The following is a 144,179-nucleotide window of genomic DNA, read 5'->3' as shown; positions in this document are numbered from 1 at the left end:
TCAGTATTGCCTCACGTGTTCCAATATTTCTACGGAATCCAAACTGATCTTCCCAAAGGTGGGCTTCTACCAGTTTTTTCCATTCGTCTATAAAGAATTAGTGTTAGTATTTTACAGCTGTGACTTATTAAACTGATAGTTCGGTAATTTTCACATCTGTCAACACCTGCTTTCTTTGGGATTGGACTTATTATATTCTTCTTGAAGTCTGAGGGTATTTCGCCTGTCTCATACATCTTCTTCACCAGATGGTAGAGTTTTGTCAGGACTGGCTCTCCCAAGTGTGTCAGTAGTTCTAATGGAATGTTGTCTACTCCCGGGGCCTTCTTTCCACTCAGGTCTTTCAGTGCTCTGTCAAACTCTTCAAGCAGTATCGTATCTCCCATTTCATCTTCATCTTCATACTCTTCAATTTCCATAATATTGTCCTTAAGTACATCGCCCTTGTATAGACCCTCTATATACTCCTTCCAAAGTGCTACACATACCTAATACTGTGCAGCACCCCGTGATCACGCTGAAGTACCGCAGTACGAAGTGCCATGGACTCGTCTAATGTCTGAATTGTTGCTGGAGGGAATTGATACCATGAATCCTCCAGGGCTGTTCGTAAATCCGTAAGAGTACGACGTGGAGGAGGTCTCTTTTGAACACCACGTTGTAAGGCATACCAGATATGCTCAATAACGTTCATGTCTGGGGGAGGGGGTAGCCAATGGAAGTATTTAAAGTCAGAACAGTGTTCCTGGAGACATTCTGTAGCAGTTCTGGACATGTGTGGTGTCGCATTGTCCTACTGGAATTACCGTAGTCTGTCTCAATGCACAGTGGATGTGAATGGATGCAGGTGATCTGATAGGATGCTTATGTACATGTCACCTGGCAGAGTCGTATCTAGACGTATCAGGGATCCGATATCACGCCGCCAGCTTGAGCAGCCCCCTGCTGACATGCAGGATCCATGGATTCATAGGGTTTTCTCCATACCCGTACACGTCGATCTGCTCGATACAATTTGAAACGAGTCTCCTCCGACCACGCAACATGTTTCCAGTCATCAATAGTCCAGTGTCGGTGTTGACGGGGCAAGGCAAGGTGTAAAGCTTCGTGTCGTGCAGTCATCAAGAGTACACGAGTGGGGCTTCGGCTCCGAAAGCTCATATCGATGATGGTTCGGTGAATGGTTCGCACGCTGACACCTGTTGATGGCCCAGCGTTTAAATCTGCAGCAATTTGTGGTAAGGCTGCACTGCTGTCACGTTGAACGAACCTCTTCTGTCGTCGTTGGTCCCGTTCTTGCAGAATCTTTTTCCGGCCTCACCGATAGCGGAGATTTGATTTTTTGCCGCATTCCTGATATTCACTGTATACTCGTGAAAGGGTCTTACGGGAATATCCCAACTTCATCGCTACCTCGGAGATGCTGTGACCCATCGTTCTTGCGCCGACTATAACATCACATTCAAACTCACATCTTGTTAATCTGCCATTGTAGCAGCAGTAAACGACGTAATAATTGCGCCAGGCGTTGCCGACCGCAGCACCGTACTCTGCCTCTTTACATATCTCTGTATATGAATACGCATACCTATACCAGTTCCTTTGGCGCTTCAGTGTATATAATTCTGTTGGTACGTTCAGCGGAATAGTTGGATCCATTCTCCAAAATGTGCTGCGTATACATTTATTAGCAAAGAAGTAATGAATTTAAACGCCAAGCATAATGCAACAGTTTTTCATACATCTCACTCTTTATGACGTCATATCTCGTGATCTTTGTGTGGTAGCGTAATTTTGTAGGTGCATTTAGCCTGTGGTACATAGTGCATAGTGTCTGCGAAATTTATTCCGAATATTGTTAGCAGCACAGAAGAAATACATTTAAACATTATGCATGATGCGGCGGTTTTCACACATCTCATTGTTTATGACATCATATCCCCTGAACCATGATATTTAAATGGTTCTTACCGCCACCGCTATTCTTGCCCGACTGTAAGGGATGTGTGCACAAAGTTTGGCAGAAAACGATCTGTTGGTTTAGGAGGAGATGTGGGACACATATATGTACATACATGCAAATAGACATACATTCATTTTTATCGTATGTATGGATATGGATTCTGAAGAAATGCTATGTTGATTCATGTCAGTGGAAATATCTAAACAATTAGTACCGTTTCCCCACTGCTGCTCGTCTGTAAAAGTAACAATATTATTTATTTTACTAAAGACATTTGCAAATTCGTCATCTGCTTATTGTGAGTACAGAATAAGACGAGAAAGTCATCAACATAATGTTTGTAGCACACTATACATGAATCAATTTCAGGGCGACCTTTGAAGTTTTTATTTTCCATATTGTTCACGAAAATATCTGCCAGTGTACCTGCTATTGGAATCGCGTAGCTAATCCATCAGTTTAAAGGTAGATCTGGATCTGAAAAGAAATATACTTGTGCCTTAGTACAGTTTCCATCAACTCTCAATATCATTCATTGGTCCAATTGGAAGTGTCTTTTTTTTTAAAATTACTGCTAAGTTACGTACATAGGAATCTTGATACACGTGTTTGGCATGTCAAGCAAGGAGAACGTCGCATTAGCCCGGGTTCATGTATGACTAATCGCTTCCGCGAGTTTATAAGTGTTTTTTAGAGAGTAATTGTTTCGAAAGGTATGGCAACCTCTTATAAGGAACCAATCGAGTGGGAGGCCGCAAGTTAAGTGTTTAGGAAAGTTCATTCGAAACTGTTGTGTTACTAATTACGAGAGAAAAGTATTAGCTACTAATGACTCACCAAGTGCATGAGATGGGCGTTAGACAATGAGTGTCTGGGAGGTGCAGAGATCAACCTGACAAAATAGACATCGTCGACATTCAACAAATATTCGAAACAAACTATTAACTTGCACCGTAAACACCAAATGAAAAATGGCGCTTCACAGTGATCACAAAGGTTCGCACCATCAACGTCTGACGTGAACTCCTTGGCAGTTAGAAACCGTGCAGGACGATCAGCTGGGTATCCACTCCTAAGGACTGCATGCAGAATCACATTGGTGTAATGGGGTGATGAGAAAAATGATGGAATGTGATGGCATGCAACTAAATGCGAAACAGAGTTTCGTCGAGTTTTTCGTGAAACTATGCTTTAAGGCGTAACTGCAGACAGTGTAATAATGATTTATAGGCAGGGAAAAAAACAAACATCCAGAGGCTGAATTTTCCCAGTGGTTCTAGGTGGTATGAACAGTAATGTCGCACACTTTTTTGGGAGGGATCGCTTTCTCGAAAGCAGTATGATTTTTATACGCAAACCAGTAATCAAGCAAGTTATTTTGACCAGGTATTGGCCAAAAGCAGTGCTCATACCATAACTATAGTTCTCTTACGCCCATTTTCCCACTCTTGCGTGCTGCGACGTAAATACTCCCTACTGCCCTACTGCAAGATCACGCACACGAGAAGCTCCGTAAGTCTCCTCCAACGTCTCGCAGCACAGGAAATAACTTCCCAGCCAATGTACCATGCAGGTAAACAGTCGACATAACTGTGTACGAATGCGTTAGAGCATTGATATTGACACACCTCTTTGTGGTAACTCTAATTTCCAGGGCTCCTTTGATATGCATTTTCTCTTGAAACCCGCTTGGTTGGAGTTAAAAAGAAAGTCCTTACTTGGTTCAAATGGCTCTGAGCACTATGGGACTTAACGTCTGAGGTCATCGGTCCCCTAGAACTTAGAACTACTTAAACCTAACTAACCTAAGGACATCACACACATCCTTGCCCGAGGCAGGATTCGAACCTGCGACCGTAGCGGTCTCGCGGATCCAGACTGTAGCGCCTAGAACCGCACGGGCACTCCGGCCGGCAAAGTCCTCACTGAACGAGGGCATAAGTTCGTTTAACTGATCTACAAATTTTGGGGCAGATTCCGTAGACTGCTGTGCATCGTCAAGCTGACGCTTCGTTTGAAATTTCATTATCTTACGTCTTCCTACTCTGTAGCAGTGTTTGAAGGTATGCAACCATCTACTGCTTCCCTTGAAATCACTGTAATCTATCCAGCGATCAATTTGATGTGCATGACGTAATAGGTCACTATCGCGCACTTCCTGTGAATTGTATTGCGCATTCTTGAAACGCGCAGATACCAGTATTTTTGTAACAAGTGGGTCCTGTCCTCCATTGAACATTGAATATCAGTAGTTTCCCTTACGCATACACGATGATACTGCTGCGGACTCATTCAGAATCTGGTCAATGTTGCTTTATCTTTCCATGCTGCGGATGGTCTTCCATTTAGGTAATTGTATTTAGTAGTCGCTGCTTTCGGAAACTGCAAGTCTTGTCCTGTGGATGGTCTTCCATTTAGGTGATTGTGTTTAGTAGTCACTGCTTTCGGAAACTGTTCGTCTTGTCCGGTGTTCGAGAAGTGGTATGGTGAATGTCTTCAACAAGTGACGAAATCACGTCCAGACGTCGTGGGGTTGGCAGCCACCCCTCATTACACACGTCGGACGCAGTAGGCTGGGCGGACTGGTAAAACAGGACAGGCGGCAAACTGTGGCGGAACTGACATTAGACTTTAATGCCGGGCAGAGTACCAGCGTGTTTGGACACACAGTGCACCGAACACTCCTAACGATGGGCCTCGATAGCCGACGATCCATTCATCCGCCAATGTTAACGGGACGACGTCGGTAACTACGACTGAAATGGGCACGTGACCATCGGAACTGGACGTTGGCGCCGTGGTCTGATGAATCCCGATATCTTCTTCATCATTCAGATGGGAGGGCAAGAATCTGTCGTCTTCCAGGGGAACATATCCTTGACACCTGTACTGAAATGAAATGATCGTACGGCACTGTTGGCCGGGAGACCCCATGCGGGGTGTTCGGCCGCCGAAATTGCGAGTCCTTTTTAGCTGACGCCACTTCGGCGACTTGCGAGTCAACGATGATGAAATGATGATGAAAGACACACAACACCCAGTTATCTCGAGGCAGAGAAAATCCTTGACCCGCCGGGAATCGAACCCGGGACCCCGTGCGAGGGAAGCGGGACAGAGACAAACTAGTGGCGGCTCCATGATGCCCTGCGGAGCATTCACGTGGGTATCCATGGGTCCAGTGGAGCTCGTGCAAGGAACCATGACGGCTAAGAAGTATCGTACACAGGCTGCAGACCGCGTACACCCATTCATGACGATTATGTGTCACGATGGCAATGTCATTTTCCAACAAGATAGTGCGGCATTTCAAAAGGTGAAAAGTGTCATGGAGAAGTTCGGGAAACACAGTGGCTAGTTTCAACTGAGGTGCTGGTTCCCCCAGCTCGCCAGATCTGAACCCGATCGAACACGTGTAGGATGCGACTGAACGTGACGTCAGAGCTTGTCGTCCCCTCCCCGGTATTTACGAAAATTTGGTGATCTGTGTGTCTAGATGTGGTGCCAATTCCCTCCAGCGACCTACCTGCTATCCGCGCCAAAGGTGGACGTACCAGTTGTTAGGTAGGTCATCATAATGTTCTGGCTGACCAGTGTATGCTTCTGTTATTCATATACAGATTTCCCCGCTTGTCAATAATAAAAGGAAACTCTTGCCTTGACCGTGATGAAGAACGTTTTATTGATAGAAAATAACAATAATTATATAGATTTTTTATGTTTGTGGGTATACTGTACTTGCACGAAAAGTTATTACTTTGGTTACGTAAAAGCGCAAAGGTTTCGCTATTAACTAATTTATATTACTTACTAGTGAAGCAGGCAATGCTTCGCAATTGCTAAACATGTATGGGAATTGGGTATACGTCCTAGTATTCTTCTCTATCCTCTATCCCTCTGATCTTCCCCCCTTCCTTTGTCACTCTTCTCCTCCTCCCGCCCCCCCCCCCCCCCCCCCCAGCTCTGTTTCACCTTCCCCCACTCCCTGTACTTCTCTTATCCCACACTCTCTCTAATGCATCTCCTCATCCCTCATCTCTCCTTCCCATTCTTTATAACCCTTTCCTTCCCCCTTCTCTATACATTTCGTCCTCCCATTGTCTCTGACCTTATTCACTGTTACTGCAAGAGGAACACTGATTAGGAATAAAAGTCGAAATGTGTGGATAAATCGATTGAAATCGTTAGTACAGGGGTTAGTACATTGCTAGCTGCTGGGTCAGTGACGGTAGTTGCTTTAATGACAGTTTTTCGCGTTGTTTTAACCTACGAAGTCGTAGGATCATAAATTTAGCGATAAACATTTTCCTGTTTTCTGACAAAAATGTCTACTCTCTCCAAATCTACATGGCAGGATGAAATGAGAAAAATCACAAACACACGGGGTTTTGAGGAAGAAGAGAGAAAAACTAACCGACACACATGGTCTACGCAACGAAAGCTAGCCCATTCGTTGCTTATGAAGGAATACAGGGCGAAAAGGAAGGCCAACAAATGCTGATTACGCGTGGTCCTAAGTGATCCATCCGCGAAGAAGAAGAAGAAGAAGAAGAAGACAAAAGACTGCGAAAAGGAACACAAAACTACGCATTTCACACAACACACCTTGACGTGTTCTTTCTTGCAGCCGTTTAACGGTATGTATTTAGTATGATATGACATCATTGTCTACATCTACAGCGGCTGACGACAGTCATCCAAAGAAATAAACCACGAACTGAAATTAATTGAATGCTTGCAACATCACATTACCACGAACCGACGTAAGCCCAATCCCTGCAACAAGATATCACGCCGATAGTGCACTAAAATATCGCTTTCAATCGTATTTTTGTCGCAAAATATCAATATTCAATGCGTAATTTGTTGTTGTTATGAAAACACGTGACAGCAGAACTGTCAGACAGTCACAGTTATTTCTTTGAGATTTTCATATAAAAATACCATCCAAATTTCCGACTTTGTAGGTGGATCTTGGAAAAAATTTTCTTTCGTATAAACCTTATCATAGCAATTATAACACAACATACATAACAAAATCAACGAAATCGGTCGAGCCGTTCTGAAGTGATGATCTTTCCTACGTGCGGAAGTTGATTTTTATTTATGTAAATGAAATGCAATTTATATTTTGTAAGGATACGAAATACACAATTGTTATTTGCAAAACAAACAAACAACAAAACAAGCAAAGAAAAGTCGCTGGCGCCCAGTTTCTCCCTCACACATTCATTTTTTTTCTTCCCCCGCCAATATTACCGGTAATCGTACTGTTAACTACCTCATTTATGTACTGTACCAAAACTACCGAAAAGTACAGCGCAACTCTATACATGCGTATTACACAAATGGCTCGATTATTTCTTAGAAATTGATAGAGATTTCATGACCGCCATCGAATAGGGCAAGGGAACAGTTTCTGTGCATTCTTAACCCTTACCTACTCTAGAGAAATGTTCATACGCTAATACCCTGGTGGGGTCTCGGACTACCCCAATAACTGTAATTTAAAGAAATTTTATTTTCAATTGCACTTTTATCACTGAATATTATAAATATTTTTACGCATTTGAGATATGATTACAAACAATCTGCGGTCGGGACAAACATGTTTTGAGCGTTTTTCACACACAATTTTGGTTTTCTTGTCTGCATTTCTTGCACACAAGTAGCATTTTGCTTTCCTCTGGCTCTGAAGATGTTGAGGCAAGAGGAGTACCACCAAGTTTAACAACGTCTCTCAGTTCACAAAAAAAGGGGTAGGACACCTCGACGTTGTATATGGGGTTTTACTAAATCCATTCCAAGCCTCTGTAGCTGCACTGAAGTAAAACAGCAGCATTGACTCCTAGTATGTTTAAAATGGCATAAAATACAGATATTAGCCATCTGCGTGTTCACCGTGGTACCGAATAGTTGGTGCGTATTTGGTCCAGTTCGCCCACTCTTGCTTTTGTGGCATTCTATTCAATGATCGCTTCAGGCTTTCTCTTTCGAGTACTGATTTTCTGATCGTCGTGCGTAGATGAAAGCAACACAACAGATCGACCTTTCCAAGGAACATAAGAACAAATTCTTTCCTTCGCGGTTCTAGGCGCTACAGTCTGGAACCGCTCGCCGCTACGGTCGCAGGTTCGAATCCTGCCTCGGGCATGGATGTGTGTGATGTCCTTTGGTTGGTTAGGTTTTTGTAGTTCTAAGTTCTAGGGGGACAGATGATCTCAGAAGTAAAGTCCCATAGTGCTCAGAGCCATATAAACCATTTATTTCTTTCGTTACGCCCAAATAATCTAGATTCTACTGGGCGCTTTCTGTTTGGTTTGAATTCTTCTGGGATCTGCGTTTTATTTAGCTTTGGTGTGCCTAAGATAGTGAACTTCTTGTCTTCCAGTTGATCACAGAGTTCAGGTGACATGAACCAATTGTCAACTGTCACATTTCTGTTGCTTGCTTCAATTGGTGTTATTAATTTCAAAACATCCTGTGTTGGAATTGATAATATACTTTTGTCCCTTTGCCTGTGTAGACAAATGCATTGCTTAAATAGAACGTTCGTGAATCAGAAAGGCACGTAACTTTGAGGCCGTATTTGGCTGGCTTCTTAGGCGTATACATGCGAAGTTTGCACCTGACACGAAAGGTTACTAACATTTCATCGGGTGTCACTTTCGCTCCTGGAGTATAATACTTTTGACATTTGTCTATAGAGACATCCCAGAGATTTCTAATAGCTGCAAGTCTGTCATCAGCCTTCCTAGCATCTCTTGTAGTAGCACAATCCAAACGCAAACAAGACAAAATGAAAGAAAAACCTATGAACGTTCAAAATGACACACGTCAAGACCCGTTCCACCATTAGCAAAAAGTCCAACAACATTTTCGTGATTAGATTTCATTACTCCAGATAAATAAAGCAGACCTAGAAATGCTCTCAGTTCTATTATAGCTAGCGGCTTTATGAATACTGGTTGAGGATCTCTGTATTTGTTTGACATGTCATGTATCTTGACATTTGTATTGAAGAGTATTAGTTGTAATAAATCTTCATTAATGAACAATTCTCAAGCAGATAATATGTCAGACGAATCAAGCGTTTTTTCTCATGTCTAGCGCCTGGAAGGCGACTAACTATATAGCGAACACGGGTACGAGAGGTAGGAGGTGGTTCTTTTGACGACTTATAGCACTGCTTTTTTCCAAAAATATATTTGTCAGCGGAGGGATTAATACACGCTTCTTCATCTGATTCTTCACAACTACTTTCTGATGTAACTTCAGAAGTGGAATCATGATCACTTAGTATAAATTCATCCTCATCTGCTGTGCTCTCCTCATCAGATTGAAAAAAACGCAGGGTCATTCACTATTATTTCCAACTGTTAATTACTTCACTGATGTCATTCTGAAAAATAATGCATACATACTCACATAACCTTAAAAATTGACGTTATCATTGAAATTTTGCTCTTTTCGATGTACTGTGAGACTTCAGTCGCGTAAAACACTAATTGAGATAATGAGCAACAACTTACGTTAATACTCTGGTGGGATATTCTGAGACGTATTACTCTTTATCTCACAAAATATTACCGTAAACACGGTATACAACACTCCGCGTTAAACGGCATATCTTCACTGAGGACTAGACTTGGCCACTGTTTCTATGTTTCGATACAGTGTATCGATACGTGGAACTGTTTCAGTGTTTCAGAACGGCTGTGGTTCACTGTTTCGAAACAGTGGTGTTTCATTCCGCCCCTGTCTCGGATATCCGGACCAGATTCGATCTCGAGACAGACACAGAAACTGTATCGTTGTTTCAAAATAAGGCTGTTTCAGTCCACCTGTGCTTGGAACAGACTGATTGTATCGAAACAGTGATGTTTCATTCCGCTCTGTGTCGGACGAGATTCGGGCTCGGCACAGGTACTGAAACACAACATACCACTTCGTGAAACACTTTCAAGAGTGTCGAAATCGTTTTGACAAGCAATAGCATGAAGCTTAAGATATCCGAAAATAAAGCTTCGTTTCTGGATGACTGTCCTATTCCGAAATGGCGTAACATTTGCTTTATAAACATTAACCAAACAATAAAACAACGCATACTATTCACATTCAAAATAATAAATATGTGAAAATCATTCAGTTAAATTACACTTTTTTTATAACATACGTCTCTCTGTTCAAGTACAGTAATCATATTAAGAAACGCAAATAAGCCTAGAATATTTTGAATAAAAAAAAGGCGTAGAGTGACAGTTATTATACATATACATGAATTTAATGTAGGTATAATTGCAAGCAATCTGTTTGACATATCACTGATAGTGTAATAGTGAACGGGAAGGGCTGGGAACCATGGTGAATTTATAGTAACGGTACGAAACACCTTGAAAGACAAAATTTTTCCTGTTATTTATTCGAATTATTTGCCATTATTTGTGAGTCTATAGTCACAGTGCCTATTATCCACAATGATTCCCTTTGTGTGCATGGGAATTAGCAGGATGGGTATATTCCCATACTAGCGGAATGTGGGAATCCCAGTACCATATCCGTTGTTTCTGCAGTTCGCTCCCAGCTCCAGTTCCGTTCGTGGTGGTTCTTCTGTCTTCAGCTATGACTGTCCTCAGCCAATTGAAAAGTATGAAAGTCACACGACACGAAAGCAGCGCATTTGCTGCATGAAATACGAAACTGCCAAGACGCCAAGTGATAGTTTCATACTTTCTGCGATATGATTAGCGCTCTCGCACCTCATTTGTGTTTATATGGACATACCTATACCGTAGACATTCAAGATGATAAAATGTCTAGGTTTATTAGATTACAAAACACAAACTGTTTCACTGCTTCGAAACAGCGTATCGAAACATTACATTGTACTGTTTCATTTGTTTCGAAACAGTTACGTGTTTTTGAGTTTGCCCATCTCTACTGAGGACTATCAAGAACACTGGTGCCATCTGTTGTTCCGTTCACACACTATGTATTGTGTACATATCGCCTGGGGTTCTCTATGTCCACACTAGAGCAGTTAAGGGTTAGTACGTTCGGCTATCGCCGATAGGAGCTGTCAGGCAGGCAGCTACGCGCGCGAAAGCAGGCCGTGTCTCCGTCTGCGCGGGAAACTTGTCAGACGAGTTTGTCGAGTCTGCCGCGTCCGTGCGTTCCAAACCACTTTCAAGTGAATCGCAGAGGGTACTTCGCACTGTACCACGTATTTACCTCCTGCTCTTGCGTACGGAGCGCAAAAAGAATGACAACTGTCATCTGCTTTCGGTGTAGTCAGTCGGAAACTTGCCTTCGCAGTCCGTGAAGGAAGGATTTGTTTGAGTTTGTATTACACTGTTACGGGCTTCTGGGCACTTAGTATTCGTTCTTGCAACATTGTAAGTATGCTTCCGCGGTATAGTTCGTCTCTATCTTCTAGATCTCTAAGCATCATCGTGACTCTTCCCCACGGGTCAAAAAACGTGCGACCATTCGTGCTGCGTCTGTATCAATGTTCTCTTATAAGCCGTGTTTGATATTGGTTCCAAACACGCGAGACTTTGTTGGCGGACACCATCTTCCCGATATCCAGGTTACGAAGCAATGTCTGCCACACGCTTTACCTACCACGGAGCCCGTGTCATCGTTCCATTTCTTATTTCTACAAAGCTGTTACGCCCAGGTATTTGTGTGAATTGATTGATTCAGATTGTGTCTCTTTGACATAGCAGTCACAGGATACCACGTTTTTTCCTTTTGTGAAGTACACAATTCTAAATCTGATCCTTTTAAAGAAAACTGCCAATCTTTGTACCACTTTGAAATTTTGTCTCGTAGGTTGGGTACATTCCTGTTCCTTACATACGTAAAGGACCATCGTCTGAACATGCAACAAGAAGAAATGGAACTTTTTGCTTATGATACTAGTGTTATAACAAATCCCATTAGAGAGAAAGCATTAGAAGAGATCCTAAATGATGTTTTCCAGGGAATTATTAAGTGTTTCTCAGGAAATGGACTGTCCCTTAATCTTGTAAAAAGTTCCTATATTCAGTTCTCTACAACAAAGAGACTCATAGCAACAACTGATACACCACATGACCAGGAGTCCGTGAACAGCTCAGAATACTCCAAATTTTCGAGTGTACGTATTGATGAGATCTTGAACTGCAAGAAGCGTAATACCGAGCTTCTCATACACGTAAGTTTAACTACATTTCCACATAATTTCTGGTCTTGAAAACGAAAACTTGAATCTCCTGACAAATTTTACATATTTCCACTCTTATGGAATAATGTTCTGGAGTAAATGACCACATAGGAAGAAAGCATTGATTGCACAAAAGCGAGCAGTAAGAATGATACGTGGTGTTCACCCATGGTCGTCATGTAGGTAACTCTTCTAAAGATTGGGCGTTGCAACTGTACCGTCACAACATATATCTTCGCTAATGAAATTCGTCATAAATCATCCATCAGGATGTCCGTACAAACAACACTGGAGAAAGAAATGACCCTTATTACCCATTTTTAAAGCTGTCAGTGACTTAGAAACGACTTCAGTATGCAACTACAAAAATTTTTGGTCATTTGTCCGATAACCTAACACGTCTGACAGGTGGCAAAGCAAGCTATAAATATAATCTAAAATCATTTATCCTGGACAATTCCTTCTATTCCATGGACGAATCTCTACATGAAAACTGGTAGACGATAAAAAAATATTTTTGCAGTCCTATCTTCCTCAGTTACGTGTAATATAACGATATACTGATAACTTTTTGTTTATGGACCGTCTGACTACAACTGAATGAAACACAGATACGTGGATGACTTTATTTGTCTGGTGGATGAGCCAAATGAAAAAAAAAAATAGATGAACTCCACTCGGAAATCAACAAAGCACATCAGAACATAAAATTCACTCTTGAAAAAGAAAAAGAAAATCAAATAAATTTTCTTGACATAAGAATAAAACTGGCAAACCTACATTTAACATCTTTAGAAAACCAACAGCCACAGACGCAATAAACATTCAACATCTAATCACTCTCACAACGAGAGGCTTGCGGCACTACGACATATTTTACATACATGAAACAAGATCCCACTCAACAAGAGAAACTGTGAAAAAGAAATGAGTAGATTCATAGAAATAGGTACAAACAGTGGGTAGGAGACACAGGTAGTACACGGACTCAATCAGGAAATAAAAACACAGATACAAAACAAACACAACACTTCCAGAACACAAGATAACTCACAAGCTGAAAACTTACAAACACACTCAACAAACACACACAATGAAAACATCACACAGAAAAGAACCACATCGTACACTACGACTTACACACATAAATTAACACACAGAGTTGCAGACATACCAAAGAGACAGGGCTTCCAAATAGCATATAAGGCTAGACCAACACTCCAATCACACCTAAGCCAACCAGCTACCAAGAGGGAGAAATTAAAGCGATCAGAAATTTATAAACTTGAATGTCAAAGTTGTGGTGCAGTATACATAGGCAAGGTATGCAGGAATTTTAAAACACAGTACAAAGAACATATCAGGTGTTGAAACTACGAAACAAAGTATTCCACATTTGTAGAACATTTAAAACACAGTAAACAGCATCTGGAACTAGAAAAGAAAATAATGAGAATAAACTATCATCACAAATACCTTACACAAATGTAAGAAAACTTCCACATTTAGAAAGCGATCACTGAAAACAAACATGTGATAAATGGGCAAACACAGCAGCACAGGCTCCCTACTATACTTCATAAAAGAAATGCAGATAGAAATCTCCCCTCTCTCACATGCAGCCAAAAGAAAAACACACACACACACATACATACATGCATAAGCCGGCCGTTGTGGCCGAACGGTTCTAGGCGCTTCAGTCCGGAAACGCGCTGCTGCTACGGTCGCAGGTTCGAATCCTGCCTCGGGCATGGATGTGTGTGATGTCCTTGGTTTAGTTAAGTTTACGTAGTTATAAGTCTAGGGGACTGATAACCTCAGATTTTAAGTCCCATAGTACTCAGAGCCACTTGAATCATTTGAACACATGCATACACAGACAGATCACAGATACTTCAAAAATTACACTCTAAAGTTGGCAATAATATTCGATCTTTGGCAATAACATCCGACAGTCGGCAACACGAAATTAAACATTTCATCAAAACGAGTGTTCAGTTCCTAGTGCTGTGAAATGTGGAAAACAAACCGAAGTGCCAATTATAAAAAGAGGAACGGCACCAAAGATGGAACAGAAACATAATATGTACAAAATTGTCCACGAAGTCTGTAAGTAGAATTTAAAATATTACTACATCGTAGCAAAAACCAACTACCATAACTGTTTATAACCTATAGGTACATTGCCCCAAAATGTAATTTAAATAGAAAAATATGTACATATTACAGGCCACTGAAGATACCTTGCAGAGAATAAAAATTGTTTCATTCAGTTGTAGTCAGACGGTCCAAAAAGTAAAAATTATCAATATACTGTAATAAAAGACAGAAAAATTGTTTTCAAGTACAGTTGCATAGCTAGGACTAAAAAAATAATCAGTTCATTAATGTTAACACTGATTGGCTCTGAGCTCTATGGGACTTAACATCTGAGGTTATCAGTCCACCAGAACTTTTTTTTTTAAATCTTTATTCTTCAATATATATGATACATAACAACCCACCACCTTAAGCAATTAGTGGGTCCTAATTGATACAATTCAAGTGTTAATACTGCATCTTACTCTATGTTAGTTATTTTGCTCTCACTATGGGCACTACTGTTATGTCTTGATTATGTTGGTCTACTTCTACCTATGCTAATCTACTTCTACCTGCAGCGTTACAGATGTGCCAGCGTTGTATAAACCTACGATGTTGGCCCTGTTCGCCGAGCTAATCCCGGTGAACGCGCCCCTGGCACCGGGCTGGCCAGAGATGTTGATGGCTGCAGTACTATGCTAGTGTTGCTATCCTAGCTTGTTCTACATCTAACCTAACTTAACCTAATGTCAAAATCGGTGAGTGTCTAGATCGGTAATAGGGCGCACCCTCCCCCTAATCCCAGACGTGGCGGATTCCAGCCGTGAGGCGGCTGGCCGAGTCCACGCCTCGGTGGAACGGGACAAGTGCACGGAGTCAGATCGGTTGCAATGAAGCCTTAATCGTCGTTCCTAAAAAATTCCTTTATGACTTTAAGTGAGATCTCGTTTGCTAGTTTGTTCAGGATTGAAAAGTGGTCCTCATGCCTGAGCAGGTGGTACTTGTCGTGGTTGGGTAACCGGTGGCGTAGTTGCACCGCTACGTCGTCGAAGAGATGGCACTTATACACCACGTGTTCTGAGGTGCCTGGTGTGGACCCACAGTCACACGCTGGTGTAGCCCGTTTCCCGAATCGGCATAGGTATGCCGAGTAGGGCCCATGACCTGTGAGAAAGTGCAGCAGTCCTCGTGAATGTGTGAAGTATTTTAGTTGCACTCTCCCCCTCATATTGGGCAGTAATTCGTATGTTCTGCGACCAGTTTCTTCATTGTCCCACTGTTCTTGCCAAAGTTCATCCCCCCTGCGTTTGATTTCCATTTTGGTTCCCACTTGAATGCCCATTAGATCAGTTATCTTATCCCTGTTTCCCTTCTTGACCCAGTACCACGTCGCTTGCTCTCTGATCTTTATGTCGAGCGGACAGAGCCCCATTAGTACTGTTGTGTCTAGACAAGACAGTCTAGACACAGGGCGAGGAAGCCGAAAGGGCACACGCGCTTAATTCACGCAGGCTTGCTTAAGTCTGAAACAGGATACGTAATGAATGCTATAAAGAAAAGTACGTAGCTGCTGGAATACTTAACTTTAATCCATCATTTTTATACAGCATTCTTGATGATACAAGTGAGACTCTCTCTAGAAATGGTTAATGGCGCCTTGCTAGGTCGTAGCCATGGACTTAGCTGAAGGCTATTCTAACTATCTCTCGGCAAATGAGAGAAAGGCTTCGTCAGTGTAGTCGCTAGCAAAGTCGTCGTACAACTGGGGCCGAGTGCTAGTACGTCTCTCTCTAGACCTGCCGTGTGGTGGCGCTCGGACTGCAATTACTGACAGTGGCGACACGCGGGTCCGACATGTACTAATGGACCGCGGCCGATTTAAAGCTACCACCTAGCAAGTGTGGTGTCTGGCGGTGACACCATAAGTACTGTTAGCGCTCTCCCTGGGATTGTTCTTGTGGTGTCACCGCCAGACACCACACTTGCTAGGTGGTAGCTTTAAATCGGCCGCGGTCCATTAGTACATGTCGGACCCGCGTGTCGCCACTGTCAGTACTTGCAGACCTAGCGCCACCACATGGCAGGTCTAGAAAGACGGACTAGCACTCGCCCCAAATGTACGACGACTTTGCTAGCGACTACACTGACGAAGCCTTTCTCTCATTTGCCGAGAGACAGTTAGAATAGCCTTCAGCTCAGTCCATGATTACGACCTAGCAAGGCGCCATTAACCATATCTGGAGAGAGTCTCACTTGTATCGTCAATAGGGATGTACCACAAGGATGAATAAAAGTTAAGTAAACAGACGATACATTCTTTTCTTTATAGCATTAATAACGTATCCTGTTTCAGAATTCATGCCAGTCGGCGTGTGTGTACGCGTGCTTTCGGTTACCCGTCACTGTGGACTGGCTGTCTTGCCAGCCCACTACAGTTCTATATGCCCATACTGATCTGAGAAGCATGTTTCGCTGCACTCTTTTCACAGCAATGGCAGGCATGACCCTCGTGAGTCTGTGGGCCCAGACTCGTGACCCATATCCTACGACTGTCAGAATGCTGTTATGATATAGTCTGATTAGTTCTGGTGGCAGGTGGAATCGTTTATGTCCAATCGCTATTAGATTGTTGAGTGTTTCTAATGATCTCTGCGTAACAGTGTCAATGTGTGATGTATAAGTCCACCTCTCATCGACGACTACTCCCAGGTATCGCGCCTCATGGCGTCGAAGAACTGGTGACCCATCTATTCTTACGGTCGGATTCCTAATTGTCCTTTTAGGAGTAAGTACGTAGACTTGGTTGGTGAGATATTCATTTTGGCCGTGTGGCACCATGTACTCAGGATTGATATGGCCCTCTCAATTTTTGGCTCTAAGTCTTCGCGGCTACGGCCGCCAACCAGCAGGAGCAGGTCCTCTGCGTAGGCTATGCCCTCCAGCACATCATCGCTGTTTTGTAGGTTGTCCAAGAGGGGTTCCATGTTAATATCCCAGAAGAGTGGCCCTTGGTGATCTTTTTACTTATTCTCCCGCTAGGGGACGGTAGCCAAACCTACCTATTCTCGCAATAGCTCCTGAGACAGCCATATAGCGACCCTGGGAACCTCTCTCGCAAGCGGGAGAAGAGCGAGGGCCACCACAGGTTGTCAAAGGCGCCACTGATATCCACCATGATGCCGACCACGTATTTGTGCGGGGTTGAGGCACACACCTCCGCAGCCAGGACGATGGCGTCAGACGCCGATCTCCCGGACCTGAAGCTGAACTGTGTGTCGCTCGTCCCGCACAATACTCGGTGTGCTGCCAGTCTGTCTGCCAGCAACCTCTCAAAAAGTTTCCCCAATGTGGTCAGTAAACAGATGGGCCTGTAAGACTTGGCCTCTTGGGGGTCTTTGTCTGAGCCCTTCTTAATTATTACTACTGTGGCCTTTTTCCATATTTGGGGGAATTTCCCGAGCCGTAAGCACTCGTTATATAGCTTTGTGAGAGGTGCTACCAGCTGGGTGTGGGGGTGGGGGCAGGAATTGCACCACCACTGCAGTGATGCCGTCTGGACCAAGAGCCTTGCCTCTTTTAAGGGCATTTATCTGAGCGGCTACTTCTCCTTCGGAGAAGGGATATACCATGTTGTTGTTCCGGTATTCCTCTTGATCTTGTCTTCGGATTTGTTGCTGTGCCTCAGAGTCGTCATTTTCGCTATCGACAGGCAGCAGGACACGGAGGAGGACCTCAGCAGTTTCCTGCCAGGTTTCCGTCATCCCGTTCTGATCCCTGTCGGTAGACAGCACCATGGGTGACCTGATATTTTCCCGTACTAACTTGTACGGTAAGCCCCATGGGTCCGTAGCAAGTTGTGTTTGCACATACTTCTCCCAGCTCTGTAGCCCTACTGCCTTAAGCTCCTGTTGGAAGTGCTCCTTCGCCTCTCTGTATCTTTGCAACCAGCGTTGCTTTTCCTCCCAGACGACACTCCGCTGGTAGTACCTCCTCGCCCTCCTTACAGACTGGCGCATCTGTCCTAGACCCCCAGAACTTAGAAGTAACCTAAGGACATCACACACATCCATGACCGAGGCAGGATTCGAACCTGCGACCGTAGCGGTAGCGCGGTTCCGGACTGAAGCGCCTACAACCGCTCGGCCACACCGGCCGGCTTAACGCTAATTATGGTTCAAATGGTTCAAACGGCTCTGAGCACTATGGGACTTAACATCATAGGTCATCAGTCCCCTAGAACTTAGAACTACTTAAAACTAACTAACCTGACATCCCACACATCCATGCCCGAGGCAGGATTCAAACATGCGACCGTAGCGGTCGTGCGGTTCCAGACTGAAGTACCTATAACCGCTCAGCCATACCGGCCGGCTTAACACTAATTATGTATACATATCCTGTAAACTGACTTCCTCAGTTTTCATTCTAATATTCATCGAGTTACTGCTATCCCTCTTGCACCAGATGCGGTAGAAACTGAACTGGTCACACTTGAGAATATTGCTATAAATAATGGCTATAGGCCTCAGTTGGTAAGACAGATGTATAACAAGAAAATAAATAAAAATAACATTACGTCTTCCATCCTAGGGGATGTGATAGATGACAAACAGGTGGCAACGATATCTATCCCTTACATAGGCAATATAAGTTACAAATTGGGGCGTTTACTCAGAGCCCATAATTTCAGAGTCGCTTATTCTACTAATAATAGTTTGAAACGCCCCCTTAGAAAAATTATACATGACTGTGCTTAAACTGACACACAATATTTTGTAGCGCAACGCAATCTGACTTTCAAAACTCCCTACAAAAGAATGGCCCTGACTAACATTAACCTATACGTTTCACAAATCACTTACCTCACAAAAATCTTGGTTACTCGAACTACTGCAATACAGCGTGCGCCACTACTGCCAGCTAAATAAAAGATTCAAACTACGGAAGGCACTAACTACTGATAGGCATAGTTAGCAAATGAAAGATTTTGATAGAGGACAAACAATGTATTTACCTTAATAGTCATCAAAAGTCATAATATATATAGCAGTTTATGACATCCAGTCTTACAAATTTCAAAATTCCGCCATTTCTCTCCCCTCCAACTGGGCAACGCTACGCGCTGTTAACAGCCAACTGCCCAACACTACAATGGCAGACAACAATGCAAACTAGCCACAGACTGCACACAGCACAGCCAGTGATTTTCATACAGAGTGCTACGTAACGTTGCCAATAAGAAAACATAAACAGCCGACTTACAAGTTTACATAGGAATTTAATTCATTCCTTGCAGAGTAAGAGCGATAAACTTTCCCAACCAGGAGTATATAAAATTACATGAGGGGATTGTCCAAAATTTTACATTGGGCAAACGGGGCGAGCTCTGGGTCTCAGGTATAAAGAGCATATTCCTACTAGAAGCGGTGACGGTACTAAGGGCTCTACTTATGCGGAACACCTTGTGCAAACGGCTCATGCGCCGAGACCTCCAGTTAATATCGAGTTACTTCATGCCGAGGTTAAGGGCTTAAAACTGGATGTTTTGGAAGAAATGCAGATCTTTAAGTATCTGCAACATGTTAAAGACAATATCCTCAATGACCAACTCCTACTAAGAAATAGAAATTTTTTGAAGGTTTCGCGCCTTTACTTTGTTCTTCATACTCGTAAATCTGATGATCTGGGGATTATCACCTGCGCACGCTGATTGGCGAGCGCGGTTGGTCAACCTGCTCATCTTCTTTCTTTTTATCCTCATTTTCCTTTTACGATGAAGGTGATTTTAGCCCGTTGAACACCTCACGTTTTATCCCTATATCTTTATTACCACGACGTCTTTAGATTACGTCCCCTCAGCCCCCCCCCCCCCCCCCCAGACTAACAACTGGCTTTAGGTATAGATTTTAAGACTTCCTCCTGTTGTCATAGGTAGCTTCATATATAAGTTTCTTTAGTAGTATAAGCAACCGTGTGCGGTTTTAGGTTTCATCTCCTATTTAACTCGTCTCTTGTTCTATGCATTTCATTTTTTTATATTTGTTGATCTACGGTTGGGAATGTATGGGCTATTTAGCCCCGACCCATGGATAAACTTTCTCGTTGTCGTATGCGCATGCGCATTCAGGTAAGTTCCCTCATCTTGCGCACGTGCATAGATAGCGGGTCAGGCTTGTAAGTGAGCGACCGTTTGTAGCTGTAGTTTACGGCTGGTCATGGCCCATCGAACATAGGCCGGTGTGAGGTGGAGCGTACACCATTAAGTTAAGTAGTGGTTTCGACTTTGTACACATGTACTGTTTGTGTTTTCCTTTTCTTTTTCGTTTATAAATGTATAGCTATGGTGTCCTTTTAATCATTGACAAAGGTCTTCTTAGGCACTTGTGGGTTTTATTGTTGTTCTGAAGAAGGTGTAGTTATCTACGCCGAAACCTGGATTAACACTTAACATTAGGTGGTTTTTTCGCAATCAGGGCGGGTTTTTAGCTTTTTAATATATTAACCAACGATTGCTGACGCGCTGCGATATTGAAGGTTCTTAACATATAACATGAAGAGAAATGGTCCCGATATATGCAACCAAGGCAATATTCTGCAGCCTACGTACGTAGAAATTCCCAGTGCTATCATTATCGTCGATTCGTAGGTACCCAATATGGGAATACTTTTGTTCAAAAAATGATTCAAATGGCTCTGAGCACTATGGGACTTAACTGCTGTGCTCATCAGTCCCCTAGAACTTACAACTACTTAAACCTAACTAACCTAAGGACATCACACACACCCATGCCCAAGGCTGGATTCGAACCTGCGACCGTAGCGGTTGCGCGGTTCCAGACTGTAGCGCCTAGAACCGCTCGGCCACTCCGGCCGGCCAATACTTTTATAAACAACAGCTGGCGTAGTAGTAAGTTAAGGCCTGCCTGAGGATATCACGTAGGAAAAGCGCGACCGAATTTTTTCGAATCCACGCTATTTGCAGTGGAGTTTATCACTCTTTTTGAGATATCGGTTTATATGTTAGCTAAAATTCTATAATAGACTTGTTCCATTGATAGTAGACGATATTTTTGCGAACGTGCTAAACGTGACGGTTTCCGTCTTGTTAATGTTTCATGTGCAGCTGATTATTCACCGCTGCAGTTCATATTACTTTATCACCTGCTTCCATGTTATCGAAATTTTTAAAGACACACAAGATCAAAATTCCTTTTATCCCTGTGACCCTACGGTATCGTCCGCCCCCACAAAAGTCTTATTCACGAAACGACACCAAGGAACTGGTACCGCTACTAACATGTTAACACAGAGTTAAAATTATTGCACAATTATTTATAATTATTGGCATTGTTGTAACCAGATGCGCAGAGCCTCGTACAGACAAAATTGGGGCCGGTATAGGCAGCTAAAGCGTATCCTGTCCTGAGTAGCTCAGCTGCTGGAGATACTGCTTTGTTTCACAAAGGGTAGAAAAACAGCCCACACATATCAAAAAATAAGAAAATCGTCGTTATACACTATGTTGTGTAACGTGTATAATACGGAGTTGACCACTAGCTGCCAACGAGAGGTGACCAGGCAGTACAAAAGGAGAAGTGGGTATTGTGTATTCAGCAGAGGGACAATGACAGCAGAATGGGTCGGTTAGGAGAGCTTCGAACTAGTCACTGGATGTCACCTGAGCAGCAAATTGGCTTGGCTCTGAGCACTATGGCACTTAACATCTGAGGTCTTCAGTCCCCCAGACTTAGCATTACTTAAACATAACTAACCTAAGCACATCACACACATCCATGCCCGAGGCAGGATTCGAACCTGCGACCGTAGCGGTCGCGTGGTTCCAGGCTGAAGCGCCTAGAACCGCTCGGCTACCACGGCCGGCTCTTAAATACTGCTCTGTGATACAGACAAGGAGGAGATTAATTAAATCACTGAAGACTAAGGACTCTCATGGATATGATGTAGTGCTTAGCGGAATATTGAAGTACTGTGCTGCACATGTTAGCCCTGTATTTAGCCATATTTATAATTTTTCCTTTAGGAATGGTCAGTTCCCTGAACGATTAAAGTACACAGTTTCAGACATACTTCTATGCAATCAGTGTTTGATAACGTTATTGCAAAGGATAATTGAACAATTTATAATTTGTTATCAAAGGTACAGTTCGGGTTTAGAAATCGTTTAACAACTGAAAGTGTTGTATTCTCATTTCTCTGTGAACTACTGGATTGGTAAAGCAAAATATTTCGAACACTAGGCTTATTTTATGATGTAACTACGGCATTTCAGTGTGTTGATCACAAAATATTGCTCCAGAAGTTGGACCATTATGGGATACGGGGAGTAGCTCACAATTGGATCGCCTCTTACTTTAACAATAGACAGCAAAAGGTCGCTATTCACAGTGTTGAGAATGGCTGCCATGGGGGGTCTGACTGGGGTAAGGTCAAATGGGAGGTGCCCAGGGACCAGTGTTGGGGCCTCTCCTATTCCTTATTTATATTAATGATACGCCCTCTAGTATTACGAGTAATTCTAAAATATTTCTATTTCCTGATGACACTAGCTAGTTAGTAAAGGATGTTGTGTGCAACATTGACTCTGTTTCAAATACTGCAGTTCATGGCATAAGTTCATGGCTTGTAGAAAATAAACTATCGCTAAATCACATAAAACACAGTTTTTAGAGTTTCTAAAACACAATTAAACAAAACCTGACGTTTTAATTTCCCTGAATGGGCATATGATTAGTGAAACTGAACAGTTCAAATTTCTAGGTGTTCAGATAGTAAACTGTGGTGGAAAGCCCATGCTCCGGACCTTGTTCAAAGACAATGCTTCCATTTTTACTATTAACGGTATCTGAAGAAAGTGTGCGATCAGCGCGAAAATTACTTTGCTTATTTACATTCGCTTATGTCGTGTGGTATTACATTTTGGCGTAACTCTTCCCATTCTAAAAGGATAATTTTGGCTGAGAAACGGTCAGTTCGGGCAATAACTGGTGTAAGTTCACGAACCTCTTGTCGACACCTGTTCACGAGTCTGGGTATTTTGATATTGGCCTCTCAATCTACACAGGGTGTTACAAAAAAGGTACGGCCAAACTTTCAGAAAACATTCCTCACACACAAATAAAGAAAAGATGTTATGTGGACATGTATCCGGAAACGCTTAATTTCTATATTAGAGCTCATTTTAGTTTCGTCAGTATGCACTGTACTTCCTCGATTCACCGCCAGTTGGCCCAATTGAAGGAAGGTAATGTTGAATTCGGTGCTTGTGTTGACATGCGACATTTCTGTGAATGTTTGGGCGGGCATTGTTGGTGATGTCTTGATTGGGCCCCATGTTTTTCCACCTACGCTCAATGGAGCACATTATCATGATTTCATACGGGATACTCTACCTGTGCTGCTAGAACATGTGCCTTTACGACACAACATGTGGTTCATGCACGATGGAGCTCCTGAACGTTTCAGTCGAAGTGTTCGTACGCATCTCATCAACAGATTCGGTGACCGATGGATTGGTAGAGGCGGACCAATTCCATGGCCTCCACGCTCTCCTGACCTCAACCATCTTGACTTTCAGTTATGGGGGCATTTGAAAGCTTTTGTCCACGCAACCCCGGTACCAAATGTAGAGACTCTGCGTGCTCGTATTGTGGACGGCTGCGATACAATACGCCATTCTCCAGGGCTGCATCAGCGCATAAGGGATTCCATGCGACGGATGGTGGCTGCATGTATCCTCGCTAACGTAGGACATTTTGAACATTTCCTGTAACAAAGTGTTTGAAGTCACGCTGGTACGTTCTCTTGCTGTCTGTTTCCATTCCATGATTAACGTGATTTGAAGAGAAGTAATAAAATGAGCTCTAACATGGAAAGTAAGCGTTTCCGGACACATGTCCACATAACATATTTTCTTTCTTTGTGTGTGAGGAATGTTTCCTGAAAGTTTGGCCGTACCTTTTTGTAACACCCTGTATATTCCTTGCTGTCATTTCTTGTTAACAAGCCGGCCGGGGTGGCCGAGCGGTTCTAGGCGCTACAGTCTGGATCCGCGCGACCGCTACGGTCGCAGGTTCGAATCCTGCCTTGGGTATGGATGTGTGTGTTGTCCTTAGGTTAGTTAAGTTTAAGAAGTTCTAAGTTCTAGGGGACTGATGACCTCAGCAGTTAAGTCCCATAGTGCTCAGAGCCATTTGAACCATTTGAACCTTTTTAACAACATTACCTTGTTCCCAATAATAAGCAGCTTTCACCCAGTTAATACTCGGCACAAATCAGACCTACATTTGGATCGGACTTCCTTAACTCCTGTGCAGAAAGGTGTGCAGTATAATGCTGCATCCATTTTCAATAAGCTACCACAAGAATTCTAAAATCTTAGTAGTAATCCACTCGCTTTTAAATCGAAACTGAAGAGTTTCCTCATGGGTCACTCCTTTTATTCCGTCTAGGAGTTCCTTGAAAAATTAAGCTGATTCTTGTTGTATTGTTGGCTGCGTTTACTTAAACATATGGATTCACTTTTTTCGGGTGCATAAACATTTTATTTTTGTCTGTTCTTACTTTTATGTTGTAATTTCATGTACTGACACGTTCCATGACCTTGGAGATTTGCTCCTCAATTTGGTCCTATGGAACCTGACGTGTAAGTAAAATAAATAAATGACACTGAAAGATTTCTTTGTACTTTGCCCGCATATACGCTGCGCTGTTTCTTAATAACCACTACATCTGCAGTCCAGATCCTCCCCATAATCTTCTTCCACTCTTCTTTTACTTCTCTTCAAACTGTCCGGCCGTTTTCTTCAGCTAATGAAGTATCTGCTTATCAGTCCTGAGCCAGCCGATTTGTTAAATAATAAGAATTGCAAAAACTACATGAAGCCGACGGGCCTTCTTGTCTCCATCAGACAACGTAGCTACGTTGAGGTGCTTCATATCACAGAATGATGTTGTTGGGCACCAAACCAGCTTATTGAATATTTCATTACTGCATCGTGAATCATAAATAGTAGGCATAAAACATCGTTCGAAATCGTAAGGAATGCTTTCTATGAAAACAATGCTTTCAATGAACAATTAGTTCAGGAGCCTACTCGAAGTGTTAATGGTTCCCAAAGCATACTTCACCTCTTAGCGACAAATAATCTTGTGCAAATAGGGAGCGCCGTAAGTGATGCAGCTATTAGTGACCAGAAGGTCGTTGTAGCAAGACTGATTACCGTAACGTCCAAATCAACCGAAAACAAACCAAAATACACTCCTGGAAATTGAAATAAGAACACCGTGAATTCATTGTCCCAGGAAGGGGAAACTTTATTGACACATTCCTGGGGTCAGATACATCACATGATCACACTGACAGAACCACAGGCACATAGACACAGGCAACAGAGCATGCACAATGTCGGCACTAGTACAGTGTATATCCACCTTTCGCAGCAATGCAGGCTGCTATTCTCCCATGGAGACGATCGTAGAGATGCTGGATGTAGTCCTGTGGAACGGCTTGCCATGCCATTTCCACCTGGCGCCTCAGTTGGACCAGCGTTCGTGCTGGACGTGCAGACCGCGTGAGACGACGCTTCATCCAGTCCCAAACATGCTCAATGGGGGACAGATCCGGAGATCTTGCTGGCCAGGGTAGTTGACTTACACCTTCTAGAGCACGTTGGGTGGCACGGGATACATGCGGACGTGCATTGTCCTGTTGGAACAGCAAGTTCCCTTGCCGGTCTAGGAATGGTAGAACGATGGGTTCGATGACGGTTTGGATGTACCGTGCACTATTCAGTGTCCCCTCGACGATCACCAGTGGTGTACGGCCAGTGTAGGAGATCGCTCCCCACACCATGCTGCCGGGTGTTGGCCAGGTGTGCCTCGGTCGTATGCAGTCCTGATTGTGGCGCTCACCTGCACGGCGCCAAACACGCATACGACCATCATTGGCACCAAGGCAGAAGCGACTCTCATCGCTGAAGACGACACGTCTCCATTCGTCCCTCCATTCACGCCTGTCGCGACACCACTGGAGGCGGGCTGCACGATGTTGGGGCGTGAGCGGAAGACGGCCTAACGGTGTGCGGGACCGTAGCCCAGCTTCATGGAGACGGTTGCGAATGGTCCTCGCCGATACCCCAGGAGCAACAGTGTCCCTAATTTGCTGGGAAGTGGCGGTGCGGTCCCCTACGGCACTGCGTAGGATCCCACGGTCTTGGCGTGCATCCGTGCGTCGCTGCGGTCCGGTCCCAGGTCGACGGGCACGTGCACCTTCCGCCGACCACTGGCGACAACATCGATGTACTGTGGAGACCTCACGCCCCACGTGTTGAGCAATTCGGCGGTACGTCCACCCGGCCTCCCGCATGCCCACTATACGCCCTCGCTCAAAGTCCGTCAACTGCACATACGGTTCACGTCCACGCTGTCGCGGCATGCTACCAGTGTTAAAGACTGCGATGGAGCTCCGTATGCCACGGCAAACTGGCTGACACTGACGGCGGCGGTGCACAAATGCTGCGCAGCTAGCGCCATTCGACGGCCAACACCGCGGTTCCTGGTGTGTCCGCTGTGCCGTGCGTGTGATCATTGCTTGTACAGCCCTCTCGCAGTGTCCGGAGCAAGTATGGTGGGTCTGACACACCGGTGTCAATGTGTTCTTTTTTCCATTTCCAGGAGTGTATATCTATTTAAACAAGCAGATAAAAATGCACTTGACACCTTCCTGAAAGACAGTCTGCACTCCTTCCAGACTGTGTAAGCGAACACCAGATATCGTTTAGAATTCAGAGAAATAATGTCAACGGCAACTGAGAGATATATACCAATGAAATTAATGAGAGATGGTACTGGTACCCCATGATACACTAAATGGGTCAGAACACTGTTGCAGAAGCAATGAAAAATGCATGCCAATTAAAAAGAACGCAAAATTTGCAAGATTGGCCATGATTTATACTGAAGCTCGAATCTTCAATGCGAGATAATGTTAAAAGTTTCCATAAGGAAACCCTGTCTCGAAATCTGAAAGATGTTCTGGTTGTAGCTAAAGTGCCCAGCTGGAGGACGCAATCAATTATCATCACTGCGCTATAAGAATAATGATGTTACGGATAACAGTGCCCCTAAATCAGAGTTCTTAAACACACTTTACCGACATTTCTCCTCCGAAGAAGATGAAATACATATTCCAAAATTACAATCAAGAACAACTGCCAACATGAGTAACTTAGCACAAGATATCCTCGATTTTAGCGGTCGTTTTCACCTGAGCTGTTAGAAATACGAAAGATAGAGTAACAGCTTGGAAGTGTTTAGATGAACCATCTGCCAAGCACTTTATTGTGAACTGCAGAGTAATCATGTAGATGTAGATGTGGATGTAGAAGATATCATATCCTTTCACCGTGAATGCTGATCCCACTCCTTAACCTTTCTTGCATTTCCGTCGTTGCTTCTTCGATGTGTAGCCTGAACAGCAGGAGGCTAGGAATACATCCCACTCTTACACCGCTTCCAACCCGAGCATTTTGTTCTTGATCTCCCACTCCTATTTTTCCTACTTGGTTCCTGTACATACTGAATATTACCCGTCTTTCCCTATGGCTTACACATATTTTCCACGTATTTTCCTGGGAGTTACGAACATCTTGCACAATTCTAACATGAAGAATGCTTTGTTTAGGTCGATAAATAATATAAAGATCACCTGATTGTTTCCTCAGCTTTGTTTCCATCGGCGAGCGCAACGTTACAACTGCTTCTGCGGTGCCTTCGTCTTTCCTAAAACCGAACTGATAGTCACCTAACAAACCATCAGCATTCTTTTCCGTTCTGCTGTGTATTATTCTTGTGAGCAACTTGGATGTATAATCTGTTCAGTTGACTTTACCATAGTTATCACATCTATCTGCTCTTGCTGTCTTCGGGATTGCGTGTATGTCATTTCTTGGAAAGTCTGGTGATGTGTATGAAAACTTACAGGTTCTTTTTACGGATGAGTATTATGTAGGCGTTTCCATAGTAACATTAAATAAATTTGTTCGTTTATATTAAGTAATCATGTAAACAGTTGTCTGTAGTTCCAAAATGCGATGATGATCAAGTACACATGTCAAACAATTGATTGTTTACACTAATAGATAAAATAATAGAATAATATTCCAAAAGAGGATTATCATAATAATAATAATAATAATAATAATAATAATAATAATAATAATAATACCACCTAACATTTCTTCACTCACTTGTCCATGAACCCCTCCACAGAACATTTAAACCAAAACTCAAGTTAGCTGATCTCCAAAGCTTTCAACCACTCTCTACAACCCAAACCACCAATTCTCCCCCGCCCTCCACATACCGCTCATCCACGCACAGATATAAACATAATGAATATATGTTCGTTTTTAAGTTATATGTAGGTAAAGAAACGAAACAGGAGAAAACACATGAAGAAGTCACAATACTGACGTCTTTAAAAGCACAGTGTTCGAACAAATAGCTATACCTAGTGGCAAAAGAGTAATAGTTTCTGCACAAAGAAGAAGCAGAAATATGGTGAAAGGAAAAGTTCAGAATAGAAAATTGTGTTTTATATTTCGGAAATGAAGTGGTAGACGAGATGAGAGGAAGCGCAGCGCCGACGAACTGTAAGTAATTAATTGTTTACATAAAAAAACACGACGTGAACTGTTTGATAATTTAAAAGTAACAAACCTAAATCGTTCTAGCTCCCACTGAACATATCGTAGAGTACCAAAATGGTGAAACGCGTCTGGGAAAAAGAAATGAAGTTGCAGCAAGGAAAGGAGGTTTTATTTACAAAACATGTATTATTAAATGAGTGCTTATTTATTATGACTGACCAGGAAGATATTACCCTTCTCTCAACATTGTGTTACTGGTAGACTGCATAAATCTCTTCCTTTCAGAAGCTGCTGGAACTAGTTGAGTGGGTTGCACTGAGTGGAGTTGCTTGTGACTCGTGCACAGTGAACTTTTACGTAAAACCGTTCAACAGCTGGAGCTGTCAAGTTTCTGCCACACTGAAGAGCCTCACAAGTGTGACATGCAGTCAGTCAGTATTCGACAATGTCGATTTCACTGTCCGCACTACCAGTGCCCGGAATACTTTTCACAGAATGACGGCTATAAAACGCGTCACCTCAGCTCAACTCTCCCAACATCTGAAGAGGCGATGAGGCTTAAACTGTGTCCCTCTGCAGCAGAAGCGGGTCACCCAGATGCTACTGAACTTCCGACATCTCACCACAAATCGAGCAATGCATTGCAACTGATTGCTTTCCTAGGCTTCAACACAATCAGTCCCATTCTGTCAGACGTACTCGCACCCACGTCGGAATATGTGGCAAGCGGCTCCATACAGCGCAGCCCACTCCACAAGTGCCAGCAGTTTTTGTGTCAACGGTGAGGGGAGGTGGGCTGCAGAGTGGTGCAGCAAATGCTGTCGTAAGAAAGCCGGATAGGAGCAGAAACGATTAGCGAATGAGGTACACCATTAAGCAGAAGATTTACTTCACTTGTATTTCTCTCAGTGCACAAAGACTCATTACAAATAAGCAGCAATAGCAATATTAGTGTCAACAAGAATTAGGCTCCCTGCAGCGAGCACGACGGTGTCCCAGAGAAGTGGCTCTGGGAGCGAGTGGGCTGAGGGAGTTGCTGGCAGCCGTCCCAGCGGATGCCGCTTGTGGTACAGAGCCGCTGGGGGCGTGGCTCACAAGGGGAGGCCGCCACCGTGCGGTTCTAGGCCCTGCAGTCTGGAACCGCGAGACCGCTACGGTCGCAGGTTCGAATCCTGCCTCGGGCATGGATGTGTGTGATGTCCTTAGGTTAGTTAGGTTTAACTAGTTCTAAGTTCTAGGGGACTAATGACCTCAGAAGTTGAGTCCCATAGTGCTCAGAGCCATTTGAACCATTTGGACGCCACCACGTTTGGGGCGCGGATTTACTGCAAACTTGGTACACTCGTAGTACTCCATGAGGACAACAAAGTGTGTAAGCAGCAGCGCGTACTTTTCAAGCGTTATTGAGAAAATCGCAAGATAATTTCTGTCGTCAAATATACAGGGTGTTACAAAAAGGTACGGCCAAACTTTCAGGAAACATTCCTCACACACAAATAAAGAAAAGATCTTATGTGGACATGTGTCCGGAAACGCTTAATTTCCATGTTAGAGCTCATTTTAGTTTCGTCAGTATGTACTGTACTTCCTCGATTCACCGCCAGTTGGCCCAATTGAATGAAGGTAATGTTGACTTCGGTGCTTGTGTTGACATGCGACTCATTGCTCTACAGTACTAGCATCAAGCACATCAGTACGTAGCATCAACAGTGGTGGTGGTGTGTTGGGGCTTATGGGCGCTAAACATCGAGGTCATCAGCGCCCTGACACACATTAAAAGGAACGAATGTGGACAGACCTAAGAAAACTAAAGCACACACTCAAAGAAAGCAGGAAAAGAAGGAAAATGCTACATAAGAAAGGTAAACCTAAGGAAAGGGGAAACATAGCAACAAAAATGTCACAGGAAATTGTTATTGGCTGGCCACTTACATAAAATATGGGCGAGCTTGTCACACAGTGAGCAAATTAAAATCCTCTCCCTAAAATCTTTGTAAAAACATTTGACAGGGCACAGAACTTTAAAACTTTAACCACATTCGTCCGAGTGTTGCCTAAAAGAGATGGCAGGTCCGCTGGCAACTCAGCCGCGACCCGCTGGTCAGAAAATAAAACGCAATCCAATAAAATCTAGAGCATGTGCCTTTACAAGTATCTAAACATTCTGCGTGGTTTCTGCGACTTCTATATCGTGTCTCCCTACCACTTTCGCGCAACGACGCTCTCAGCGTGTTTTTTGGGGAATTGACTAGTTTGAACCTGGGACCTGTTGCTGGTAAGGAGACGTCAGACCACACATGACATGTAGAATTCAGAAGAGTTCAGTGAGACTAGCGATGATATAACCAAATACTTAATGATTTCAGCGTCGGCTCCACTGCACTCCCTGTAAAGGAATCTTAATACTAACTAAATTTAGTGGAAGGGGTTCAAGGCTTTCCTATTTTTAGTTAGCTGGTAAAATAACGTCGAAAAAGCAGTTAAGTTTACCATTGGAGATTTTATTCTACTCACAAAACATCGTTTATAAATTGCACTATTGATAAAAGGAAATGTTTTAATACAGGATGGTAAAAACCGACTGCGTTCAACAAAAATGTGAACGAATATTCCTTGAATGGGTTTCCAAGTTCTACAATGGATCGAAGGATTACCTATGCCATATCACATCTATAATCTACGTTTAAATTAAGTTTCACAAGAGAGAAAACTATCAAAATGGTCTACAGTGACCCTCAATTATCTTCAATTACTTATCTAAATTGTCATAAATTACAGTGGCTGATGTGGCTTCTCAATAACTATATAACAGAAAAATCATCGCGTTTCAGATCTTTACTTCAAGTGGCAAATGTGAACACCATGAGCTTTAATTGACGATCGACACTAGTATTACGCAAAAAGGGGATGTAACAGATGAGACTTCTGCAGTTCTGAGTGAAGCCTTATGCGCTCAAAAATGCGGCATCGCGTGCGTTCATTACCTTGTCGGTGTTCGCCAGGGGGCGGCGACCGGTGCAGCTCCGTCCAGCTCGCCCTCTCGGAAGCAACAACTCCCCTAACTTCTCCTTACTACAATTTACCGAAGATGGTTAAAAAAACTATCTGGCTGTGTTTTCATCTGACCAATCAGGGTCTCAATGTTAACCTTAAGCTCCGCCTACAAAAATTCTGTCTATCCAATGAGAAACGTTATACTTTTCGTGGTGGGGCAATGTTTTTAAAGTTTGCAACGTAAGAGAGACGCGAAAAAGTCTCACGCTAAAACTTGTGGGTGGTGTAGCCCTTTTTGTGTTATCGTAAGATCTATACTGTTCTTCTGGAGGGCTCTAGCTTTTAACATGGCCCCCCGGGTGGTCCTAACGTAACAGAGACGCGAAAAAGTCTCACGCTAAAACTTGCGGGTGGTGTGGTCCTAGCAGTTAGCTGGCGACGTGGGTGTCCGTCCGTCCCTTATCGTAGGGCCTTCCAGCTTAACACGGTTCTGCTCTCGGCTTCTGTTCTCGTTTCTCTCCTCAGAACTGCGTCTGTCTCACGGTGGGAAGGTATGACATGCATTTAGGGATTCTTGTGTTAGTCTGTGGTATTCCATTTGCTCACTCGTTACTCGTATTACTTTGGTTAATTTAATGTCACGATTTATTCGGAGATCATGTCAGGGTTTTCATGGAAGATGTTGGATTTGCCTGACACCTTACAAGTACGACACAACATGTTGTTCACGCACGATGGAGCTCCTGCACATTTCAGTCGAAGTGTTCGTACGCTCCTCAACAACAGATTCGGTGACCGCTGGATTGGTAGAGGCGGACCAATTCCATGGCCTCCACGCTCTCCTGACCTCAGCCCTCTTGACTTTCATTTATGGGGGCATTTGAAAGCTTTTGTCTACGCAACGCCGGTACCAAATGTAGAGACTCTTTGTGCTCGTATTGTGGACGGCTGTGATACAATACGCCATTCTCCAGGGCTGCATCAGCGCATCAGGGATTCCATGCGACGGAGGGTGGATGCATGTATCCTCGCTAACGGAGTACATTTTGAACATTTCCTGTAACAAAGTGTTTGAAGTCACGCTGGTACGTTCTGTTGCTGTGTGTTTCCATTCCATGATTAATGTGATTTGAAGAGAAGTAATAAAATGAGCTCTAAAATGGAAAGTAAGCGTTTCCGGACACATGTCCACATAATATATTTTCTTTCTTTGTGTGTGAGGAACGTTTCCTCAAATTTTGGCCGTACCTTTTTGTAACACCTTGTATATATCTGTGCGTGGCAAGGTTCACCATGAAACGGCTGCAGCCGAGTGATGACCGCACGGTAGCTCAGCGTGTTCGATCAGAGCGTTATCTACAGTTTGTAATTAAAAAACCGAGCGAACGGATCAACAAACGAAGTGAAAGGGTGTTATCCGACGTCCGTCCTGAACAAATTCAAAGAACAAAGGAGAACAAATTTTTTTCATTTTCTTAAAAAAAAAGTAGTTGGCGTCCAAGCCGCTGGATCGAGTTCCGTTCGTCATTTTTTTTTTATTTTCAACAGAGTCATTTTTTTTACTATTTATATTACAATTGATATAATGGGGAAAATACGTGTAATCGGATGAACTTTTATTAAATTTACAAAGCTATTTGGCAGTCTACTAATTTTTATTATTCATAACTATCGACTAGTAAACGACCAAACGCGTAAAGTGATACTGAAAATTTATGCTTGTCCGTGATTTGAGAAATCCCTTATACCTGGAAGGAGCCCGAAACGACTTGTTACCTCCAAGTTTTGACCGGCACAGACGGCTTTCGAAAGATGTGCAATTAATCTTCGCTTTCGACATTACGAGTACAAGTTCCAGGATGGTATTCTTCGTAAAAAAAATTGAAAACATGAAGTTAAACGGCACCAGCTGCATTGAATAAATGCTATGTTTCCGCATACGCAAGGTCTTTTGACGTTTTCGGTGGAAAAAAACAAACCCCGTTAACATTTTGAAAAACCTCTCTTTCAGACGATAATTTGGAAGCAAACCATGCATAACGCAGTATTTCCTTAAAAATCAGCGCTGATAATTGGTTATGCAGTATCGAGTGTATTGTGATAGCGTCTTCCGAGAAGCAATTTCTCGTTCTCTTCGATTAAATACGAACAGTTTTGAAGACACGGACAAGCATACACTTTCAGTATCACTTCATGCGTTTGGTCGTTTACTAGTCGATAGTTATGAATATTATATTATTTGTGATAATATAAATTAGTAGACTGCCAAATAACATTTTAAATTTAATAAAAGTTTCATAGAAAACATTTTGTTCTCATTTGTTCGTTGAATTTGTTCAGGGCGGACGTCCGATGACACCCGTTCAGTTTGTTCGTTGATCCGTTCGCTCAGTTTTATTACTAAAGGGTTGCTGACACTCTGATCCAACACGCTGAGTTACCGTGTCGGCTAACGCCGCTTCATGATAAAAATGGCCACGCACAGATATATATATTTGACAACCGAAATTATCTTGCGATTTTCTCAGTAACGCTTGAGAAGTACGCGCTACTGCTTACACATTTTGTTGTCCTCATGGAGTACTACGTGTTGTATAGTTAGAGAAGGCCGAAATGCACGCGTTAAACTCAAGCAGGCGGGCGTGAGGTCTGAAACAGGATACGTAATGAATGCTATAAAGAAAAGTACGTAGCTTCTGGAATACTTAACTTTAATCCACATTTGTAGAACATCTCTCTTGATGATACAATAATAGACTCTCAATATAAATGGAATACGACGCCTTGCTAGGTCGTAGCAATTGTAGCTGAAGGCTATGCTAACTACAGTCTCGGCAAATGAGAGCGTAATTCTCAGTGAACCATGGCTAGCAACGTCGTCTGTACAACTGGGTCGAGTGCTAGTACGTCTCTTTAGACCTGCCTTGTGGTGGCGCTCGGTCTGCAATTACTGACAGTGGCGACACGCGGGTCCGTCGTATACTAGCGGACCGCGGCCGATTTAAAAGCTACCACCTAGCAAGTGTGGTGTCCGGCGGTGACACTACACAACGAGTGTACGAAGTTTACAGTAAATCTGCGTTCCAAACGTTTTGTCCTCCCCTTATCCCGTGCACCCGCTATCAGTGTCTAATGGAAACTTGTAGTGCTGTTGCCAACTTTGTGATGCCCGTAGGGTGGTATCGATATCTGATACCACATCCCTCCCCCCCAAACCTCATCTTCGTCATTGTGTAGTTTAGATGACTGAACGACGATAGGGGGAAGGGAGGATGCAGGAGGAAATGAGGACATGGGAGCCGAAACAGAGACCAGTGTTGAGCTTCCGCCTGCACCTGGGTGTACGCCCTGACACCGCCTGGGAAAACCGGCTGAAAAGGTGGTCAGAGGGCTCAAACGTGTCCACGGATGGAGCAGCAAACGAAGACAGAGACATCTCGAAGACTGCAGAGGGACCTGAGGAGCGATGTGGGACAATTGGTGGGAAGATGGGAAGAGGGGCCCATCCCCAGAGGACGATAGCTGTCAAGACGCCAAGATGGCGACGACCGTGAGACGGCTTCAGCTTCCACTGGCTCCGTAACCGATGTCAATGGCACAGAGTGTGTGGAAGCCGAATGCAGTGAGGGTTGCTCCATTCGGGCAGGCACAGAAGCTTAAAGCACAAAGCCCATGGCAGCATCACGCTATTCACATAGATGAAATCGACTCTGGTGGCAACTCAGTTCCCTTGGTCTCTGCAGTAGAGACGTAAAATGTCGGAGCAAATGTACAATGGTTCCTCGCTCCTAGCACCTTCATCCACCATGCAACCTGTAAAAGACCGAATCGTTATTTTGATACTTTGCCTGTCTGGGCAGAGTGTATGATGCACAGTCGTTTAATGAACAAAGTAAGAGAATATGGACTATCAGACCAATTATGTGATTGGATTTAAGAGTTGCTAGGTAACATAACGCAGCATGTCATTCTAAATGGAGAGAAGTCCTCCGAAGTAAGAGTGATTTCAGGTGTGCCGCAGGAGTGTGTCGTAGGACCGCTGCTATTCACAGTACACATAAATGATCTTGTGGATGACATCGGAAGTTCACTGAGGCTTTTTGCAGATGATGCTGTGATGTATCTACAGGTTGTAACAATGGAAAATTGTACTGAAATGCACGAGTATCTGCAGCGAATTGACGCATGGTGCAGGGAAAGGCAATTGAATCTCAATGTAGACAAGTGTAATGTGCTGCGAATACATAGAAAGATAGATCCTTTATCATTTAGCTACAAAACAGCAGGTCAGCAACTGGAAGCAGTTAATTCCATAAATTATCTGGGAGTACGCATTAGGAGTGATTTAAAATGGAATGATCATATAAAGTTGATCGTCGGTAAAGTAGATGCCAGACTGAGATTCATTGGAAGAATCCTAAGGAAATGCGATCCGAAAACAAAGGAAGTAGGTTACAGTACGCTTGTTCGCCCACTGCTTGAATACTGCTCAGCAGTGTGGGATCCGTACCAGATAGGGTTAATAGAAGAGATAGAGAAGATCCAACAGAGAGCAGCGCGCTTCGTTACAGGATCATTTAGTAACCGCGAAAGCGTTACGGAGATGATAGATAAACTCCAGTGGAAGACTCTGCAGGAGAGACGATCAGTAGCTCGGTACGGGCTTTTGTTGAAGTTTCGAGAACATATCTTCACCAAGGAGTCAAGCAGCACATTGCTCCCTCCTACGTATATGTCGCGAAGAGACCATGAGGATAAAATCTGGGAGATTAGAGCCCACACAGAAGTATACCGACAATCCTTCTTTACACGGACAATACGAGACTGGAATAGAAGGGAGAACCGATAGAGGTACTCAAGGTACCCTCCGCCACACACCGTCAGGTGGCTTGCGGAGTATGGATGTAGATGTAGATTTAGATGCCTGCTGTGGCAGGTGCAGGAACTGAAACGAGGTGCAGTGGTGCCAACCGTGTAATAACTACCCCAGCGACGGTCTGTCGCAAGGTTGGGAGCGACGGGAAAGCAAGAGCAGCAACAGAGTTTGACCACATGCCATGCATATTGCATACAGCTTCATACGCAGTGGTAAGGAGAGGTGGGATGCAGAAGAGTGTATCAACTTTCGTCGTAGGAAAGATGGAGAGGAGCAGAAATGATTACAGAGCAAGACAACACAGTAAACAGAAGATTAACTGAACTTGTATTTTTCCAAGCATATGAAGAGTCCAATAATATCATTGTCAACAAAGGAGAGGCTCGCTATAACAAGCACAAACGGCGGTGATGTATCGGGTGGAGAAATGTAGGGTCCCCCTGAACAGGTCAGGCGTGCACTACACGCCGGAAGCGGCTACAAGGGTAGCGGAGTACGTGTGGAGTGCACATGGGGGTTTTTTAGGTTAGAGAATCCCCTCCCTAGGCCCGACAAGACGCCTCCTGGGACGCGGCAAGATAGGAGTAGGCAAAATGCAACAGGGAATAACAATATTAATGTGCTAATAGTAAACTGCAGGAGCGTCTATAGAAAGGTCCCAGAACTGCTCTCATTAATAAACGATCACAACGCCCATATAGTACTAGGGACAGAAAGTTGGCTGAAACCAGACGTAAACAGTAACGAAATCCTAAACTCAGATTGGAATGTATACCGCAGAGACAGACTGAACAGTGAAGGGGGAGGCGTGTTTATAGCGGTAAGAAGTGCAATAGTATCGAAGGAAATTGACGGAGATCCGAAATGTGAAATGATTTGGGTGAAGGTCGCGGTTAAAGCAGGCTCAGACATGGTAATTGGATGTCTCTATAGGCCTCCTGGCTCAGCAGCTGTTGTGGCCGAGCACCTGAAGGATAATTTGGAAAATATTTCGAGTAGATTTCCCCACCATGTTATAGTTCTGGGTGGAGATTTTAATTTGCCGGATATAGACTGGGAGACTCAGAAGTTCATAACGGGTGGCAGGGACAAAGAATCCAGTGAAATTTTTTTAAGTGCTTTATCTGAAAACTACCTTGAGCAGTTAAACAGAGAACCGACTCGTGGCGATAACATATTAGACCTTCTGGTGACAAACAGACCCGAACTATTTGAAAAAGTTAACGCAGAACAGGGAATCAGTGATCATAAAGCGGTTACGGCATCGATGATTTCAGCCGTAAATAGGAATATTAAAAAGGGTAGGAAGATTTTTCTGTTTAGAAAAAGTGACAAAAAGCGGATTTCAGAGTACCTGTTGGCTCAACACAAAAGTTTTGTCTCAAGTACTGATAGTGTTGAGGATCAGTGGACAAAGTTCAAAACCATCGTACAATATGCGTTAGATGAGTATGTGCCAAGCAAGATCGTAAGAGATGGAAAAGAGCCACCGTGGTTCAACAACCGAGTTAGAAAACTGCTGCGGAAGCAAAGGGAACTTCACAGCAAACATAAACATAGCCAAAGCCTTGCAGACAAACAAAAATTACGCGAAGCGAAATGTAGTGTGAAGAGAGCTATGCGAGAGGCGTTCAATGAATTCGAAAGTAAAGTTCTATGTACTGACTTGGCAGAAAATCCTAAGAAATTTTGGTCTTATGTCAAAGCGGTAGGTGGATCAAAACAAAATGTCCAGATACTCTGTGACCAAAATGGTACTGAAACAGAGGATGACAGACTAAAGGCCGAAATACTAAATGTCTTTTTCCAAAGTTGTTTCACAAAGGAAGATTGCACTGTAGTTCCTTCTCTAGATTGTCGCACAGATGACAAAATGGTAGATATCGAAATAGACGACAGAGGGATAGAGAAACAATTAAAATCGCTCAAAAGAGGAAAGGCCTCTGGACCTGATGGGATACCAGTTCAATTTTACACAGAGTACGCGAAGGAACTTGCTCCCCTTCTTGCAGCGGTGTACCGTAGGTCTCTAGAAGAGCGTAGCGTTCCAAAGGATTGGAAAAGGGCACAGGTCATCCCCGTTTTCAAGAAGGGACGTCGAACAGATGTGCAGAACTATAGACCTATATCTCTAACGTCGATCAGTTGTAGAATTTTGGAACACGTATTGTGTTCGAGTATAATGACTTTTCTGGAGACTAGAAATCTACTCTGTAGGAATCAGCATGGGTTTCGAAAAAGAGACGGTCGTGTGAAACCCAGCTCGCGCTATTCGTCCACGAGACTCAGAGGGCCGTAGACACGGGTTCCCAGGTAGATGCCGTGTTTCTTGACTTCCGCAAGGCGTTCGATACAGTTCCCCACAGTCGTTTATTGAACAAAGTAAGAGCATATGGATCATTAGACCAATTGTGTGATTGGATTGAGGAGTTCCTAGATAACAGGACGTAGCATGTTATTCTCAATGGAGAGAAGTCTTCCGAAGTAAGAGTAATTTCAGGTGTGCCGCAGGGGAGTGTCATAGGACCGTTGCTATTCACAATATACATAAATGACCTGGTGGATGACATCGGAAGTTCACTGAGGCTTTTTGCAGATGATGCTGTGGTGTATCGAGAGGTTGTAACAATGGAAAATTGTAGTGAAATGCAGGAGGATCTGCAGCGAATTGACGCATGGTGCAGGGAATGGCAACTGAATCTCAATGTAGACAAGTGTAATGTGCTGCGAATACACAGAAAGATAGATCCTTTATCATTTAGCTACAAAATAGCAGGTCAGCAACTGGAAGCAGTTAATACCATAAATTATCTGGGAGTACGCATTAGGAGTGATTTAAAATGGGATGATCATATAATGTTGATTGTCGGTAAAGCAGATGCCAGACTGAGATTCATTGGAAGAATCCTAAGGAAATGCAATCCGAAAACAGAGGAAGTAGGTTACAGTACGCTTGTTCGCCCACTGCTTGAATACTGCTCAGCAGTGTGGGATCCGTACCAGATAGGGTTGATACAAGACATAGAGAAGATCCAACGGAGAGCAGCGCGCTTCGTTACAGGATCATTTAGTAATCGCGAAAGCGTTACGGAGATGATAGATAAACTCCAGTGGAAGACTCTGCAGGAGAGACGATCAGTAGCTCGGTACGGGCTTTTGTCAAAGTTTCGAGAACATACCTTCACCGAAGAGTCAAGCAGTATATTGCTCCCTCCTACGTATATCTCGCGAAGAGACCATGAGGATAAAATCAGAGAGATTAGAGTCCACACAGAGGCATACCGACAATCCTAGTTTCCACGAACAATACGAGACTGGAATAGAAGGGAGAACCGATAGAGGTACTCAAGGTACCCTCCGCCACACACCGTCAGGTGGCTTGCGGAGTATGGATGTAGATGTAGATTTAGATGCCTGCTGTGGCAGGTGCAGCAGCTGAAACGAGGTGCAGTGGTGCCAACCGTGTAACAACTACCCCAGCGACGGTCTGTCGCAAGGCTGGGAGCGACAGGAAAGCAAGAGCAGCAACAGAGTTTGACCACATGCCATGCATATTGCATACAGCTTCATACGCAGTGGTAAGGAGAGGTGGGGTGCAGAAGAGCGTATCAACTTTCGTCGTAGGAAAGATGGAGGGGAGCAGAAATGATTACAGAGCAAGACAACACAGTAAACAGAAGATTAACTGAACTTGTATTTTTCCAAGCATATGAAGAGTCCAATAATATCATTGTGAACAAAGGGGAGGCTCGCTATAACAAGCACAAACGACGGTGATGTAGCAAAGAGGCTCCACGTGGTAGTGGGTCGAGTGGCTGCCACTGGCCGTCCCGTACTGTGGTGGCAGAGGGCGCTCGTGGTACGGAGTCACTGGACGAATGGCTCAGTGGGCGCGCGCCACTGGATCTGCCGGGTCCCACACGACTGCTATCCGGATCTAGCAGGAATTTGCAGTTCCGTTGCACTATGGTCCTGGGTAGTATCGATACGTGATACCACATGTCGAGTGGGAGAGATTTCTTCAGTCTACCAGTAACACAAATGGTTCAAATGGCTCTGAGCTCTATGGGACTCAACTGCTGTGGTCATAAGTCCCCTAGAACTTAGAACTACTTAAACCTAACTAACCTAAGGACAGCACACAACACCCAGCCATCACGAGGCAGAGAAAATCCCTGACCCCGCCGGGAATCGAACCCGGAAACCCGGGCGTGGGAATCAGTAACACAATTAATGGTGAGAGATGTGTAGTATCTTTTGGTCAATCATTAATTCGTCAAATTAGACTGCTTCAGGATATATTGTCAATGATACGTAGATGGCAGGCACCACATTTACCAATCCAATTCTTTTCCCACCAACAACCAACACGACACTTAAAAAATACACACTTCTCACGTATGTTTATAGGAACGTATTTTACATAAAATGTCATCAACAACTGCAGATAGGTACTGACTTAATAATGTGAGATTAACTCCTCTGTATAAACGTGAACTCAGTGAAGTTATTTTGTCTACTCACACAAGACAACTGGATAGGAAATGCTGTGAGGGTATAGTCTGTCTGAAAATGAAAACCGAGCGGCTCTGATTATGGGGGCAAGTTGCTTTTCACGGAAGAGCACTACGGCTGTCGTACCATATGCTTAAGAATCAGCTACCCCTCGTCTGTCCCGATAGCTGAGACCGGGAGTCGCAGTGTTAATCAATATCGGCCTCTCACTATGTTAAACACCGACTATAAAATCTTTGCACGACTACTAGCGTCTCGTCTCAAGCTGGCGATATCCATGACAATATCCCCTGATCAGGCTTGCCTAGGGGTGCGAAGCAACATCTCCTCGGCGTTAAGTGAATACCGTCACGTTATCGCCCTTGCGGAAACGTGTAAGATGCGAGCAGCGATGATATCTGTGGACTTCGATAGTGCGTTCGACAGGATAAACCACGACTTCTTGGCGTCAGACATGAGCCGAATGGCGATTCAACCTGTTTTCATCTCCATCGTTATGAGGCTAATACGAGGGGCTACATCGAAGGTGATTGTAAACGGTCGGGAAGCGGGCTCGATTCCTATTAACAGCTCAGTCCGACAAGGGTGCCCACTCTCCATGATGCTGTTTGCGATAGCGCTTGAGCCGCTGATGTGTGTTATGAGGCGCTCACTTACTGGGATAGCGCTTAATGAGAATTCTTTCGTTTGTCCCGCATATGCGGACGACCTGATCCTTCTTGTTAGATCAGGACATGAAGTGCGTCAGGCTGTTGAACATCTAGACTCTTACGGGACGGCGGCAGGCAGTGTCGTTAACATGACGAAATCCAAAATTATGCACATTGGACGGGGTCTGGAAGACGTACCGGGACCGTTTCAGACGGTGGAATCGCTGAGATGTCTGGGGATTACATTTACCCGTTCACTACGGCGGTCAGCGGCGGCGAGCTCTCGGCGGCTTCTGCAGAATGTTCGTCTGACGATACGCAACAACTCACTGAGAGCCTTTGACATGATCCAACGTGTGGCTTACACCAACGTTCACATAGCATCACGACTGCCCCATTTAGCGCAGATCCTACCAATACCGAAGGGTATCGCAGACCGCCTCATGGCTGCCTTTGGTTACTATGTTAGTACTGGGATGTTATTTAAGATCAAATATGATACGTTAACGCTACAGTTCCGGAACGGTGGCCTCAACCTCACAAACGTGCGAAACAAAGCTCTGGCGCTTTACATGCGAGCGATGATACGAAATTGGCAACAAAGAAAGTATACCATAACGTCAGCTCTGATAGAAGTACTTGTTCCGCCTTCGTACGAACCCCCTGTTGCGGTGGGCAATATTTCGCCTTCTCTTGCACACATTGCCTCATTTCTTGTTGATTACAGTTATGTTCGTCTGAAAGCACTTTCGACGAGAATACCCACGACTCGGGAGATCTATAGATGCTTGATGCATCACCATGGCCGCAACATAATGGAATTCAAATACCCGTCGAGAACGTGGAACCACATTTGGTGTGCAGTGCATACTCCATTACTGTCAACAGCAGCGAGATCGATGTGGCATACTCTTATAAACCGTAAACTTGTGACCAGGAGTCGATTACATACAATTCATATGGTCGATTCTCCTCTTTGCACAAACTGTGGACTGTTAGCAACGGAAGAACATGGTTTAGTGTGTGGCGCAGCGAGGGACGTCTGGATGCTGACGCGTCGAATACTGGCCTTCCTTCGACGCACTAACTACACAGAAATCACATCGGATGTACTTTTTCTACCGGACAAGACCCTTTTTCCCAAACAGAAGACGTATGCGGTCAATTGGATCGCTGGACATGCGACGAAATATTTGTATTCGTACGATATTAAGTCCGTCATGGATTATTGGATGTATTTACAAGAACAACACGAGCTCATACGGAGTCATACGAAATACAGGACTTGCTTTTCCAATTTTTTAGGAAGTGTTTTTCACAATCCGCCCGACAGTTGGGGTGTCCCAGAACTGGGAAGACTCCTGCAGCAGAACGACTAGAGACAGTACTGCGCTGTTCAATTATATTGGCATATAGCACACTGAGAAGAAAACTGGCCCCTACCTGTTGGTGCCAGTTATGACTGCATTATGTTACCGCGGAAAAAAACCACACACACACACACACACACACCAAACCATGGTAAACACCGAAACCGCCTCAGATAATGGTCCTTCGAATGGTCGACGCAGGAGAAATAAATACCGCCCACACTGGCAGAAATGGTCAAGATTATATGGCTTTCTGCCAGGTTTATGATGCGACACCGGGTGCTGCACGGATTGTGATGCAGATGATAACTTCATTTTCACTCCCGCCCGTGACTAGGGTTGTCATTTAATTTATTCCTGTTACAAAAAAAAAGAAAAAAAAGAGGGCGGCCTTTGCGTTCATTTTATGGTTTCCAAATTGTTTTTGCTGTCTCGATACTTTTCTTATCCCTAGGACAGCACAATTGCACGAATATAGATTGTTTGTTTACCCTGACTTCCTGTTCCCAAAACAAACAAAAAAAAAGAGAAGTGGTCGCATTGTTGGACCATAAAGCGGAGGAACCGCGTTTTTATTTAAAAAAAAAAAAAGTGGTGAGCGTGACGGATTGCCGTTCTACGGGCCTGGGTTCAATTCCCAGCTGGGTCAGGGATTTTTTCCACTGAGGGACTAGGTGTTGTCTTCATCATTTCATCCCCATCCGGCGCGCAGGTCTCCCAATGTGCTGTCGAATGTAATAAGACCTGCACCAAGGCGGGAGCCTGCCCCGTAAGGGGCCTCCCAGCCAATGACGCCAAACGATCTTTCCCATTTCATTTCCAGTTACCCCTCTAGCAGTATAGAACAGTGTGCATAGATTTACACATCCATACGTACTGGGTAGTTATAACTAAAGTACAGATACTCACGGAGGTCTGGTGTCGGCCACAATTACCATGCGGCAGCAAAACTTGGTAGGTATGCTGCTAATGCATTAATGCACAACCGGTTAACGATACAAGAAAATTAGTTCTAGTTTTGGCCACCAGATACAAATCTGGAGTTGTATTTGATAATTGTGGCCCACACCAGACCTCCGTGAGTATCGGTACTTTAGTTATAACTACCCAGTACGTATGGATGTGTAAATCTATGCACACTGTTCTATACTGCTAGAGGGGTAATTGGAAATGAAATGGAAATGATCGTTTGGTGTCATTGGCTGGGAGGCCCCTTACGGGGCAGGTCCGGCCGCCTTGGTGCAGGTCTTATTACATTCGACGCCACATTGGGAGACCTGCGCGCCGGATGGGGATGAAATGGTGATGAAGACAACACCCAGTCCCTCAGCGGACAAAATCTCCACCCCAGCTGGGAATCGAACCCGGGATCGTAGGACGACAATCCGTCACGCTCACCACTCAGCCATCGGAGCAGACGAGGGGTAACTGATTCTTAGGCATATGGTACGATAGCCGTAGTGCTCTTCCGTGAAAAGTAACTTGCCCCCATCATCAGAGCCGCTCGGTTTTCATTTCCAGACAGACTATACCCTCACAGCATTTCCTGTCCAGTTGTCTTGTGTGAGTAGACAAAATAACTTCACTGAGTTCAAGTTTTACAGAGGAGTTAATCTCACTTCATTAAGTCAGTACCTATTTGCAGTTGTTGATGAGATTTTATGTAAAATACGTTCCTATAAACATGCCTGACAAGTGTGTATTTTTTAAGTGTCATGTTGGTTGTTGGTGGGAAAGGAATTGGATTGGTAAATGTGGTACCTGCCATCTACGTATCATTGACACATATCCTGAAGCAGTGTAATTTTGTCGTAATCGCTTGACAAATTAATGCAGAACCGGTTAATGATACAAGAAAATTAGTTCCAGTTTTGGCCACCAGATGAAAATCTGGAGCGTTGTTTCTGTTTATATGACGGTTTGACATCCACACTGTCATTTGACAAGCCATAACGTGAATGAACTGTTAGTGAAATTATGTGCACGGCAGCAACTATAGAGCTGCATTGAGAGACAATCGCCGACAGAAATGTCCGAGCATAGATCCGAAGTGATTAAATGGTTTAATGAAGATGACAATGGAATTCGAAACTACAGGAGAGTTGCACCTGGAAGAGAAAGGCGGCCTAACACGGTGGAAGTTAGTGGCGATGTTGCTGTTGCTGTAACTGATTATGCGGCATGTGCCCTAGGTAGCACCAGTCCCCCTGCAGTGTCACGAGGATTGTCCATCCCACGGTCAAAAAATGGTTCAAATGGCTCTGAGCACTATGGGACTCAACATCTTAGGTCATCAGTCCCCTAGAACTTAGAACTACTTAAACCTAACTAACCTAAGGACATCACACACATCCATGCCCGAGGCAGGATTCGAACCTGCGACCGTAGCGGTCACGCGGTTCCAAACTGACGCGCTTAGAACCGCACGGCCACACCGGCCGGCCATCCCACGGTCCAACAACACAGTACATACATAATGAAGTGAGGCACCTCCAAGCTCATACTTGCATGAGACCACTCCAAAAAATCTACAGTCACCTCTGACTTGGTTGTTCCGTAGAAATGAATCCGCTGAAAATGCAACAAAAGCAGCTATTTACTTTCGCCTGCCTTGTTAATGATTTCTAGCTTTCAGAGAAGCGTTACGAATGGCGAATTTGGAATAAAACCTACATTCCTCTCGTTATCACGTTACAATTTGCTTCTTTTGCCAAAACACGGAGGATTTTACACAATGTCATCTCACAAGCACGTCATGCAGATGCAATTGTGAGAGAATTCTGAAACAGCGGTTTATTAATTTTATTAAGTGAGGACCTGAGGAAAAGTAAGGTCAGTAGCTTTTGAAAAAACACATCCTCGGCACAAAAATAAACGTGTATCTGTTCCAAAAACGTGTATCTGTTCCAAAACTTACACCATTTCTTATTTAACTAGCTACTGACGGCCCTTAAGAATTGCATTCTTTTATCTAAAAAGTCCGTAGTTAGTCGAATAACATGATAGATAATGAAGTTTTGCATAATAACTGTATGACAAAACACCATATTTCATTTTGGCTACATTGTCAGCGCGCGCAATCGCAAATGATTGTGCCACATCACATTAATTTCATTGAGATAGGTGACAGAGACCTCCATCCAAACCTGAAAAAAATTCAATATGTTAGCCAAATTTCATACACATCAACAGCGCATAGCCAACTGACCGATAGTAGTCAAACAATGGTGGCCTCCCCCTTCCAAACAAACGAATGAAGTCGTCCAGCGCTTTGGGCAAACACTTGTCACTGCGCCTTGGACACAGTACCCTGCCCAGACTCCATCCGTCTGTACAGCTGCCTGCATTAGCTCGCCGCTTCCGGAATTTGTGCGGGCATGCCGGTCTTGTATCACATCCACCCGACGATTGACGGAGCTGTAATTATGGACATAATTGTTCCATTTAGACAATAGTGGTTTATTTACAACATGATGGATTAAATTTACTATGAAATGTTATTCAAGAAGATGTCTCAATATGCTCAAGGATCAGCACCACATATTATTCATACTTGACGTTTTGGAGCGCTGAAAACTATATTTCGCTACGGTCGCAGGTTCGAATCCTGCCTCGGGCATGGATGTGTGTGATGTTCTTAGGTTAGTTAGGTTTAATTAGTTCTAAGTTCTAGGCGACTGATGGCCTCAGAAGTTAAGTCTCATAGTGCTCAGAGCCATTAGAGCCAAACTATATTTCTTAATACATAATACAGGGTGTTTCAAAAAGAATATACGCATTAAAAAGTATTATTTTTTCCAAACTGTCGATCGCTACGTCTCGGCTCGGCTATTGGAGATGGTTCAAATGGCTCTGAGCACTATGCGACTTAACTTCTGAGGTCATCAGTCGCCTAGAACTTAGAACTAATTAAAGCTAACTAACCTAAGGACATCACACACATCCATGCCCGAGGCAGGATTCGAACCTGCGACCGGAGCGGTCACGCGGTTCCAGACTGAAGTGCCTAGAACCGCACGGCCACACCGGCCGGCTCGGCTATTGGAGAAACGAATACATAGTCTAATTTATATTAGTAGCCGCTAGGTGTCAGATGTCTTCTGTTTTGCTTGGTAATCGTCATATGTTTAAAATGGCTACTCCGCAGCAGAAATCATTTTGTGTTGTCGAGTTTGCGAACTATAGTTCCGTGATTACAGTGCAAAGGGGTTTCAGGCTGACGTACCAAATTGATCCTCCGAATGAGTGGAACATTCGCAGATGGTATCGACAGTTTCTAGATACAGGATGTGTATGTAAAGGAAAGAGTCCTGGCTGCCGTCGTGTTCCTGAAGGAAATGGTTGCACGAATTCAAACTGCTTTCCAACGAAGTGCTTCAAAATCAAATCGTCGTCCCAGTCGGGAGTTACAACTGCCTACAGCAACAATTCGGCGTGTTTTGAAACGTCGGTTGGTTATGAAGCAGTACGAGTTATAGCTGTTACAAGCTCTGCGTCCTGATGACAAAAGCAAACGTGTGGCATTTTGCAATGAGATTCTTAATGTTATTGACAATGATAACACTTTCGCACACGCATAGTGTTCAGTGATGAAGCGACTTTCCGTGTTAGTGGTCAGGTAAACGAACACAATGTTCGAATTTGAGGCCTACAGAACCCACATGCAGTCACTGAACAGGTATGGGATTCGTCCAAAGTCAATGTGCTTTGTGCGATATCCCGATCATCTGTTTATGGCCCATTCTTCTTTGATGGACTTACTTTACTTTTTCGTGTCCGGAAACTACAATTTGTTTGCCCCAGTATTGGGCAATGTCCAATGCTTCTTCTTTATCCAGCCATAGATCGTCGAGGGTGCATCTGTGGAGCAGGCAGGGCATTGTAGGAGATGTTCCATGTCCTGTCGAGTGCCGCAGTCGCATTTGTCGTCATTTTCGTCCAACAAACCTCATTTGATCAGATTAGATTTCACAGGAGCCACCCCAGTTCTGATGCGGTTAAGCATTCTCCAGGTTTTCCAACCACCAGAAACGCTCTTGGTGGGACCTCTCTTAGTAGATAGTAGATGGGGGGCTCATCTAAGGCGCAACTTAGGAAACGGCGTCTGGATTTGAGTCTGCTGGGGCCATACTCTAGGCCAAACATTGAGTGACGGGCATAAAAGGTTTGTTTTAGCTTCTCGGTATGTTCATGGGCTTTCCTACGTGAGTCAGGGTTTGTGAAACCTGCGGCCCTGTGAATATTTTCTATGGAGGTCGGTTTCATGCAGCCTGTCACTATCCTGCATCTTTCATTCAAGCTAATACCTACCATTTTTGCGTGGGCGGATCTGCACCATACTGGGCAGGCATATTCAGCAGTTGAGCAGCACAAAGCTTGGGCTGAAGTTCTGACCACGGTAGGTTTGGCACCCCATTTGCTATTGGACAGCTTTCTTATTAGGGAATTTCGTGCTTCTACTTTTTTGCGTGTTTTTTCGCAATGATATTTGTATGTCAATGTTCTGTCCAGCACGACGCCAAGGTAAGTGGGAGTGTTCTTTGATAGAAACGCGGTTAACGACCAGCAGTATCTCGCTATGTTACAAAACTGGTTGTTTCCGAGGCTGCTCGAAGACAACTTCATTTATCGACAAGACGAGGCATCCCTCACTGGAGTCGCCAAGTTCGTGCATTGGTCGTCAAGGAACTGGCGACTTAGCATGTCTCAGCTGGGCTCCACGGTCACCGGATTTGACACCCTCTGACTTCTTCCTGCGGGGTTTCGTTAAAGACAACGTTTATGTACCACAACTTCTACAAAACATGGAAGAGTTGAAGAACCTGATACCTACTGCCATAACATCAGTGACGAAGGACATGCTTGCCCGAGTATGAGAGGAATTTGAGTATCAATGTGATATTGTTCAGGTCGCTGATGGAGGACATATAGAACATCTGTAATCTGCACTTGAGAGGTTCGTAAATATGTGTGTATAGTTTCATATTCGTATATCTTAAAGTTTAACAAATATTTGCATTCGAAATACGTATATTATTTCTGACACACCCTGTATTATTACACATGATTCCACTTACTAAAGCCGGCCTGTGTGGCCGAGCGGTTCTAGGCGCTACAGTCTGGAACCGTGCCACCGCTACGGTCGCTGGTTCGAACCCTGCCTCGGGCATGGGTGTGTGTGATGTCCTCAGGTTAGTTAGGTTTAAGTAGTTCTAAGTTCTAGGGGACTGATGACCTCAGAAGTTAAGTCCCATAGTGCTCAGAGCCATTTGTACCAACCACTTACTAAAAACTTACTATAACCTACCCATTTGTCTCTCCTAAAGTTTTTCAATTATTCGAATATCGCTGAACTGAATTGTTTTAGGAGTTCAGAAATGTGTTTTTCCCAGTTAAAATTCTCATCTATAGACACCTAAAAATTTTTAAGCTTCCATCGTACTTTTTATTCAGTGATCATGTGCTACATTTATCGTTAGTGTAGTGCCTCAAAATGTGCAGAACTGAACATCTTGTGTCATTTTGAAATTGATAATGAGAGCGTTTGCAGAAAAGCAATAGTACCTTTAAGTACGTTATTTAGCATTTTTGCTGTTGCTGTATGTTTGGGTCAGTTATAAAAAGAACTGATTATGATTGTTGTATATTAGGTGGAAGATCGAAACAATAGAAAGGCCTACATTGAGCCTTGGGCATCAGAAGGATTTCCCCTGTTACATGAGTTTAATTACTAAGTGCAAGTTCTCGCTTTTCTTTAAATATGCTATTGACTGGTTAGCTATACCACCAAATTCATAAACCCTCAGTTTATCTAGGGGTACTGGATGTTTCTGCCAACGGCCTTGCCACAGCAGTAACACTGGTTCCCGTCAGATCAGCGAAGTTAAGCTCCACCGTGCTTGGCCAGCACTCGTGTAGGTGGTCGTGCGGGTCTGGTGAGCCCTCTTGGCAAAGCAGGGTGGTCGGTCGATACAGCCGGGCCTTCCGATGACTGTGTGGGCGGAGTATTGAACGTGTCTAGAGCTGTGCAGTAATGCTTCTTCTTGTGTGCCTCAGCTTTTCTGTAAAGTTTTGTTCCAGTGAGTGTCGCAGTTTCTGCAAACTCGAGTGTACATACACAGCTATTTTCCCGTCGTGCCAGCAAATGAAAAGTCTTGGTTCTGTGGTCGTGGTGGCAGGTTCTACGTGGGCCCGAAGCTGGTGATAATGGTCGCTCACCCAGACGACGTGCAACACGTCCTGCTGACGTCCAAGATGGTGGAACGAGATCCCCTGACCACGAACGTCATGCGGACCATCGTCGGCGACGGATTACTCACCCTCAACGGTAGCCGCTGGAAGACGCACCGCAAACTCATCAACCCCACTTTCCACTCTGAGGTGAGTCAAAACCAACATGTCAAGACTTACAAAGCTTCGCTAAAATCCACTGGTGGAAAATGATAAGGCATCATCATGATGCTATGGTCGCAGATAAGGGCACTTTAATTTCATCCTGCACAAACTGTACGCTTTTTGTGATCTGTATCTCGGGGACAGAAGCGGTTCGTGGTGTCAATACTAGGGAAAGCTGCAAAATTGTTGTCAACGTGTGACGGTATTTTCTTTGGTTGTTTTTTTTCTCTTTTTTATTTATGCTATCTGTGTTACGTAACATGCGTAAACTTATATATAAAATACTCCACCTGTATAGATTCTAATATGAGGCCAATACCCAGTAAAAAAGCAAAAGATGTGAAATCAGAGGAAGACAGTCGAAAGACTGTTGAATGGAAAGAGACAAGTAATGGCGTTCGTTGAACTAGTTGGCGGTATTACGGGCGAGAAACGCAAAAGTTATTACAAGACACTAAGAATTAATTATTGGTGTCAAAAGCGATGTGCAATAAGAGGAAACTGTCAGATACGAATTGTAATGTTTAAAAGTTACTGCTGCACAGCGAGTTTTATGTTATGCTACACTTACTTACAGAAAAGAAGGATACGCCTTGGTAAATCTTCAGTACAAATGTTGTTAATAGTAAACTATTTCCCATTTGCTTAAATATAAAATGAGTGTGCTATTTTATATGAATGAACTCAGTGCATATGAGCATTTAATCTCTGTTCCATTCGAACATCTTACAATTCACTGTTCTACATACATTGAATTCCAAGAAATTACTATAATACAGCTGCCCATAAATCATATCGATCCAGTAGGGAGCGAGTAACGTTATATTCAAGAGTAAAAGACACCACACTGATTACATTTCCAGAGATTGCAACGTAACTCGCCATTTTCATACGTTACGAATTAGGCGCAACTTCCTTGCATATATCTTTGGACATCGACACCATTGACAGCAAAAATGAACAATGTAAACAGTCCCACGAGTGCTTAGCTAGGAACAACATACTGCTCGACATTATATTTATTCCGTTGTGCTGCAGCCCATGTGTTTAAAAAGTAAGAATGCAAGATACCTTGCACCTAATGATATGTTATAGACAAAATATTTTGGAACCAATAATAAAATGATTAACAACTTGCAATTGGCGTATTACAATTTTAGTTAGCAGAAACTGTAATATTTTGTAAAATTCTGAGGTGCCCATGTTGTGTATTTGAATGTTTACACGTGTATTCTAAAATAATGCAATTTGGCACTGAAATAAAAATCTGTAGCAGAAACACATTTGTGAGGAACTAAAACAGAGTAATGTGAAGCATACGGATACAGTTACAAATGTGATCAAATTTTCGACAGACAGCGAGGCCTGAGGAATTTTTACTCCTATTCAATTGTCTCTGAAGAAACGTTACCTTGGATATTTCAACCTAATAAGCGCGTTGTGAATACCATCAAAATGCGCTTGAAGTAACAAAAAAGTAAATAACACTATCTGCCAATGAAAAACTTGATAGTAACTGAAAGTAGCGGCACACGCTTCTCGCTCCTATTTCATCCAACCGTTTGTGAAACTCTAGCTGAATAATGACTCTTATGTTAGCATATTCTAATGCACTCTAGTGTGACATCTGCAAACTAAGCATGCCTTTACCACAGAACAGAGAATGTGCAGAATGGAAATTCTGCTGTAACCCAAGCGCCAAAATTTAGTGCACATGCGCGAGGGCTGCCATATTGAAATCGAGTCAACAGTTATGTCTGAAGCCAAAGGCGAAAGGATGCGTTTCGTTTATTCTATTAATTATGCCGTTTAGTTGCTGGGCTTACCCAAGTGCAATCAGTTGTTTGATGTACTGCTGAAGTTAAAGTTACAGAGAAGACCACACAATGAAGTGAGGGGCGGTTCCCATGGGGCGGCTGTTAGCAGCAGCATACGAGAAAAAATAGTTTTCCAATTTTCCTGGTGTTTAACTGTAAAAAAAAAATACTGTATGTAAATGAAGCAAACCTACATCAACTCCTGGAGTTAGTTTCTTGGTAGAGCTTCTCCTTATCCTTCAAAAATTAAAAAATACTTGTTTCGCATTTGTGCGCTTTCTTCACTACTGTATATAAGACTTCTCGTACGATTTTGGGGAACTAACTAGCACACACAATTGATTTATTTCATATCTTACAGTTTCGTATCGCTACTCGATGATCAAGTATGTTTTACGATATTGGTCATTGTTACTCTAATACTTCCTAGAACTCTGCACCGTAACATCTGAAGGGTTTCCGCGAAATATGTGGCCACGGCTTTTTTACTTTTTACTCATTTTAAGTGCTACGCTGCTGTGTATTAAATGTAGCTTAAGTATCGGAACTGGTTTTATAGTTCGTAAGGAAGCCACGCGTAACAGAAGTTAAAAGTACAGGGTTATTACAAATGATTGAAGCGATTTCACAGCTCTACAATAACTTTATTATTTGAGATATTTTCACAATGCTTTGCACACACATACAAAAACTCAAAAAGTTTTTTTAAGCATTCACAAATGTTCGATATGTGCCCCTTTAGTGATTCGGCAGACATCAAACCGATAATCAAGTTTCTCTCACACTCGGCGCAGCATGTCCCCATCAATGAGTTCGAAAGCATCGTTGATGCGAGCTCGCAGTTCTGGCACGTTTCTTGGTAGAGGAGGTTTAAACACTGAATCTTTCACATAACCCCACAGAAAGAAATCGCATGGGGTTAAGTCGGGAGAGCGTGGAGGCCATGACATGAATTGCTGATCATGATCTCCACCACGACCGATCCATCGGTTTCCCAATCTCCTATTTAAGAAATGCCGAACATCATGATGGAAGTGCGGTGGAGCACCATCCTGTTGAAAGATGAAGTCGGCGCTGTCGGTCTCCAGTTGTGGCACGAGCCAATTTTCCAGCATGTCCAGATACACGTGTCCTGTAACGTTTTTTTCGCAGAAGAAAAAGGGGCGTAAACTTTAAACCGTGAGATTGCACAAAACACGTTTACTTTTGGTGAATTGCGAATTTGCTGCACGAATGCGTGAGGATTCTCTACCGCCCAGATTCGCACATTGTGTCTGTTCACTTCACCATTAAGAAAAAATGTTGCTTCATCACTGAAAACAAGTTTCGCACTGAACGCATCCTCTTCCATGAGCTGTTGCAACCGCGCCGAAAATTCAAAGCGTTTGACTTTGTCATCGGGTGTTAGGGCTTGTAGCAGTTGTTAACGGTAAGGCTTCTGCTTTAGCCTTTTCCGTAAAATTTTCCAAACCGTCGGCTGTGGTACGTTTAGCTCCCTGCTTGCTTTATTCGTCGACTTCCGCGGGCTACGCGTGAAACTTGCCCGCACGCGTTCAACCGTTTCTTCGCTCACTGCAGGCCGACCCGTTGATTTCCCCTTACAGAGGCATCCAAAAGCTTCAAACTGCGCGTACCATCGCCCAATGGAGTTAGCAGTTGATGGATCTTTATTGAACTTCGTCCTGAAGTGTCGTTGCACTGTTATGACTGACTTGTGTGAGTGCATTTCAAGCACGACATACGCTTTCTCGGCTCCTGTCGCCATTTTGTCTCACTGCGCTCTCGAGCGCGCTGACGGCAGAAACCTGAAGTGCGGCTTCAGCCGAACAAAACTTTATGAGTTTTTCTACGTATCTGTAGTGTGTCGTGAACATATGTCAATCAATGGAGCTACAGTGAATTTATGAAATCGCTTCAATCATTTGTAATAACCCTGTATTTTATCTGAGCTCACTGCCGGACTGCGCCACGTGCAAGCAGCGTGCACTCTGCCGTGAACGCACGGTTCGCAAGTTAGCACGATCTATTGTTGTAGTTGCCGTTGGAAGACAATGAGGACCTAGTAGACATTCCACACCATAGTTACGTAATCGAAAATCTGAAACACGTCTCACATTTAGGACACAGCTTGACATACGTTTCTTTGTGACATGTCTGAATCGTCATTTATTTAACGAATATTATTCATATTGCGTAATACGTTAGTGTGAACTTGTCCCGCCTACTGTCTTCATTGAAAGTTATACCTATGTTAATTCAGAATAAATTCACAGACTGCTTATATCTGAGCATCAGTTGTGTAAGGTACGGATACATTACCTGTTGGTGACATTTGAACATTTGTGACGGCAAGGAATCGAGGCCAGATTTCCCGCTAATCGCAAGCGGGCATATCATCCACTTCATGCAGGCCAGTATATTTCCAGTTGATTTCAGACGGCTGTCAATCGTCATTAGTGACTGTTCATCCAGACATGCAAGTAAAAAGTACCGTATCTATGCGTCGCTTTAAGGTTGAAAAGATGAGTGAAAATTCCAGTATTGATACAAACACTGAAACGCTTACAGAATGTCTCACGAGAGCTATTTCTGTAGGAAGTGAAGTGGATTTGTCAGCGAAAGTACCAGAAAAGAAAAATTAATAACATTGCTGCAACGAGAACGCCGATATTTACAAAACAAAGTAGCTTCATTGTCACATCAGGCTAAAATCATCATAAACAAGTCAACTATGATAAATAACCATTTAATAGTAATGTCTAATATAATCCATCTTAAGGTCTGGAGGTTGCGGCTCTGAAGATAACGATAATGATTTTATAGCGTAACAGGCAGACTAGTCGGGAGAATTCAGTGGTCGGCTTATCTTAATTTTGTTAATCTAGGCAATATTGTTACACCTTTAGTAGTTGTTACTACGCACATAAGGAACGGGTTGAGCAAACTCGTTAATTGACTGATCTAACAGGGTGATTCTCTTTGGAAACTTTTAATTTTGATATTAATTTAGGTGTAGTGGTTTTCATATTATAAACAGAGCACCTTATTCGTAGTTTTATTTTATTTTATTTTATTAAATGTCCAATTCGCATTCCAACTGAAAGATTTAGTTGGATATGGTTTTAGGCGTTAAGCGGGAAAAATGAACAGGAATAAGCAGTGCTGCAGGAAAGGAAAAAACAGCGTGAATCATGTGATGCGAGGAACGTAGGGAAGAAAGGAAGAGAATTTCCAACAATTTGCAAAGACCACACAGACGCTCATAGACTGGACAGTTATGATATGTCTGCGGCAGCCGAACACACACAAAAAAAAGCACTGAAGAGGATTTAGAAGTCGTGCACGTGGCGAAGGAATGAATAAAAGTTGATGCACTTGAAGAACTAGAGATATCAGTTCACTAAGGTAGATTTGATATTACCAGAATGAGATTTTCACTCTGCAGCGGGGTGTGCGCTGATATGAAACTTCCTGGCACATTAAAACTGTGTGCCGGACCGAGACTCGAACTCGGGACCTCTGCCTTTCGCGGGCAAGTGCTCTACCATCTGAGCTACCCAAGCACGATTCACGTCCCGTCCTCACCCCCCGTCCTCACCATGAAATCCAAGTTTTCTCACCTCTTGCCTAATTGTCAGGGTACTTGCAGTGTATCCTGATGCCGTTTGGAATTCCTGTGTGATGGTCTGGATAGATGTCTACCTGTTACACATTACGTCCCTCTTCAATTGTCGGCGGTCTCTGTCAGCCAACAGACGAGGTCGGCCTGTACGCTTTTGTGCTGTACGTGTCCCTTCAAGTTTCCACTTGACTATCACATCGGAAACAGAGGACCTAGGGATATTTAGAAGTGTGAAAATCTCGCATACAGACGTCCGACACAAGTGACACCGAATCATCTGACCACGTTCGAAGTCCGTGAGTTCCGCTGGGGGCTCCATTCTGCTCTCTCACGATGTCTAATGACTACTGAGTTCGCTGGTATGGAGTACCTGGCAGCACCTAATATGAAAAACGTATGTTTTTGGGGGTGTCCAGATACTTCTGATCACATGGTGTAATGAAAATGTCGTCAGTACAGTACAGAAGTTATTAAAGACCTGTGAGCTGTGCGGGTGGGGAAGGTGGGGGGGCGCCTGCTGGTAGCCCGCCGGCTGGACGCTGCGAGAGCGGCGCCCCCGCCGTGGAGCGGCTCTGTACGGCGGCGTGTTGCAGCTGCTGGGGAACTTCCTGGAGGCGTTCCACGAGGGCGGCCTCTTCCTGAGCGAGCGGCTGGCCAGAGACAGCGCGGGCGGCGCCGCCCCCGCTGACGTGCACGCCGCGGCCTTCTTCGCCGCGCTGCGCAGCATCTGCAGCGCCGCCACCGGCGTCGACCCCGACCTGCTCATACCGGACGATGTAGCGGAGCACGAGGTCTCTGCGATGGTGGCAGATGGCATGACCCTCATGCAGGTAAGCCCTATCACAGTGAAACGTCCCCTTGGAGCAATTAATGAATTACTGTGCTGGTAAACCTCTTATATTATTTGATTTTCAAACAGCTGAACAGAACTGAACGTACTCAGACATTTCGCTCTTTACCTATTCTGATCAACACTAAACTGACACACAATATTTTTAGCGCAACGCAATCTGGCTTTCAAAAATCCCTACAAAAGAATGGTCCTGACTAACAATAACCTATACCTTTCATGAATCACTTACCTCACAAAAATCTTCGTTACTCGAACTACTGCGATACAGTGAGCGCCAATACTGCCAGCTTAATGAGAGATTCTAACTACTGAAGTCACTGACTACTGATAGGCATAGTTAGCAAATGAATATATATGATGAATCCTAGAGCTCATAATAATGGTGGATTAAACTTGAATTTACGAGGTGCATTCAAGTTCTAAGGCCTCCGATTTCTTTTCTAATTAACTACTCATCCGAAATCGATGAAACTGGCGTTACTTCTCGACGTAATCGCCCTGCAGACGTACACATTTTTCACAACGCTGACGCCATGATTCCATGGCAGCGGCGAAGGCTTCTTTAGGAGTCTGTTTTGACCACTGGAAAATCGCTGAGGCAATAGCAGCACGGCTGCTGAATGTGCGGCCACGGAGAGTGTCTTTCATTGTTGGAAAAAGCCAAAAGTCACTAGGAGCCAGGTCAGGTGAGTAGGGAGCATGAGGAATCACTTCAAAGTTGTTATCACGAAGAAACTGTTGCGTAACGTTAGCTCGATGTGCGTGTGCGTTGTCTTGGTGAAACAGCACACGCGCAGCCCTTCCCGGACGTTTTTGTTGCAGTGCAGGAAGGAACTTGTTCTTCAAAACATTTTCGTAGGATGCACCTGTTACCGTAGTGCCCTTTGGAACGCAATGGGTAAGGATTACGCCCTCGCTGTCCCAGAACATGGACACCATCATTTTTTCAGCACTGGCGGTTACCCGAAAGTTTTTTGGTGGCGGTGAATCTGTGTGCTTCCATTGAGCTGACTGGCGCTTTGTTTCTGGATTGAACAATGGCATCCACGTCCCATCCATTGTCACAACCGACGAAAAGAAAGTCCCATTCATGCTGTCGTTGCGCGTCAACATTGCTTGGCAACATGCCACACGGGCAGCCGTGTGGTCGTCCGTCAGCATTCGTGGCACCCACCTGGATGACACTTTTCGCATTTTCAGGTCGTCATGCAGGATTGTGTGCACAGAACCCACAGAAATGCCAACTCTGGAGGCGATCTGTTCAACAGTCATTCGGCGATCCCCCAAAACAATTCTCTCCACTTTCTCGATCATGTCGTCAGACCGGCTTGTGCGAGCCCGAGGTTGTTTCAGTTTGTTGTCACACGATGTTCTGCCTTCATTAAACTGTCGCACCCACGAACGCACTTTCGACACATCCATAACTCCATTACCACATGTCTCCTTCAACTGTCGATGAATTTCGATTGGTTTCACACCACGCAAATTCAGAAAACGAATGATTGTACGCTGTTCAAGTAAGGAAAAAGACGCCATTTAAGTATTTAAAACAGTTCTCAGTCTCGCCGTTGGCGGTAAAATTCCATCTGCCGTATGGTGCTGCCATATCTGGGACGTATTGACAATGAACGCGGCCTCATTTTAAAACAATGCGCATGTTTCTATCTCTTTCCAGTCCGGAGAAAAAAAAAATCGGAGGCCTTAGAACTTGAATGCACCTCATAGTCCCGAAATTGTTTGAGCAACAGAACGAAGAGAACCTAATAAAGAATCATTTGAATTAGAAGACCAACCAGCGATTTTAACAGGATTCTCAGGATATTCGTTTTATAGGCCCAATTGTTAATTTTATACCTTTAACTTCTGTTTGTTTTAATGTTATTTGATTAAATAGAATTAAGGTAGCTGAAAATATAATGAATAGGGAGAATCATATGAGAGGAGATATTTGAGGGATTTCGATTAATTTCCCCATCATAAGTAGTCGTTTTATATATATATATATATATATATATATATATATATATATATATAAGACTGGATGTCATGAACTGATATATATATATATATATATATATATATATATATATATATATATATATATATATATATATATGTATATCAGTTCATGACATCCAGTCTTAGAAATTTACTCTCGGTGATGGACACACGTCCAGATCATCCGCTCTTAAAACTCCGCCATCTCACTCCTCACATCCACCACTGCTGGCGGCTCACCTCCAACTGCGCAACGCTACGCGCTGTTCGCATCCAACTGCCCAACACTAGAATATTCCAACAATGCAAACCAGCCACAGATTGCACACAGCACAGTCAGTGATTTTCATACAGAGCGCTACGTGACGTTACCAACATAAAAACCTAAACAGCCTACTTACAACAGTAGTGAATTTACCGACTAGCTTTCCGACAGTGGCACCGTCTACTACTGCGTCTCCTTCTTCACCGTCCAGGCCACATTACAACTTGTATCGTATGCCGAAATCCTAAGGGGAAGGAAACATAATGGAAGCTAATGATTGATACGCCCGCTAAACCCACTTGGCAGAGCAGGTAATAGGATTGTGGAAAGGGCCAAGGGCTGAGGTCAGTTTCTGCTTCTAATTGTCATTTATTGCAATTTAATAACCTTTATAACCAAAACGGCACATAGTCGAATCTTTACCGAATGCATCTCTTTCACGGCTGAAGGCCTCCAACAAGAAATCTTAACAAGATAAAAATGCAGTTAAGATAGCAATAACAACTTACGCAAAGTGCAATACAAATGGCTGAGGGCAACAATTAAATTCCAAAATTTTAGAATATATTAACATAAGCCTTTAAAGGCAGAAGGCCAACAACAAATCTTAAAAAATCAAAATTAAGATGGCAATAAAATAATTCAAAACCCAACAAAGCAACATATGCAAGGTGCAAGACAAATGGCTAGGGCCACAATTAAATTTTAAAACTTCAGAATATATTACCATAGACTTTTAAAGGCAGAAGGCCAGCATGTTTAACAACAATAAATCTTAAAAAATCAACAAGATAAAAATCCAATTAAGATGGCAATAAAATAATTTAAAGAAGCATCATGCGCAAGGTGCAATACCAATGGCTGAGGGCCACAATTAAACTTCAAAATTTTAAAACATATTACCATAACCTTTAACGGCAGAAGGCCGCAGTGTTAAAGCTGTCCCAACCAGGGGGAGCCACGGACCGACCGACACAACGACTTGCTTCCCGTCAGTCAGTACATGAGAACTCAAAACACAAAAGGTTACAAATGTGATAATCCACAATGGAGTATGTATTAGCTGTCAAAATTACACACCATGTTGGATAGCACCCACAGGTGAGGGAAGAACGCTGCCTGAAATTACGTTAGTGGCCAGGGAAGGTAACCGGAACACTAACGGCCACTACGCAGAAAGTTCGACTGGTGCACTTGAATTTGAAACATGGTAATAGTTAACTTCGCTCAAAGAACACTCCCTGAATTTACGTCAGTCCCCAGGGCAGGTAACCAGAACACTAATGGCCACAAGATAGAAAATTCCGCTGGTGCAGTCAAATCGTAGTCGACCAAAATAGTTAATTGCACCGACACTGCGTAGGGGCTGCCAGCGGCCCCAGCCGACTGCACCACGCGGAGATAACTTCCCTAGTCCGCAACAACCGACCGACCCCCCTCCAGGCGCCAAACCAAAGATGGTACACGGCGCAAATATCGATACACACGTAGAAGGAAGAAGAACCACGACGTAACCGCGACAAGGGCGGGAAACCAAACACAGATAGACAGCGAGGTTAACGAAAACGCGTAGTTTGGAGAGAGCACGGCTCAATGTTGTTATGATTAAATTTTCCCCGGGATATTTGAGTCTCATCTTTATCTACGATGATGTTGGAAGCTTAAAAAATGAATTAAAATTTGTGCTACAGCTGCGGACTCGAACCTGAGTTTTGTTACTTGCCACACAGCAATGCAGACCATTACACCACCGAAGTACTATGTGGGGCACTTCTCCACGATCTACCCCAATCGACTGCCTCCCCAACCTAAACTTCACATCCTCAGCCTATTTTCCCCCTAAATTGTCACTATAAACAGGGCTCTCCGGCATTGGAATAGTACACCAATGTTGTGTTGGGGGGGGGGGGGGGGGTACTAGACTTATGTAGTTCGTGCAGCACTGTGGACTGTAGTGTTGTGGTGGTGTAATGGTCAGAAGTTTCTGCATAATAAGCCACATGACCTGGGTTCAAAACCTGCCTGTGGCACAGATTTTAATTCATTTCTTCAGTTTCCATCATTATCGCAGATAAGGGAACCTCCCCATCGCCCCCGCCTCAGATTTAGTTATAAGTTGGCACAGTGGATAGGCCTTAAAAACTGAACACAGATCAAACGAGAAAACAGGAAGAAGTTGTGTGGAACTATGAAAAAAAATAAGCAAAATATACAAACTGAGTAGTCCAGGCGCAAGATACGCAACAACAAGGAAAATGCGAGCACATGAGCGCCGTGGTCCCGTGGTTAGCGTGAGCAGCTGCCGAAGGCGAGGTCCCATCTTCATGTCTTCACTCGAGTGAAAAGTTTAATTTTTTTTATTTTCAGACAATTATTATCTGTCCATCCGTCCGTCCGTCCGATGCGAGGTAACTGCGCCGTAGTATGGGTTCGGAAAATATTCATTGACCTTGTTATTGAAGTCGCGAGCTATATTTGCTGGATTCATATTGCCCACGGAATACATCTCACGCATTTAATGCACTCTCGTCCAGAGTAGCGAACAGTCAACTGCCAGCCAGGGAGCCTCGTTAGCAGGAATATTCTCTCTTCCGTGCGCTGTAGTGGACTGACGTCGTGTGTTTCGATGTTTGTTTAGGTGTGGCGTCCCCATACTACGGCGCAGTTACCTCGCATCGGACGGACGGACGGACATATAATAATTGTCTAAAAATAAAAAATTAAACTTTTCACTCGAGGGAAGACTTGAACCAAGGACCTGTCGTTCCGCAGATGCTCACACTAACCACGTTTTTTTTTTTTTTTTGTTTGTTTTTGGGTCTCCTTCCTTCCCTTCAACCCGTCCTTTACGCTCGCCAGTTTTTGCCTTCTCGGCCCGGCTTCTCCGCCTTTAAGAGAGAATGTAACTTGATGATGTGGAAACGCGCTTCTTCTGACTGACAAACTAAGTATGCCCCTTCTGCTGCCTTTGTTTGCAACATGGCTTGAATAAAAATAAATGTAAATTCCATTGAGAAGGCATTCGCATAACTGTTATGGGAACGTAACTGCATCTATAACTTTCTTTCTCCGTGCGTGGTAAAACGGAAAGAAGCAAACTCATTATTGCTGATAAGTCAAATTCTCTTCTTCAGAAGGTAATGAATTAAAGTAAGCTTCTGCTGCTTGATTTTACGCATAAATAACATAAATATGTCTTCGTGTGAAAAGAAGGAATGAAAGAAAGAAACTAAAAAAGGGTAGATACCAGTTTCGTCACTGTGTCGTACGCTTCCCTCAAAACAAAGTAATATATACATATAGGCTTAACTGGTCTATATTGATGATCTTCTCTGTTTACTTGGTGTTGGATATCCTCCTCTTGCTACGTGAAGTGCAACCTTGTACCACAAAGCATTCGTCTAACAAACGACATGCTTCGGTGGATAATGTAAATTACGCACTTCTATTGGTTACAGTATTGTTTTAGTTATAAAATTTGCGTAGTTTTCTTTGTATTTTTTAGTACACATCAACTTTTGGTGCTCAGTTGTAAGGTATACCCAGAAGTCCTCCCTATTGCTTGATTCTTTTGTTAGGATGTAATGCATCGTTTGGCCTTTCAACCAGTTGACTGCGTTTCGTTTTGTTTTAGGATAAGGTATACTGTCAGGGTTTAAAAATTCAGCAGGCGTAACGGCGTTGGGCGTAGTTCTGCTGACGCTTGCTATCTTTTGTCTTATGTAGAGTCATATGTCTTTTACCTTGTCACACAACAATCTATGCTCTTCGGTATCTGGTATATTAAGCCACGGGACCACGGCGCTCATGTGCTGACATTTTCTTTGATGTTGCCTATATTGCGCATGGACTACTCAGTTTGTATATTTTGCTTATTTTTTTCATAGTTCCACACAATTTCTTCCTGTTTTCTCGATTGATCTGTGTACAGTTTTTCAAGGCCCATCCACTATGCCAACTTATAACTAAATCTGAGGGGGTGCGATGAGGAGGTTCCCTTGTGAGAGGAAGAGGTTACGATGGCATAAAAATTTTGAAAGGATGTGAAACGTTTTCGTATGTCCATTCTTGTCATCGATGGTCTTCGGAACTTCGGCCGCGCACTTACGTAATAAAATGAAACAACCGTCAACAGACACAGCCTCCTTGACCATGCTTGTTGAATTGTCTGAACGCAAATTAGTTTCTATTATTCTCAAGGGAATGCGTGCCGCGGATAAGTAGCATTTCGTTTTCCGTAAGCACTCTGAGAGCTGGGGAGAACTTCGTGATGTGGTTGTAGTAGCATCCGCATTATCCCTTGAGAGCCACGGGCGTCGAGAGGTTGTAGGGCGCGACATAGGGGCCGATTCCGGATTACCCACATCCGTGGGAGTTAGCAGAAGGGAACCCAGGCGTTGTTTCAGATGCGGTAGTTCAGCTCAATTGGTACGCTCTTGCGATCGCCCTCGTGCTCTTAGAGCTAGTAGATGACGCCGGCTTGGTACGCGAACCCGGGTTCCAACCTTTAGGCCTTGGTGTACTCGCGTAGTCGCACCTGCATCATCCTCCATACCACCTGTCACCCCCGGAGGTTAAGATACTCAAGACTAAGATACCTCAGATGTTGGAACAAGGAGTCATGAGACCCTCTACTTCTGCTTATGCTTCTCCAATTTTTCTTGTACCTAAGGATCAGGGGAACGATTTTAGACCTTAAATGCGAACATTTTTAGGTTAAGCTTTACCGTGACTGTTACTGACATTAAATGAAACAACAAGTTTACTGTTACCAGTCACCGTTTTATTTTATTTTTTCCACGACGTGTTTCGAAGGTTTAAACCTCCATCATCGGGTGGATTTACATTAGTTAGTATTACATATGTGTGTATGTTGTGTTACGATTTTGGAGTAACTTGTGGCACTGCCTAGTGGGGAAACAGAATATGGTTTTAGATAACTTATGACAAAAAATAAACTGATATCTAATGGTAAACTTTAATAAGTAAACTAGAGTACCTCCAGTGGTCACACGTTCCTTTTTCTGTCGTAACACTATGTCGTAACACTGTGACTGCTTCTACATTGGCCAGACTGGCAGATCATTTGAGATTAGGTTCAAGGAACACATAGCAGCACTAAAAAACAAAAAATACCACACATCAGCAATAGCTACCCACCTACATGAAACAAAACACCATGTTAACAACACAAGTATTAGCATCCTACACATCCAACCAAAAGACAGAAAACTAGACATCCTTGAAACACTCCAAATATACAAACACCAAATGAAACAACCAGAATCCATCTTAAATGACAAAAATGACAATATTTACAATAGTATCATCTCTGTTTTCAGCAACTGCCTACACTCTTAAATACACACACAGACAGACACACACACACACACACACATGTGCACACGTGCTAATATTTACCATAAATATTGACAGCCGCTGAGAGTACAAGAGATTGACCTCATTCACAGATATTTCATCACACCAACAGCTTGTACCCCTTGTCAGCTTAAAAACTGTAGGTACATCAACTAGTGGCACAAATGTATATCTATCTGCATATTTTATAACATTAACCAGTGTATTACCCCAACCTTTAGGCAGCTAATATATGCAACATGTAATCTTAAGACTCCTTGCCATGTAAATGTTTGCTCTCATATAATCACTCCTTCCTCTCTCTCTCTCTCTCTCTCTCTCTTTCTTCAAAGAGTGTCATCTATTTATGATTTTACTGCTGTAGCCAATATGATCATTGTAATTCAAGCCTGTAACATTTCACCTAATTGTTATTAGCAAGTATGAAGTTTAAGCCATTTTAACATTTCACCTGATTGCATAAACGAGTACGAATGTTTAGCTGTTTTAACCTTTCAAAATTGGATTTATATACCACCTGAAGTACACACACATATATTCGACACCTCAAAACAAACACCCCCAAATAGTTTAAACGATTATTCTGTAATAATGTTGTTACGATCTATATTCTTTGCACTTTGCGATTATGTCTTCTCTTCTGCTGTACGAACCTTGCACCCAGCTGATTCCAGACGCCATATTTGTTTACAAATGTGGCAGTATACATGTGAAGTGTTACGACAGAAAAAGGAACCTGTGACCACTGGAGGTACTCTAGTTTACTTATTAAAGTTTACCATTAGATATCAGTTTATTTTTTGTCAAAAGTTATCCAAAACCATATTCTGAAATAGTGTCTTGTTTCCCCACTAGGCAGTGCCACAAGTTCCTCCAAAATCGTAACACAACATACACACATATGTAATACTAACTAATGTAAATCCACCCGATGATGGAGGTTTAAACCTTCGAAACGCGTCGTGGAAAAAATAAAATAAAACGGTGACTGGTAACAGCAAACTTGTTGTTTCATTTAATGATTTTAGACCTGTTGTTGACTACCGGCGTTTGACTGCCAAGGTTGTACTCGAATCAGTGCCCTTGCCGGCTTTTCATAATTCTTTTACCTAGTTTGCCGGCGCTAATTGGTTTACTGTTATTGATTTGAATCAGGCCTGTTATCAAATTCCTCGGGCTGAGGAACGCAAACATGTCACTGCCTTTTGTACTGGTTAGAACTTGTTCGAGTTTAACAGAGTCCCCTTTAGGTTAGCTACCCGAGCGGCGGTGCTTACTCGTTTGTTAGATAATATTCTTGGGGATTTGAAGTTAGTTTGTGTCTATAATTATTTGGACAACTTGGTTATCTATAGCCGTTCGTTTGAGGATCATTTGGAGCATATCTGGCAAGATCTTTTGAGGTTACAGCGAGCAGGTCTAACTGTTAAACCTAGTAAAATTACGCTAACTAGGCGGGAGATATCCTTCTTGGGCTATATTATCTCGGGTCAGAGTATTCGCATTGACCAAGAGCGGACGAAAGCCCTGCGGGCATTGCCTCCTCCTATTGATAAGCGGGGAATCGCTAAATTTATAGGCATGGCGAATTACTTTAGACGTTTTGTGCCCAATTTTGCTCAGTTGGCGGCACCATTAAATCAGTTACGCCGTAAGGGCGTGCGTTTTGAGTGGGGACCTGCCCAGGAGGTCGCCTCTGAGCATATTAAGACAACGATAGCCAACTCGACGGTTCTTGGGGAACCCGATTTTAGCAAAAGGTTTAGCGTGCAGACTGATGCTTCTAATGCCGGTATTTCAGCTGTTCTCCTCCAAGAATTTGAGGGGTAGAGACAACCATTAGCTTACGCGTCTCGGCGGTTAACAGATGCCGAGCGTAAGTACTCTGTCTATGAGTGCGAGGCCTTTACCGTTTTGTTCGCATTAGAGAAGTATCGGTTCTACCTTGAACATAGAGTTTTCCAATTGGAAACCGACAATCAAACGGTGAGCTGGGTACTGGTGAGGCCGCGTAAGACTGGCCGTATTGGCAGGTGGGCGGTACGTATCTCGGCATTTCAGTTTGAAGCTGTGGTGTCACCGCCAGACACCACACTTGCTAGGTGGTAGCCTTTAAATCGGCCGCGGTCCGCTAGTATACGTCGGACCCGCGTGTCGCCACTATCAGTGATTGCAGACCGAGCGCCGCCACACGGCAGGTCTAGAGAGACTCCCTAGCACTCGCCCCAGTTGTACAGCCGACTTTGCTAGCGATGGTTCACTGACAAAATACGCTCTCATTTGCCGAGACGAGCCTTCAGCTACGTCATTTGCTACGACCTAGCAAGTCGCCATTATCATTTGCTATTTATCTTGTGATGCATTGACCGTCAGACCGATGTCCACCAATTATGGATTAAAGTTAAGTATTCCAGAAGCTACGTACCTTGTTTACTAGACTCAACTCCTATAACTGTTCCAGACCTCACGCCAGCCTGCGTGAGCTTAAACGCGTGCCTTTCGGCTACCAATCATAGTGGCTTGGCTGTCTTGCCAAGTCACAACAGAAGCTAAACATGTGAAAGGTTCTAAAAATGTCTTGGCGGATGTTCTCAGCCGGATGTTTACCGAAGACGAGTCTAGTCAGGGAAGCAAGCAGGTAGACGGTGATCATCTTAATTGTATGGTGTTAGGTGAAATTCCCCTTCTGTTTCAAGACATTGCGCACCATCAGGATGTGGGCTGGTATTAAGCAGCGTGTGTTGGCCGGACAGCTCTCGGAAGAGTATGAGATTAAGAGGGGGATTTTTTGCAGGAAGGTGGGCAATGCTAAGCAGTTTAAGATCTGTTTGCCTGCTACCTTGGTGCGTCCGGTCTTTCGTTATTTTCATGATTCATTGGTGGGCGGCCATTTAGGGACTCATAAGACGCTCCAAAAGATCAGGGAACATTTAACTTGGCCCTATGTACCAGCAGGTTAGACAAATGGTAGCTCAATGTCGCTTGTGTAGCACAGCCAAACCCAACAATGCCCTTCAACAAGGCTGGTTGAGTTCTCCCATGCACAAACTCTATATTGATAGTTTGGAACCTTTGCCTAGGACCAAAAGGGGTCATCGATATGTACGCGTTATGATTGATGCATTTTCTCGGTTCACTTGGCTCCTTCCGAGCCGCAACGTTACCGCTACCACCATGATTAACCAGTTGACTAGTGTCTTTAGTGTTTTCGGGCCACCTAAGCATTTCGTTAGTGATAACGCTCCAGCCATTCTTTCGAGTCCCTTTAAGGCTTTCTGCTTTCAGAATGGAGTTAAGCATGTCACCACACCCCCGTATTATCCCCAGGGGTCCTTTGCGGAAAGGGTTAGTAGGAATCTTAAGTCCGCTTTGATTATCATCAGAAAACACCCATAAAATGGGATTCCAGGCTTCCCTGGCTCAGTTTCGACTTTAACACCGTCATTCATGAAGCCTCGCGAAGTACGCCTGCATCCTTGATATTTTCCTACCCAGTTATTTCCCCTCTTTCCAACTTGTGGGGGATTCAGGATCTTATTCTACCTGATGTCAATCCGCGGGTCATAAAGGAAATTTGGAATCGAGCCAGGTGTCATGTATTCAAAGCTCATAATAAGCAGGATTATAATCGTAATCGGAAAACCTTTAAGGGTAGGCCTGGGGACCAAGTTTACATCCGCAATTTCCAAGGGAGGCAGGTGTGCGGCTGTAAATTTACTCTGCGTTTTCTGGGGTCTTGCACTATTATGCATATATTACGCCCGGTAAATCTCTTGATCAAGAACAACAGCTCGGGTAAGCAATATCGGGTTCACCTTAGCCAAGTTAAGTTCAAGTAGCTCAGACTTGCATTAACCCCTTCCTGGGTCAAATTAGGGAGAGGGGGGGTGGGGAGGTTGAGCCGTGCTCTCTCCCGACTATGCGTTTTGTGGAATTCGCTGTGTATCTGTGTTTGGTTTCCCGCCATTGTTGCGGTTACGTCGTGGTTCTTCTTCCTTCTACGTGTGGCAGCAATGATGTGTATCGATATTTGCGCCGTGTAACATGTTTGGTTTGGTGCATATAGTTTCCGGCAAGGGGGTCTGTTTACGCTCCTTACACCAAGCGAGGCGTCGTTTGTCATTTACCAGTGTGATGTGTGGTTTATGAGCAGCCGCTCGACCGTAAAATCCAAGTTTTCTCACCTCCCGCCTAATTGCCATAGTACCTGCAGTGGATCCAGATGCAGTTTGGGATTCCTGTGTGATGGTTTGGATAGATGTCTGCCTATTATACGTTGCCACTCTCTTCAAATGTCGACGGTCTCTTTCAGTCAACAGACGAGGTCGGCCTGTACGCTTTTGTGCTGTACGTGTCCCTGCTCGTTTCCACTTCACTATCACATCGGAAACAGTGGACCTAGGGATGTTCAGGAGTGTGGAAATCTCGCGTACAGATGAATGACACTAGTGACACTTAGCCACCTGACCACTTCCGAAGTCCGTGAGTTCCGCAGAGCTCTCCATTCCGCTCTCTCACGATGTCTACTGACTACCGAGGTCGCTGATATGGAGTACCTGGCAGTAGGTGGCAGTGCAATAAACCTAATACGAAAACGTATGTTTTTGGGGGTGTCCGGATACTTTTGATCGCATAGTGTAATTGTTTGCCCATCTTGAAATTCAAACTCTGTTTCACTGGGGAAGCAGACTAGCTCTGAGAAAATAAATGTTAGAGCACGGTCAGGAGGTATTGCAAGAACATGCGAGTCTGAACACAGTCACAAGATTTTCCCAGGTACAGTTGCTCAACGGTTTCAAATACGGCGGCACAAATCGACACGTAATAGTCCAAAGCACCCACCTGACGGCGACCACTGGTGATCGGACGCTTAACGCACAGCGCACTCAGGAGCGACCTGGGCCGGAATCTCCCACTTGGCGGTCCAAGGAGCAGCTGGTCGAACACAGAGGAGGTGGCGCCGCCAGACCCAGCCAGCGCCGCCTCCCGGCCTTGTTGCCGTCTAACAACTGCCGCGCCGCCTTCCACGCCGGCGATAAGTACACACTTACTGTGACGCTCCCGTTGTCCACACGAAGACCGGGGAGAACATACGTGTAGCAAAGACATCTCCGAGTAAGTCTACATACCTGCTTCTAAAAGGACAGCTAATCAGGGATCCTACTGTTAGAATCGATGGCTCGCCAGTTCTTCGGCGACGGGAGACGCGATACTCGGGAGTCATAATTGACGAGAGATGGAACTTCGGGAAACCGTAACCCAGAGAGCTCTCCAACTACTAAACAACCTCATCTCCATAGGACATAAGAGATTTCATCTCCCTCCTCATCTCATAAAACTCTATCACAACAGTATTCTAACCTCAGTAGTGGGTTACGGCTCGGGAGTCTGGGCGCACAGGCTCACGCGGGTCGTGTCCGCCATGACAGTGAGAAGGGTCCAGAGAAGCACGATTCTGAGATCTGTGGGGGCCTACAGAACATCTCCGGGAGGAGCTCTGTTAGTCATAATGGGGCTCTGCCCGTTAGACATCAAGATACGTGAACAAGCGGCGTGGTACTGGGCCAAAAAGGGGAACATGGAGAAAATAATAGAGATCATGGGTGGGAGGGTGGAGGATAAGAGGGAAATACGAAACAGAGGGGAGGAACTTTGGCAGAGGGCTTGGGAGGAAGAAGAAACTGGGAGAAGAACCCTCCAGTTTTTGCCAGACGTAAAAGAGCGTGGGGGTATGAAATATTTCGAACCTACACGAGGACTCATTCACTTTCTCACTGGCCATGGACCCTATCCGACATATTTATGTCGGTTTGGGAAAAGGGCAACCCCCGAGTGTGACTGTGGCGCGGCAGAGGGGACTCCTGACCATGTGGTTTTCGAGTGCCCTCTCTTCAATGATGTCGCGACAACACTCCGAGACAGACTTCCAAATAACGACACATACCAACTACTGCGACAAGAAGACACTTTTCACACTTTGAATACATTAGCAGATGAGGTATCACGGAAAGTGTTAGCAGAATACCTGAGGGACCAAGAATAGGTATCAACTCGTAGATCAAACCGATTGAGACCGGATCCCATTCCCATACCGCCTGTGCGTGGGCTGGCCGACTTCCATCATAGTTGGAAACCGCCACGTACGGGACCATGAGGGGGGCGGGGTCAACACCAACGATTACGATAAAAGCACCGCGGATACGACGTAGGTTAAGTTAGTATTATAGACTTAGATTAGGACATTAATTTAGGAAACTGCAGCGAATACTAACCTTGGCCAGCCCAGTGCCACGGGCATGCTCCTCGGGTTTAGCTCGTGGGGCCTGGCTATTCTAAGTAGGTTTGTACTCTACTGGCACACCTGTAACGCTGCAGGTAATAATCAGATTAGTTAAGTAACAAGTAGGTTAGATCAAACTGCCCATTGTTGTAGAAAATTAAAACTAACACACTGTAGTAGTTTAATCTGTAGCTCACTAAAATAACTGTAATAGTAAAAGCTGCATTGTAATCCCATTTATGTATCATTTTATGACCCACTAATCATCTTTGGTGGGTTAACATGTATAATTAGTATTGTTATTGAAAAGACATCAAGTATGAATGATCGGCGCAGAATCAAATCGATCAGCAACGCGGCCCAGAATGGATGATACGAGAGAGCCAAAGGAGGTATAGGGGGTAGATGGCAGAAGAAAAAAGGTAGCAGGATCCATCTCCTGAAGACAGTAATCTAAGCCGTGGAGGCTGAAAAGCGAGAAAGACGCGCGCACACACAGGTTTTACCAAAACTGACCTAAATCGATCCAGTATCTCCTCATCTGCCCACCTACTTCAGTATATTTTTGTAGCACCACAATTCAAAAGCTCCTATTCCCTTCTTCTCTGAACTCCTTATCGTCCATTTTTCACAACTGTGCTCGGCTACACACCGGAAAAATGCCTTCAGAAAAGACTTCCTAACACTTAAATTTGTATCCCACTTCCACAAATGGCTGTTTTTCAAAACAATGCTTTTCTTGCTATGGCCATGCTCCGTTTTGCATCCTCTCTGTTTCAGCCGTCAAAAGTTACTTTGACAGCCGGAGTGGCCGTGCGGTTCTAGGCGCTACAGTCTGGAGCCGAGCGACCGCTAAGGTCGCAGGTTCGAATCTTGCCTCGGGCGTGGATGTGGGTGATGTCCTTAGGTTAGTTAGGTTTAATTAGTTCTAGGCGACTGATGACCTCAGAAGTTAAGTCGCATAGTGCTCAGAGCCATTTGAACCAAACAGTTACTTGGTGCCAAATAACAAATTCACTGACTACTTTCAGTGGCTCATATGCTAATCCAATTCGCTGTGCATCGCTTGGTTTCATTCGACTACATTCTATTGCCATTGATTGACTTTTGTTTGTTTATCAGATAACTTCTCTTCAAGCCACTATCCATGCCGTTCTACTACACTTCCTAATCGCTTGATGTGTCTGGCAGAAAAGTGTGCTGGAAAGTAGTGCCCCCAAATTTTTATTCTGTTCTCAATATCGACTGAGTCATTACATGACATGCATATTACGCGGTCGACTTTCTCGCATCGCTGGTGGAAGTTGCATCGCTCTGCAACTAGAGGGCTCCAGCTTGTGCCGTTTATCATGTCGGTGTGTAACGTAACTATCGCAGTGCATGATAAACAGAGCGTTATAATCAAGTTGCTAATTTTCGACACATGGAGCACACTATGCTGCAGCATGACAACAACAGATTACACACGAACGCTATGACATCTACAACAATTCGACGGCTCGGGTTCACTGTCATCAGTCATCATCCATAGAGTTCCAACTTGGTCCCATCTGATTTTTGTCTCTTTCCAAAATGTAAATAACACTTTTGAGGTGATAGTGATGCACCTGTGCAAGCGGAGGTGAGGATGTGGCTCCATCAACAAAGTCAAACATTCTACAGCGCCGGCATCAACAAACTAGTGTCTTGTTGGGAGGAACGTCTTCGTTTATGATTATGTTGAGGAATAAATACGTACACATGAAGAATAAAGATGTATAACGTTAACAAAGTTTATTTTACTTAAAAATTATTTAGAATTTTCACATAAAAGTTCGGAGGCGTTACTTTTCAGCACGCACTAGTACAATGTCATTTCGTCTCCCTCAACTTTAATTCTCTTTCCAGATTTCTCTTTGGTTTCCTTTTCTGTTTGCTTGATGTAGATATTCGATAACAACAGGAATAGGCCACAATCGTTACACACTCCCTTCTAGAGCACTGCTTCCCTTTCGTGTTCTTCGACTTTTAAAACTGCAGTGTGGTTTCTGTACAAGTTGTAAATATCTTTCCGCTCTCTGTATTTTATCCCTGCTATCTTCAGAATGTCAAAACGTGTATTCCAGTCAACACTGTCAAAAGTTTTCTCTATATCTGGAAATGCTATAATCGTATGTTTGCCTCACCCTCTTTTCTATTATTGGTTGTAGGGTCTTCATACATTCACCTGAATCCAAAAGTTATCTACGAGGGACCCTTCTAATAAATTTTCGTGTCTTCTGTGAATAAATCACTTTTTGGAACCATGACTAATTAGACTGATGGGTCAGTAGCATTCACGCCTGGCATATATATATATATATATATATATATATATATATATATATATATATATATATATATCACTAAAGATGGAATAGTTGTCATGGCTGACTCTCCCAAGGATCACAATAGTTCTGAGTAAACGGCGTCTTCTCCAGCACATAATTTCCCCTTAGGTCTGTATAATTCTTCCCGCAGTAAGATATCTCCCATTTTTTCATTATCAACTTACTCTTCCCTTTGTACAATATTGTCTCCAGGTTCATTTCCCTTGTAGAGCCCTTTTGTACTTTCCTTCCAGCTTTCAGCTTTCCCTTCTTCGCTTCGTGCTGGATTGTCGTCTAAACTGTTTAATACGTGCAGCTGCTTCTCGTATCTCCAAAGGTCTCTTTAATTTTCCTGTTGGCAGTGTCTACCTTTCCCCTAGTTTATGTATGCTTCTATAGCCTTGCATTTTTTCCTCTAGCCATTCCTCCTTAGCTATTTTTCACTTTCTGTCTATATCATTTTTTAGATTTCTCTATTTCCTTTCGCCTGCCTCATTTGCAGCATTTTTAGTTTCTCCTTTTATCAATTAAATTCAATATCTACTGTGATATCGAAAGATTTCTACTAGATTTGTTCTTTTACTCATTTGACCCTTTCCTCTTCTACTGTACTCCTGACTCCTGTTTCAATTATTGCCTAATGCTCCATCTGAATCTCTCAACAGTCCCTTTTTTTTTCAATTTATCCTGTCCTGCCTTTTCAATTTCTCTTTGCAATTTCTTCAGACTTACTCAGAAGCTCACAAGCAATAAATTGTTGTCAGAAACCGGATCTACTCCTGGAAACGTTTTGTCGTTTAATATCTAATTTAAAACCTATGTCTTATCATCATTTAATCTATTGTAAACATCCCTGTGTATATAACCTTCTTTTATGATTTTCAAACCGATCATTATCAAATTATGCTCTGTGCAAAATTCTATGAGGTGGCTTCATCTTTCATTCATTTTCCTTTTATTGAATTGTTGTCCGCCATCAAAATCAAATTTTCTTCTCCTTCTACTATTTGAATAGTTTCTTTCATCTCATCGAACATTCTTTGAGTGTCTTCGTGATCTGTGCAACTATAAACTTGTCGTATGTGTGGATGTTTGGCTTTGTGACTGTCTTCGCTAGGATACGCGTTCACCGCACTGCTGCCAGTGGCTTAATCACATTCCTGTTTCCTTATTCGTTACTGGGCCTACTCCTTCTTTAGCGCCATTTGATTTTGTGTTGAGAAACCAATAGTCAACACATCAGAAGCCATGATCTTCAAACCAACGCACTTCACTGTTTCCCACTATATCTAACTCCAACAGAACTTATTTCCATTTTTGAAGTCTCTGGTCTCCCCATCGGATTAACGTAGCTAACATTCCACACTCCAACATACAGAAACCCAGTTTCGTTTTTCCTGATGACGTCAGGCATGGAGATCCAGATGGGGGATTCTGGAATATTTTACCCAAGAGGATGTCTTCAGCATTTAAACATATAGTAGAGCTGCAAGCTGTCGAGAAAAACAGCAGGAGAAGTTTCCCTCTTGGAATCAGCTGTGCACAGTACCAGTACGGCAAGATCACTCATAACACACAAACCTTTTATCTGATAATATCCGCAGCCCTCTAAGAAAATTTTCAGACAATACTGTTCATCATCATCATCATCATCATTGGGCTGTCTGCCTTGCAGCATGTTTCGACTGCATAGCCCTCCATGCTTCTGTCTTCTTCGTTCCTCTTCATTCCTTGGTACCCTCTTTGTGGCCTGCTGTTGCCTATGGGAAAATACCATTGCTGCAGGATCGCAGAAAATACAGAAAGACTTGGAGAAAAAATTCCATATTGATAAACTAAATGCGGATACACGTGAAATCGCAGCATGACGTTGTTACAGTTTCCTTTGCATGCTGCGCGGTTCTTTAATGGATACCGGAGCGAGAAAGACACTGTCCAAGATCAGACAATTCAGAAATTAATTTATTCTACATCTAATATCAAATGGTAAAAATAATACATAGCTTTGTTGCTGTTGTTGCAGTGTCAGCTGCTAACAGTAGCTTTGAATGTTGAAACATATTCAGATACCGCAAATTTACAAATCAGTCACCCTTCTGTTCAGAAGATGTCGATCTCTGGCCACTATGAAAGCCTGTAAATGTTATTCAACTGGCAAACACACAAAATGGGCTCAGTGCATGAATGTTTGAACTTAAGTAAAGCCGCCGCTGCAGCTCCGGAGAGGTGGTGTTGTCATCTCATTGGCAGCGGCGTAATCGTTCGTGGCAGGCAGCGCTCTCGTGCCGTGGTGGCGGCTGTGGGAAACACAGCAGCATAACTGGTTGCGCGCGTGTTTGAAAGGGCAGCCGCCTGGATAGCGGCCGATACCGCAAAGGAATCACGGAGACAGAAAAAAAAAAATAGAACGTAAAAGCCTCAGAAAAGGTTTGAGAGAAACACGGGGGATGGTATACACCGGCTGATTATAATTAAAATTTCCCTATTTAACGCGTTATAACATAGAAATTAATTACGTACAAGTACCAGACTTGATAGCATTAATGTCAAGCATATGGGGAACAGAAATAAAGCAGGATCAGTTCAATTGAAACACTTTTAATGTGCTGCTACCGTGCATCATACCGTTGCATTCTGGTACCATTACTTCTACAAAAGGGGCTCAATAGGACGCCCATCGGTGTCGAGAAGAGTCTGAAAGCGCAGGATTGCATTCTACACAGCAGAACGAAGCATATCTGTAGGTAAGCTGGCTACCTCTCTTGATATGCTGATCAGTACATATGTAAATGTTACCTTGGTGAAATGTGTCCTTCAGGTAGACCCACAACCATCAGCTGATAATTCGATCGTTTCCAAATGTGTTTCGGAGAAGTAGGTGAACTTCGCGAGCGATATGCAGTGGTACCCCATCTTGCGTGAAAACTGTTGAGTTCAATACGTCTCTCTCCTGTAGAGCGGGTAAGACATGCTGCCGAAGCGTATCACAGTAACGCTGGCCAGTTACTCTGCGCGTCTTTGGTCCTCGAGCGCCAACACTTCCAAAAAAATGGGTCTATGATGGATGTAGCAGTAAAGCCAGGCCATACGACGACACGTTCACCATACAGATCTCCCGTCGCAGATTAGAGTCCTCCCTCGGGAATGGTTGTGTGTGTTGTCCTTAGCATAAGTCAGATTAAGTAGTAAGTAGGCTTAGGGACCGATGACCTCAGCAGTCTGGTCCCATAAGACCTCACCAGAAATTTCCAAAAATTTTTCACCGTACAGAGGAACTTCGTGTACAGCAACTGGAGATGAGGATCCTCACATTTGGCAATTCTGTGTCTTCACCTCACCCATCAGAAAAAGTGTTGTCTGTCCATAGGACAGTCCAGCGCTAGCCATCATCAACTTCAGTCCTTGCGAGAAACTGGAGAGCGAAGTCAACACGGCCCGGGTTCCCGGGTTCGATTCCCGGCGGGGTCAGGGATTTTCTCTGCCTCGTGATGGCTGGGTGTTGTGTGCTGTCCTTAGGTTAGTTAGGTTTAAGCAGTTCTAAGTTCTAGGGGACTTATGACCACAGCAGTTGAGTCCCATAGAGCTCAGAGCCATTTTTGAATTCAACACGCCATTGTGCGTCCTGAGGTGGAAGCTGCTGTACAATATGGATCTTGTACGGATACCATTTGAGGATTGTTCGAAGCACCTTCCGTGCAGCGGACCACGGGATGTTCAACTGTCGTGACACAGCAGACGCACTGCCTGACGATCGGGAATTGCGCCCAGCGATGTCTGCCATGGCAACAGCGATTTAATCAACGACCTGTGATGCAACCGGCCGTCGGGCTCCTCCTGGAGTGACGCCCAGTTCTCCAAAAAAATGGTTCAAATGGCTCTGAGCACTATGGGACTCAACATCTTAGGTCATAAGTCCCCTAGAACTTAGAACTACTTAAGCCTAACTCACCTAAGGACATCACACACACCCATGCCCGAGGCAGGATTCGAACCTGTGACCGTAGCAGTCCCGCGGTTCCGCCAGTTCTCCACTCAATTCGAACTTCTTCATGGCGGTGGACACAGCAGATGGAGAAAGAGGACCCTTCCGTAATCCTTTCAGCCAGCGATATTCTCCAAGTGCAGTTGCAGTATTGCTGTTGTTTTGATAGTAGAGCTTCACCAGTAGCGCCCTGCTCCTTTTGTCCAAGCTCATGTTGACACATCAACAAGTGCACTGCGACTGGTAAGATGTGTGAGACTGTGAATGACGATGACTGATCCCGGCACCTGGTGGCCATAGTTGGAACTGGACGGTGGCGCTGCGACACATGGAAATCATACATCCCATACTGTGGACATTAATGCTAGCAAGTTTGGTACTCGTACGGTAACTAGTTTCTGTGTTATAACGTGATAAATGGGGAAAGTTTAATTACAATCTCCCGGAAGATGAAGGGACCAACCATTCAATCACAGGCACACACAGAAACGGTTGAAACATTCGCCGCTACTTCCTCTTGTACTGTACGTTAATTTGTTTTGTGGCTGTTTAGCACCAATCTAAACAAAACACATCGGTTGGTTCAAATGGTTCAAATGGCTCTGAGCACTATGGGACTTAACATCTATGGTCATCAGTCCCTGAGAACTTAGAACTACTTAAACCTAACTAACCTAAGGACATCACACAACACCCAGTCATCACTAGGCAGAGAAAATCCCTGACCCCGCCGGGAATCGAACCCGGGACCCCGGGCGTGGGAAGCGAAAACGCTACCGCACGACCACGAGCTGCGGACACATCGGTTGAAGGTGAGAGAAAATTATGTGTGTCCGAACCGTAACCGACAACGTACCGTAAACAAACTGACTGTACAGGGAAGCGGAAGCGAGACCGTCGTGTGCGGCCCTGTTGACCGCCTCTGCTACGTCCAGCCCCGCTTCCTCCACCACCCTTGCGCCTCGCCTGATCCCACCTCTATGCCCGTACTGCAGCTGCTGGCACGAGGCTGCGCTTCACCGTATGCGGCATACGATAAGAGGCCTGCTCTAATACGAGGAGCGCGCCGACTCCGTTTCCCAGATTTTGTCCAAATTTATATTAATGCAGGAGTTCGTCAGAAATGCAAGTGAATAGGGGTGGGAGTTTGATGGCCCTGCGTTTAGGGGAAAAAAAAACATCGTTTTTGCGCGGTACGGTTAAATGATGAATCGAGCACACATTGACAATTATTGAACTATGTGAAACAAAATCGTCATAAATTCTGAACGGTTTGTGTTACGACTTTGAAACTGCACAGTTGGCTGCAGGGCACGATGGGAATTAGTATGCGCTGTATAGTTTGGTTTAGCGACGAAGCCCACTTCCATTTGTATGAGTTCCTCTGTAAGCAAAACTGGCGCATTTGGAGGACTGAGAATACGCACTTCGCAATTGAGAAGTCTCTTCACCCTCAATAGGTGACGGTGGCGTGCAATGTCCGGTCACTGAATAATCGGTGGGATATTCCTTGGCCGGCCGCTGTGGCCGAGCGGTTCTAGGCGCTTCAGTCTGGAACCGCGCGACCACTACGGTCGCAGGTTCGAATCCTGCCTCGGGCACGGATGTGTGTGATGTTCTTAGGTTAGGTAGGTTTAACTAGTTCTAAGTTCTAGGGGACTGATGACCTCAGATGTTAAGTCCCATAGTGCTCAGAGCCATTTGAACCATTTGATATTCCTTCATGGCAAGGTGACTACCGAACGGTACGTGAAGGTTTTGGAAGATGATCTTCTTCCCCATTTTCCAAAGTGACCCTGATGTCGACAAGATGTGATTCATGCAAGACAGAGCTCGACCCCATCGAAGCAGAAGAGTGTTTGTTGTCCTGGAGGAGCACTTTGGGGGCCACATTCTGGCGCTGGGGTACCCAGAGGCCACTGGCATGGGTCTCGATTGCTCACCATATTCTCCGGATCTGAACACATTGGCCTCCTTCTTGTGGGGCTATATTAACAAGTCATAACCTAAATCCGAATTCTGTAGTGACGTTTTTCTGTAATGACGTTTACAAAAATGGCTCTGAGCACTATGGGACTTAACTTCTTAAGTCATCAGTCCCCTAGAACTTAGAACTACTTAAACCTAACTAACCTAAGGACAGCACACACATCCGTGCCCGAGGCAGGATTCGAACCTGCGACCGTAGCGGTCGCGCGGTTCCAGACTGCAACGCCTAGAACCGCTCGGCCACCCGGGCCAGTGACGTTTACATGTTGAATAAAGTGTGTGCACCCCCTAGGTTTTAACTAGTTCAATAATTGTCACCCTGTATGTTATCGTGAAGTTCTGGCAATGTTTGGAGTAGCAGAAGGGGGCGTAGAACGGTAATTCGAAGATTTTGAGACGGAGTGCAGATTAGGAAACATATTGTTATTTCCTATTTTTACGTTTCTACAGTGCAAATAAGCCGAAATTATGGTCAACGTGATGAAACCCAATGTCCAGGAGAAAAAAAAAAGCTTCTGTTAACTGACTCGTGGCGAGGATAAACAAATCCACAATCGTAAAACGCGATTTTTGAAGATTAATAATTGCTGTCGGGCAGTATTAAAAGTAATATTGGCGCCCCCTCCCCAAATTATCTCCGGCGTGGCAATCCTGGGATGCCAAATTTTATCGTCAGCTAAATATCAAGAAGCTTCAAAACTCCCTTATCTCGTCGAGAGAGAAAACTAAATCACATCCCGAGAAGTCTGCGTCGAAATACATTTCATTGAACATGAGCTGTCCTTGCCAGTATTTGGCGAAATGATGCGCTACGTGTGGTTTGTTACCTAAGTACTCCATTTGTGAGAAAATTTTATGAATGTAAACGAAGTTTGTTTTTGTATATAAACTTAAAAACAATTATATAAATGAGGCGCTTTTGGCGTGAGTAAACAACCGAGAAAATTAATGCTTCCCCTCGTTTTACTATATCACAATTCATAACCTAAATCCGAATTCTGTAGTGACGTTTTTCTGTAATGACGTTTACAAAAATGGCTCTGAGCACTATGGGACTTAACTTCTTAAGTCATCAGTCCCCTAGAACTTAGAACTACTTAAACCTAACTAACTGTAAATCACTAACTATAGCATAGCCCGCATCTCGTGGTCGTGCGGTAGCGTTCTCACTTCCCACGCCCGGGTTCCTGGGTTCGATTCCCGGCGGAGTCAGGGATTTTCTCTGCCTCGTGATGGCTGGGTGTTGTGTGCTGTCCTTAGGTTAGTTAGGTTTAAGTAGTTCTAAGCTCTAGGGGACTGATGACCATAAATGTTAAGTCCCATAGTGCTCAGAGCCATTTGAACCCATTTTTGAACTATAGCATAACAAGTGTCCGTTTCTGGCTGAGCCCTGCATAAACCATAAGTTTGGACGCAATCGGTGATGACGGGTAGGTTTGGTCCCCTTGTAAAATAACAGCACTTTGCAGGAGATGGTACAACGTAAATGAATAACAGTAAGTGGTAAAGTGTCTTAGAATGTCGTAGACGTCATTCTTTCACTTTATCAATCGGAGGAGAGATGCGATGTGTTGGTTTAAAACATGTGTGAGTAAAAATCTTACGTTAGGATCGGAAATAGACTTTACTGATTAACAGTTTCGGCTCATTACCGGCAAAATGGTTCAAATGGCTCTGAGCACTATGGGACTTAACATCTATGGTCATCAGTCCCCTAGAACTTAGAACTACTTAAACCTAACTAACCTCAGGACATCATACAACACCCAGTCATCACGAGGCAGACCCCGCCGGGAATCGAACCCGTAACTCGGGCGTGGGAAGCGAGAACGCTACCGCACGACCATGAGCTGCGGACCATCTCCGGCACATCTAAAGAACAATCTAAAATGCTGTTCAGCGTGGGAGACTCCTTGCTCATCGTCGTATTTTTATATTTTTTTAAAGCTAAATGCCCTTAGTTAAATAAAATCCTAAAGTGAACATGTTAGTTGGTTATGTGATATTGACTGACGTTGTCATTTTACGCAACCTGTTAAAATTTTAAATTTAGTATTTTATGTAACCAGGCGACTTAGATCTGAAAAATACGACGTTGTGCAAGGAGTGACATACACTGAAAAACATTTTAGATTGATCTGAAGATGGCTCCGAACTCAGCAGAACCGGTAATTCGGTTAAAACAAAAAAAAAAAAAAAACAGAAGAAAATTGGCTTCTTGGAGTTAGATTTTTACCCACACATGTTTTAATTTTGTAGATTTTCATTAGCTGCATAAGTTGCTGTTGTGTACATACACTCCTGGAAATGGAAAAAAGAACACATTGACACCGGTGTGTCAGACCCACCATACTTGCTCCGGACACTGCGAGAGGGCTGTACAAGCAATGATCACACGCACGGCACATCGGACACACCAGGAACCGCGGTGTTGGCCGTCGAATGGCGCTAGCTGCGCAGCATTTGTGCACCGCCGCCGTCAGTGTCAGCCAGTTTGCCGTGGCATACGGAGCTCCATCGCAGTCTTTAACACTGGTAGCATGCCGCGACAGCGTGGACGTGAACCGTATGTGCAGTTGACGGACTTTGAGCGAGGGCGTGTAGTGGGCATGCGGGAGGCCGGGTGGACGTACCGCCGAATTGCTCAACACGTGGGGCGTGAGGTCTCCACAGTACATCGATGTTGTCGCCAGTGGTCGGCGGAAGGTGCACGTGCCCGTCGACCTGGGACCGGACCGCAGCGACGCACGGATGCCCGCCAAGACCGTCGGATCCTACGCAGTGCCGTAGGGGACCGCACCGCCAGTTCCCAGCAAATTAGGGACACTGTTGCTCCTGGGGTATCGGCGAGGACCATTCGCAACCGACTCCATGAAGCTGGGCTACGGTCCCGCACACCGTTAGGCCGTCTTCCGCTCACGCCCCAACATCGTGCAGCCCGCCTCCAGTGGTGTCGCGACAGGCGTGAATGGAGGGACGAATGGAGACGTGTCGTCTTCAGCGATGAGAGTCGCTTCTGCCTTGGTGCCAATGATGGTCGTATGCGTGTTTGGCGCCGTGCAGGTGAGCGCCACAATCAGGACTGCATACGACCGAGGCACACAGGGCCAACATCCGGCATCATGGTGTGGGGAGCGATCTCCTACACTGGCCGTACACCACTGGTGATCGTCGAGGGGACACTGAATAGTGCACGGTACATCCAAACCGTCATCGAACCCATCGTTCTACCATTCCTAGACCGGCAAGGGAACTTGCTGTTCCAACAGGACAATGCACGTCCGCATGTATCCCGTGCCACCCAACGTGCTCTAGAAGGTGTAAGTCAACTACCCTGGCCAGCAAGATCTCCGGATCTGTCCCCCATTGAGCATGTTTGGGACTGGATGAAGCGTCGTCTCACGCGGTCTGCACGTCCAGCACGAACGCTGGTCCAACTGAGGCGCCAGGTGGAAATGGAATGGCAAGCCGTTCCACAGGACTACATCCAGCATCTCTACGATCGTCTCCATGGGAGAATAGCAGCCTGCATTGCTGCGAAAGGTGGATATACACTGTACTAGTGCCGACATTGTGCATGCTCTGTTGCCTGTGTCTATGTGCCTGTGGTTCTGTCAGTGTGATCATGTGATGTATCTGACCCCAGGAATGTGTCAATAAAGTTTCCCCTTCCTGGGACAATGAATTCACGGTGTTCTTATTTCAATTTCCAGGAGTGTAGTTCCGCGTAGTCAGCGAGTACACAACTTTCACAATAGAGCGCGCCCTGCTAAGCACAACAGCGCAGGCGCAGCGTTCGTCCGTCTCCACACTACGAGATGGCGCTGTCTTAGAGACGGACCAAATTCTACTTCCGCCGATCCGGGTATTAATATGTAACGCAGCCAATTAGATTGCTTCTAACATGGAACCTTTTCTCCTCGCGGATCACACTCGCGCAGTGATACCTGAATGCGCGAGGTATTATAACCAGTGTTATTATAACGAGTGTACAGACCTCCGATTAGTTAGTCTGCATCAGTCTGCATTAGTCTGTAGTCAAGTTTCAGTCTGCGCCTAATAAGATTATCATATTTCTGTACATAGGCATGAAGATAAATGAATAGACACTTTGTCAAGTATCAGAGATATGTGAGAATAAGATTAACATACCAAGACCAAAGGAACTTCAGATTGTCAATTGTAAACAGCATCCTGAATCAAGTTAAGTAAAGTGTGGTGTCTGGCGGTGACACCACACTATGCTTGTTATTATTTTAATAAATGTGTGTGCAAATTAATCAAGTTCTGTTTAAAGTTGGTCACTGTCAATCTGCTACTCTAAGCGTGCAAGTGGTATTTCTATCGTCTGACCTAACGGCAGAAGATAAACACGCCACGATAAGATCACGAGACATATTGCCGACACTCGCCTACTTCGTTAGAGCGACAAGTCAAGTAATCTGATGGTGTGTGTACCGAAGGTCTTACAGTACGCACACCACAGTTGCACAGTCATAAATGTTGCTTTTATCCGAATTCACTGATCTAGCGCGACAGTAATTTCTTCCTCTGAGTCTGACATTACTGAACTCGTGCATACCCACCAGCTACGCGGGACGTCAAACCACAACGTCAGTATTGTCCAGGAACTGCTGGCAATCAATCTCCCAATATTCTCCAAAACACAGAAAGGTAAATAAACTAAGCCCACTGTGGGAGCCATGTGGTCATCTGCGATGATATAACCACGTCTCTGAGACAATGCACACTGTAATAGTGGAGGCGCCCCACTTGCGAACATGAACAGAAGTGCTGGCGTCTCCTTATGGAATATTTGTCTGGGCGTCTCGCCAGGCTTAAGCTTTGTGCATTGGCTGCCATCGTCTAAGCCTACCTGTGTTGTCAAGTATCGACATATACTTTGGAAACATCAAAAAAATTCACTGCCGACGCGATTTTACTAGATTTGACGTTGTTGACATAATGAGAACAAAAACAAACTTTAATTTTGCAGAGCTGTGGATCTGACATTCGCTCCACGGCCAAGGGCTCGTGAAAACGGTCGCGTTCTCCCCTGACTTTCTCTGCCTCGTGATGGCTGGGTGTTGTGTGCTGTCCTTAGGTTAGTTACGTTTAAGTAGTTCTAAGTTCTAGGGGACTGATGACCATTGATGTTAAGTCCAATAGTGCTCAGAGCCATTTGAACCGTCTCCCCTGACAGCTCCGCATCACCCCCAGTCCGGACCGTCCTGCGTATCAGTGACGTCACACTGAACACTTTAAGAATCGTTAATGATTCTAGTACAGTGAGTCCGGGCTAGAGGTATGCAAAAACATCCGTTCATATTTCAGGACCTATGTCGGTTTACAACTTTATTTGTTCAACATTGAACCTAGGAACTAATTTTTAAGCGTGTTGATGCAATTCAGTGTGGGCACCGTTTATAGCTCGACAAATAGTGAAATGGTACTCCACTTCCCGCCACATGTTCGTAAGCATGATATGTGTCATAGCGAGGTGCAGTAAAATTTCGGGAAAACAACAACGCGAAAAATAACACAAAATTTGCGGTTTTTGGGACATATTGCGAAATTAGTAATTTTGCAATGTGTAAAACTCTCATAAAAACAAGGACGGCAATGTACGAATATTCTGATTGTTACTGAAAGTTAAAACTGCGTTTTGGCTTCTAATCTCGTCAAGACTGCGGTTCGTGAATGATCTTAAAATTGCAGTTCCTTCCCTATGTAACGAACTCTGATTTTACTGCGTAAGTAGCATCGAATTTAGCAAAAGAACACCGCCATATTTTGCGAAAAACACCACCGAATTTGGGAAAAAAATATAGAATTCGGTATAACACATCGACTTGGTTTAAAAGAACACCGGGTTTGGCAAAAGACAACAACGAATTTCGCAAAAAACCAATACAGAATTTGGTAAAAACACCTAATTTTGCCAAAAACACCATATTTGGTAAAAACACAGAATTTCGCTAAACACCAAATTTTGCAAAGATAACACCGAATTTGGCAAAACATAACATCGAATTTATCAAAATATAACACCAAATTTTTTCATGAAATAAAAGTATTTGTTGCTGTCGCTAGTTATGGTCTTGACTGCAGTGTAGATCCATTGTCTCAGCTCTACCAGACCTCGAAGCGTTTTTCTGCAAACAATGTCGTGATAAACGCCTTCACACTGAAATCCAGTGGAGCCAGATCGGGAGACCGAGAGGGGCAATGTAACTCTTCCCTCATTGCAATTGAACGTTCAGGAAACATCTAATGGAGAATTGTGGTAACAAACCCTGGATAGTGTGGTGGGGCACTATCCCACTGGAAAACGACGTCGGGAGGCACCTGTGTAACTGTACAGTTCGCCGACATGTTGGGATAGGTGTGTCCTGCAACTGTAGGCTCCATTAAAAAAATGGACCGATCACACCAGTTTATGTACTAATTCCACCTACATACACTCCTGGAAATTGAAATAAGAACACCGTGAATTCATTGTCCCAGGAAGGGGAAACTTTATTGACACATTCCTGGGGTCACATACATCACATGATCACACTGACAGAACCAGAGGCACATAGACACAGGCAACAGAGCATGCACAATGTCGGCACTAGTACAGTGTATATCCACCTTTCGCAGCAATGCAGGCTGCTATTCTCCCATGGAGACGATCGTAGAGATGCTGGATGTAGTCCTGTGGAACGGCTTGCCATGCCATTTCCACCTGGCGCCTCAGTTGGACCAGCGTTCGTGCTGGACGTACAGACCGCGTGAGACGACGCTTCATCCAGTCCCAAACATGCTCAATGGGGGACAGATCCGGAGATCTTGCTGGCCAGGGTAGTTGACTTACACCTTCTAGAGCACGTTGGGTGGCACGGGATACATGCGGACGTGCATTGTCCTGTTGGAACAGCAAGTTCCCTTGCCGGTCTAGGAATGGTAGAACGATGGGTTCGATGACGGTTTGGATGTACCGTGCACTATTCAGTGTCCCCTCGACGATCACCAGTGGTGTACGGCCAGTGTAGGAGATCGCTCCCCACACCATGATGCCGGGTGTTGGCCCTGTGTGCCTCGGTCGTATGCAGTCCTGATTGTGGCGCTCACCTGCACGGCGCCAAACACGCATACGACCATCATTGGCACCAAGGCAGAAGCGACTCTCATCGCTGAAGACGACACGTCTCCATTCGTCCCTCCATTCACGCCTGTCGCGACACCACTGGAGGCGGGCTGCACGATGTTGGGGCGTGAGCGGAAGACGGCCTAACGCTGTGCGGGACCGTAGCCCAGCTTCATGGAGACGGTTGCGAATGGTCCTCGCCGATACCCCAGGAGCAACAGTGTCCCTAATTTGCTGGGAAGTGGCGGTGCGGTCCCCTACGGCACTGCGTAGGATCCTACGGTCTTGGCGTGCATCTGTGCGTCGCTGCGGTCCGGACCCAGGTCGACGGGCACGTGCACCTTCCGCCGACCACTGGCGACAACATCGATGTACTGTGGAGACCTCACGCCCCACGTGTTGAGCAATTCGGCGGTACGTCCACCCGGCCTCCCGCATGCCCACTATACGCCCTCGCTCAAAGTCCGTCAACTGCACATACGGTTCACGTCCACGCTGTCGCGGCATGCGACCAGTGTTAAAGACTGCGATGGAGCTCCGTATGCCACGGCAAACTGGCTGACACTGACGGCGGCGGTGCACAAATGCTGCGCAGCTAGCGCCATTCGACGGCCAACACCGCGGTTCCTGGTGTGTCCGCTGTGCCGTGCGTGTGATCATTGCTTGTACAGCCCTCTCGCAGTGTCCGGAGCAAGTATGGTGGGTCTGACACACCGGTGTCAATGTGTTCTTTTTTCCATTTCCAGGAGTGTATTAACTTTTGGTGTGTCCCTTTCGTACAGAATCACATCTCCCGCAGTCTCACGTCCCCATTTTCGACAGTTGTGTCCGGTAACTTCGCCACAGAGGAGGGAGGCAGATTCATGACTGAACAGCATTGCACTGCAGTAGTCGTTGTTTTCGTCTACGCTCTACACGATGCAACGTTTCGGCAGCAGAATCAGGTCGTCTGAGATGATCCTTAGTTTTAACGTGATGCAAAATGTGGAGTTTGTAAGCATGTAACCGGAGACGTTTGTACAAAATATCGAACGGTCTAGTCCCCTACTAGCTTGTCTAGTGGAGTTTTACGAGGGTTTCTAGCTCATGCTTCACGTGTACGTTATCTTCATTCACTAGTGTTTTGGGATTTTTCCAGCATTTGAAACCAAACTTCCCGTTTCTCAAAGAGTTCTGTCACACTGATAAATGGATTTATGCGTGGCAGAATCCACGTTCCATTCTCTTCTTGCACGCCACTGAACACGTTTTACAGACTGTAACTCTGATGACGATATCACACACTGCACCATCCGTTGTGCCGTCAACTGTCAGGAGTATGCCTAGGGCACAGTAAACATTTGTGCGCGTGCGCCGTACAACTCAGTACTGTTGACGAAATCGTGACGGCCACATGTTGGACAATGTCAGTGTCGATTGCGAATTTACCCAACAACGTAAAATGTGGAGTTCTTTCATTATAAGCATTTGTCTGAGTACACCTCTAGCCTAGAGCCCCCCGTATTATGCTAGTCTAGAATATCTGCTCCATTGAAGACGCTCTCAGAACTGACAGAATTTCTTCTCCTTATTAACTGAGGTAAGCCTAACTTCATCACACTCTGGCTGTTGATATACTTTCCGGGATGTGAGGTCGTGGTCCAAGAACTTTTCTGCTCCTTACGTTTCGTCCAGGACTGCGCTGGACTTCCTCAGAGGCGCTGCTCCGCTGAGTCTTGCCGACTGACTGTCAGTCGGCAAGACTCAGCGGAGCAGCGCCTCTGAGGAAGTCCAGCGCAGTCCTGGACGAAACGTAAGGAGCAGAAAAGTTCTTGGACCACGACCTCACATCCCAGAAAGTATATCAACAGCCATGTCAACCGGTCGTGAAAGCCTTCATTCTACAATTCATCACACTCTGTTTTCCCACTTCGCTTCTCCTCTACCCTGGGCTCTTCAACCAGGCTCTACCAGTGGGTTGTCTGCCTGCGCGAACTACGCTGTCTTTTTAGTCAGATCCCGGTCAGTACGCCTCCTCCAGCCTTCGAAACTTCTGGACGCTTTTAAGCATGTTATAACCTCCCCTCCATTTTAAACGTACTTCTGAGGTCCAGAAATTGGCGTTCAACGGCATTCGTGCCTTGATCTTACTTTCTTAGGCCGTGCCACATATCCTGTCGTTTGCAGTCGGTTCATACGTTACATTAGGCTGACAACGAGTGTCTATTTGCTGTTATGTTCATGGTTTTGCCACTTAGGCCCCGTTCACCTAGTGCAGTACTAGTTGTATCAAGGAATGTTTTCGTGCTTCACCCGCAGGGGATCTCGCTCGTTATTTGATAAATTTTGCTGGATTTTTTACGTGACTAGTACGATTTTCTCGTACCCAATCAAGGGAAGACATAATATTCACATTTTTATGGACCCTCTCACTGTTAGTGAATTCTATATAACATACCTTTCAGTTTACCTTTTTTTGTGGTCCCTGGAGATGAGATTTACATCCAGAAACCTGGATTATACAAGTAAAGGATTTGTCGAAAACAGTTGGAGCCGATCTATTCATCATGAAATGCTATTGTGACTTGTCTGGTTAGTGGGGACCAGTTTGCAAGAGCCCCCAGAGAGTATCTCATCCCCCATCCCAAATGGAGACTATGTTTGTCTGATGTCGGTGGTGTTCACAGAAGATGATGGTGCGGCCGTGGCTGCGGAGCAAGTTGCTGCTCCGTCTGACTTCACAGGGCCGCGCCATCTTCAAGTACTACGCGCAGCTGCGGGAGCGGGTAGAGGAGGTCATCGCCATGAGGTCGGCGGCCACAGAGGAGGGACCAGCCAAGACGCGGCGGCGTCTGCTCGAGACGCTGGTGAAGCCTGGTGGGCAGACCGCTCTCCCAGTCTCGGAGGTCCGGGACGAGGTAAGGCGTAGGCGGCTGCCCTTCTAATTACTCTCTAATCACACCTCACAATGCTTACCCCCCCTGACTTCTCCTTCTTCATTTCAACCTCTTTCTTGTCCTCTTCCTTCTCCTTCTCTTTAATTCTGTTTTATTCTTCCATTTTGTCAACTTCTACTTCTTCCTCCTCTTCTTCTCTATCCTGATTGTTTTTCTCTGCCTTTCTTCCCCACTTCTTTGTTATTATTACAGGGTTATTCTAAATTACGGACCCAATTTTTTTTAAAAAAAATTCTTTATTCAATTGAATTATTTCTTACATTTTAACCCACCACCTAATACATTAGTGGGTCTTAAATCTACATTACATTTTTTATTGAATTTTTGCAGCATTTTTACTTCTACTCTAGTGTTAGTAAACTTACTTGCTACAGGAAATGAGAAGTTAGTTTCTTGTTGGGTAAGATCTAATTCTACACATTGCTAACTAATCTAGGGGCTACTTCCTGCAGCGTTACAGGCGTGCCAGATGTTTTGTATAAACCTACTGTGTGGCCGTGCCCACTGAGCTGATCCCAGTGAGCATGCCCCTGGCACTGGGCTGGCCTTTTGAAGATCGCTGCAGGTTCTGTTAAGGTTTTCTATCTACTATCTACTTAAGGTTAAACTATTACTAAGTCACAATCGGTGCGCAATTGGCAAGTTCGGGTGTTGGCGCTCCCTCCCCCTGTTCCAGAGCGTGGCGGATTCCTACCGTCACGGCGATTGGCCAGTCCACGCCCCGGCGGAATGGGATGGGTCACCTTCAGTCATGTCATGTCCGGTGGTTCATATGTTTTCCCTTAGGTATTCTCGCAGGACCTTTGCTGATACCTCGCTGGCAAGGCGGTTTACTATGTTAAATGTGGTGGGGTCTCTGATTAATTGATACGTGTTGTTGTGAGGCAACTGGTTTCTTAGGTCACTGGCTACATCATCGAAGATGGGGCACTCGTAGATCACGTGGTCCGGAGTACCCCATTCAGCTCCGCAGTCACACGAGGGGGTAGCCCTTTTCCCGAATCAGCAAAGATATGCCGGATACGGTCCATGTCCTGTGAGGAAGTGCAACAGTCCCTTACTTGGCTGGAAATGCGAGAGTTGGAGACGTTCTTTGATGTTTGGGAGCAGCTGGTAAGTCCTTCGGCCTGTGGTGTCAGCATCCCAAAGTTCTTGCCATAACTCTTCTCCTCTCCTCTTGATTGCAAACTTGTCCCCCACCCGCACTCCCAGGATACTTTCAGTCTTTTCTACATCTCCCCTTTTCACCCAGTACCAGGCTGCCTGTTCCCGTATTTTGATGTCTAGGGGACACACCCCCATAAGTATTAGTAGTGCCCCTCCTGGAGATGTTCTGTACGCTCCAATGGAGCGCAGAAGCATGTTGCGTTGCACCCTCCTCACAGACATAGCGGGCACGACCCTCGTGAGCCTGTGCGCCCACACTCCGGATCCGTAACCCATGATAGAAACAAGAATGGTATTGTGGCATAACTTTATGAGTTCTGGTGGAAGATGAACCCAAGATGGACCCAATTTCAAAAATTTGTATGTATTCAAGTACAAATCCAAAATGAAGAACCTCTATACCAATCGAAAGAGGAATTTTCAAAGTTCTTGGCGGGCGGATGGTGATGGTTTCAGAAGCGGCCGCTAGAGCTCGCGCAGCATTAGGGCCGTCATTCCATTTCACTGTCAGTTGTGAGGGATACGGCGACTGTGGAGCACAAGGTTTTCTGCGTTCTTCTGTTCGCGAAAAGTGTCTTGCAAATTGCACTGCAGCAGGCATTTCGCACCAAGTTCGATATTCAACCACTAACTCGCAAAATCATTTGCCATTGGTTTAAGAAATTTACACAGACTGGGTGTGTATGTAAAGGAAAAAGCACAGCCGACCGCGTGAGTGAGAGAATGATGTCCTACGGATTCAAGGAAGTTTTGTGTGCAGTCCCAGTAAGTCTATCAATAGAACCACTCGAGAACTTGAAATACCTCAACCAACTTTTGGCGAAGCAGGCTGGGATCTTTCTACTTCCTCTCTTGTTTTGCCATCTGCCTCCTTAAATTCATTTTTTTTCATTTTTTACTAATTACCATTAATATACGTCAGTAAAATCTGCATTTTCATAAAATAGAAAGGTTTTCTCTCTTAAATAATATAACACCAGATCTAATTTTATGCTTAATTTTATGTATGTAATTGATTTTCTAATTTATTTTGACCATTCCTCGTTAGTATCTTTTGTTATAGGATGAAACCAGTAATTGTTTCCTTAGATTCTGTTGTAGACTCATAAACAAACATAAATTCTGTAGTAGAAAAAACTGTTAAAAAGATGGAATTTTTCTACATATCCAGTTAATTGAATGAAGTATGTTTCATTTGTAATTTCTGTAACTTAAACATCGAATAATGTATAGTTCAGTACCTTTTATTGTGATGATATATAAATGCCAGAATTTTTGGGCTCGAGACAGTCAGTCCACGGCCGATTTTCAGACGAGTGACCCGTGCTGGTTAGGTCAACAACAATGCATCAACTTAACTGTGAAATAAATGTAAGAAAAATAGGCTGTATGTTCTAACAATGACATTGTCTGTTCAATACGTACCATATTATTCTGCAAGAATTGTGAACTGTGTGATTAAGTTTTTACTGTTCATAGATATTCAACGTAAATATTGTACCAGTATACTGACGTGTGCCTGCAAACTATTAATGAGGCTTATCAAAATTTGCCCGTAGTTAACTGAGCATATAACTGCGTGTTATGGGGGGGAGGGTTGCGAACAGTGAAAGTAAAGAACTGTGAAACGCAGTTTTTCACCTGTCTGCTACATCTTTTCATTTAGTCAGTGTTGAACTTCCGCCCCCCATTTTTCAGCCAACATAGCAATGCAGTATGTCGACACCGAAGACAATCAACGAGGAAATAAAGCAGGTGAACGTCACAAACTGTACGGAAAATTCTGATACTGCGTTTGCTGTGCAAGCCCTACCGTTTACAATTTGTGCAGGCTCTCAACCACAATAATAAAGAGAAGCGTCTCGCATTTTGTGGTTATGTGCTAGCAAAGTTCGAGAATGAGGCATTTCTACAATGTGTAATTTTTAGCGATGAAGCGACGTTCCACCTTGGTGGAAAAGCCAACAGACACAATGTTTGCATATGGGGTTTGGAAAATCCACATTTACCATTCCAACACCAATGAGACTCAACGAAGATCAATGTGTTCTGTGGCGTATCCCGTACAAACGTCTATGGACCATTTTTCCTTGTGGAAAGAATTTTGGTTCAAATGGCTCTGAGCACTATGGGACTTAACATCTGTGGTCATCAGTCCCCTAGAACTTAGAGCTACTTAAATCTAACTAACCTAAGGACATCACACACATCCACGCCCGAGGCAGGATTCGAACCTGCGACGGTAGCGGTCACGCGGTTCCAGACTGATGCGCCTAGAAACGCACGGCCACACCGGCCGGCGGAGAGAACTGCATCGGGAATCACACACCTGGACATGTTGAAAAAATGGCTGTTTTCTCAAGCTATGGAAGATTCCCAGGACTTCATTTTTCGGCAGGATGGAGCTGCGCCCCATTGGCACTGTCATGTATGAGGCGTTTTGGATGACTTCCTTCCTCAGCGCTGGATCGGTCACAGGGGACCTGAAGACTTCTGGCTTAGTTTAATTTAGTTTAGTTATGTCAAGCTCCGTAGATCATTTTTACGATTATTTTGTCGATATGATGTAGAACAAGTCAGATTACAAGATATATACACACACCCAGTTCTGAAACAGAAACTCAGTCCATGGAATAGGCGGAGTTGTCCAAAAGTAATGATCTTAAGTTACATTTAAAACTTGATCTGCTACCAGCCAGACACTTTATGTTGTTGGGGAAATGATCAAATATTTTTGTTGCTGAATAATGTACTCCTTTTTCAGCAACTGACAGCTTCAATAACGGATAGGAAAGGTCATTCTTCCCTCTAGTGGCGTACGTATGAACATCATTCTTCGCGAATTGAGATGGATTATTTATAACGAATTTCACTAGCGAATATATGTACTCTGATGGTGCAGTTAAAATACCTAACTCCTTGAATAGGTGCCTACATGACGTCCTTGGGTGAACACCACTAATTACTCTCACTGCTCTCTTTTGTGCAATCAATACTTTACGTCTAAGTCGTGAGTTACCCCAGAAAACTATTCCATAAGACATCATTGAGTGGAAATATGCGAAGTACGTTAGGAGGCTGATCTGTTTATTACCAAGACTAGCGATTATGTGAAAAGCTAAAGAAGCTGAACTTAATAGTTTGAGAAGCTCAGTAATATGCTTCTTCCAGTTAAAGTTGTTATCAATGTGAACACCCAAAAATTTGGAGAAATCTACCCTGTTAACTAAACCGACACACCTCGCATTCAGGTAACTCGTTCACCCGGATGGGCAATGGGTCCACCTCCTTCGCTATCGATGCACAAGTGTGTCCGACCTCTCACGAGAACCTTAGAGTAGCGAGCATGGAAGGTATGGACAGGTTTTGCGGGTATGTGGCACACGGTGGGAGTATGGGTCGGCAGTGAGGCGCGCCGAGATTTCCAGGCAGATTTGTCCAGTGCTGCGTCCCTAATGACACAGTGATTACCACACCCACCTAGTGAGCAGTCCATGTAATGTCCCGATGCTGCTGATACTTGTTAACCCCTTCCCTTTCCTTTTCTTTCTCCCCCTTCCACCTTCTATTTACACAGAAGGCCAGCTTAAAACAGTTGTGTAAGGCAACTACAGAGCTAACGTTTATCTCGCTCGGCTGCGAACTGATGGGGGGCTAGGAACCATACAATTGATGCAGGGCGTTTCGCAGTTAATATTACGAACTTTTAGGGGTTATAGAGGGGACTAAGTAGATCACGTTATACATAGGAACCCATGTCCGTAAATGTTTCGTCTCTGTATTACAAGGAGAAAAAGAGCTACCCAGTCGCGCGCTAGATGTTTCTTACGCAGTTCGCCTGTTATGGTAGACTACCCACATTCACAAATGGTACGATGATGCGATGTCACATAATGTCCTCTATTTCCATCTGCCTTGTGTTCATGTTCCTGGTGATGCGTCAGTTCACATCACAGTGACTACAATAGTACTGTGGTGACAGGATGCCTGAGTACACGTTTGCAGAGTACAACGATATGCGCCAAAAAAAAAAAAAAAAAAAAAAAAAAAGAAAAAAGAAAGAAAAAGTTCAAATGTGTGTGAAATCTTATGGGACTTAACTGCTATGGTCATCAGTCCCTAAGCTTAACACAACTTAACCTAACTTATCCTAAGGACAAACACACACACCCATGCCCGAGGGAGGACTCGAACCTCCGCCGGGACTAGCCGCACAGTCCATGACCGCAGCGCCCTGGACCGCTCGGCTAATCCCGCGCGGCGGCGTGCCTGGCACGAATCTGCCCGGCGGATTAGTGTTGAGGTCCGGTTTTTAAGGCAGTTTTCCATCTGCCTCGGCGAATGCGGGCTGTTTCCCCTTATTCCACCTCAGTTACACTATGTCGGCGATTGTTACGTAGACACTGTCTCCACGTATGCATACACCATAATTACTCCACCATTTGGGTTCATGGGGGTGGGGGGTCCACTGGGGGCCGAACCCTGGGGTCGGTGTGGGGCGGCGGTGGGGCGGGTGGACTACTGTAGTCTTTTGTGGGGGTTGTGAACCATTGAGGGCTACGGCGGGACGAAGTCACTCTGTCTTTTCTAGGTCCCTGGTTCAATACACACATACATACATATACACACCGATATGTCGTTAATTTATGGTGAAGCTTGTAGTGCTGGAAGAGAATCTCAACGTCTGTGTCACGCGTACTTTCCAAATCGTGTGATTCCATCACATCGAATGTTTGCCAGAGTAGAACAACGGCTGCGCGAAAGTGGGAAATTCGCAAGCAATAGAGCAAACTGGAGTGTTCCAAGATGGCAACACACTGTCATACTGGAAGAAGAGGTGCTTCGTAAAGTTGAAGAAAACTCATCGATGAGGACCCGAGCCACTGCACGTGACTTGGATGTGTCTCACTCGTCTGTCTGGAGTGTTCTGCACGAAAAGCAACACCACCCATACAGCCTCAGAAGGTACACGCTATGCTCCCGGCGGATTTTGTGCCATTTGTAAATTTCTGTAGTGGTTTCTACATCATTTCATGGATTTTCCTCAGTTTCCAAGGCGAATCTTGTTCACCGACGAAGCGTATTTAACATGGAAGAACCACATCCGAGCTGAAGAAAACTCCAAAGCCATTTGCACACGAAGATTTCCGCATACCTTCGGCACCAGTGTTCGGGCAGCTGCTCGTATCAGCGATGGTCGTGTGGCTGAGCCGTTCATCCTTGCTCCCAACCTGACTGTCAGGTACTCGACATGCCTGCAACAAGTGATGGCGGAGCTTTTGAAAGATGCGCCACTGGACATTCGGCAGTGATTGTGATCCCAGCCCGATGACGTGGCAATGCATTTTGTAGTCCTCGTCTGAAATCACGTAAACGCAGTTTACGGGGACAGGTGGATCAGTCGAGGTGGATCACGTGCTCTGTAACAGCGTTCCCCAGATTTCACCCCTTCGGAGGTTTTCTTGTGGGGCCACATGAAGATTCTCGTAGACGAGACACCTGTCCAGTCGAAGGAGACCAGACAGCGAGGTCATCGGTCTCATCGGATTAGGGAAGGACGGGGAAGGAAGTCGGCCGTGCCCTTTGAAAGGAACCATCCCGGCATTTGCCTGGAGAGATTTAGGGAAATCACGGAAAACCTAAATCAGGATGGCCGGACGCGGTATTGAACCGTCGTCCTTCCGAATGCGAGTCCAGTGTCTAACCACTGCGCCACCTCGCTCGGTACGCGGATGAAGTGATGAACCTTACACCACGCATGTTGGACGGAGTTTATGCGAACTTACTGCGCAAATACAAACCCGCTTGGTAGAACAGGTGATTAGGATTGTGGAAAGGGCCAAATAAGCTGTCGGTCAGTTTCACTTTTAAAATTGTAATTTATTGTAATTTAATAACACCTTCAAACCAAAACGGCACATTGCCGAACCTTTACAACTACGAGTTTCAAAACCCAATTCTTTCACGGCTGAAGGCCTCCAAACAATAAATCTTAAAAAGCAACAAGATAAATGTCAAGTGACTGAAGACATGCAGTTAAAATTGCAAATAAATAATTAAAATATATATATCACAGCTAGGCGGAAAGCCTCAAGGCAAAAGTGGACAGAAAAATCATATACAAGGTGCAATACAAACGGGTGAAGGCTACAATTAAATTTCAAAATTTTGAAATATATTACCATAATCTTTTAAGGCAGAAGTCGGCTATGTTTTCGCTTAAGGGGAAATTTTGAGAATAAGGCTTTAAGCGGCTGAAGGCCCACAGCATATCTTCCAAAAATTCAAAAAATACCTTACCCTTTAAGTTTTCAATGGCTGAACGCATACTAAATGGAAAAGCAACGCAACGACAATAACTAAATTTAAGAATAAGGCCCACAATTGATTTACATAAATTCATTTACAGGAAGGGGGACGGGGGGGGGGGGGGGGGCTTGCCCTCGACACATTAACGTTTGCTTAGGTGAGACAGGTGGTGGGCCCAACTACACGTGATCCGTCGGTAGGCCATCCAAGAGAGTCACGGACCGACCGACCAAACGACTTGCTAGCCACGAATCGGTACGTAAAAAATAATGGCCACAAGGTAGAAAATTCCGCTGGTACACTTAAATTTGAAATAAGGTAATATAGTTAACTTCACCAAAAAGGAAAACTGCCTGAATTTACGTCAGTGGCCAGGGCGGGTAACCGGAACACTAATGGCCACAATGCAGAAAATTTCGCTAGTGCACTTGAATTGTAGTGAACCGATATAGTTAATTTTACCGCACAGCGGTTCGATTTCACCACTACAAACTCTCGGTGTTGCTCACAGGAAAAGCTCCCCAACAGCGAACCACCGAAACGAACGACACAACATGAACCGACGTGGCTTGGGTACTTAACAGACCACTCAACTCTGACGTCCTGGGTCGGTGGGCCACGGAGTTCGTAGCTATCGGACAGCTCCACACGCGTTCCGACACTGCGCAGGGACCGCCAGCGGACCCAGCCGACTGCAGCACCGGAGATATCCTCCCTGGTCCTCACCAACCGACCGACTGCCCGCACAGCCCCTGGCCGGAAACTACACTCCTGGAAATTGAAATAAGGAAACCGTGAATTCATTGTCCCAGGAAGGGGAAACTTTATTGACACATTCCTGGGGTCAGATACATCACATGATCACACTGACAGAACCACAGGCACATAGACACAGGCAACAGAGCATGCACAATCTCGGCACTAGTACAGTGTATATCCACCTTTCGCAGCAATGCAGGCTGCTATTCTCCCATGGAGACGATCGTAGAGATGCTGGATGTAGTCCTGTGGAACGGCTTGCCATGCCATTTCCACCTGGCGCCTCAGTTGGACCAGCGTTCGTGCTGGACGTGCAGACCGCGTGAGACGACGCTTCATCCGGTCCCAAACATGCCCACTGGGGGACAGATCCGGAGATCTTGCTGGCCAGGGTAGTTGACGTTGGGTGCCACGGGATACATGCGGACGTGCATTGTCCTGTTGGAACAGCAAGTTCCCTTGCCGGTCTAGGAATGGTAGAACGATGGGTTCGATGACGGTTTGGATGTACCGTGCACTATTCAGTGTCCCCTCGACGATCACCAGTGGTGTACGGCCAGTGTAGGAGATCGCTCACCACACCATGATGCCGGATCTTGGCCCTGTGTGCCTCGGTCGTATCCAGTCCTGATTGTGGCGCTCACCTGCACGGCGCCAAACACGCATACGACCATCATTAGCACCAAGGAAGAAGCGACTCTCATCGCTGAAGACGACACGTCTCCATTCGTCCCTCCATTCACGCCTGTCGCGACACCACTGGAGGCGGGCTGCACGATGTTGGGGCGTGAGCGGAAGACGGCCTAACGGTGTGCGGGACCGTAGCCCAGCTTCATGGAGACGGTTGCGAATGGTCCTCGCCGATACCCCAGGAGCAACAGTGTCCCTAATTTGCTGGGAAGTGGCGGTGCGGTCCCCTACGGAACTGCGTAGGATCCTACGGTCTTGGCGTGCATCCGTGCGTCGCTGCGGTCCGGTCCCAGTTCGACGGGCACGTGCAGCTTCCGCCGACCACTGGCGACAACATCGATGTACTGTGGAGACCTCACGCCCCACGTGTTGAGCAATTCGGCGGTACGTCCACCCGGCCTCCCGCATGCCCACTATACGCCCTCGCTCAAAGTCCGTCAACTGCACATACGGTTCACGTCCACGCTGTCGCGGCATGCTACCAGTGTTAAAGACTGCGATGGAGCTCCGTATGCCACGGCAAACTGGCTGACACTGACGGCGGCGGTGCACAAATGCTGCGCAGCTAGCGCCATTCGACGGCCAACACCGCGGTTCCTGGTGTGTCCGCTGTGCCGTGCGTGTGATCATTGCTTGTACAGCCCTCTCGCAGTGTCCGGAGCAAGTATGGTGGGTCTGACACACCGGTGTCAATGTGTTCTTTTTTCCATTTCCAGGAGTGTATATGCACAAGACCAAAGATGGTACACGGTGCAAATATCGATACACATCGCTGCTGCCACACGTAGAAGGAGGAAGAACCACAGCATAAGCGCAACAACGACGGGAAGCCAAACACAGATACACAGCCAAGTCAAGGAAACGCATAGTTCGGAGAGGGCACGACTCACACTGTGTGCATCGAACTTGGTGGTTGTCATGTCGAACAGCTGTTATAACATCACAGTAAATAGGAGTGAAATCTGTACATATTATTTTCCATGTGACATAGAAACGAACCGTTTCTGGACATTGGTTCCTATGGAAAACTTAATTTACTAAGGCCCTCTACAACGTCTGGAAGTGAGCAACATAAATTGTGAAACTCCCTGTATATGGACGCATAAAATTTTCAAATCCGAATCTCATGAAAACTGTTGAGAGTTGCGTCTTCCTGTTTGCATATTTTGACGTCCTTCTTGTGCACTATACATCCTGTCAGTATGAATCAAATCGGTAAGGGAAAGTTCGTACAGTTCCCTCGTGAGCTTAATGCCCTCATTCGATTGACAGTTCACATCACCAGTGTCTGAAGTTCTCAGTTCATAAGACTCTGTGGAGAGATTTGGAATTTAAGCCAGGATATCAGTGCAGAGACTGGTGATCAGGGGTTTACGCCACCACATTATCCCCTTTGCTGTGAGGACAATGGGAAGGCAGGCGACAGCAAGTGGCGGACCCACGCGGCTACTTCGACTCGATCACAAGCCCAGTTAGGGCCACTGTTGTGAAAACTTCCTGGCAGATTAAAACTGTGTGCCAGACCGAGACTCGAAAATGGGACCTTTGCCTTTCGCGGGCAAGTTCTCTACCGACTGAGCTACCCAAACACGACTCACGACCCGTCCTCACAGCTTTACTTCCGCCACTGCCTCGTCTCCTACCGTCCTGAGGACGCGTCGTGAGTCGTGCTTGGGTAACACAGTCGGTAGAGCACTCGCCCGCGAAAGGCAAAGGTCCCGAGTTCGAGTGTCCGTCCGGCACACAGTTTTCATGTGCCAGGAAGTTCCATATCGGCACCCATTCCGCTGCAGAGTGAAAATACACTCCTGGAAATTGAAATAAGAACACTCTGAATTCATTGTCCCAAGAAGGGGAAACTTTATTGACACATTCCTGGGGTCAGATACATCATATGATCACACTGACAGAACCACAGGCACATAGACACAGGCAACAGAGCATGCACAATGTCGGCACTAGTACAGTGTATATCCACCTTTCGCAGCAATGCAGGCTGCTATTCTCCCATGGAGACGATCGTAGAGATGCTGGATGTAGTCCTGTGGAACGGCTTGCCAGGCCATTTCCACCTGGCGCCTCAGTTGGACCAGCGTTCGTGCTGGACGTGCAGACCGCGTGAGACGACGCTTCATCCAGTCCCAAACATGCTCAATGGGGGACAGATCCGGAGATCTTGCTGGCCAGGGTAGTTGACTTACACCTTCTAGAGCACGTTGGGTGGCACGGGATACATGCGGACGTGCATTGTCCTGTTGGAACAGCAAGTTCCCTTGCCGGTCTAGGAATGGTAGAACGATGGGTTCGATGACGGTTTGGATGTACCGTGCACTATTCAGTGTCCCCTCGACGATCACCAGTGGTGTACGGCCAGTGTAGGAGATCGCTCCCCACACCATGATGCCGGGTGTTGGCCCTGTGTGCCTCGGTCGTATGCAGTCCTGATTGTGGCGCTCACCTGCACGGCGCCAAACACGCATACGACCATCATTGGCACCACGGCAGAAGCGACTCTCATCGCTGAAGACGACACGTCTCCATTCGTCCCTCCATTCACGCCTGTCGCGACACCACTGGAGGCGGGCTGCACGATGTTGGGGCGTGAGCGGAAGACGGCCTAACGGTGTGCGGGACCGTAGCCCAGCTTCATGGAGACGGTTGCGAATGGTCCTCGCCGATACCCCAGGAGCAACAGTGTCCCTAATTTGCTGGGAAGTGACGGTGCGGTCCCCTACGGAACTGCGTAGGATCCTACGGTCTTGGCGTGCATCCGTGCGTCGCTGCGGTCCGGTCCCAGAGTCGACGGGCACGTGCACCTTCCGCCGACCACTGGCGACAACATCGATGTACTGTGGAGACCTCACGCCCCACGTGTTGAGCAATTCGGCGTTACGTCCACCCGGCCTCCCGCATGCCCACTATACGCCCTCGCTCAAAGTCCGTCAACTGCACATACGGTTCACGTCCACGCTGTCGCGGCATGCTACCAGTGTTAAAGACTGCGATGGAGCTCCGTATGCCACGGCAAACTGGCTGACACTGACGGCGGCGGTGCACAAATGCTGCGCAGCTAGCGCCATTCGACGGCCAACACCGCGGTTCCTGGTGTGTCCGCTGTGCCGTGCGTGTGATCATTGCTTGTACAGCCCTCTCGCAGTGTCCGGAGCAAGTATGGTGGGTCTGACACACCGGTGTCAATGTGTTCTTTTTTCCATTTCCAGGAGTGTATCATTCAGGGCTACTGTTGTCGCCAGAGTTGGCAGTTCTGCGCGCTACATGTCGCACCGTTATGTCCACAACTCACTTGCAACTTTAATGTTGTATTCAAATGCTCTATACTACAAACGCCAAATAAGCAAAATTTTTTGATGTGCTATCATTCCTTGTACAGTAGTTTTAACACTTTGCCTCTCCTCATTCGTGAGTAGCTTTGGGATGGTGTTGGAGTCTGTATTTTCAATGTCCATGAGGATTAATTGTGGTCATTGTGCGCAGTGAACCGTGCCTCGAAGCTAAAGTAACTATGACGCTTTTGCAGCTGGTGACTATGGCACTGACCGCCACCGACACGACGGCTGTGTGCATCAGCTACGTGCTGGCGCTGCTCGCGCTCCACCCAGAGTGGCAGGACGCGGCCCAGCGGGAGCTGAAGGACGTCTTCGGCGAGGGCGGCGACTGCCTGCGTGCTGCCAGCCTCGCAGAGCTGGCCAGCCTCAGGGTCCTGGAGAGCATCATCAAGGTGAGCCGCTACTCACTAATCGGTCCGTGAGGTCACAAGTCGTGCATCTAGAGGAGCCCACTAAGTTTCATGTGTGTACCACCGTTCTGGGACTTCAGACTGGATTTTTTGTCGGTGGTCGAAGTAGCGCTGGAGAGCGCCATCAAGGTGGGCAGTCACCCACTAATTTCCACGTCTCACACCTGTAGTCAGTAATCACGCTATTGAAGATGCTTATAAGGTTGTACATGTGTACCTCTATTTTGAGACTTCAGGTTTGATTCGCTGTTGACGGTGGTAGTAGTGCTGGAGAGGACTGCCGAGGTAAACAGTTATCCAGTGATTGCTATGGTTCAAATGGTTCAAATGGCTCTGAGCACTATGGGACTTAACATCTATGGTCATCAGTCCCCTAGAACATAGAACTACTTAAACCTAACTAACCTAAGGACATCACACACATCCATGCCCGAGGCAGGATTCGAACCTGCGACCGTAGCAGTCGCGCGGCTCCGGACTCGAGCGCCTAGAACCGCTAGACCACCGCGGCCGGCAGTAATTGCTATGTCTCACAAATACAGTCAGACCTTGCCCCATCAGAGAATGTCCCCAGGATTCGATATGTGGACTACTGTTTTTGAGACTTCAGACTGAATTTGTTGTTGCTAGTGATAGCTGTGCTGGAGACATCTAGAAGCTTTACAAGCAAGTATTTCAGTTAGGGTAACCATTTAACCCACCACTGCATGGCTTTTCTTTAGGAAAGCAATTTTATTGAAAAAACCTATCTGAGGTTAGGGCCAGAGAGACAAAAATTATGTAATAGCTTGAATACTGAACTTTTGATTTATTCAGTACTTTAGATTTGCTGACAATTGCAGAGACAGGGAAACAAAATTTTTGCTATCATTACCCATCATTTTACACACCTTAAAAACCTAACTAGGTGTAATCTAAGAGGCAGAAATGGTTCACTCTTTCAACTGCTGTCGCGTGTGTTTAACTACACTCGACCTTTGTCAAAGATTATTGATTTTGAACTGTTTCTGCCAACATTATGGCGCCCAACGGAGTGTAGCTCGATGGTGCCATATGGCAACATTACGGAGATACAAGTGGTATACTTAATATTACACGTGATTTTATGGTTTTGTTGCAAATGCAGCATGCAATACAGGATTAGGAATTATTCCTTACTGTAGTTTCGCCAAGGCACTGATCCATAACTCTAGTGTCCTGCGGTCGGCAGAAAAGAACAAACGATGAAGTTTGAACATACTTTATTTAACAAAAACACCTTGTTGGCGTGCACTAAATTCGAAACTCAAGAACAACAAGAAACACAATAATTCTTGTGGTGGCGAAAGCTGGATAAAAGTTACAAGACAATGAAAACAAATAATAACAACCGAAATACTACCTACATAGTTCCAAAGTGGCGTTTCCCATCAAGACACAAATTTCTACAAAAAACTACGGCGAGTGTTTACTGGGCTAGAGCTGGTGTAGGTATTGGCCAGAGCTGTCCTAGCTCTAGGTACACACTGACGGTCTGACTCTTCTGGCATGCTTATAACACCGATTCTACGGAATGCTACACTTAGTCACATTACTTCCAGTTGTTTGATCTCCGTCAAACGGCTTTTCACTAAGTACCGTGTTTATGAGGAAAGTCTGTTGATGTTTACATTCACTGGCGATGTTTTGATAGGAGTTCTTGAAGGGAGGTAGGCAGCCCACCTCGCTTGTATGTTGTGCGGGTCCTCTAACTGATAAGAGGCCGCTACGACAATAACTAGAACAGAAATAGTATGCAACGTGGTCTACGACAAATTTTACGCTTATGTCACCTCTAGTTCCCCATACAGACATAGGCCCCATCCTCTTCTAGCAGGTCAGCAACTGGAAGCAGTTAATTCGATAAATTATCTGGGAGTAGGCATTAGGAGTGATTTAAAATGGCATGATCATATAAAGTTGATCGTCGGTAAAGCTGATGCCAGACTGAGATTCATTGGAAGAATCCTAAGGAAATGCAATCCGAAAACAAAGTAAGTAGGTTACAATACACTTGTTCGCCAACTGCATGAATATTGCTCACCAGTGTGGGATCTGTACAAGATAGGGTTGATAGAAGAGAGAGAGAAGATCCAATGGAGAGCAGCGCGCTTCGTTACATGGTCATTTAATAATCACGAAAGCGTTACGGAGATGATAGATAAACTCCAGTGGAAGACTTTGCAGGAAAGACGCTCAGTAGCTCGGTACGAGCTTTTGTTGAAGTTTCGAGAACATACCTTCACCGAGGAGTCAAGCAGTATATTGCTCCCTTCTACGTATATCTCGCGAAGAGACCATGAGGATAAAATCAGAGAGATTAGAGCCCACACAGAGGCATACCGACAATCCTTCTTTCCACGAACAATACGAGACTGGAATAGAAGGGAGAACCGATAGAGGTACTCAAGGTACCCTCCGCCACACACCGTCAGGTGGCTTGCGGAGTATGGATGTAGATGTAACACGGCTTATGCCTGCAGTTGTGAGGAAAGTCAGCTGCCAAGTTCGACATGTGGACCACTATTCTGGGACCTCATATTCGGCTGTGGTGCTGTCAAAGGACACCAGCAAGCTGAGCTGTTAGACACGAGCTACGGTATTCCAAACTCAAGGCGCAAGGTCTGCAAAGAGAATGCTACGCCCCCTTCCCCTGGCCCTTAAGTTTCCATATTGTTTTTGGAATTCATTCTATACTTCTTTTATGTTGTTGGTTGTGGTAGTTTTCGGAAGCACCCCTGAGATGAACTGGCTTCCACGTTTTGGGACTGCTGTCACAAAACATACAATGAGAGCATGCATCGAAGGTTGTGAATATTTTTTAAATTTATATTGGATTTATTGTTGGTTATGGTGATGCTATTGGAGAGCTCCACCAAGTTGAACTATTACCCTTTAGCTGCCATGTGTTGTAACCGAATTAACAAACCATGCACCCTAGAAGAATCTGCAATACCTAAATACACTGATAAGCCCAAAAATTATGACCATGTGTGTTGTTCTACCTTTAGAATGCATGAATTACGGTCCTGTAGCTGATGTGTGCATAGGTGGTGCCATTAGAGAGATACATCAGGTACAGATCGGTCTCGATTATTCCATATCCACAGCAGTCGCAATTGACAATGTCGGTGAGTCACCATGGGAACACATAGGCGTCGTCTTCCGCTGAGCCACGTGTTCTGCAATGCACGCTGAACGGTGTGCACCGGAAAACGTGCACTTGCGCGAGCGTTGTACTCTGTCGTCACGCCTGCTTTACACAGTTACCTTTACGTTCTGTTTTTAGGCATTGACATCCAACAACTTGTCTCCTACCAACGGTTTCACTATCCTTCAACCACTTTTCGTGGTTGCTGACTTCAGAAGCGTTTATTAGCCAGACTGGTATTTAGGCATGCAGCCCATCATCAGGGGAATCTGGTATAGAGGATAAACAAACAACCTACGCAGAGCTACGCCGATAGCTTAATTAAGGAAATGGTTCAAATGGCTCTAAGCACTATGGGACTAGACTTATGCGGTCATCAGTCCCCTAAGCTAGACCTGCGTAAACCTAACTAAGGACATCATACACAGCGATGCCCGAAACAGGATTCGAACCGGCGGCCGTAGCAGCAGCGCGGTTAACGTAATTACACTTTGTGTACACTAAAGTAGAGACATACGATTCTGTGTATTGTGTATTGAACTAGTGACCTAGAAACGACGGAGAGGCTTCGTACCTCCGTAGCGCTCAGTGGTTCACAACCCCACAACAGGTCACAGCAGTCCACTCACACCACCACCGCCCCATACCTAACCAAGGGTTATTGTGCGGTTCTGCCCCCAGGAACGTCTTATACCAAACGAGTGTTTGCATGGTAGAGTAATTACGGTGTGCAAGTACGTGGAGACCGTGTTTGTGCAGCAGTCGCCGACATAGTGTAACTGAGGCGGAATGAGGGGAACCAGACCGCATTCGCCGAATCAGGTGGAAAACAGCCTTAAGGGGGGAGGGGGGGGGGGGGGGTAGGACGTCAAACGGGCCGACTTGGAGCACGAGAGGCACCACAGGACATTTTAATTTGCACTGCCTATACTTTTACAAATAAATTCATAAAACTTAGTCAGCATGGCCAGTAAGGATTCAGGATTCACACTCGTAGCAGCGGAAGTTCAAAAACATAACAAAATTATTTTTTATATGTGAAATTTTATCATTTTTTCACTTACTATTGGCTGCATTTGTTGCTATAGGTACACTTTTCTTCATAAGTAAGAGAGACTGTTCGATGAATTTTGCACAGCACACAAACCATACTTACAGTTGTCTGCAACTCTAGAATCTATTTAATTTATGAAAAAATGAATGAGCTGTTACGTTTTGAACTTTATGTTTAGAAAAAAATCAAATTTTGTGGTTAATTATCTCAATTTTTACCACAGTTTCTAATAGATTTGGAAAAGTCTAGAGTTTCATACACCTGTAAGTGTGGTTTGCATGCTGTGCAAAATTCATCAAAGAATCTCTCTTACTTGTGAAGAAAAATGTTCCTATATCAACAAATGCAGCCAATAGTAAGCGAAAAAATGATGAAATTTCACATGTAAAAAAAAATATTTTGTTATGTTTTTGAACTTCCACTGCTATGAGTGTGAATTCCGAATATCTCGCGAAGAGACCATGAGGATAAAATCAGAGAGATTAGAACCCACACAGAGGCATACCGACAATATTTCTTTCCACGAACAATACGAGACTGGAATAGAAGGGAGAACCGATGGAGGTACTCAGGGTACCCTCAGCCACACACCGTCAGTGTGGGATCCGTACCAGATCAGGTTGACGGAGGAGATAGAGAAGATCCAAAGAAGAGCGGCGCGTTTCGTCACAGGGTTATTTGGTAACCGTGATAGCGTTACGGAGATGTTTAACAAACTCAAGTGGCAGACTCTGCAAGAGAGGCGCTCTGCATCGCGGTGTAGCTTGCTCGCCAGGTTTCGAGAGGGTGCGTTTCTGGATGAGGTATCGAATATATTGCTTCCCCCTACTTATACCTCCCGAGGAGGTAAAATTAGAGAGATTAGAGCGCGCACGGAGGCTTTCAGACAGTCGTTCTTCCCGCGAACCATACGCGACTGGAACAGGAAAGGGAGGTAATTACAATGGCACGTAAAGTGCCCTCCGCCACACACCGTTGGGTGGCTTGCGGAGTATAAATGTAGATGTAGATGTACTTCCTGGTCATGCTGAGAAAGTTTTATGAATTTATTTGTAAAAGTATAGACAGTAGAATATAAAATGTCCTGTGGTGCCTCCCCTGCTCCAAGTCGGCCCGTTTGACGTCTTACCCCCCTTAAAAGCCATCCACAGGGTGGCCGGCACACCGGACCTCGACACTAACCCGAGAGACGGATGCGCGCCGGGGTCCGGCACACATTCCTGCTCGGGAGGGCGACGTAAGATTACTTACACATTGTGCGTGTGAACATCGAACGATGTATGAGTAAAGTATAAACTTTTTATACTGATTAAAATGATGCCGTTCTAGAAAACAAAGAATTTCGCAAATCATCTAAGTACGAGGGTAAGTCGAAAATTAAAGGGGCTTTTGAGAAATGGAATATTTATTCTAATGATAGAAAACTGAAGTATACATTACTTTGCTTTATAAACTCCTTGCACTTCAACGCACATTATACAAGTTTTTTTTAATTCGTGGAAAAAAAAGGATTTTGGTTGCACCTGTAACCAGCTTTGCACCACGTCGATGACTTCTGCATCTTCTTCCACTGAGCGCTTCCTTCGCCGGCCGGAGTGGCCGAGCAGTTCTAGGCGCTACAGTCTGGAACCGCGCGGCCGCTACGGTCGCAGGTTCGAATCCAGCCTCGGGCATGGCTGTTTGTGATGTCCTTAGCTTAGTTAGGTTTAAGTAGTTCTAAGTTCTAGGGGGCTGATGACCTCAGATGTTAAGTCCCATAGTGCTCAGAGCCATTTGAACCATTTTTTATAAACAGGTGTCACCGTACTGCGCTTGCATTCGACGAATAATTTCCGCACGTATAACACCCTCCCCAAACATAAATCAAATAAAAATGGCGGAAATAATGTTTATTTTGATCTCCATTCCAATTTTCTGTACAGGTTGCGGAATCCTCGTAACCGAGGTGATGCAAAACTTCTTTTGATGTGTGTACTACATTTGACTATATAATGCACCAGGGTATAATACCCTGCTGTGCAAAACTTAACGATGGCAGTGGCTTCCGCAGGATGTGTCTCTGCCAGCTAACAGTTTTATGGAACTTGGGCCATACATGCAAAGAAGTGCTACAGTATAATGCAGGAGGCAACTGGAAGAAATACGCAATGAGACGAATGGAAATGACACCTTTATTCAAAGACAGTATAGTCCGTTCGTGGTAAGATGCAAACAAACACAAACGCGATGACTGATGAGCAACCGTAGCTATCGTACACTGGTGTTGTTCCGGTCTCGGAAGTAGGTTCAGCTGTAAGTGAAACCCTAAGACATTCTGATGTGTTAGCAGCCATCAACGTTTTCCTTAATCATACTTTAGCTATGTAATTTTTATTTAAACAATCGCGAACAGTCACAGTCTCTGTAAGAGCAACTTGTGCTCTGATTGTGTGGCAGTTCATACATACCGCGAAAATGGGTGACACAGCTTCCTGCTTCCTACTGAACCACGCGATCAGAAGGCTAGAAAGAAGTTGTAGTTAATGTTTTTCACAACATTACAGAGAAAAACTAACTTTTGTTGACAAAGATGATGTTCTAAGTATAAGAACAGCAATTTTAATTATTATGTTGCAGTAATCGGTAGCGTCACTGTTTGAAAGTAGAGCGGGTGGGCGGTTATGATCAACGATTTTTTTTTGTTCCGTTTGAATAGCTAACTGATTTAAATATGAAATTTATCAATATGTGGTAATTAACATTTACTTAACCATCATGTTTTAAAGAAAGACGCATGTCATGCTCTTTCTAATTACATATCACACGCAGACTTCTGGTTTTTATTGCAAAGACACATTTTTAATTATCAATGCATTGTAAAAATTGTTACGGATTTTGAAGTTAAGAAAACATTACACAATTAAATTTTTAGTTTGAAAATGAAAAATCAAATACTCTGTGTCCACTGTTTCATAGGATAGAGCCAGAGTGAAAACCGTCACTGAATAATGGAAAACAGTAATTTTCACGGCGCCGGGCACACATTACAAATGCTGCATTTTTACAGTTGTCACCGTACTACTGCTGTCTGAACCCAACATAACTGATCTGGAGCCAAGTTAAGGTAGTTCTCCCGAGAAGTAACAATACATTTAAGCTGCCAAACTTACTGGAAATAATGCGCGAAACTATGTGACACGTCACTGCCGAACGATGGGGAAATGCAGAACAGGAGGAAACGTGGATTTTATGGTGGCTTGAGATTCTGTTGTTGATAGCCTCGTTATCAGCGTAGCAGTACTGAAATGCACGGCTTTCCTCGGAGTCCGATATGGAAGAAGTTCAGAGATTACCAGATAACTGACTAATACGTTCAGTGGCTTCAATATTTAATTACGGGGTGAAATCCCAGCACTGTGCTTTTATTCTGCTAGCACAGATACTTCAGTTCACATCACTGCAGGTTAGTTGGACCAAATAGCTGGCCAGTGCTTTCCAAGTTGAATGCGTCGGTAAAGCTATTCTCCTCTATTATCGCTGAGTCATTGTACGTGTAACGCACAGCATAAAATGCATCCTCGTTAACGTACTTGACTGTACTCGAGACAGATTGGCTTCTGCTCCACGTGAAACGAAGTCCAATGAGGTTCCAGCAAACGCAGAAGAATACATAGTGTGTTGCTTACATGAGGTTTATTCTAATGATGAATGTACACTGCTGGCCACCGTAAATGCAACACCCTGAAGGAAGCATCCGAATCAAGTGAAATTTACACCATGGCTTTGCAGCGATGAGATATGCAACTGATTAGAATTTCAGCGCAGACGCACATCACGCGCGCCTGTGGCGCCACCTCATAGCGCCATTTAAGGCTTGGCGATTTCGACGAGTGTACGTTCGGCACGTGTGTTTACCTGTGGTTGTTTCACAAGACGATCAGTTATGCCTCGTAGACAACAGCGAACATCTTTTGATCAAGTATTCGAGTTCGACAGAGGAAGGATAGTGGCTTACCGAGATTGTGGATTATCATACAGAGAAATCGCTAGTCGTGTTGGACGAAACCAAACAACTGTAATGCGGATATGTGACCGTTGGATGCAGGAGGGTACGACGGACCGACGTGGTCGATCGCATTCCCCTCGGTGCACCACTGCACGTGCTGGTAGGCAAATTGTGCGCATGGCAGTGACGGATCGCTCAGTGACATCCCGAACCATAGCACAGCACATTGCGTCTGTAACGCATCATCCAGTGTCTGCGCGTACCATTCGACGCCGTTTACAGCAGAGTAGTCTGTCCGCAAGACGTCCATTGCTTCGTCTACCACTGACGCAGAACCACAGACGTCTCCGTCGCCAATGGTGTGATGACAGACGGATGTGGACGGCAGAATGGAATGACGTTGTCTTTACTGACGAGGCACGCTTCTGTCTGCAGCACCACGATGGTCGGATTCGAGTGTGGAGACACCGTGGAGAGAGGATGCTGGGCAGCTGCATTATGCACCGCCACACTGGTCTTGCACCGGGTATTATGGTATGGGGCGGTATTGGATATTACTCTCGCACGCCTCTAGTACGCATTGCCGGTACTTCAGGGCTCGGCCACAGCCATATTTCAACAGGATAATGCGCGACCACACGTGGCACTCATTGTCCAAAGGTTCTTCGTCAATAACCAGATTGAATTGCTTCCCTGGCCGGCTCGCTCTCCGGATCTTTCGCCGTTAGAAAACACGTGGTCCATGGTTGCTCAACGAGTGACCCAGATTACATCCCCAGCTGCCCCACCAGATGATCTGTGGCAACGCGTGGAAGCTGCTTGGGCTGCTGTACCCCAGGAACACATCCAACGTCTCTTTGACTCAATGCCGAGACGTGTGGCAGCGGTGATCTCCAACAATGGCGGCTACTCTGGCTACTGATTCTGGCAGGAACCACATGTCACAGACGTCTGTAAACGTAATCATTTGATACTTGGTCAACATGTTATCTACAAAATAAATTTTGTTGTGCTACCTCTTGTCTTTCTTGGTGTTGCATTTACGGTGGCCAGCAGTGTAGTATAGTTACAATGAAGCCACTGTGATTCGCTATGGCCCCGTGGACATTACAAAAGGTGGGACATGGTTGTTAGTAGGGTGTGTAACAACCGTGGATGGCATAACGTGCTCTTCATCATGCTCCCACGCTGGCCAAGCGGCTGGCGAGGAGTTCCAATGGCAGGCGGTTCCACTTCTCCCCCAGCTGTACTGACAGCTGCTGAATGGTCGCTCATGCATGTGGGTGTCATGTGCGGTATAGTCCCCCAAAGCACACTGCATGTGCTTGATGGGTTTCAGTCGACGGAACGGGCAGGCCAGTCCATTAGCCAAATATCATCCACTTCGAAGAGGTCCTCCACCTGCGCTGTTCGATGTGGTGTTATCACTTGTAAAAAATGAAGTCAGGGCCGAGTGCACCCCTGAAAAGACGCTCATGGGGAAAGAGTACAGCGACACAGTTACGTTGACCGGTGAGCCAACCTCGTTCAAAGATCAGGAGGTCAGCACGCCCATCCGACATTGCGCCTCCACACTGTGTAGCTCTTGGCCCTCCAAAACGATCATTTTCTGAAAGACGGCGGTGCCTTCCAGGGAGGCCACTGCCATGGTAATACCAGTCAAGCACCTCCCCTTTCATTTTGTTTTGATGGTTATCATACAGTTTCATTTGCCTTTGGTGCATCTAAAGTTTCAAATGGTTCAAATGGCTCTGAGCACTATGGGAGTCAACTTCTGAGGTCATTAGTCCCCTAGAACTTAGAACTAGTTAAACCTAACTAACCTAAGGACATCACAAACATCCATGCCCGAGGCAGGATTCGAACCTGCGACTGGAGCGGTCTTGCGGTTCCAGACTGCAGCGCCTCTAATTTTTTCCTGGTTGGACTATTAGGGTCAGGGTAAACGACTGATTGATCTCACAGTAACTGCATTACTTGAGTAGCAGTAGTAGGATTAAACTCGACTATAGACACAGATTTTTGGACGCTGGACGTGACCATTGCATTAGGGGCAGCTATAGAACTTTTCCAGAGCAGCAAGCAAGTCCGAGATTCCTTTGTAGTCACCAAAAAGGGCCGTGGGTATGGCAGGGCAGTGGTTAATGGGTCCCCATTCTGGCGGTCAGCCTTGTTCCACTGCCGGCCAAGCAAGTGGGTGGAATCGCCGTGGCTGCATACAAAATGACAATTGTGTAGCACCAACAGTTCATCTGCATTCGCTGCTGACAATATGGCAGTGGTCCCTGTTTCTTCAGTACTTCCACTTTACGGAACTACCTCCAGTGACTGAACCATTGTTAGTTGCTCCGTGGTCTTGGCCAGCCGGTGTGGCCGTGCGGTTCTAGGCGCTTCAGTCTGGAAAGACTCTACCGATACGGTCGCAGGCTCGAATCCTGCCTCGGGCAAGGATGTGTGTGATGTCCTTAGGTTACCTAGGTTTAAGTAGTTCTAAGGTCTAGGGGACTGATGACCTCAGATGTTAAGTCCCATAGTGCTCAGAGCCATTTGAACCGTAGTCTTGTGCTGGTGATGTAGAATTGTTATTTTGAAAATTTTGCTTTTTGTTTACGTTTTCTTTCACGTTCTTGGCAGCTCCACCAAGAACGTCCATCTTACAGCCGATTTTTTTGCATTTTGTTCAGTTTTCTTATGGATGGCAAAAGACTCATTAAGTAATGGTAATCGCCATCACCACTCTGATTGTATCGCTTGGTTTCAAAGCGCTTTTCTAGAAGCTGTACTTTTCGCTCTTCCAATTCCACTGTTTCCTGTCCCATGATCGTTTTTTGCTTTTTATTGTTTCCTCTATTAATAATTTTCATGTTTACTTGGTCACTGGAACTTTCTTCTTGGATACGGATGCTACCATGGTCGTTTGTATCTTCTCGTTCGTATTTTCATCCATTCCAAACATTTCGCCCCATTCGAGAACAGTTCAGAATGCACGACGCAACTGTAGGACAAATAGTCAGCCAGGTTATCCGCGTTGTTTGGGAAAATCTTGCTGCCTAGCATCTAGCAATACCAGATGGTAAAAAATGGACGGAAATTGAAAATGGCTACAAAAAAGACAGAATTTTCCAAATGCTGTGGGCAGCAAAGATGGAAAGCACATTGTGATTAAGTGCCCTACTAGAAGTGCAACTATGTACTATAACTACAAAAACTTTTCTCTATTATTTTGCAAGCTGTCACAAATCACGACGTTGGCGGATATGGAAAGCAAAGCGACGGAGGCCCTTTTCCTGCTTCCAGTCTGTACAGGTTCCTTGGAAACTACGATAAAACTTTGCCACTGACTGTCGGATTTCCAGGGAGTGCAGCTGACACGCCTTTTGTTTTACTCGGTGATGATGCCCACCCACTGAAACCGTACCTTATGAAGGTTTCAGATGAGTAGAAAATGTATAATTATCGTCTTTCAAGATTCAGGAGGACCTTTGAATGTGCATTTCGTGTTATGACACCTAAATGGAAAACATTGACAAACCCATAGAAACTGTTGCTGTAAAAGCTGACAAGATTGTGAAATGCATCTGTTCACATATGCAGTGACCGAGAAGCAAGCTTATCAACATCAGGAATGCAGACGTCTTTCAACGAACGCAGTAAGGAAAACCATTTTTCGATAGGTCATAGAATGTTCACTCGATCAACAAGTGCCTCTCAAGATGTGACAGATGCTTCCAAGAGTTATTTCAATGGCCCAGGAGATTTAGCTCCATGTGCTAAACCAATGCTTAAGTATTAAGACCTAATTTCTGTTATTAATTATCAATCCATTCCATTAAGTTCCAGGGTATTTGTGTTCTGTCGTTGCAACTACAAAAATACGTTTCTTTTTCACCAGACACGTTTCGCCTTATTGAGGTAAAGCATCATCAGTAATATGTAATTAAGTTATTTACATTTTGATTTTCATTCAGAGCGAAAAACAGTTTGTTAACAGTATGTTGGTTTGTACTTACGGTGATTTTAGCTTGATTTCTCGCTAAACATCGGGAAATGCCGTCTGCTAGCACATGGTTGATCTTTTTCTTCTGTAGACAGTGATGGTTGTGGTCTAGTTTTTAATTGTTTCTCAGCACTATGCATTTCTTTTGTTTTTCACACCACGCTTTTTCGCACACCACTTTTTTCTGTTTGTTTTTACACTTCTAAGTATATGTAGTGGTTTGCATTTCGTAGTGTTGCCAACACAACCTTGTCGCTAGTTTGTCTTTGGCCTACAATCTTCTTGTTCTTTTTGATTATTGTATCTGAGTAATTCTGTTTAATTATGTTGCTGTGTATTTATATACTTTGTAACAGCACAGTTAAATAGAATTACTTACATACAGTAATTAAAAATGCATTAAGCATGATGTTTCAGTTTATTATTTCTTTATTACTAACTCAAAGCGGTATCCAGTTTTCAGGCAGTACCTACATATACCACTGATGATACCTACAATATTTTATCACTCTACGACGCGTAGTTTAGGAGAGAACTAAGTTTCCAAAGAAATGTAAATAGGTGTCGATATCGTTACGGAATTAGAAAATGTCTGTTGGAAGGTAATTCTCATATGACTCTACCGAATAACTTCAAGCGTTATGTTAGAGAACAGAATAACATATCTAGCTTCAGAATACAGTTAATGGCATATCTCCTGGAACAACAATAATACCAGCTACTCTCCCTGTACGCACTCGTTATTCCTGTACATCCTTGTTTCCAAACACATCTTCCTCATTTCTCTGTACACTTATCTGATACAGTCTTTTCAAATTTCCTTTCCTCAGAACTCACTGTATCAGAAAACATCTGTATAAATTCTTTTTCTATGTTCCACTATCATTATTGGTACTATTGTCATTATTATTATTATTATTATTATTGACTTTTTTTTCTCAGACTTAAGTCTGGTTAAAAATGGAACGTGACGCGGACCTCGGTCAAGCGTGACTTCCTTGTAACTGTATGGTGTATGTTATATTGCATTTAGGAACTTTCGGGTAATTGAACATGTATCAATAATTACAGACTTTTGTAGTTGTATATATATGTTTGGATGTAGCTGTATTGCATTGATGTACTGGTGAATATTGTGAGGTATGACTCCTGTAGTTGATAGTATAATTGGGATAATGTCGACTTTATCCTGTTGCCACATGTCCTTGACTTCCTCAGCCAGTTGGATGTATTTTTCAATTTTTTCTCCTGTTTTCTTCTGTATATTTGTTGTGTTGGGTATGGATATTTCAATTAGTTGTGTTAATTTCTTCTTTTTATTGGTGAGTATGATGTCAGGTTTGTTATGTGGTGTTGTTTTATCTGTTATAATCGTTCTGTTCCAGTATAATTTGTATTCATCATTCTCCAGTACATTTTGTGGTGTGTACTTGTATGTGGGAACGTGTTGTTTTATTAGTTTATGTTTTATGGCAAGTTGTTGATGTATTATTTTTGCTACATTGTCATGTCTTCTGGGGTATTTTGTATTTGCTAGTATTGTACATCCGCTTGTGATGTGATCTACTGTTTCTATTTGTTGTTTGCAAAGTCTGCATTTATCTGTTGTGGTATTGGGATCTTTAATAATATGCTTGCTGTAATATCTGGTGTTTATTGTTTGATCCTGTATTGCAATCATGAATCCTTCCGTCTCACTGTATATATTGCCTTTTCTTAGCCATGTGTTGGATGCGTCTTGATCTATGTGTGGCTGTGTTAGATGATACGGGTGCTTGCCGTGTAGTGTTTTCTTTTTCCAATTTACTTTCTTTGTATCTGTTGATGTTATGTGATCTAAAGGGTTGTAGAAGTGGTTATGAAATTGCAATGGTGTGGCTGATGTATTTATATGAGTGATTGCTTTGTGTATTTTGCTAGTTTCTGCTCGTTCTAGAAAGAATTTTCTTAAATTGTCTACCTGCCCATAATGTAGGTTTTTTATATCTATAAATCCCCTTCCACCTTCCTTTCTGCTTAATGTGAATCTTTCTGTTGCTGAATGTATGTGATGTATTCTATATTTGTGGCATTGTGATCGTGTAAGTGTATTGAGTGCTTCTAGGTCTGTGTCACTCCATTTCACTACTCCAAATGAGTAGGTCAATACTGGTATAGCATAAGTATTTATAGCTTTTGTCTTGTTTCTTGCTGTCAATTCTGTTTTCAGTATTTTTGTTAGTCTTTGTCTATATTTTTCTTTTAGTTCTTCTTTAATATTTGTATTATCTATTCCTATTTTTTGTCTGTATCCTAGATATTTATAGGCATCTGTTTTTTCCATCGCTTCTATGCAGTCGCTGTGGTTATCCAATATGTAATCTTCTTGTTTTGTGTGTTTGCCCTTGACTATGCTATTTTTCTTACATTTGTCTGTTCCAAAAGCCATATTTATATCATTGCTGAATACTTCTGTTATCTTTAGTAATTGGTTGAGTTGTTGATTTGTTGCTGCCAGAAGTTTTAGATCATCCATGTATAGCAAATGTGTGATTTTGTGTGGGTATGTTCCAGTAATATTGTATCCATAATTTGTATTATTTAGCATGTTGGATAGTGGGTTCAGAGCAAGACAGAACCAGAAAGGACTTAATGAGTCTCCTTGGTATATTCCACGCTTAATCTGTATTGGCTGTGATGTGATGTTATCTGAATTTGTTTGGATATTAAGTGTGGTTTTCCAGTTTTTCATTACTGTGTTTAGAAACTGTATCAATTTAGGATCTACTTTGTATATTTCCAAAATCTGTAGTAACCATGAGTGGGGTACACTATCAAAGGCTTTTTGGTAATCAATGTATGCGTAGTGTAGGGACCTTTGTTTAGTTTTAGCTTGATATGTCACCTCTGTATCTATTATCAATTGTTCTTTACATCCTCGTGCTCCTTTGCAGCAGCCTTTTTGTTCTTCATTTATAATTTTGTTCTGTGTTGTATGTGTCATTAATTTCTGTGTGATGACTGAAGTTAATATTTTGTAGATTGTTGGTAGGCATGTTATGGGGCGATATTTAGCTGGGTTTGCTGTGTCTGCTTGATCTTTAGGTTTCAGATAGGTTATTCCATGTGCAAGTGTATCAGGGAATGTGTATGGGTCTGCAATGTAACTGTTAAATAATTTAGTTAGATGTGAATGTGTTGAGGTGAACTTCTTTAGCCAGTAATTTGCTATTTTATCATTTCCAGGGGCTTTCCAATTGTGTGTAGAATTAATTGCTCGGGTGACTTCATGTTGCAAAATTTTCACTTCAGGCATTTGTGGTATCATCTTGTATGTGTCTGTTTCTGCTTGTATCCACCGTGCATGCCTGTTATGTTGTACCGGGTTTGACCATATGCTGCTCCAGAAGTGTTCCATGTCTGTTATGTTTGGTGGATTGTCTATTTTAATGTGTGTGTTATCCATTGTTTGGTAAAATCTCTTTTGGTTTGTGATGAATGTTTGGTTTTGTTTCCTTCTATTTTCACTTTTTTTGTATCTTCTAAGTCGTTTGGCCAATGCTTGCAATTTCTGCTTTTTTTCATCTAATTGCTCTATTGCTTCTTGTTGTGCGATTTTACCTAACCTTTTTCGTTTTTTGTCTGATATTTCATTTCTTATAAATTGTGTTAGCTGTCCGATGTCTTTTCTCAGTTTTTCTATTCTGATCTGTAACCTGTGTTGCCATGCTGGTTTTGTGCGTTTCTTCTGTGTGTTGGTTTGTTCTGATCTCTGCCTAGTGTGTATATTTAGTGTAGTGAGTGCTCCTATATAAACCAGTAGTTGTAACTCTTCCATAGTTGTGTTTTCATTTATTTTGTTGTGTATGATTGTGTTGATAGTTTTTATTGTTGTTTCGACTTGTGGGTTATTTGGCGGTCTATGCAAGAATGGTCTAATGTCTGTATTTGTGTCTTTGTATTCTATATATGTAAGCTGAAATGTCTCTTCTATATCTAACACGTGTGTCTCTTCGTGTTCTATTTGTGCTTGTTCTGGTGGCTGCGTTAAGATTTCGTTTTCCTCTGATTGTTTAATTGATGCGTGTTGGTCTTTGTTTGTTTGCTCTGGGATGTTTGAGTCCATTACTGTGTTTTCTTCTTCTTCTTCTGATTGCACATTATTTTGTTCCAGTATTTGTTGTACTTGTTGTTTGATGTTTTCTAATTCTGACTGGGGTATCCTGTTATTTTTGATTATTACACGGATCTGATCAGCTAGTCGTTGTTCTGTTAAAAATTTTAATTCCGGGTATCTGGTAATAAATGTTGTGTATACTTGTGATCTGTATCCAGTTGTGTTGGTTCCTAGGTTTGTTGCTTGGTAATAACAGAACATGAGGTGTCGATTAACTTCATCTGACCATCTCATCCTCTGTCTTTGTTTTCCTTCTAGGGTGGTTGCAGGAAGCATATCCTGCAAAACACCTCTATTTGGATTTAAATCATTTTCCAGTTGGCTAGCAGTGTCGTTACCATTGTGGGCGGGCATAGGGTTCAACCGTCGTCCCCGACCATGACGGCGCTTGTCCGAGGCTTCTATAGTTCTGTCCTGAACCAAGTAATCACACTAAAAGGGGGGTTAGCCCTATTAGTGGTTTGTTCTTTTCGTCGCCTTTTACGACTGACAGAACATACCGGAGGCCTATTCTTTTCCCGGGCCTCCACGGGGGTTATTATTATTATTATTATTATTATTATTATTATTATTATTGCCAGTCGCAGCAGCAGCAATAGTAGAAGTATTGCAGTTCATAGTCAGTGTTACTTACTGACATTGACTCACACAGTCATTTATTTCTTAGGTAATTATGATATAAAAAAGGTACTGTATGTGAGCATCCCGGTGTGACGTAAGACAGGGCCTGTTGGTTCTAATCAGATCAGGTTAAATAAGTAAACTACTAAAGAAAGTATGTGGTCTATGCTTACCAACCGAATTAAAAAAAATGGTATCGTCTTTTTCACTAATGTATTGGTGAATAACCCGAAACTAATGAAACCAACATAATTACTGTTTTGTGTATTCAAGCATAAAGGTTTTACTTGCTTAACATCATATATTTAACAAGTCAGCCGATTTGCAAAGGAACAGACGTCTGATACTGTTTCATACATGGGTCTTCGATTCGTTAAAGAATCTGGAGTAGGGGGTTGTTGGTACCTAAGGAAAGGAGAAGCCTGTATACTGAATCTGTATGTCAATGCCTGGGATGATACTACAGGAGACGCTGCGGCTGTTCCCGGTGGTTCCGCTGATCCCTCGGATGGTCACGGAGGACATCTGGTTATCCAGAGGGCGGGTACTAGTACCGAAGGGCGCGATGCTGGCCATGGTGCCCTTCCTCACGCACCGCCTGCCGCAGTTCTTCCCAGACCCGCTGAGGTTCGACCCTTCGCGCTTCCTCGAGGGTCGAGGCGACGAGGACCACCCCTGCAGCTACCTGCCGTTCGGATTGGGCGCACGCAACTGTGTGGGCTCCCAGTACGCGCGGCTCGAGATCAAAGTCTTCCTGGCGACCGTCTTGAGACGCTTCCGGTTCCTGCCGCACAGCCGCTGGGAGGACCTCGAACACACCGCGCTCACCATCACCCTACACACAGTCAAGCCGATCGAGGTCTACTGTGTGCCTCTGCAAGAGTCTGGCCTGTAGTGCTACCACCCGGCACACCCTCGGACTCAATGTGTTCCTGGCGAACGGCCAAAAGTCCTTCTGCTCTCTAGTCGCTGCAACTGGGACTTTCCATCATCCTTCACATCATACAATCAGGGTTTCCTGTTCGCTCCTGCTAGGATCCAACACATAGGATCACTCTCATGACACTATTAAAGCTCATTGTTCCCTATTCAGTGTTAACAGGAGATGCACAGTCAATGAGAGGACCTGGGGAAAAACACACTCTCTTTCAGCCTGCACACTGTCCAGCTGATCACTGTTTCCTGGGTGCATCTGCAGGTGTCCACTGTGTGGGAGCACAATGTGATGAACAGCGAGAGCCACTGCTGTCTCCTGCTAAACAGCCACTTGTAGGACTTGGAGTGCTACACCTTTTTACATCAGCCTTCACACCAAGCAATCACAGACGCCTCTATGCTCCTGCTGGACCCAGTACATCAGATTGCTCTTGTGGCATTGTCTTCCTAGCCAATTCTCACAGGAGATTCGGCTTCCTGTTACACATCCACTGGGGATGTCTGAAAGACAACGCATTCCCCTTAATACTGTGCACAGTCCATCTGAGCAGATTTTACAGCATGGCACTGACCACATAATAATACACTTTACACCGTTGGAACTCATTCTCTTTGACGCCATCGTCCTGAGGCACTTCAGTTTCCTACTGCACAGCTATTGGGAAGACCTAATTCCTCTCTCTCTCTCTCTCAACCCGTCCATATACTGTCACCATGGCCTCCTGCATGCCCGTAGAAGAGCCCAGCCTGTAGCACCACCTGCTGGACTTCCTGGTACATATCCAGGAGGTCATCTGCTTCCTACTAAACACAACTTTCACAGCCTCTGATCAGGGTCTCCTGTGTACTTCTGCAGAGGCCTACAACTTAGGATCGCTCCCATGACATTGCTAAATCTCAAGGTCTTCCTACCTGATATCCAGGTGATACACAACTGTTGGGACAACCTGAAGGCTAGGCGATGGAGGATAATGCGTTCTCCTTGAGAGTGTGCGCCACCCACCCAGCCTTCACTACATCTGATCAGGTACTCCTGTGTGTTTCTGCAGAGATTCGCTCTCATGACATTCCTAAACCTAAAGGCCTTCCTACATAACCATTTGGACTGCACTCCACATTGCTGGAGTTCTTCTTTCCTGTTTATCATCCTGAAGCACTTCAGTTTCCTGCCACACAGTTATTGGGAGGGCCTGGAGTACATCCCATTCTTCTCAGCCTATATTCTGTCTATGTGATTAGGGTCACTAGTGTATCTCTGCAGAGGCCCAGTAAATTGAAAAACAAGTCTGCCTGGTGTGAGGCACTGTCAGTTCCCGCTACACAGCAGCTTACAGGAAGTGGAGGACAATGCACTCTCCTTCAGACTATATACACTAATCAGCTAGAACTTTATGGACACCTGCCTGATAGCCGGTATGTCTACCATTGGTGTGGATAACAACGGCAACGCATTGTGGCATGGAAGCAATGAGGCCTTGGTAGGTCGCTGGAAGTAGTTGACACCACATCTGCACACACCAGTCACCTAATTCCCACAAATTCTGTGCTCTGACACCACGATCAGTGACCTGAGATCTGTTTGGGTTATTTGTTGAGCCCACACATCAATTGGAACTCACAACTGTGTTCTTCGAACCACTCCTTCACGCTCTTGGCCTTCTGACATGGTGCATTATCTTGTTTAAAAGTGCCACTGCCATTGGAAAACATGATCATCATGAAGACGTGTACACGGAATGCAACCAGTGTATGATACTCCTTGGCAGTAATGGTGCCTTGCACGAGCTCCTTTGAACCCATGGATGCCCATGAGAATGTTCCCCAGAGCGAAATGGAGTCGCCACCAGCTTGTCTCTCCCACAGTACAGGTGTCGAGGAGTTGTTCCCCTGGAAGACGACCGATTCACACCCTCCCATCGGCATGATGAAGAAGGTTTCACGATATATCAGACCATGTAATGGTCCGCCACACGTCAAGTACCAATAGTTGCCAATGTTGTGGGGTTAACATTGGCACATGCATGGGTTGTTGGCTGCTGAGGCCCATCGTTAGGAATGTTCGGTGGACTGTGTGTTCAGAGACACTTGTACTCTGCCCAGTATTAAAGCCAGATCTTAGGTCCACCTGTCCTATTTCTCCAGCCTGCCCAGCCTATATATCTGACGTATGTGATGAGAGGTGGTCGCCCATCTCCACGAAGTTTGGACATGGTTTCACCTTGTTTTCGCCACGTTTTGAAACACTCACTGCAGCATTCCTCGAACGCCAAACAAGTCGTGCAGTTTCCGAAACGCTCGTGCTGAGCCTCCAGGCCATCACAATCATCCCTCAATCAAACTGATACATTGCTTGCCTTCCCCATTCTATACACAGACAGCACACTCACTGATGCTACATGCACCATACGTGTGTCTGCCTAACAGTCATTCCTCGCCAGGAGACGTTGGTATCGCCTCGACGGTTTTATATCGACAGTAAGTCGGTGATCATTATGTTCTGCCTGATCAGTCTTTAATGCATTCAATCAGGGTCTCTTGTGTGCCTAAGCAGGGTCTCATCGCATAAATCACCCTCCAAATTTCTAAAACCCTCAGTCTCCATAACCAGTCCCCAGAGGAGGTTTTGTTTTCTACTACATGCTCACTGGAAGGACCTGCAGCATAATACGTTCTTCATCACCCTATAGATCATCTATCTGATGAACGTCTCGTTTGTGCCTTCGAAAAGCCTAATACAATCACTGTCCATACTGCTGTAGTTTAAATTTTTCCTGGCCAAAATTTTGAAGTGTTTCCGCTTCTTACTACAGGTCTTATGGCAGGGCCTGGCACACAGTGCATTCTCCACTGGAGCACACAACATCCAGTTCATTAGTCTAGAGATGCTTAATGCTTCTGCAGTGGCCCACAATAAGAAACACTGATGGTGGTCAAGAATGGCCTAAGGTGCTTCCGCTTCCTGCTGTGCAGCTGCTGGAATAGACCTGGTAGACACTGTACTCTCTATCAGACAGTACACTATCCAGCTGATTAGGGCCTCCTGTATGTATGTGCCTATGCACGGACAGAGTGTACACCATCCAAACAGGTGGAGTCTTTTGCATACCTCTATAGGAGCCAACTGCGTACCACAACACTCCACACTACTGGAACTCAATGTCTTCATGGACGCCATCCTGAACCTCTCCCACTTCCTGCCACACTGGTGCTGTGATGATCTGCACCACCACGCCCGCTCAGTACCACACACACTGGACAATCAGGGCTTCCTTCATACCACAGGAGGATTCCAGCACGGATGGAGCTGAGGGTCTTCCTGCTCATTATCAGGAGGTGCTTCTGCTTTCTGCTGCAGAGCAGCTAGAATCATGTAGGGGACAGTGCACCACCTGACAGCCTCCACTGTCCACCTGACATGGTTTCCCACACATCTCTGCAGGTGCCCCCAGCAGGCAACTCATGGACAACAAGCTGCAGCTTATCTGATGAGTGGTTTCTGATGAGCACTTCAAACGGAGATTTCTCTATTAAGATGCACATCCTGATCCGTATATGCAATAATCTGTTGATTCGCCAATTTTATTGTGTAAAATATCGCTTCTGTTGTTAACTCATGTGTTCTGACCAAGTATAGAACTGTTTCTGTTTTTGATGTGTCTGGGTATTGTCTAGGTCGTAATTAATAAGCTAATCTGGAAGTATTATACTCTATGTGAAGTAATGCAATGGCCAACTGGGGATAGACTTTATCTATGTAATATGTTGTCAGTATTGATTATATTTTGTTGCTGAAACAATACGTCAGTAAGAGGACGCGAGAATATATACAGAGTGCCTTGAGGATGTTATGATATGACTGTTTTCAGTATTTGGCTAAATGAAAGCGATGTGAAGGCTGCGGTATAGTAATTTCTATGCTGCATTATAATGCAAATGGAGGTTATTGCTGTGTTAAACACAAGTATTATTAAAATACTGTGCTCGTGGATTTGAGCTGTTTGGAAGATGGAGTTCTAATAAGAGAGAATTCTTGATAAGAACTCTGTGAATTGTATTAATTAAATGCTGAAGTGTATCAAACAGTAATTTTGTTCCTCAGAGATTTTTAGCAATCGACTTTTGTCTGCATAAAAATGAAGTTTAGGCAGATAGTATCTGACCGATTGTATGGGCCATTCGCGCATTTTACACGTTGTGTGTGTGCGAACTAAAATAAATGTACACTTTGTGATAAAATAAATTGGAAAAATTGTGTGCTGTTGACACTAATATCCGTGTTTTGCCCTAAATAAACATCAAACTTCAATCCCGAAATTGTCGAACGGTGGACAGCCAATGAAGAATTTCAACACATTAAATTTTCTTTTTATACTTTCTGATATGAAATTTTGGAGTAAAGCCATTACCAAGATCATCCGTTTGGTCTTGGCGTACCGTCGATCGCAGAGTTTATTGCAGCATCAGAGAGGCCACACAATCCTGAGGGTATGCCACAACAAGTTTAAATTTCATAGAGTGGCTATACATCCACCATGTCTGAAGCAAATCGATTTCCCGTCCGCGACTTTTTCCGTGGTCAAGGACATCGTGTGATTTGTCACATCTCTATGAAATTACCTGCAACTAACTGCGAATAGCTCACGCTAATTTTATTTTTTCTCAGAAAACAGAAAACATCAGCGAATTCAGTCTAAAACAGCAACTATAAGTAAAGTTTCCATCGAAAACCTGCAAGACGGCTGAATAGATCTTCGTCTGCTCGCGACAACTACCCGTTACTCGCACACTGGAAACAAATCAACGAAACTTCAGTAGTTACCACATGAAGAATATCTAGTAATCTTCCAAACGCTGTAGGGTTAGCTAACAGAAACGGCGGCTCTGGCAAAAATTTTGTACTTTTGTTTGTGTCTTAATTAGCAAACTAGTCCACTATCAGTGATATATCTTTGAAAAAATCATGTATTATAAGTAATTAGCACAAGCAGCCCAATAATAATAATGATGAGTTAAAGCGCAAACAAATAACTTATTGCCGTTTCATTTTACAATGTTTTATTTATATTTCATTTCTACAATGTTCACTGTGGCATTTCATTTCTACAGTGTTTTCAATGACATTCTGCTTGGGTAAAGTTTTCTCTAACCTTTAAATAAAATAAACTAGCTATATAGTTGTCTTGCAGCTTTAAATGTCTACTCAAAAGATTTAGGAGCACATAAACGATTTACTCTGCAGATAGAATAATGTTGACGGCGAACATTTTTATTACACATAATGCACTTTTTCCTGAAATTCAGTTTCCGTAAAAATACGGTCACCGGTTATAAATAACAAACTTCTCTTTAATTTCAGAATAAAAATGGGAAGCCAGAACCAATTTCCTTATTTTACGAGAATATATGATACTTTTCCGCTAGCTTGAAGTTTCAAAATTTCCTTCGACAGATCTGTTACTTTTTCACTATTCAACATATCAGTAGTGCATTGTCTGCTTGAACTGTCGTATTGTGCTTTCAGCCATTTTTGGACTTGGAAGACCTTAACTGCGACAATTGTTAACAGATCCATTGAGCAGAAAAGAAAGAAATGCCACTATGAGGTTATAATAACAATTTTACTCAACAAAAATTGAAATTATCGGGATGTGTCGGTTTCTCAAGACTTAATGAAAACCAGGAATTGACGAGCCTTTGTGATCTGAACTCGTTGCGGCCTGGGACTGCCGTGAAAGTGGCGGCCGAGTTAACGTTGGCAGTGCCGTAACACTTCTGTTGGCCACTCTGTGGCCAACAGTAAAGTTCTATGTACTGACTTGGCAGAAAATCCTAAGAAATTTTGGTCTTATGTCAAAGCGGTAGGTGGATCAAAACAAAATGACCAGACACTCTGTGACCAAAATGGTACTGAAACAGAGGATGACAGACTAAAGGCTGAAATACTAAATGTCTTTTTCCAAAGTTGTTTCACAGAGGAAGATTGCACTGTAGTTCCTTCTCTAGATTGTCGCACAGATGACAAAATGGTAGATATCGAAATAGGCGACAGAGGGATAGAGAAACAATTAAAATCGCTCAAAAGAGGAAAGGCCTCTGGACCTGATGGGATACCAGTTCAATTTTACACAGAGTACGCGAAGGAACTTGCCCCCCTTCTTGCAGCGGTGTACCGTAGGTCTCTAGAAGAGCGTAGCGTTCCAAAGGATTGGAAAAAGGCACAGGTCATCCCCGTTTTCAAGAAGGGACGTCGAACAGATGTGCAGAACTATAGACCTATATCTCTAACGTCGATCAGTTGTAGAATTTTGGAACACGTATTGTGTTCGAGTATAATGACTTTTCTGGAGACTAGAAATCTACTCTGTAGGAATCAGCATGGGTTTCGAAAAAGACGGTCATGTGAAACCCAGCTCGCGCTATTCGTCCACGAGACTCAGAGGGCCATAGACACGGGTTCACAGGTAGATGCCGTGTTTCTTGACTTCCGCAAGGCGTTCGATACAGTTCCCCACAGTCGTTTATTGAACAAAGTAAGAGCATATGGACTATCAGACCAATTGTGTGATTGGATTGAGGAGTTCCTAGATAACAGGACGCAGCATGTTATTCTCAATGGAGAGAAGTCTTCCGAAGTAAGAGTAATTTCAGGTGTGCCGCAGGGGAGTGTCATAGGACCGTTGCTATTCACAATATACATAAATGACCTGATGGATGACATCGGAAGTTCACTGAGGCTTTTTGCAGATGATGCTGTGGTGTATCGAGAGGTTGTAACAATGGAAAATTGTACTGAAATGCAGGAGGATCTGCAGCGAATTGACGCATGGTGCAGGGAATGGCAACTGAATCTCAATGTAGACAAGTGTAATGTGCTGCGAATACACAGAAAGATAGATCCTTTATCATTTAGCTACAAAATAGCAGGTCAGCAACTGGAAGCAGTTAATACCATAAATTATCTGGGAGTACGCATTAGGAGTGATTTAAAATGGAATGATCATATAATGTTGATTGTCGGTAAAGCAGATGCCAGACTGAGATTCATTGGAAGAATCCTAAGGAAATGCAATCCGAAAACAAAGGAAGTAGGTTACAGTACGCTTGTTCGCCCACTGCTTGAATACTGCTCAGCAGTGTGGGATCCGTACCAGATAGGGTTGATACAAGACATAGAGAAGATCCAACGGAGAGCAGCGCGCTTCGTTACAGGATCATTTAGTAATCGCGAAAGCGTTACGAAGATGATAGATAAACTCCAGTGGAAGACTCTGCAGGAGAGACGCTCAGTAGCTCGGTACGGGCTTTTGTCAAAGTTTCGAGAACATACCTTCACCGAAGAGTCAAGCAGTATATTGCTCCCTCCTACGTATATCTCGCGAAGAGACCATGAGGATAAAATCAGAGAGATTAGAGCCCACACAGAGGCATACCGACAATCCTTCTTTCCACGAACAATACGAGACTGGAATAGAAGGGAGAACCGATAGAGGTACTGAAGGTACCCTCCGCCACACACCGTCAGGTGGCTTGCGGAGTATGAATGTAGATGTAGATGTAGATGTAGAATTTTAACTCGTCGGTTTGTCGTCTCTGAGCTCTTATCTCTGACTGAACTCTGTGGTGACGTTAAAAGACGGCGCTGCTATTAAGAACAGTGGAGTAAATGCATATTTATGATTATGAACTTATAACTATTAGAGCTGTATTATGATTAAAGCTAGTAAAAGAATGAAAGATTGTCACTTTAGAGGAAGAACTCATTTATAATTGTATTAACTAAATGTAAAGACCTTTTAGCCTGATTTCAATAACCGATGTTTTAGGCTTTAAGTCCATTTTCTAGTACATAACTGATCCCAAGGATGACAACGAAGCAAAGGCAAACACGTCACCTTTTTAAATCTATTGATTCTTGACTTAAACTGTAAAAGCTGTCTGTTGACACTCTTGACAAATTACATATTCCTTACCAAGATTCATTTGGACAATATTACGAACCTGATTAGTACAGCATTTCCAATAACTATCACTAAACATACATTGGGGTAGATCTATGCAGTAATGGAATTTTTTGTTATGTGGATGAGGAAACAAGTTTTTTTCTGAAGTATAGGAGTTGCAATATTGTCTAGAATTGAGTTTGTTCATTCAGTAATAAATATGGGGCAACACACATCTGTTTCTTAATTTCTAAAACTTCGAAGTGAATGAGCTTTGTAGTCTTTCCTTTTATTTGTAGGACTTATGTATATATTGTGAGTCACTAACTACTGCCACCTAGAATAACTACGAAAGTATTATAGGAGCCGAAAAATTTGTGGGACAAATGTTGCATGGGAAAAAGGGGGCCATAATATGACGTTGGTTATTTTTTGCAAGGTGGGGTCGCATCACAGTATGGTCAACTTTGTTTTTTAAATGGGATGCTATAGTTTGTTCTTATTTGCCGATAGTGGCTGTCGTGACGAATACAATGAAATGTAAAACAGTCTATAATATTACATCACCTAGGTTTTCGAACTATCAATCGTGTGAATGCAGCGCTGTTAACATTTCAATGCAAGAAATATATTTCCAGCGCATGACATAGATACTTCTTGCAGGTTTCTCCGCGATAAACTATGGTAACGACCTGTAAAACGAAAAAAATTCTTCCTTAAAACAGTGGCTCTGTGTGATACATTCATAATATAGCTTTCCAGAGATGCATAGCGTCCACCGCTCACGTCCGATAATGGTTCAGAAATTATATAATACCCACATCAGTTCTGTATAAAATGATCATTAGTAATGGAGGATACCTCTTACAAGGAAACACATAGACGCATAGTAGCAGCGTCTGACATGTGAAATTACAAGTCATGCCGCCACTAACTCTGTAAACAACACATTTGTCAAGCAGATGTATGCACGGGGATTGCAATGTCTCACAAACGCCTATCACCAACTTAGTTATGAAACTGAAGTATCGATTTTACACCCAAGATGCGACAGGGGAATGGAGTACATCCCATAAATCTTCATTCGTTTAGAGGAATGTGGCACATCTCATCATACTTGAGATGGAAGTCCTCTGCTGAGAGGTTTACAGTTAATTATCGCAAGTAGACACTGATCTAAGACCCACATGGCACACACAGTTGTATACTCGTCGAACACAGGCTATGTCACACAAATGATGCATCTTGACAGAACATCAGGAAATAATGGTCAAATGACCTGCTACAACTTCTCCCTCTTGGCAAGCTCCATTCATTCAAGAGATGTGGAATGTAGCGGTCTACGCCTGATCAACTGCAAATTAAATCAGTAATGGTGCTGTAGAGTGGCCTGATCAAATCCACTGCACAGGGTCTCTAATTTTATTCTAAGACTGCGAGAATGTTCTGTGGCTCCCATGGACATAGAAATAGATCGTAAATTATGCACTATGCTCGAGGTGTTAGAAAATGTTCTCACACCAATGCAGAGACTCCTACACTCCTGGAAATGGAAAAAAAGAACACATTGACACCGGTGTGTCAGACCCACCATACTTGCTCCGGACACTGCGAGAGGGCTGTACAAGCAATGATCACACGCACGGCACAGCGGACACACCAGGAACCGCGGTGTTGGCCGTCGAATGGCGCTAGCTGCGCAGCATTTGTGCACCGCCGCCGTCAGTGTCAGCCAGTTTGCCGTGGCATACGGAGCTCCATCGCAGTCTTTAACACTGGTAGCATGCCGCGACAGCGTGGACGTGAACCGTATGTGCAGTTGACGGACTTTGAGCGAGGGCGTATAGTGGGCATGCGGGAGGCCGGGTGGACGTACCGCCGAATTGCTCAACACGTGGGGCGTGAGGTCTCCACAGTACATCGATGTTGTCGCCAGTGGTCGGCGGAAGGTGCACGTGCCCGTCGACCTGGGACCGGACCGCAGCGACGCACGGATGCACGCCAAGACCGTAGGATCCTACGCAGTGCCGTAGGGGACCGCACCGCCACTTCCCAGCAAATTAGGGACACTGTTGCTGCTGGGGTATCGGCGAGGACCATTCGCAACCGTCTCCATGAAGCTGGGCTACGGTCCCGTACACCGTTAGGCCGTCTTCCGCTCACGCCCCAACATCGTGCAGCCCGCCTCCAGTGGTGTCGCGACAGGCGTGAATGGAGGGACGAATGGAGACGTGTCGTCTTCAGCGATGAGAGTCGCTTCTGCCTTGGTACCAATGATGGTCGTATGCGTGTTTGGCGCCGTGCAGGTGAGCGCCACAATCAGGACTGCATACGACCGAGGCACACAGGGCCAACACCCGGCATCATGGTGTGGGGAGCGATCTCCTACACTGGCCGTACACCACTGGTGATCGTCGAGGGGACACTGAATAGTGCACGGTACATCCAAACCGTCATCGAACCTATCGTTCTACCATTCCTAGACCGGCAAGGGAACTTGCTGTTCCAACAGGACAATGCACGTCCGCATGTATCCCGTGCCACCCAACGTGCCCTAGAAGGTGTAAGTCAACTACCCTGGCCAGCAAGATCTCCGGATCTGTCCCCCATTGAGCATGTTTGGGACTGGATGAAGCGTCGTCTCACGCGGTCTGCACGTCCAGCACGAACGCTGGTCCAACTGAGGCGCCAGTTGGAAATGGCATGGCAAGCCGTTCCACAGGACTACATCCAGCATCTCTACGATCGTCTCCATGGGAGAATAGCAGCCTGCATTGCTGCGAAAGGTGGATATACACTGTACTAGTGCCGACATTGTGCATGCTCTATTGCCTGTGTCTATGTGCCTGTGGTTCTGTCAGTGTGATCATGTGATGTATCTGACCCCAGGAATGTGTCAATAAAGTTTCCCCTTCCTGGGACAATGAATTCACGGTGTTCTTATTTCAATTTCCAGGAGTGTATATCCCAGCACGAACAATGTCATGTGAATGAATTGAGCATTATGATTGGCTCTTGTCGAACTTTCCCTCCGAATTACTGATACCGCCATTGTGGAAGCACTGTCCGCCTTTTCTTTCTTTCTGCAGACGAGACTTTCAGGGAGGAAAAAAAACTATTTCACACATATCACCACATTGCATCGACAATTAAACCGTGCAAAGGTCCAGTACATATCGTCAAATATGGAAAGACTCTCAGTTACACTGCTCTCCCACTGGGGACAGGACTTTGAATGTTAGACTGCGAAACTGATCTCCAACGCATCCCTTTTACATCATCAAGACAGACAGCACCGTATATACTCCTCGCAGCACTAGATATTCCCTACGACGTTTAGTGGTCATCCACTCCCGACAAGTGACTAGAGAGCCCTCAGTGGACTGAAATCACTCTCAGAACCGTTCTACAAATTCGGATTCATTCCCCATCGGCACAAATGTGTTTCTGGTCCGCACCTGCTTGCTTGCTTTTTTTCTACATCCATCTCCAGACTCCGGGATTACAAGAACTCATGTATTTTTGCACGGTTTACCATAATATACCATTTTAGTGGTACTTCTCGATATCAAGCACACAGCAGTAGCTGTAGGATACCGAAAATTCCCGCCATTTTTCTCTCCTGTAAGACAGACCTTTGAATTCTGTTTCGCGTAATTATTCTGACTTTCACCCATCTCTGCTTAGACAGTGCTCTCTTTCCAAACAACAAGAATGTTTTAATGATTAATGGTGATTTTGTGAGTGTGCACAGACATGATGAAGGCTTTTAACGGTGAGAACGTTTACGTTTCTGAATTGGATGGTGACAGCAGGATGAACATTTCACTGTGATGCGTCGGCCATGCTGAGCAGGTAAGCACACATGCACAGCTAGACACAGTTTGCATGTCCTGTTAGGATTTCTAGTGAGAAAGCAGTCTATGTTATTTTGGAACATATTTCTATAGCGCATCCAGAGGGGGGATTTGCCTGTTGTTTACATAGACATGTGACATCAGTACAACACTGAGAACCTTTTAGCTGCTATGCTAACATCTCTCTCGGCGCTGGAACCACACTACAGCTACGTGTCATCCCGCCAGCAACGGTCCCTAGGTGAACATGTATTTTGACAGGAATTTCTCAGGTGTCAAGTATGAAAGGGGTGGCGCCACCCCAAGCTTGTGGGAAACAAACAGACACCTGTGCGTGGCTCGGCAGTTTATGGCCGCATTGTCACTTTGCAGGGGCCACCGGTGCATCCCGACATCTGAGAGCGTGTGCAGTAGTGTCCTGTGCAGTCCAGTGGACAGGGGAGGGCGGGTGGTGTGTGAACGTGTAGGAGTGTGTACTGTGACATCAGTATAACACTCAAAGAACTTGTGAATAATAGATTTCAACTCTGTCACCCTTTGGAATTTTTATTGGCAGATCGATATTTCAGCTAGAAATTAGCCATTCTCAATGCACAATCATTTTTGATCAATGCATGTAATGGCTGTTGGTCGGGCTTCATCTACAGTTCATTGAACTGTGGATGAAGCATGACCAACAGCCATTACGTGCATTGATCAAAAATGATAGTGCATTGAGAATGGCTAGTTTCTAGCTGAAATCTAGATCTGCCAATAAAAATTCCAAAGGACGACTGATAGCTGAAATCTGTTATTTGCAACTTAATATAAAAGTCGCTGCGTGCAACAGCCTCTGAATGGAGGGTGACCTGACACAAAGAATTGTTAACGGTAGACGCAAATTCGACTTGCTGGCTGCAGCTGGCTGCAGTTGGGGGTAACACTGGCTCGCGGTGGCATCAACGCATGTGCGCATTAGAATGGTAGCAGTTGATGATGGTTCGAAAGTGTTTTTTCCTGTGTACTGAGTGTTTGTGCAACGCATTATCTTTTGACTATTTACGAGTTGTTTTCGTGTCTGCACATGAGTGTCCTACATTATTTCGGTGATTTACGAGTAGTTTGCAGGTCTGTATGCTGTGTACTACATTATAATGGTAAACTATGAGTTGTTTGCATGTCTGTACATCAGTGTACTGGAAAGTTTGAGTAGTTTTCAGGTATGTAAACTGAATATTGTGATCCCAAGCACATCGGAGCGAGTCTTTTATCAGTGTAATAAATAAACTATGTGAAAGTCGTACCTAAATAAATTGATCTCCAGCATCCCAGTGCAGACCATTTTCCCTCCAGACCGCCATCTTGGATTATGTTACGAGAGGGATGACAGCAACCTCTCGTGCAGTACTGTGTACTATGCCAGTTGGACTCCAGCCCTCATGGTGGACACACTGGATGGAGCTACTGCCTCCAATTGTTTAAATAAACACTGCATGCAAAACAAAGACTAATGTCGATCTTATCCAGCAGCCCAGTACAGGCTTCGTCCTTTTCCAGCCATTTTCCCCACCCCAGAGTGCCATCTTGGATTATGTCACAGAATGGACGACAGTGACCTCTGGTACCAGTACTGTGCTCTAGGTCAGTTGGACTCCTGACCTCAGGGTGAACACACTTGATGGTGGTATTGACTCTCATTGTTTCAATAAAGACTGATAATAAAGACGTATGTCCATCTTATCCAGCAGCACAGCACAGGCTGAGTCCTTTTTCTGCCAGTTCCTAGGAAGAGGTAGTGGAAGGAAGACTTAGGTTAGTGGAGGTAGCCCAAGTGACCTATTTTCGCTCCATTTTCTTAGGTTAGTGCAGGTAGCCATGGTGTGTTGCATTTTTGTGACGGAATTAGAATTTTCCGCCATTTTATGGGGGGAGGACAGGGGTTGGGAAGGTGTTAGGTTAGTGGAGGTAGCCCAATTGACCTATTTTACCGCCTGACCATGACGTCGTTGCGATGTAGCCGTATTTATCGCCGCCATATTGGATACACCATCTTGAATAAATATGGAAACAATACAACGTAGGGTGGTACGAACTTTGTCCCACTACTGTGGGATACCAACCTGACTGTTGCCCGCCGTACAGCCCGACAAGTATGAGTGATGAACTTGGATGCCATTTATTTTCGTAGCAGGACGCCTTTGGTTTTCATGTGCAGCACTCTGGCAGCACGGCAGCAGACGATAGTCTACGCAACGTTTTGTTGTCCTTCATGGTAATCGTTCCTGGGCTTACATTCCAGCAAGATAATTAATTCGCTCCAGCAAATGGCGAGAGTTTCTACTACACGTATTCGTGTTTGCCAAACCCCTACCTTCGCCAGAAAGATCGCCGGAACACTCCCCAATTGAGAACGTTCGGAGCATTCTGAGCAGTGCCCTCCAACCAGCTCGGGGTTTTGACCAGCTAACGCGCCATTTGGACAGAATTTGGCACGAGATCCTTGAAGAGGATATCCGAGAACGCTATCAACCAATGTCAACCTGAAATGGCGGGAAATGAACCAACACCTTATTGACTTGCTCAATTTGTGGAGCTGTTTCTCTCGATTAACTCATCCAATTTCTCTGATCCTGTAATCATTTGTTTGTCTGTACATGTACATCACATATATTGATTTCGTCCCATTCGGATAACTCCTTCTTGGTGCGCCCTTCCTTCCCCCCAGCACCCCAACCTCCCCCTTAAAAACGTAGTTTCTACAATGGCGGAAGCTTTCGTGATAGTGTACAGTATGTCTTCAGGCGACGCAGCGAATGGGCAGTGTACTGCGTACACGTGTCGGGGCGAGCTGCTGAGTCGACCAACACGTAACGTGACGTGTTTGTTTTAGAGTCTTTTCGAGTCCCGGCTCTTCCTCATTGCCGCGGCAATTTCGCCGTACTGGAAAACCTCCCGCTATACTGGAGTGGAATGTCGGCCACGCAAGTGCGTGAGGACGCTCACGCATCCCGGGCACGCACCAGATCTGCAGAATATCGCGAGGTTGTCGCGCAATTGTCGCAAGAAACAGGTCTGGGAATGCCAGCCGCTTTCACTCAGCGCGTAACGTGTATCTCTAGACGCTGCCCGCATCCAAACTAGGAGACCTGTCGCTAGCTTCTAAGTGGTATCCCTGCTAAAAAGCGTTTACGTGACTGCCCCAAGCCGATCCGTGCGATCCACGCATTCTCACTTACTGGTCACGACTAAATACAAGGCGCTTCTGGTATGGACAGACGTCTAAATAGCGACGTGCGTTAAAAAGCAGCGTAACTGGTGACTCGTGACATAATTCTGTGGTGCACAGCGTCGAGATATAAATTTTATTGCCGACGTATAGGAAGGGCGACGGAGACGTACGTGATGTCAGCCAAAAGACGCGGAAGCCGCGAGCAGGAAACGTGTTCACCACCGGTCGAGATATGCTTTCAGAAATGGAAATAGATAGTGGTCAAACTATCTGCAGAGATTCATTATAGTATAACGGCAATCAAATGATTACACTTTAATTACTTTCAGACCTAGCGTCCATCTTCGTCACCAGTATGAGGTGTGATCACCAAGGGAACAGATGCAGTCCTCAACTCGTTGGCCCTAATTTGAGATACAGATTTTCATCGACGCTCTTTAACCTCCATAATGACGATTTCATAATAAAATAGAAGAATAGAGTACATGAGTGTGTACAACTAAATACAGGCTATCATCTGAACGCTGTACTATATGCAGATGACGTAGTGTTTATACAGCATAAGGGAGTAAACTTGGAGCATTCGGTGAATATATTATGTGAACTAGGAAGAAAATTCTACAATCTAAAAATATCAACCACTAAATCTAAACTTATAGCTCTCTGTGGAAAACAGTCAAAAATTGTTTCCAAACATGGCACTAACTCAAATCTCCAGTGTAAGATATTTAGGATGCGATATCAATTTAAGTAATGGTACAAGGTCCACACATATTATAAAAATTTATGTAAGTGTGTGTGTGATTTCCTCATCTCCGCCTAAACCACTGGACCGATATCATCAAAAATTGGTTCACATATGCCCTACGATCAGGCAACAATCGCTGTCTGGGTGAGAAGTAACTACCTATCATAGTTCAGGAGATATGACGTCACAAACAATGACGTATGTAAAATACTGCCGTATAATGCATGCTGTTTAGATTTATGACATCTGTGCTACTGACTCTATACTCAACACATTTTACAGACAGTATCCCCACATGCCGCTGAATGTACTTAAAAAACTTATATCAGTGTATGACACACAGATCAAGAGATGTGACGTCATAAACAATGAGATGCCCATCATACATGACTTTTAAAATTGTGTCCTCTTTGCTAATAACTCTGTTCGGAACACATTTCGCAGACAGTATCCGCATATCCCGCTAAATGTACCTTCACACATACATCCTACGACATATAGTTCAAGAGATACGTTGTCATAAACACTGAGCTGTGGAAAAATATGTCGCATCATGGATGAAGATTTAATACAATTATTCTTGGCTATTAAAACACTTCTACAGTCGAGTCAACTTAGGGAAATCCTTGACACGTGGCAGCGTTTTTTGACGGCTTTCAACTGCGAAGCGGTGACGACTATAGGTGAAAAAAAATCGCCGTCTATGTACCTATTAAGAGGTGTTGCCATAGATACGTGTACAAAATCGCGTTGTAGAGACGTGAAGTAGCTGCCCCCAGCGTACAGAAACTGTCCGGGATATTACACTACAATTTGTTTTAATTTCATCCAACTTTTTGTTCACGATATTAGTTCCTTTCTGAAAGCTGAAATTTTGTGTAATATTTGCAAAATGGTGGTCTCATTACGTTGAAGGAATACATTCAATGACTTCTGTTTTTCAAAACTGTCCCAAAAATACGTCACCTTCAAAACAAAATCATCTAAGAATTTTTCGGACCTCAATTGCTTCTCTTGAACAAGGTAACAGTAAAGTACATTCCTGAGTTCATACATCATTTACAAGACGTTCCCACATGGAAGACAGTGAGAGTTATCCGGGATATTGCACTACAAACAGTTCATTTTTTTAGTCTTCGTTTCTAATAGAGTATTAATAAATTGACAACCTGGGCAATGCCGTTTCTCAGCTAGCAAAATTAATAACTTTCAGCACATATGTTAAACTATAAAAACACTGAAGAGACAAAGAAACTGGTACACCTGCCTAATATCGTGTAGGGGACCCAGAGCACTCGGAAGTTCCGCAACACGACGTGGCATGGACTCGACTAATGTCTGAAGTAGTGCTGGAGGCAATTGACACCATGAATCCTGCAGGGCTGTCCATAAATCCGTACAGCACGATGGGGTGGAACTCTCTTCCGAACAACACGTGGCAAGGAATCCCATATATGCTCAATAATGTTCATGTTTGGGGAGTTTGATGTTCAGCGGAAGTGTTTAAACTCAGAAGAGTGTTCCTGGAGCCACTCCGTAGCAATTACTGGCGTGTGGTGTGTCGCATTGTTCTGCAGGAATTACCCAAGTCCGTCGGAATACACAATGGACAGGAATGGATGCAGGAAATCAGACAAGATTTTTACGTACGTGTCACCTAAGAGTCGTATCTAGACGCATCAGGGGTCCCCTATCTCTCCGACTACACACGCCCCACACCATTACAAGGCCTCCATCAGTTTGAACAGTCCCTTGTTATGCTGGGCCCATGGATTCATGAGGTTGTCTCTATACCGGTACCGTCGATCCGCCCTACACAATTTGAAACGGGACTCCTCCGACCAGGCAACATGTTTCGAGTCATCAACAGTCCAATGTCGGTGTTGACGGGCCCAAGAGAGGCGTAAAGCTTTGTGTAGTGCAGTCATCAAAGGTACACGAGTGGGCCTTCGGCTACGAGAGCCCATGTCGCTGATGTATCATTGACACATGGCCTAGCAGTTTGCGGAAGGTTTGCGTTTCTCTTCTCGTTGTCTTCAGTCGTCGTTGGTCCCGTCCTTGCCGGCCGAAGTGGCCGTGCGGTTCTAGGCGCTGCAGTCTGGAACCGCGAGACCGCTACGATCGCAGGTTCGACTCCTGCCTCGGGCATGGATGTGTGTGATGTCATTAGGTTAGTTAGGTTTAACTAGTTCTAAGTTCTAGGGGACTAATGACCTCACAAGTTGAGTCCCATAGTGCTCAGAGTCATTTGAACCATTTTTGGTCCCGTCCTTATGGGATCTTTTTCGGGCCGCAGTGATGTGGGTGATTTGACGTTTTACCGGATTCCTGATACTCACGGTACACTCGTGAAATGGAAGTAAGGGAAAAATGAGGTTTTTAAAATCTGTCCAAGATTTCTCGAGAAGTGATCTTATAAGGAATGAGAATATACGACATAAATTAGAAATATTAAACGACAAAGTGGAAGAATAGTGGACCTCGGTGTAGGACGGTAGGCGGGGCACAACGGGAATGTTGCAGCTCAATGTAGTGACGTGTAGCTACGTCTCTGAATGGAAGGGAAGACAGGACAGCCATTTTGCCTTGGTTTGGGGTGTGACATGTCAGTGAATGTTTGTCCATCTAGTTACCAGTTGCGTTTTCATAGCTTTTGGCGAATTTCAACACTATCTAAGCCGTTAACTGTTAATTGTACACTCGTGAATGACATGTATTCTTAAAGTGCATGCCATTCGCTGTATATTAGTTATATAACACGCTTAAATGGATCGGTTACTATGCTCCATAAAAGTTATTGAACTAAAATGTGCTCCTTCGGCGGAACAGGACAAGGCAGAATGGGGCAGTATCCCGTTCTGCCCCTTCATTTTTGGTGCAAGTAGACGTCCAACTATGTATTTCTGTTTTTTTGATTGTTTTTCCAGACGTAAATTTCCATTACAAACACGGGTAGAGAGCAACTGGATATTAACTCAATGGAAATGACAGTTTCAGCCTTTTTATCTTCTGAAATGAGAGTTTTAAAAGCATCTAAGGAGGTTAACGCACCCAAATCAATGTTGAAAAGATACGTTCGTAAAGCTAAGAATAGTCTCAACTACATATCTGACATCTTCGTACATCCATAGTTGAAATGGAGGACAGTGGGACGTCAGCTGGTATAAATTTATATTAAAAATAAAGAAATTCCTCCAGGTGTCGATTTTATTTTGACAACTAGTTTCAGCATTGTAACAACGTCATCTTCAGGCTCTATAAAATATACCATACATACAACAACCAGTGTGACATCAGTAATCTATGAGTCATTACGTGAACAAATATATTATAGACATATTACATAATGGACGAATTCAATAAAAGTAATTACATTTGGCCGTTTTCATTAATTGCAATCATTCTGGAAATTAACAATTTATGTGGTACCAATAAGTACAAATGAGATTATATACACATGATCGTTTTAATTACAGATTAATGTCAAATGTTAAATGAAATGGGAGTATACATACATAAAAAAACCTTAGGTGAGAAGCCATTACGTTTACGGATAATAAACAGTGCTAAAGAGAACATGCATTGCAAATCATACATAAACAGGGTAAGATCCATTATTAAAGAATAGTAAAGGGACGTAAAGGTAGAAATAGAGTTATGTTTGATGATGTTTGATTTGTGGGGCGCTCAATTGCGTGGTTATCAGCGCCCGTACAATTACCCAATCTTTGCTCGGTCCAATTTCGCCACGTTCCTGGATGATGATGAAAATGATGAGGACAACACAAACACCCAGTCATCTCGAGGCAGGTGAAAATTCCTGACCCCGCCGGGAAGCGAGAACGCTACCGCGAGACCACGAGCGGCGGACAAGAGAGTTATGTTTGCATAACACTTCATTGTCATCATACTAAAGTGACAGTGAAGCGGGTTACTGAAACAACGTCAATCATAACGTCGCAAAACGAATAATAAGAAACCGGAAAACGAGTATGGAACCTAGTTAATGAAAGGTAGACTGTGGTGTAAAATACATACTAATCAATCTAAAACCTACTCATTAGAATTAAAATGTAACTTAAAATGCCACTGATAAACCTTATTTCAACGTCTTTGTCTCACCGACAGCAGTAACCTTGCTCACAAGTAGTGTAATTCTAGTATGCTTACATGGTCAGTAGAACGATCAAGTTCATAGCAATACTCCAAAAGAAGTAACTATGTATTGGCAGTCGAAACAATTCGTCACACCTGCAAAATATTTGTGTTCCTCTAATAAACACTTACCAGAACGAAGACATACAGTAAAGTATACAGCGTATAACACTCGTATTGTAAATGTGATCTAGTCAAAGGTTGATTAGGTTAAATACACTCAATGATATGCTTAATCACTACTTAGGACGGCGGAAAGTCTAACAACCAATACCACCATTGCACCTTGGGTACTCATTCGTTTCGCTTATCCATATGCATCAATTCTTGTATAAAATTAATAGTTGAAATATAAGCTGTCCACTGATTACGAGAACAATTATTGAGGGTGGGAAGTAAAATTATTCTGAACACAAGGCTTCTTAAGTGACTAAGATGAAACTGACTCGTAACAGAGAAAGACGATAATGTATCCAGTGTGGGGTCTGAAAAGGGAAAGCGAATTCTCTATCGAATTGACCGCATAGTGACCTCCATAGTAGGTATAACAGAGCACAAACACATGAACTACTACCTTATAATCAATACTAACGGACAAATCTCCATATATAGGGGTGTCCATCCAAGTACATGAATTCACATAATCTAGAGGCCAATCATCAACCGCCGGCCGGTGTGGCCGTGCGGTTCTAAGCGCGTCAGCTTAGCACCGCTTGACCGCTACGGTCGCAGGTTCGAATCCTGCCTCGGGCATGGATCTGTGTGATGTCCTTAGGTTGGTTAGGTTTAAGTAGTCCTAAGTTCTAGGGGACTGATGACCTCAGTAGTTAAGTCCCATAGTGCTCAGAGCCATTTGAACCATTTGAACCAATCATCAACCACAGTGTGGAAAACCGTGAAAATCTGTACTGATGACTGGCATCCGGTAGTCGTTAACAGACCGACGTCTCTCGCGATAGCGCGTCATGTAATCAAAAGAATAATATCGGACCTACTTACTCCACAACATATGTAAATATTTATGGTACTGTGTATCTGCACTACCGACAAAATACTGTTAACTTCAAAGTGAGTGATTATTTCCTGTACATGCTGAAGTCAGTACTGCAGGAAACCGAAAGCAGTACTTAAAAATGTATCGATGTCTACTGATCAAATAGTTTGAAACCCAAATACATAATCTTTGTTATCGTGCAATACTCGTGGAGTAGAACAATCGACATCATTCTTTCATCAGACTCCGATTCCACTCATCGACATTACTAAATCAAGGTGAACTAGAATCTTATTTTCACAGATGAACTCCATTACATAGACTTGACAAAGAAACTCGCGTAATTGGGTAGGACTGGGCTATAGGAATTATTACTAGGCATCCTATGTTTCTATTCACAAGCCAGAAATAGATCTGGTAGACGAGCGATGCGATTCGGTAAAGTAACAGTAACAGTAACTTGGTAATAAGCATTAAAAGTAACTGTACCTATTTCAAAATCACAGTACAACATTTTCTTACTTTTAATGATTTTTTGAGGATTTCATATTCCTTAGTCTATACAGTTCATTAAACAATTTCATGACTTAGTTTTAAGATGATATTCATAATAATTTCGACGTTTAGGAAACAATTTCGCAAAATTTGCCGTATACGATCCTGCTCCGTGGGTGGCATAGAATAGGTAATATGCAATCATTTCGTTCAAAAAATATATAACACACGTCAAGCTATACAACCAGGTGATTTTTTTTATACCTGTAAGAAGTCTTTGGTATGTGCCTCAATTTCACAAAAATTGTTAAACCTGAAGCATTCCGTTGTGCTAAGAGTTCATCTACAGTGAAGAGCTAAAGAAACTGGTACATGTGCTTAACATCGTATGCAGCCCTCGCGAGCACGCAGAAGTGCCACTACACGACGTGGCATGGACTCGACTAATGTCTGAAGTAGTGCTCGAGGGAACTGACATCATGAATCCTGCAGGGCTGTCCATAAATCCTTAAGAGTACGAGGGGGCGGAGATCTTTCCTGAACAGCACGATGTAAGGCAACCCAGATATGCTAAATAGTGTTAATGTCTGCGGAGTTAGGTGGCCAATGGAAATGTTTAAACTCAGAAGAGTGGTCCTGGACCCGTTCTGTAGCAATGCTGGACGTGTGGTGTGTCGCATTGTCCTGCTGGAATTACCCAGGTCCGTCGGAATCGACAATGAACATGAATAGATGTAGGTCATCAGAAAAGATGCTTACGTACGTTTCACCTGTCAGAGGCGTATCGAGACGTATCAGGGTGTCCCGTATCACTCCAGCTGCACACGTCCCACACCATTACAGAGCCTCCATCAGCTTGAACAAACCCCTGCTGACATGCAGGCTGCACGGATTCATAAGGTTGTCTCCATACCCGTACACGTCCGTCCGCTCGATACAATTAGACACGAGACTCGTCCGACCAGGCAACATGTTTCGAGTCATCAACAGTCGAATGTCGGTGTTAACGGGCCCAGGTGACGCGTAAAGCTTTGTGTCGCGCTGTCATCATGGGTACGCAAGTGGGTTTTCTCCGAAAGCCCATATCGATGACGTTTCGTTGGCTGGTTCGCACACTCACACTTGTTGATGGCCCAGGAACGGTTGCCCTTCTGTCACGTTGAACGATTCTCTACAGTCGTCATTAGTCCCGTTCTTGCAGGATCTTTATCCGGCCGGAGATTTGATGTTTTGCCGTATTCCTGATGTTCACAGTATACTCGTGAATGGTCGTACGGGAAAATCCCACTTCATCGCTACCTGGGAGATGCTGAGTCCCATCGCTCGTGCGCCGACTATACCACCACGTTGAAACTGACTTGAGTCTTGATAACCTGCCATTGTAGCAGCAGTAACCGATCTAACTGTGGTGTCACCGCCAGACACCACACTTGCTAGGTGGTAGCCTTTAAATCGGCCGCGGTCCGTTAGTATACGTCGGACCCGCGTGTCGCCACTGTCAGTGATTACAGACCGAGCGCCGCCACACGGCAGGTCTAGAGAGACTTCCTAGCACTCGCCCCAGTTGTACAACCGACTTTGCTAGCGATGGTTCACTGACAAAATACGCTGTCAATTGCCGAGACGATAGTTAGCATAGCCTTCAGCTACGTCATTTGCTACGACCTAGCAAGGCGCCATTACCAGTTACTATTGATACTGTAAAACATGTACCGTCAAGAGCGACGCTCATCATTAACGGATTAAAGTTAAGTATTCCACCAGCTACGTCCGTTTTTCTAGTCTAATTTCCTTATCCTGTTCCAGACCTCACGCCAGCCTGCGTGAGCTAAGTGCCGTTCGGCTTCCTCTAGTACCCGGTGTTGGCTCTCCTGCCAACCCACAACACTAACAACTGCCGGTTCACATACCTCTGTATTTGAATAAGCATGCCTGTAGCAGTTTCTTTGGCGCCAGACACTTGTTGTCTGCCGGTTCACATTTCTGTGTATTTGAATACGCATGCCTATACCAATTTCTTTGGCGCTTTAGTGTATATGGAGAAATGGAGTCAACGTCTTTTGTGAAGACAGAACTGCTATGCTTCCTGAACCTTGAAGTAAGAAGAAGGAGAGGAAGAAGAAGAAAAAGAAGAAGAAGAAAATTCTGAGTATGTACTTGTGCAACACAGCAGTGTATGGAACTGAATCATGAACTATCGGAGGAAGCTGAGAAGAAGAGAATTGGCGCTTTAACGATTTGTGGTATAGCAAAATGCTGAAAAATAGGTGTACTGATAAGGTAAGAAATGATGTTCTCCGCAGAATCGACGAGGATAGAAAAATCTGTGAAAACACTTACAGGAAGAAGGACAGGATGACAGGACATGTGTTAAGATGGCTGGCTCTGAGCACTATGGGACTTAACTTCTGAGGTCATCAGTCCCCTAAAAGTTAGGACATCACACACATCCATGCCCAAGGCAGGATTCGAACCTGCGACCATAGTGGTCACGCGGTTCCACACTGTAGCGTCTAGAACCGCTCGGCCACATGTGTTAAGAAATCGAGGAATAAATTCCGTGGCACTAGCGGGATCTATAGCGTGCAAGAGCTGTACGTGGAGACCCACCTAGTCTGCAGTGTACACTGTCCCATACCAAAAGTATCGGTAAACTACTGCGTAATGCGGAATCGACCACCAGATGTCACGGAGGGTAACCCACCACTATAAAAGTATTGTGTTGTTAGCAGAGAGACAGAGAGAGAGAGAGAGAGAGAGAGAGAGAGAGAGAGAGAGAGAGAGAATCAGTAACAGCAGAGCGGGCTGGTCAGGAGAGCTGAGTGAGTTTGGTCGTGGACCCGTAGCTGGACGCTACAAACAC

The 144,179-nt window shown here is 44.4% G+C and overlaps 1 protein-coding gene and 1 non-coding gene across 2 annotated transcripts; one reads left to right on the top strand and one right to left on the bottom strand.

The window, feature by feature from the left end:
• The first annotated feature begins 50,529 nt into the window (after positions 1 to 50,529).
• Positions 50,530 to 119,878, top strand: LOC126106200 (cytochrome P450 4C1-like). Its single transcript, XM_049912434.1, has 5 exons — positions 50,530 to 50,703; positions 56,751 to 56,987; positions 89,050 to 89,280; positions 101,783 to 101,983; positions 119,450 to 119,878. Exons 1-5 carry the CDS (start codon positions 50,530 to 50,532, stop codon positions 119,876 to 119,878), a joined length of 1,272 nt encoding a protein of 423 aa, XP_049768391.1.
• Positions 79,418 to 79,501, bottom strand: Trnas-gga (transfer RNA serine (anticodon GGA)). The gene is given in 2 exon segments: positions 79,418 to 79,452; positions 79,462 to 79,501. It is a non-coding gene; the product is annotated as a tRNA-Ser (tRNA).
• Positions 119,879 to 144,179: the final 24,301 nt, after the last annotated feature.

The sequence above is a fragment of the Schistocerca cancellata genome, chromosome 10, assembly GCF_023864275.1.
Source record: "Schistocerca cancellata isolate TAMUIC-IGC-003103 chromosome 10, iqSchCanc2.1, whole genome shotgun sequence".
Taxonomy (NCBI): domain Eukaryota; kingdom Metazoa; phylum Arthropoda; class Insecta; order Orthoptera; family Acrididae; genus Schistocerca; species Schistocerca cancellata.
The sequence above is the reverse complement of the archived record's forward strand: the minus strand, read 5'-3'. Positions and strand labels throughout refer to the sequence as shown.

Excerpts from the sequence above, each read along its gene's own strand:
- LOC126106200 (XM_049912434.1), top strand. The coding sequence starts at position 50,530 with ATGGTCGCTCACCCAGACGACGTGCAACACGTCCTGCTGACGTCCAAG. Across the intron at positions 50,704-56,750 it reads ACCCCACTTTCCACTCTGAG|CTGCTGGGGAACTTCCTGGA; the intron begins GTGAGTCAAAAC and ends GGCGTGTTGCAG. Across the intron at positions 89,281-101,782 it reads TCTCGGAGGTCCGGGACGAG|CTGGTGACTATGGCACTGAC; the intron begins GTAAGGCGTAGG and ends ACGCTTTTGCAG.